Raw genomic sequence first — 143,317 nt, 5'->3', positions numbered from 1 at the left:
CATCATTCGGTTTTTAGCGCAGCAACACCACCGGACTTCACCAGCAAGACTCGTCGGATTTTGGCTTGAATTTGACGAATCTTGATCTACAAAAACGACCGGATTTGGATTTGAACATTGCTGAAACTTCCTTCTTGCAATTGCTGTTTGTGTTGGAGAATTCTCTTTTTAGAGTTGGACAAATAGGCAGTGAGTGGGTGAAATTTGTCTCTCTTTAGGTGGTTTTTGTCCAGTTGTGTTGTATATTATAAATGGGTCGTAGTCCTACAAATACCAAGAAAAAGACAACCCCTTCGGTTTCAACTTCTAGAATTCCGCCATTTTTCAAGACTAAAAAGACGGTTTCAAGAACAAAAACTTCAACCCGCAAGACATCGTCGTCATCTTCATGTGCTAAGGTTAAGGAAAAGGTGAATATTGATTACTATGATATTAAATTTCGGGACGCCGCTCACCGATCAAAATATGAGACATTGTTTAAGCGAGGAGTAAATTCGACTCGTTTTTGTGACATTGACGCCTTACGAGCACTACGTATTGAGGAAGATGTATGTTGGCTCTTTGCTAATGTTGGGTGGGGCAATTTTCTTATGAAAAGGTATCCCACATACCAAAGAATAACGTTGGAGTTTTTAAGTTCTTGAAGGGCGGTTACTCATTCAGCAAAGGGTTGTGGTGAAGGCTCCATCACTTTCCAAATATACAATGAGGAACACACATGGACCCTAACAAAATTCAATGAGGTGTTAGGTTTGCCTAATGAAGGACCAAGACTAACATCCAAATATAGGTCTGCTGATCCTATTTGGCGGACTCTTACTGATGATAGAGAATATGACTCCAATAACAGTCCAGGTAACCACATTCGTCATCCTGCACTTCGATATGTACAACGATTGTTATCTTGCACTGTATTTGGTCGCCATGAAGGAGGAAAGGCTCGAAAGGATGAATTGTTTATGCTTGATCGGATGCTTCATGCTCAACCCATCAATACAGGTGCATTCCTTATCAAACAAATGCGGGATCTAGCAAACAAGGCTGCCACTAGTGGAGCAATAGTGTTAGGAGGCCTTATCACCCCTATTGCTCTCTACTTAGGACACAAGGAACGTCTTGTAACAAAAGAGTCCATTGGGGGAATTGATGCTTTAGACATCTCTGCATGTGCCCTTATGAACTGGATTGTGAAAAAGGATGGCACCACACTTTGGTGTATCAAGGGTAATGAAGATGTGCTACCGCTTGCTGAAAATATGTCCCTCCGTGTTGAAGAAAATTGGTCGTTTGGAAAGGCCGGCCCACTAGCTTGTGTGTCAATTCCGCATGAACCATTAAGCCCACTCCCTACGACCGAAGTGCCAACACCCGCACCGATTGAGGCAACACTCAATACTCTTTTGACATCGATGGATGAAATTAAAATCGAGCAAAAGGAGATTAAGGAACAATTAAAGTCCATGTCCGCATTTCTTGCCACTTTGAGCACTTGGATCCAATCAGGAGGAGTTGCGAATTCTCCCTGTTTCTCTCCAGGATGAGGCTTTGTGAGTATTCTTCCCCTTTTTAATCATGTTATATTATTGCACTGTGGACATTGCAATTTTCAAGTGTGGGGGAGGATATCACCTTCTGTAAATATTAGGTGTGTTTTTATTCTATTAGTCTAGAGTGTTTTGTCTTAGTGTCACCTTGATTTTCCATTCCAATATGCATATCAAGTAATTTTCGAAAATAAAAAATATACCTTACACAAACTTTTCAATAATTTAGCGTAAATCCTTTTTGATGACAATGGTTTGTGGCCAGGATGGTCTCCCCGCTCTACTTATGTGAATAGCTTGTGTACCTGGTGAGATATTTGAGCCAATTTTTGACTGATTACATTCCAATTCAGTCGCATTCTTTTCATGTGTGATTAGTTGTCCTTTGTGTAATTTGAGTCTTAGATTTGCTTTTTGACTATTTAAGACTTAATGGTGCATTGTGTGAAAAAATGATTGAATTTCCTTTCGTAGATATTTAGAGCCTCAACATCTCAGATCCATAAAATTTTATTTTATTTTACATTCACTCGTAGGATGAGCCACTTTGAGCCATATTTTACCCTTTCTTGATACCTTACGATTAAAGCCATATAGCCTTTTTGTAAGTTTATTTTGAAGGAGAGTTACATGTATTTTCAAGCCTCGATGAGTTATGTGTGAAAATAGAGAGTTGAGTGCCAAAAAAAAAAAAAAAAAGAGAGAGAGAGAAAAAGGAAAAAGAGACAATGAATTCAATTTCATATTTGTATTTCAATTTCAAAAAGAAACTCCCAAGGTCATTCAATATTTATTCTTAGTGAGAGTTCAAGAAGGAAAGAAAAAAATGAGAGTCTCTTTATAAAAAAAAATGATAAAATGAAAAAAAAAGAGAGAAAAAAAATGGAGAAAAAAATGTGAAAAAAAGGGGCAAGCCTGTATGAAGTTCGGAGGAAATAAGGTTGGTTTGAACCCATCAATTGATTGTGGAGCGGGATTAGGATTTTCTCTATATTTTAAGCACCACATTCCCAAATGACATCATCCAACCCTATAATCAACCAAGCTTACCCTTTTCTAAGGAATTTATGATTTTTGCGCATGCATCAGTACCTTATTATAAGTGGAGAAAGTCAATTTGCAAGTCTAAAGAGGACGATTACATGGAGTTGATAAGTGCTTTTATGCATAGGATGAGTGATCTCTTATATTAACCCATATATACATGAGTGACTCTTTTATTTTATCTTTGCAAAACTAAAGTGAGAAGCTATTGACATATGATTGAGTTGGTTAGGGGAGATGTGTGGTAAGATTGGTTGGTCATTAAAAAGGTGTTATGCGTTATTATTTCATCCTTTTTATTAATTTGTGAAAAAAAAAGGATTTTTTCCTATTTTTGTTTTTCAAATTAATTACTTGGTTGAGCAGTTTGGTTTGGAATTTCATGATTAGGCTTTGTAGGTACGCCTTCTGAAAACCTTCACGAGACCATACTCGTCCTTTAGGGTAGCCTAGGGGTTTAAAGGGCTTGTTGCACATGCTAAATGCAATCGTGATTCCTACGACAATGAGTATTAGGATTTAATTGCTTTCTTAGAGTAGTTCTCTTACTTTGTCTTGTTTACTCAAGGACGAGCAAAGGTTAAGTGTGGGGGAATTTGAAAACACGTGTATATATTCATTTCTATATGTTATATTTGCGGGTTTTTATCATGTTTTCTACATATATTTAATCTTTTAGAGTTATTATCCTTTATATTTCGATATTGCTCTCCTTGGTTTGTTTTATTTTGATTTTTGTAGGAATTGGACTAGATTTGCTAGAGGTTTGCTTTGATCGTGATTCGACTTGTTAAAGGGAGAAATTTACATACAATAATGGACATGGCAGCCACCTCCACGGCTTGCCTGTGGGCGTACAACTCTCTCCACGGCCATCCTGTGGCCAACTCGTTTTCACATGGTGAAGAGCAACTATGGCAGCCTTCTCCACGGCCTGCCTGTGGTCGACGCGACTCTCCACAGCCTACCCGTGGTGGCTCCTAATTTCTGCATTTTAGGCCCTTAATTATGTTAATTTAGAGTCTTAAGCCCACTAAAATTCCTAGGATATATATATACTAATAACAAGATAGAAAGGGGATATTGATCATTATCATTATTCCAGTTTATACGTTTGTTTTCTTCTTGTTCTTCCAATTTTGTTCCATTGAAGATTAATTCAAGTTCTCCATTAATTCAAGTATTTCTTCTTCTCTTTACTTCTTATTATTATTGTCATTATGTTTTCTTTCATTAATTATTTCGTTTATTTAATCAACATGTGTGAGTAGTTTTATAATCTAGGGTTAGGTTGAACCCTAATATGGATTAATACGTTGTTTGATTCTCAATCCCATATTTAATTAATTTATAATTCCTCTTTATTAGGGTTGGTTCCTAATTGAATTTAGATACCTAATTAAAAGTAAGAATCTTTATGCATGAAAGTAGCTAATTATTCTTGCTAGGACTTATGGGATGTCGTTCTTAATGTCTTTAATATGTATGACTCCATGGAAATAGGTATGAAATATTAGGGAAGCTATTAGTTGATCGAAAGAAACTTTTAGTATTTGTTGTAGGGAGCACCCGTCCTGTGGAATATTTATTGATTTGATTGTGGGAAAGGGATTATTTTGATGTATTAATCTATATTAGTGGGGATTCCTAATCTTAGATGTCTTTAGTCCTTGTTTATCTTCGTATTATTTTCATTGTTTAATATTCCGTATTTATTAATTGTTTAGCTTAGAATTCTTATAATTTAATTAGTTACTTGCTTAGTGATTACTTGAGTCTGCTTAATTAGTTGAACCTTAATCTCTTGGAATTCGACCCTTACTTGCCCGTCTACATAGTAGTGGTCTTGTTAGGTTTATTTTTGCTAGGTGTGCGACCGCCTATCAAAGTGTGTCTTCGGCGTGAAGTCAGGAAAATTCCTCGGCTTCATGGTCAACAAAAGGGGGATTGATGCCAATCCCGCCAAAGTGCAAGCACCCCTCGACCTCCCTGAGCCGAAAACAAAGAGGGATGTTCAGCGTCTTACTGGGAGAATGGCTGCCCTATCCAGATTCATCTCAAGGGCCTCGGACAAAGGGTTACCCTTCTTCAAAGCGCTCAAACTTCCAAAATCAAAAGAGCTCATATGGGAAGACCACTTAGCTCAAACTTTCGAGAGCACTTAGCTCACCTCCCAACGCTGGCAAGACCAGCCGAAGGAGAAACCTTGTACTTATACGTGGTGGTTAGTCCGGCCACGATCAGTGCGGTGCTGCTGAGAGAAGAAGAAAAAATCCAACAGCCGATCAATTTTGTCAGCCATACTCTGTCAGATGCCGAGACACGCTACCCCTTGCTCGAAAAAGTCGCATATGCAGTGGTGGTAGCAGCTCGGAAGTTAAGGCCTTACTTTGACTCTCATCAAATAGTGGTTTTGACTGATCAGCCGTTGGAAAAAGTCCTCGGCAAGGTGGAAAAATCTGGCAGACTGAAGAAATGGGCTTTCGAGCTCACTGAATTCAGTATAAGTTACCAGCCGAGGGCAGCAATCAAGACCCAAGCCTTGGCAGACTTCCTAGCCGAGTGCTCTTATAAGGAGACGCTTGACAAGGAAAAGAAAGTTTGGACCGTTTTCACGGATGGCTCAGCAACCGTGAATAGTTCAGGGGGCAGGGGTAGTCATTACTTCTCCCGAAGGCAAATCCTTTGAGTATGCACTCAAATTTTCATTCAAAGCTTCCAACAACGAAGCTGAATACGAGGCAGCAATTGCTGGCCTGGAGTTGTGCATAGCATTGGAAGCCGAGCATGTCTGTTTAAAAACAGACTCTCAGCTCATCGCGAATCAGATCCGAGGCGAATATGAGGCCAAAGAGCCCTCCATGATCTCCTATCTCGCCAAGATAAAACAGTTATAGCGAAGCTGAGAACTTTCGAAATTGAGCTGATTCCAAGGGGTCAAAATGCTCAAGCCGATGCACTCTCCAAGCTTGCAAGTTCATCTCTCACTAAGCTGAACCGGTCCGTATATGTGGAGGTGCGTCGAGAAAGAAGCATCGACCAAGAGCTCGAGGTTCTTTGCGTCGCAAGCGAGCCGAGCTGGATGGACCCCATCCTTGCTTACAAGCTTCAAGGAGAACTCCCCGAAGACAAAATCCTTGCTTCAAAGCTGAAAAGAATCAGTTCAAGGTTCATCGTCTATAATGGGGAACACCTGAAAAAATCATTTTCTGCCCCACTGCTGAAGTGTGTAGGACCAACAGATGCAGATTACATCCTTCGCGAAATTTACCTCGGTATCTGCGGGAACCACATAGGGGGAAGGACCCTAGCCCATAAAGCATTAAGGGCGGGGTACTATTGGCCAACCATGATTATTGACGCCAAAGACCTAGTGAGAAAGTGTGAGAAATGTCAAAAGTTCGCACCAGTCATCTATCGGTCGTCGCGAGACCTTCAGCCAATCCTAAATCCTCTTCCCTTTAATTGCTCAATGGGGATTGGATATTTTGGGACCTTTTCCTGAAGCTCCTTACCAGAAAAAATGGCTGATAGTCGGCATAGACTATTTCAGCAAATGGATCGAAGCCGAAGCAACTTCGAACATAACTGAGCAAACAGTCAGGAAATTTATCTAGCAGAATATCATCACTCGCTTCGGCATCCCGAAGGTGTTTGTCTTTGATCATGGAAGGCAATTCGAGAATCTGCCGCTGAAGCGGTACATTGATCAGTTCGGAATAAAATTGGCATATTCGAAAGTCTTTCACCCTCAAAGTAATGGCCAAGCCGAAGCCGCAAATAAGCAAATACTCAACGCTCTAAAAAAGAGAGTTGAAAATCAAAAGTCCAAGTGGATAGAGGAACTTCCCATAACTCTATGGTCACTTCGGAAAACCGAGAAAGAGGCAACGGGGCATTCACCTTTTGAATTGGTGTATGGATCCGAAGCTGTTTTGCCTTTGGGAATTGGCTCAGAAAGTCTTCGAGTAAACCAGTTCTCAGCCGAAGAAAATGAGCATCTCATGAAAGAGTCCCTTGATTTCCTAGACGAAATCCAAGATTCGGCCAGAGACAGAATGGCAGCATACAAACAGAGAATCAGCAAATTCTATAACCGAAGAGTCCAAGCAAGACTTCTCAAAGTTGGGGACCTTGTTCTCCAGAATGTTGCTGCTGTCCAGAAAGGCCGTATCCACGGAAAGCTTTCGGCAAACTGGGAAGGGCCCTATGAAATATGCGATGAGCTCCAACTAGGAACTTATCGACTTTGGCAATTAGATGGAACTGAGCTAAAAAAAACCACTGGAATGCTGATGTACTTAAGAGATATCATGTGTAAAACCCGTTGTGGGAGAACAATCTATGTAAGTACAATTTCTTCAATCAATGAAAGGCCTTTGAGCCACCATTCGTCCAAATTTTATTATGTTTTCATTGTTTCTGTCTTCATCGTTTTTGAAAAATTCAAGGTTTACACCCGGCGCTGTCCGAAGTATTGCATAGTGATGCACTGTACTTCGGCAAGCCGAAGAACTTGCCAAAAGGGGGGCAACGAATAGAACCTCGAGGTATTGCATAATGATGCACTGTACCTCGGACGGATTCGTTACTCTCGGCAAAGAGGTCATAGGCGCATCTAAGACATAACCTAAAATAGGAATTGACAAAGGCCCCGAAGCATTGCATAATGATGCCTTGTGCTTTGGCAAGTCAAATCTGGGTGATGATTGCACCTCCGAAGTATTCCATAGTGATGCCTTGTACTTAGGATGATCATTGCCCTAGCACTGTGTCCCAGATAGTCGTTCCCTCGGATGAATTAAAACTAGGCAGAACATGAAAAGCAAACATAAGTGTCAAAAAAATTTGCTAGGGCAAAACCTTCGGCTACGCCGAAGGAATGAAGGCAATGAGCTCAGAACTTTGAAGACCTCATCTCCAGAATTCTAGGGGGGCAAGAGGTACTCACCCACCAAGCTTCAAGCCGAAGCTCAGTACTTGGAAAAATTTCAAGAAAAAATGAGCAGGGCAAAAAGAATAAGGAGACAGTACATTCAAACAAAGAAAATTTTCAGCCAAGTATTTTCCAAGCCAAAGCTTTGTACTTGGCCAAATTTCAAAGAAATTCAGAAAAAATAACCAAGTCCAAAAGCTACCCAAACAGGCAAAGTGAGAAGAAAGAGCTGAAATTCTACTTCATCATTCAAAAAGTTGGAACTAAAAATATCAAGTTCAGAACATTAAGAAATGCAAAGTCGGCAGCCGCCCACAAAGCGGAAAACACAGCTGCCAAAAGTACACAAAAACAGTTAAAAGTTTGTACAAAGGCAAGCTGAAGATAAAAACACAGGCAAAAACAGATGCGACATTCACAAATTAAGCACAGCTTGATCCGCACGATTCTGAAGACGGCTGCCCGAGTTCCTATGCTTCAGCATCATTACCAGCATCAGCAAGGGGAACTTGAGAAGGTGCAGCTCCGGCCAAAGATGAGGCAGGAAGGGCAGACTCCTGTTCGAGCTTCTCAGCCTCTTCTTCCTTCTCTGCTCGAGCCTCAGCCTCGGCTTGACGAACCAGGAAAGCCACTTCAGCTGGGCTGGCCAGGGTCATATGAGCATCTGCAGGATCCATGGACCAGTCCTCGACTTAATTGGTCCTAGTTGATTTCAGGCTCAATATGAAAAGCCAGACGCCGAGCAGTCTTCCAGCCATTTTTGAAGCCCTCGGCATATTGTTCCTCGGTGTAAATCCGAGTCTCCAACAATTTCTGCGCAGCTTCGAGCTCTGTCTTGGCCTGAACGGATCCGTCTTTCTCAGCCTGCAGCTCGTCTTTCAGCCTCTTAATCTCAGCTTCAAACTCAAATTGTTTGTCCTTAGCTTCAAATCTCAACAACAATCTGGCTTTCATAGTCTGAAGCTTGGAGACGCCGAGTCTCAACCTCTTTCTTCACCCTGCCTTCAATACGGGCTTTGAAGTCAGCAATACTCTCAGCCCCATATTCCTGGATTAGAGCATGGCCTTCATCCAGCCATAGAAAAACGGTCTGCTCCAGGTCTTGACAAAAGGAGAGGAAATTGTCGCTCATGGTCCTCATCTCCAACTTCAGAGCCGAGGCTTCATCTTCGGCGTTCATCTGCTTCAGCTCCGCAAGTTGAGCCCGACATTCTGCCTCTTCAGCCTTGTAGACTTTAGCCTTCAGCTCGTCGTTCATTTCCACGGCAAGGAAATGGTTATGAACGACCTACAAAAAGTGAAATAAAAGTTAGCCGAAGCTCAACACTTGGAGATTTTTTTGTAAAAATCAGAAAAGCAAAAAATCAGAAGTTATAGCAAAGGCAAAGGGAAAACTCGAAAGAAAAGTAAAATCCAAAAGCTCACCTGCATCAGCAGTTTTTGGTTTTCCAAAAAAGGGTTCGGCACTTTTGCAAGCGGCTCGAACGCCCTAGAAGCCGCACCAACCATCTAGGCTCTAGCCTTGTCCAGCGCTGACAAGTTAGCCAGGTCGCCGAAGTACTCATTCACTGAGTCCCGTTTAGATTAAAAAAGAGTTCGGGCGTACTCTGGAACAGGTACTAAAGGCGTGGAGCCGAACCCCATCTCAGAGGACTCAAAGGTCCTAAAGAAGCCAGCAGCCGATGTAGACGGCACATCGTTTTTGGGTTCTTCTATCTTCCTCTCTACCTCGGCCTCCTTCGGCCCGTCCTCATTTGTAGTAAGCGCTTCGTCTTCAGCATTGACGATTAGCGCGTCGGCCTCTCTCCGAGCCTCTTCAGAAGTGGCTTCGGCCATATGGACCGGAGAGGGAGGGGGAGTTTGCAGAGTGATTACTCCCTCAACAGCAGTTTTGGGAGGCGGAGAAGTGACCTCCTTGGCCTCTTCCTGCTTGTCTTCTTCAAGACGAGGCCTCTTCTCGGGAATCTGGGGGGCCACAAACTCCCCAGGCCACTCCACAAGCCTTCTCTTTCTTCTTTCGCCGGCCATTCCTTCGTCTGGAGAATCTGAAACGGGGAATGCTTCGGCAGGGTCTCCTTTTTGCACTTCCTCTTCGTCACACTGAAGCAGAAGAGAAAAAGGGGGGCAGGGATCAGTATAAGCCCAAAAAAAAAAAAAAAAAGTAAACTTCAAGCCGAAGCTTAGTACTTAGACGAATTTTCACAGGTTGAAAAATTTAAGTAGGAAAGGCAACATGCATCCAAAGTTCTACACTTAGCAAAATTCTTACAAGTTAAGAAAGCTATGTGTAACATGCATACTCAAGCTGAAGAAGGTAAAGTAGCCGAAGATTTATACTTAAGCAATTTCTCGCAAATTGAGAAAGCAGTAAGAACTCACTGAAGTATCTAGCAAGTGTTCATCGTCATACCCTTCTTTCTCTTTAGCTGCCTCTCTTCTTGGTTCAGCAACTGAGGCAGAGGGCTCTGCTTCGGTTAGAGGAGCGAAAGCAGCTTCAGCAGCAGCTACAACTTCTTCAGCCGAGTGAAGAAAGAAGGGGTCAATCTTTTGATGCCAGGATTTCTGCCTCTGATATTCTAAGGCGCTGACAACTTAAAGCTTTCTTGGCTGAAGGGAAAGGGGCCGATCTTTGGACTCGATGATCTTCGGCGTGTTGGTAAATGGGACCCTTTCGTCACTAATCCCAAGCACCTCGTAGTTGATGCCCGAGTTCCCTTCGTGCAACTCTGAAAAGTCAAAGAAAACGAGGATGAGTTCAGTTGAAAAAGTCAAGTTCACAAATCAGTGAGCAATAAAGGATATAGCATAAAAAAGACATCGGCCCCAGCCGAATCCCTTACCGCCTTGGTATCTTCGGCTGAGGCCGACAACAGCTAGCATCTTCTCTTGGAAGATGTAATGGCAGCAAGGCAACCAGGTACTCGGCACATTGGCCATTCAGACAGTAACAGTCATTTTGCTTCGGCCAAACAGCTCCATTTGGCGATGATCAAGGTCGTTGAATTCATCAGGGTCGATGCTTGACATTTCAGGATCTGGTTTTCTCAGATATCGGGGAGCCCCGAAATAGTTCGGATGAGCTTCATCAGAGGGTGCTCGGACCCAGATCCATTGCCCTCTCCAATTTTGATCCAAAGTGTCATTCGGATAAGACGTGAGAAATCCCTTCTCATCCTCTATCTGCCACCACCCAGGGCCGTGTTAGGGTTTACTACTTTGATTCTACACAACTAGAATCAAATAACAATGGTGGACAAACCCTAGAATGTGTATAAAATTCAATTAAATACACAACACCAAATACTTAAAGTATTATCACAAACCAAGCACTAAATTAACAATATAATTCAGAAATTACAACAAAATAACACTAATGTGAATGGTTCTTTACTTGCCTCTCTCCAAGCCGATATCCACCAAGAACATGAGAAAAACAATGACCACGTGAGTCTTCTATACTGGATACTTGACTAAGGCGTGTATACACTTTCCTAAAGTGATAATTTCCCCCACCACGGTGCTTGGGTTGAAACCGGAAACTCACTTTGAGATACAATAGTCAACACCACACTCTAAGCACAAAGATGTGAGATAAGATGAATAAATTCTCAATCAACAAACTTAATGATGGAGAAATTAAAGAAGAGTTTGCAAGATTCTTCAATAAAATTGTAAAGAGAAGAGAGAGTTTTTCAGAGAGGAATGAATATTATGTTCTGTATCTTTTTCTTTCGAAAAACAACATCCTATTTAAAATAGAATCAACCGTCGCATAAAACCGCAAAACGGCAAGAGGCGCGGGCGCTCCACCAGGAGGAGCGGGCGCTCCTCTTCTGGAATCCTAACTTTCTGATTTTCCAGAAAGTTGACGCGATTTAGGCGCGGGCGCGCCATCCAGAGGCGCGGGCGCGCCTCCTAAACTTTACATATTTTCTAGAAATTCAATGCAATTTTGTCGCGCTTTTGGAGCGGTCCGCGCTTGTCTTTCACAAGCGCGCTAACAAGTGGAGCGATCTCTCCACTACAACTATCTAAATTATCCAACAGGTCGTGCCACTTGTTAGATTGGAAGTTCGGCATAAGTTTGTGAATGCATCGAAAACAGTGAACGCTCGGCTCAAATCCATAAAATAAACAGACCTAGAGATAGGTCATGATTCTTCGAACACTCACTAGGGTCAGCTGAGGCAAGGATATGTTGTATCCATTCAGCAATTTGATGAAGAAAGAGTGAACGGGAAATCGAATCCCGTATTGCAATTGCCAAGTGTAAACCCCGATATACCCAGGCGGGGGTCGATGACTCCTGTCATTGGCACCAGGCATTCGGCACCAGTACCCATCTTCTTCCATAATGCCGTAATAGATCTCGAGTTGTTCGGCGAAGCGGTACTGGGCATCATTCTCAATCCACCAAGAATAGGGCGCAACATTCATAATGCCCTCATTCTCCCTAACTTTGGTCCACTCCCGTTCTTCGGGAGTCAACGGCCTTGATGCCGAAGCCTCACTTCGGCCAGAGGTACTGGCCTTAGCTGAACCTCTAGGTGGAAAGCTGGACAAAGGCACTACACTCAATGCAGCGCCACTCGAAGCGGCGGCTGGCGCGACCCCAGCATTAGGGTTCTGGCCACTGGGAGGAGGCATCATCGCCAAAGGGCGATTCCGCCTCAGAACTAGCTGCAGCACCTCTTCTTCTTCTTCTTCGGCGCTTGATTCGGGCCTGACTAGCTCTTTTCCCCAGTCGCCGTCCATTTTTCAGTTGAACGGAAGTTCAAAAAGACGGAAAAAGGGGGAAGCTCTAAAATCAAAAAAAGCTGAGGGAATTTTAGAAAAAATTACCTCGGTTAAATGCCGAAATTCGCCGATCTCTGCGGTCGGAGCAACGAATTTCGTCCAAAAGCCTCGGATTGTTGGATTTAAGTGCGAAATAGATTCGGGTACAGGAGAGAGCTTAGCGAAATGCGGGTTTGTTCGTGCGAATTTGAGTAAAGTGAGCAAGAATTAAGGAATGAGTGGCTTAAGTGTCCTCTGGAAACAAGTTTTTCGAGGTCCACGCCACTAATTACCCCCTTAATCCCACTTTACTCTGTTCGTATTCTCCTCCAATTAATGCCCACTAATCTACTCCACTTCCCCATTACTTCCAATCATTCTCAAGTTAACGGTTATTAGTGACAATAACCACCCAACTTCTCTTAATTTAAATTATTTTCATTTACTTCCCTCCAAATTTCTCGAAAAATCAGAAAACCCGACCCGTTATCCTCACGAATCAGGTCTGGGGGGCAAGTTGTTTGGGGTCCAAATAACTTTTATTTGGGTCCAGTCCATAAATGAAAATAAACAAGGCCCAATGGCAAGGTTCAACTCTCCAATCCAAAATGCTAAGTAAGTCCATGGTCTAGTCCAAGTGGCCAGCCCACTTGACTTCCAAAGGCCCATATTACTCATCAAAGCTAAGGTATAAAAGCTCATTACTTGACAACATTTACATTCATTCACACATAGCCTCAAGCAACTAATTTCTCTTGCATAGCTATTTTCCCTCTCTTTTTACAATCGTACTGACTTCGACATCGGAGGGGCCTTCCTCGGCACAACCCCCGAGGCCAATTTACGTTTGTTCAGCTGTGCAGGAAACCTCAATAATTCGGACGTCTCTGGAATTGGGCTTCATCTCCACCTTTACGAAGGACCTACCCGAAGGTCCATTGTTTTCTAACCGAAACAACTGAGTACTAGGGTAGAATGCATGGTTTATATCATTATATGCATCTGCACAAGAATCATATCCGAAAGAACTTTTGCATGAAGCATATCAAAAAGCTTCTGACATAGATATGCATGAATGATGTTCAGTAACCAAACTCCGCCTTTCATTCATTTTCTGCTTAATTTCTATTACGAATTAAAACTAATGACAGTTCGTCACGAGCATATCATGTTTCACCATCCTTTTTATCCATCCCAGACCTATGTAAAAGATTGGGATGGGGATGATAGATCAGCCCATGATATATATACACACAAGCCGATATCTGGTTTGGTAAAAAAAGCATAGTACTTGGCACAAAAGATGGAACAGCAAAAGCTCGAGATCAAAGGCAAGGTTTGCGTAACAGGGGCCTCAGGGTATCTAGCCTCTTGGCTGGTCAAGCGCCTCCTTTTGTCTGGCTATTTTGTGATTGGAACAGTCAGGGACCCAGGTTCATCCAATTTCCTATGCTCTTCTTGATTTTGTGCTAAAATTAGTGTTAGATGATTTATATGGACTAAGGACAATATTCTCTTAAAATGTATTCTGTACTTCTTTCTATATGATGATTATGGGCTATACTAAAAATGAATTAATATGTGAAATAATAGGTGATAACAAAAAAGTGGAGCATTTGTGGAGGCTTGATGGGGCAAAAGAGAGGTTGAAATTAGTAAAGGCTGATTTAATGGAAGAGGGAAGCTTTGATGAAGCTGTTAATGGCTGTGAAGGTGTATTTCACACTGCTTCCCCTGTTTCAGGATCCAAGAAAGACCCAAAGGTGATTACTCTTCTTCAAAATGATATTACATTATTACATTGATTTTCATACTGTTATATTTCATTTACTATTATTGTTTCTTTGTTAATTTTTTTTTATTTTTGAGGATACTTGTTATAAGAGTAATGGGAGTTTACTGTCAATTGTGCCAGCAATATACATTTAGAAGTTTTTCTCAAATATAATTTTAGGACTATTTAATTATTTTGGAAATAAATTCTTGTAAAAATAATCAGGCAGAAATATTGGAACCTGCAATAAAGGGAACATTGAATGTGCTTCGGTCATGCAAGAAGAACCCATCACTAAGACGCGTGGTTCTTACCTCATCTTCTTCAACTGTTAGAATAAGAGTGGATATTGACCCTGATGTTCCACTTGATGAATCAGTTTGGAGCTCCACTGAAGTTTGTGAACAATTCCAGGTGCTCATACTCTCATAATGTATCTCATGCTGTTAATTCTGTAATTTTCATTTCATGGACTATGAAACTGTTGTTTGTGAAGTGAACAACAAGATTTCCATCCTAAGCTATTAGTTATGGAAACCTTTAACATGTAAATACTTTATAGTGGTTTCTATATTCAATATTACAACTGAACTGTGTTAGTTTGCAAATCATGAATTCTAGGTATGGTATGCACTGTCAAAAATCGAGGCAGAGAAAGCAGCATGGAGCTTCTGCAAGGAGAACAACATCGATTTAGTGACAATCCTTCCTGCTTTTATAATTGGACCAAGTCTTCCTCCTAATCTTTGCTCTACTGCATCTGATGTTCTTGGCTTGTTTAAAGGTATATTTTTTGTTTATATTTATACTTATCATGTTATTAGCTCCTAATTATTGAAATAACTAACAGGAGAAACAAGCAAGTTCGAGTTTCATGGAAGGATGGGATATGTTCACATTGACGACATAGCTCTGTGCCACATCTTGGTTTTTGAGCATAAAGAAGCGCATGGTCGATACCTTTGTAGCTCCACTGTTATGGAGCATTATGAATTAGCGTCATTTCTAGCATCTCGATATCCGTCTTATCCTATTCCGAGAGGGTAAATCACTTCACCTTTAACTATTTCTTTTTAATGAGTTCATCTCTAATTGTTTGATAACTAGCATGAAGGCAGGATTTATCTACCTATTTTGAGAGCTAATGAGAAATATGAGGTGGTATGCTTGTAAGCATTAATCAAACACCAAATTTAATCAAACACCAAATTCGGTTCTTCTCATGTCAAGCATGTGTTGTGTGTCATTTATCAGGTTCACGAAGTTGGATAGGCCATATTACACCTACAACACTTCCAAGATTGAGAGTTTAGGGTTCAAGTTCAAGCCACTGGAAGAGATGTTTGATGACACTGTAACATCACTTATAATGCAGGGCCATCTTCAGGAGACAGTAACCACATATATGTGTATTTGAGATCATGGTGCTAAGTGCTTTTGATCTAATTCCGTAGTACTTTAAAAACAAAATCAGCTTATGTTACATTAGAATTTCAGAATACAACAAAACTATATATCAACTGTTATTTTCAATGTAGTTTGACTCCTTATCACATTTTCCATAGAATTCGTAGGGGAAGCCTGTAATATAAACGTTTCATAATAAAACAATGAGCTGAGATTGTCCAGTTTATCTCTTTCATATGCATATCACTCTCACGATCTCGAGGGTGGCCTTGTTGCTTTGCTACGAAATTTTTGGTACTCCGGAGAAATGTTTGTAACGATGATATACTGATGATTAGAGGTGTTAATTTGGATAACCGGATGGAGTTTGGGTCGGATTTATTCGGGTCTGTTCGGGTTGGGTCTATTCGGGTCAAAATTATTCTTTTAACTCGGATCAGGTCAAATACGGGTCAGGTCAAATTTGGGTCATGGTCTATTGAGTACGGGTCGGATATGGGTCGGGTGAACTCCAGATCATTTTATGTTTGGTTCGGATAAATTCCAACCGGGTTCAAAATGGGTTTGACCGGGTTAATTTCGGGTCGGATGAATTTGGGTCGGATTGATTTTGGTTCGGTCAAGTTCGGTTTGATTAAGATAAGGTTGATTCAGTATTTGGTCAATTTCGATTCAAATACTTTGCGTGTTTGTCTAGATTTTGGTCGAGTTGATCAAATTCAATATTTAAATAAGGTCATTTTTAAACTAGAGTAATTATTGAATTTATTATTGGGTCGATATATTAAGTTATTCATGTGTCATTTCTTATATTGCATGGTTAATTATTACAAAATGCGAAGAATTAGTTTTCTCATTCAATCAATTCTTGTGTAATATTTATCTAGAGCCAAATTTAAATTGAATAGTTATCGATAACACATCATACCTATGTACATAAGTGAGACGATTAGTAATGAACTAGTGATAGACTGATAGATGATAGTCACATATATGGTGATATACAAAAAAGAATGTCATTTTTATAAGGTATTGCTCTTCAATTGTTTAATCTCATAAGGCTACGAGTACTATTAGTTTGCTTTATTACTAATTCAATTTGTACAAGATATTTGTTAGTATAGAGTTTAGACATTCTAACTTATTAATAATTAGTAAATTTGTAAATATATAGTAGTATAAGAAATTGAAAAAAAAAAGTCAATAATAGGTTAGGTTTAAAATTATGGTCGGGTTAAAATCGAATCGGGTCAGGTTAATATTAGTTCGGGTTAAGACAGATCGAATTAAATCGGTTATTTTTCAGGTCATTTTCGGATCGGGTTGAGTTCAAGTCGGGTCAAATCGGTTCGGTTTGAGTTTAAGTCGAGTCATATCGGGTTCGGGTTGAGTTCAAATCGGGTCAAATCGGTGTCAGATTAAGTTCAAATCGGGTCAAATCGGTGCCTTGCTACGAATTGAATTTTTAGTAAAAAAGTTTGTTACAGTGATAGATATACTGATAATTTGCATCTCTGAAAGGTATATCTTGTACTGTATTAACAGTTAAAACATGGAGTTTCCCCGTAAAACACTACAAACATACCCTACCACTTTGCAAGTTTTACAATATAGATGAACATAAAATCTTGATTAGAAGGGAATTATGCATGCATTAATGGATATTGCAATTAACTTGTGGTGCTAGCTTCCCAAGTGAAAATTTGCATCTCTGAAAGGTATATCTTGTACTGTATTAACAGTTAAAACATGGAGTTTCCCCGTAAAATACTACTAACATACCCTACAACTTTGCAAGTGTTACAATATAGTTGAACATAAAATCTTGATTAGATGGGAAGATGCATGCATTAATGGATATTGCAATTAACTTGTGGTGCTAGCTTCCCAAATGAAAAAAAAATACTATTCCCATGCATATTTTTTTCATTAAAGAATGTAATGTGTGGTACAAATTATTCTTGATATGTAACATCCATTTAATCAATCAATCAGTTAATACATTACCAATAATACTTATTAGCTTTGTACCAAGGTTGATATTATTTGGCGCATAAGACAAACAAAACCAACAATGATATATACACGTACGAATTACATTGTTGTATTGGCCTACCACAAAAATTACTCGTAATCAATGTATGTAGTCACAAACTCATCACCAGTATTTACATTTATTTTGAGTTAGAAAAATAAGTGAAGCAAACTTTAAAAAACGAGTATAGTATTATTTTAATTTAGTTGTGGGACTGATAAACTTAACCTCATGACATATTACTATTGTACAACATAACATTATAACAATGTCATACCCTATCACAAAAATTAGTAGAATTCAGGAAATATTAATGAAGCAAAATCGATCACAACTGTCATACACTGATATATAGGTAAATGATACTCCAAGTTAAACAGATATTTCAGAGATCAGAGGTGAATGATAGTACAAACAATACCAAAATGTGGGGGAAAAAGGAAAATCGAGGAAGAAGAGGGAAAGGGAAAAAAAGAAAACAAAAAAAATAAACAGAAAGATTTCAGTGGTCACGAGCTGTGTACGTGATTTTTTTTGGCCCGAAAAAAATAGGTCAACGTCGGAGTTTGGTCAAAGGACCTTTCTCACAACTCAATCTCCATAAAAGGACATTCGTTACCACTTTTGTCATAAAAGAACCTTCCTCACAAGGTCGACCACTTAAAAGGACCTTCATCGCAAATTTTCCTTAATGATATACGACGCACAAGCCAACGTCTGGTTTGGTAAAAAAAGCGTAGTACTTGGCACAAAAGATGGACCAGCAAAAGCTCGAGATCAAAGGCAAGGTTTGCGTAACAGGGGCCTCAGGGTATCTAGCCTCTTGGCTGGTCAAGCGCCTCCTTTTGTCTGGCTATTTTGTGATTGGAACAGTCAGGGACCCAGGTTCATCCGATTTCCTATGCTCTTCTTGACTTTGTGCTAAAATTAGTGTTAGATGATTTATATTCTCTTATAATGTACTCTGTACTTGTTTCTATATAATGATTACGGGGCTATACTAAAATATGAATTAAAATGTGAAATAATAGGTGATAAGAAAAAAGTGGAGCATTTGTGGAGGCTTGATGGGGCAAAAGAGAGGCTGAAATTAGTAAAGGCCGATTTAATGGAAGACGGAAGCTTTGATGAAGCAGTTAGGGGTTGTGAAGGTGTATTTCACACCGCTTCCCCTGTTTCAGGATCCAGGGAGCAAGACGCAAAGGTGAATACTATACTGAATACTCTTCTACACCAAAATAATATTGCATTGTTTTGTCATACTGCTATACGTGTATAATATTGTTGTTGATTATGTTGTTTACTGTCAATTGTGCCTGCAATATACATTTAGAAGTTTTTCTCAAATATAACTTTAGAACTATTTAATTATTGGAAATAAATTGTTGTAAAAATAATCAGGCAGTAATATTGGAACCTGCAATAAAGGGAACATTGAATGTGCTTCGGTCATGCAAGAAGAACCCATCACTAAGACGCGTGGTTCTTACCTCATCTTCTTCAACTGTTAGAATAAGAGTGGATATTGACCCTGATGTTCCACTTGATGAATCAGTTTGGAGCTCCACTGAAGTTTGTGAACAATTCCAGGTGCTCATACTCTCATAATGCATCTCATGCTGTTAATTAGATAATTTTCATTTCATGGACTATACATGAAACTGTTGTTTGTGAAGTGAACAACAAGATTTTCATCCTAAGCTATTAGTTATGGAAACCCTTAACTTGTAAATACTTTATAGTGATTTTTATATTCAATATTACAACTGAACTGTGTTAGTTCGCAAATCATGAATTCTAGGTATGGTATGCACTGTCAAAAATCGAGGCAGAGAAAGCAGCATGGAGCTTCTGCAAGGAGAACAACATCGATTTAGTGACAATCCTTCCTGCTTTTATAATTGGACCAAGTCTTCCTCCTAATCTTTGCTCTACTGCATCTGATGTTCTTGGCTTGTTTAAAGGTATATTTTTGTTTATATTTATACTTATCATGTTATTAGCTCCTAATTATTGAAATAACTAACAGGAGAAATAAGCAAGTTCGAGTTTCATGGAAGGATGGGATATGTTCACATTGACGACATAGCTCTGTGCCACATCTTGGTTTTTGAGCATAAAGAAGCGCATGGTCGATACCTTTGTAGCTCCACCGTTATGGAGCATTATGAGTTAGCGTCATTTCTAGCATCTCGATATCCGTCTCATCCTATTCCCAAAGGGTAAATCATTTCTAGCATCTCGATATCCCTCTTATCCTTATCCGTCTATCTAAAACGAAGTGTAACCTACTCTAAAGCTCACAGGATCACCAGCACTAATGGTGCTCCTGAGTACAAATTCGGCTCTTCTCATGTTAAGCATGTGCTGTGTGTCATTTATCAGGTTCACGAAGTTGGATAGGCCATATTACACCTACAACACTTCCAAGATTGAGAGTTTAGGGTTCAAGTTCAAGCCGCTGGAAGAGATGTTTGATGGCACTGTAACATCACTTATAATGCAGGGCCATCTTTAGTAAGGCAGTATCCGCGAATATGTGTGCTTGAGGTCATGGTAGGTTTTTTGATCAAATTCCGAAAAAATTTCACTATATGCTACCTTCGTTTCAAAAAAAAATTGTAACACTTTGCCGAAAAAGCACTTTGTCCTCGTATTTTTACTGAGAGTATTAATTTTTTTTGAAACGGAGGAAGTATAAGAATTTTAGAATACATGCAGCACAACCATATATGGACTATTTCTTCAACAAATAAGTTTGGCTCCTTATCACAGTAGCTACGGAGTTGTAATGTATTTTTCCATTGAATTCGTCGTCGTAATCCTGTAGTAAAAGTTTCATTCTTTCATATAATGAAACAATAATGAGCTGAGGTTGTCCAGTGTATTTCCTACATATGCACATCACTCTCCCAATCTCGAGGGCCTTGTTGCCTTGCTACGAATTTGTAGTAGAAAAGTTTGTTACAGTGATAGATATACTGATAATTTGCATCTCTGAAAGGTAAATCTTGTACTGTATTAACAGTTAAAACATGGAGTTTCCCCTTAAAACACTACAAACATACCCTACAACTTTGCAAGTGTTACAATATAGTTGAACATAAAATCTTGATTAGATGGGAAGATGCATGCATTAATGGATATTGCAATTAACTTGTGGTGCTAGCTTCCCAAGTGAAAATAAATACTATTCCCATGCATATTTTTTTCATTAAAGAATGTAATGTGTGGTACAAATTATTCTTGATATGTAACATCCATTTAATCAATCAATCAGTTAGTATATTACCAATAATACTTATTAGCTTTGTACCAAGGTTGATATTATTTGGCGCATAAGACAAACAAAAACAACGATGATATATAAACGTACGAATTACATTGTCGTATTGGCCTGTCACAAAAATTACTCGTAATCAATGTATGTAGTCACAAACTCATCAACAGTATTTACATTAATTTTAAGTTAGAAAAATAAGTGAAGCAAACTTTAAGAAACGAGTATAGTATTATTTTAATTTAGTCATGGGACTGATAAACATAACCTCATGACGTATTACTAATGTACAACATAACAATGTCATACCCTATCACAAAAATTACTAGAATTCTGGAAATAATTAATGAAGCAAAATCGATCACCACTGTCATATACTGATATATAAGTAAATTATACTCCAAGTTAAACAGATATTTCAGAGATCAGAGGTGAATGATAGTACAAACAATACCAAAATGTGGGGAGATTTATCTATCTTGTAGTAGCAATCAACAGAAATTTTGCAGCCTCATATTTCCCTTATTTTTCTCATCCATGTTATCCTTTCGCTTTCATTTTCTCTCTCATTTTCCCTATCCAAATGGGATAAGAAAACGAAATTACAGATTAAAAAATAAAGTGGTCCTATTTTTTATTTTAACTTTCGGTTAATCAAATTAAAAATTAAACTTTTATGTATTTTTTCTGTTTCATAAAAAAGTTTTACAAGTATTGTAAGTTTTGTAACATTTCTAATAAGATTTTTAGTATTCTCTTCTACGGAGTACACTGTAAATTTCCGGCTGATATGTTCTTAACTTTTTATGCATGGTTCCTTATCAACTTTTACTAAAAAAAAAATCTCTCCGTGTTGCAATACACTTTTGAAAAGAAAGAGAATAATTTCTTAACAAAGAAAATAGATAAACTTATATTTGAACCCTGACTTAATTGTAAATGGTCCCAAGTTTCAAGTGCCTAGAATAATCTAACATTATATGTGGATCTATTAAAAACGCACAATTTTTTAACTATAGTTCCATATTTATTTTTATGGTGCAAATACTTTTTACATAGCTAATTAATTGAGCAAGCAAGCCAATTAATACGGATTATAAGCCTTTGAGGGGTTTGGCTTTTGGGGTGGATATTTATTACTACGTATTTAGTAAGCATTTTGGCTTTACTAATTTAAGTTTTCAAACTGTGATCATATGGACAATAAATATGAAAAGTTTTAAATTTTAAATAGAGAAAATTTGTTGCATTATTAAAAGAAAATTGAAACAAAAGAGCTTGATTTGAATGTTTTTAAGGTTGTAAGGATAAGACTAGGAAAGGAGAGGTTAGAGAATACTCTCATTATAAGTCGGAGAATTGAGTAGCTTAGGGCTTGTTTGGCATCATTTTTTATTTTTTGTTTTTAGTTTTTAGTTTTTAGTTTTTAAAACAAAAAATTCAAAAATAGGAAACAAGAAAAAGGTGTTTTCACTATTCTGTTGTCAATTTTTAAAATTATCATGATTTTAATAAATTTGACTAATTTTTATTTCATTATATGACATATATCATATGAGTTTAGAAAATAAAAAATCAAAAACAGAAAACCACATTGATGCCAAACGAACTCTAAATTAAATAGATTGCACTCCAAAGTACTCAGTATTATTCTTATTATCTTCTTTTGATTTTATTATTACCAATTCATGTTTTCAAGATAGTATATCTCGTATATTTTTCTCTATATATATTTACTACGTACCAATTAATAATAATTACATTTATGGTATGATTTAATTCTAACCATATAGTCATATGCTTCTAATCTTATTTATTTAACTTCATTATTAATACTGGCATACAGATTTTTCTTGGGCAACAATAAAGATGTTCAGACAAGTCCATAATAACAAAAAAAAGAGTCACATTTTTAGCATTAATTATTGACAACGAAGAAAACAAAAGAATTAAAAGAGGAAGAAAGAAATAATGTTATGGACGGCCTCCACGTAAAACCGTACCAAAAAATATAAGAAATTGATGGTTATGATTTATCGACAAAGCAATGTTAGGTTGCTATTTATTTTCAAACAAAAAAAAGGGGTCCAACTAACATTATCATATCATCTTTTTTTCTTTTCATTTTTGTAAAAAATAAAAATAATTATCATATCATCTTTGTTACTAGTAAAAGCTTAGCCTTTGCTACTACTGCACACACACACACGTTTGCTTTCTCATGTGAATTGCAGCACTTCATTTGCTCTCCTCTCCCCTCATTCCAGGTACTCTTTTCTTTACTTATCTCTCGTAATTCGACACGCTTCAATGGATAATTGCCAAGTGGCCACGCTCAATAGCTTAAACCGAGTATTTGGTTAGAAGATGATGATGATGATATTGCAAATTAGAACATCATTTGGTTTATTTTTTATTTTTATTTTTCATTTTTATTATGTGCGCAGATATGTTATATTTATATCATTGTTAACAATCTTATTATGGAACATAATTGTGAACAATTAGCGGTTTGTTTTTGGTCATGTGCTTACTTTAATTTCGATTTTATTTCTGAACATAGAACTAAAAGTTGTTGATTGATTGAAAGTATCATAGGGAATAGCCAAGAAAGTAGACCATTTTCACTTTTTAGGCATTAAGGCTAAGATAACTTTCAACTTTCACATTTGGAAAGTTTGTCAATCATCAATGAATTTATATTTATATGGAAACTTTAACTTTATGCTTTTTATACTAGTTATGGTTACTAGTGTATGTAGTTAGTTCCTGATTTGCTAAGGAATGTCTCATGTTATCTGCTTCCAACTATGGATAACATTAATCTAGCTATAGTCACGTACTCGATCCAAATAGTTAACATACTACCGTTTTCTCTATATTAAATATTCATGTCAATCTCTTATGTTATGTATTATGTTCATACTAGAATGAGGAGCTGTGGGAGTATGTATATCCTTGTTACAAAATAAGTAAAGATTTTCATCGTTTCCAAATAAATGTCCAAACAAGGGCTCGAAAATAGTGAAGCCTTACAAGAACTTTTCTATTTCAGGCAGAGGAATACGATCATTTTCAAGTATAGCTATATATGTTCGATTACTAAAAAAAAATGGAGGCATCAAAAAGCAATGCTATGACTTCTAATAAGTGGATGGCATTTGAAGCAAACAAGACCTCTAATAAGGTGTCCAAAAATACCGAGATAGTGAATGATGAAGCCGGTATGGCTGAGAGGGCAGCAGAATGGGGGCTAGCAGTGGTACCAGTAAATGGGGGAGAATCAGCCCCATCAACCTCGAATGTTGTGATTCGAATGTCAGGGGACGGAAATCAAGGCAAAAACTCGTACGAGAAGGAGTCAAGGAGGATGTCAGAGGAATCAAATAATTCTAACACATCAGAACATCTTCCTAGAGCGTCACAAGAGTTGAAGGATGCATTAGCTAATTTGCAGCAGACTTTTGTGGTTTCAGATGCTACTAAACCTGAATGTCCTATAATGTATGCTAGTAGTGGATTCTTCACTATGACTGGCTACTCTTCTAAGGAAGTTGTTGGACGCAATTGGTAAGCTTTTTTATTTATTTTATTTATTTTTTTATTTTTTATTTTTTATTTTTTATTCTTTTTTTTTTTATTTTTTATTTTTTTATGTATGTGTATGTCTTTTGTTATGCACCACAATCTTATTCTTGTTGAAGTTGATTTTGTTGAGTTTCTTCCCTGAAGTAGAGGTAAGTGTACATTAGGCGACAATGACCATGTCACAGCTTTCCCAAGTGTCATTCATAAGAATCATAACTATTTTTTCCCTCTAATTTCTCTTTCTCTTTTTCACAATTTCAATCTCATAACTTTAGTCATTATTATAATTAAAATTTACAAGTACAAAAAAAATTGATATTCAGATAGTATATACTTATTAGACTATAAGAAGATCCCCAAATTAGGTGTTCCCCTTGTGAGAAGGATCTCCTAATGTTCTTTCGCTCTCTCTCTTTTCACCTTAAACACAAATAACAAAAATCTCACAAATGTGGTCAAAGAAAGATGTTACGTAATACTAACAAGTATTACAATTTTACCATTACTATTTTTTTTTTTAATCTTGAATTCCAATGTAAAAGTAACCAAACGTCTAATGACAAAAACTAATCGAATTAACCCAAATCAACTGTGTAAAAAATTATACAAATCAATATTCAGCTCCAACTTGGATCACTTAATATTGGGGTGACCTTATTGAATGAAATCATTCATCTACAAATAAGCCAAACCAAATCAAATTAACCCAAACTAAAACCAATTCAAACTACGGAATATGATAAAGTTACGAGAAATCACCCTAAAACTAGCTTAAAGGGGAGGTAATACAACGCCCAATAAACCTAAATAAACTGCAGACTAACCTCCCATATGACCGATGTGGGAGCTTGCGACTCCTTTCACTTACCAATTGCCACTCATACAGTCATACTCAAAATGATCTCCTCTCAAAAACTTCCCGCAATTTCCATGGAAACACCAGTTAGTTTCCTTCCTTTATTTTCCCCTGCAATTTGCTTTCTTTCTCTCTCCTCCCGCTTAAAAAACAAATCTTTGAAGCTTCAACAATGGCGGTTAATTTATATATTTTGTATTTGGTTGCAGCCGATTTTTGCAGGGACCAGAAACAGACCAGAACGAGGTGGACAAGATAAGACAGGCGGTGAAAAATGGGACCAGTTATTGCGGCAGATTGTTGAATTACAAGAAGGATGGCACCCCTTTCTGGAACCTTCTTACCATTACCCCTATTCGAGATGATAAGGGTCGTGTCATCAAATTTATTGGGTACTTTCTCTCTCTTGTCCTCTCCTCTTTCTCTCTCTAAATGTTTATGTTCTTTAATCTTAGTTTGTGGGTTGGAAATTGGGGTTTGACTAGGGTTAATTTACCAGTGCCATTTGCTTTGATTGATGATTAGTTGTGATTTGTGCCATTATAATTGTTAGCAATGGTTTCCGTGCTGGTTTAATACTTCGTGTTTGGTATCGGGTTATAAATGATGGTAACGAGAATGAATATGTACCAAATTGTGTAAGGAGAGTCTAATTTGGATGTCTATGATTACTGCTTTTGGGGTGGTATTGAGTGTTAATGGAAACTTAAAGAAAAACAGGATGGGATTGCATTATCATTTATGATGGACAATAGAATGATGATTTCCTTGCAGAATTATAGTTTAATTCGTTCCCATTACGACAATATTATTACCAACTATCAGACATGCTGGTAGTAGTACATTTGATGGAGATAAGGAGATTGTGTATCGAACCTGGATAATGGGGTTTTACTTGTGTGTTGTTATATGGTTGTGACTCGAGGTTCTCCCTGTTGATTTAATTTATAGATTCAAGTTGGGTTTTTCATTTTGCATAAGGTATTTCCATTCAAAGCAATGCAGTTCAAGACTTGTCTTTGTGCTTAGTTAGTTTGGTTAGAACAAGGAATTCAATGTACTGTGCATCTGAGTGTAGGTGGATGTTCTACATGCATAAAGTGTAGTTCTTAACAAAATGTCTGCCAAAGTAGAGGAGTTATTTTGTTCTGTGTTGGCAACTTTTTGTGGTTTTGAATTAGTTTGGATGTTGGCTTGTTGAATGCGTAAACTATGAATTGACGTAAACATGCTAAAATATTGTTTCATACAAAACTGCAGAAAAAATTAGTCAATGTGTTAAATAATTTAGGAGCTTGGAAAAAGGAGTACAATAAAATCATGTGTTTTGGGTGCATGTTCTGGCTTCATTTCCAACTTTCTAGATGTTATACAGACTAAAAATATGTTCAAGTTAGTGGCAATTTCAAGAGGTACATTTTCTAATGTGGGCTGATGTCAACTACAATCTGTGACTTCACCTGAAATTGACATTGTTGCAACAGAATGCAGGTCGAGGTCAGTAAATACACCGAAGGAATAAATGACAAGGCATTACGTCCTAATGGCTTGCCAAAGTCACTAATCCGTTATGATGGTAAGAATTTGTAGAACATTGTTGTTTTCCTTGTTCTTCTCTAATGTTGTACATATCTTTTTATGCATGACAAATTTTACTTTCAATTGTCTGATGCATCAGCTCGTCAGAAGGAAGCAGCATTGGGTTCCATAATAGAGGTTGTTCAAACTGTGAAGCAACCACGATCTCTTAGTGTGAGTAACATCAATGCTGAAAAACAGGAGGTTGCAGGGAAATTCAATCTCGATTATATGCTGCCAAAATCTGCAGAAATTGACAATGTGGGAACTCCTGGTAGGCTGTCAACCCCTGGTAGGGAGACTCCTAAATTTGACGCATCTAGTAAAGATTCTGACAAGAGCTCTAGAAAATCTGCGCGTATTTCTTTATTGGGGTGAGTGTAATAACTTGAAATTCATTATGTTATAGGTCATTGTGTTATGGTAGAGTAAAAAACTACGTGGCAAGGAATTCTTTTCTTCCTTCTTTTTGACATTCTTTTGGCTGTGTTCTTCTCTTTTACTTAGTTTCTATTTTAGTCTAGATTCAGCTTGCATGTTTTTATTTTGCTTGAGAAAGTAGGATTCCCAGTTTAATTAGTATTCCTAGTTCAAGCAAATTTCCTAGATGAACACTGTGCTTGTTCATTAGATTTTGATAATTTTGTTAAAACCAAAGACACTTGTTGGAATTTGTGCTCATCTTGCTGTTTGTGATTGTCGAGAACCCTCAATCATGCGATAGTGTTGACCTATCCTTATTACTTTCTTTGTGGCTCTACTTAGATCCACATCACTATAAAAAATTTGTTTCACAAAACTCTTGTTTGTCTGCAGTTTTAAAGGGAGGTCCTCTGCTAAGCATGAACGACAACCAAGTCTTGAGCCAGAATTTCTTATACCGATAGAAATAGATCGTCCTGACAGCTGGGAGCGTGCAGAAAGAGAAAGAGACATACGACAAGGAATTGATTTAGCAACAACATTAGAGCGTATTGAGAAGAATTTTGTGATTACTGATCCCAGGCTTCCAGATAATCCAATTGTATGTTTAGTGTTGCAGAAGAAATTTTTAGTTGTTGATTAGTTTATCCACTTGTCTTATAAGTTACAATACTTCTAATCCTTATCTTGGAGTTCCTAAATCCTAAGCCTCCAGATATTAAGTTATTTTATCTTTAAGTAAAAATTGAGGCTCCTTAGCTTTCCAGAAACTGACACGAGCTCACTGCTTCATTTTGCAGATTTTTGCATCCGATAGCTTTCTTGAATTGACAGAGTTTACACGGGAGGAAATTTTGGGAAGAAACTGTAGGTATGAATTATTCTTATCCTATTTATGCTCTTTCCTCGTCTATGAGGAGGTTACCGCTGGGAATTGCATGTACTGTTGGCTCTTTATGGTTAAAGACTTTTTCTTATAACCACTTAAGTCTCTTAAATTGATAGTGGCTGCCTTGTACTTGTGTGGTAATCACTGGCTTCACTGTTATGAACCTGAAACATGTGACTTTAAATCTTACTCAGTACTAGGGATTGGCGTATCACTGTCAGTGTATATATATTAAGAATCCCTTTAGCAAATCAACTTGAGCAGTGAGGCACATGTTTATCCCTATGTTTAATCATAACTAACACTATGGATCATAAACAGGTTAGCCACATGATTGTGTCAATGCTTGTATATGCAGAATTATTATGTATTATCAACATATTTATTTTGGGCACTAATGCATGTGGAGTTATAAATAAGTCTAATGTGAACTTCATCCAGTGCATTTGCAGTTCAAATTGGTGTTGATGCGTGTTACAGTATCTTAATTTGAATGCTCTTCAGTGAGCTTGATCTTGATGCAATGTTTCTTCGTATGTTGAATACATTCCAGTTTGCCATATTTCTTGTCTCTAACATGAGTATGTTTCACATTTTAGTGCGAGTACTTACTATTTACTAATTGTCTGCCTTGTAATGTCTAATCTTAAGTGTTGGAAGCTAGAGTTCTAAACTTTTATTTATATCTGATTTTGTGCAGGTTATTCTCTGCCTTGTTATTTTTAACTAATATTGCTTCCATTTATGCCTTCATCAAACTTGCAGGTTTCTTCAGGGACCAGAGACAGATCAGGCCACTGTCCAAAAAATAAGAGATGCTATCAGGGAGCAGCGGGATATCACCGTTCAATTAATAAATTACACTAAAAGTGGTAAGCGTATAGCTTTGACACGTAACAGCTGGAAACATATTAGATAAGAATTGCTATGAGCATTGAATGACAATCTACTACTGTTTGGATTGAGCTTGAATTTCTCATTCTTCGGCTAGTTAACGGTATAACTTGCGGTTTTCAGGAAAGAAGTTTTGGAACTTGTTTCATTTGCAACCCATGAAAGATCAGAAGGTATACAAGATTAGTATTTGATGCATTAAATCAAGTTATGGCTTAAAACAAATCCAAGCTGTCAGATGCATTTGGATATGGGAGTTATTGTTGCAACATATATTTATTCCTCAATTTCATTGTTGTATGTTCTCTTGTATTTCTGTCTAGGGGGAGCTGCAATACTTTATAGGAGTGCAATTAGATGGAAGTGATCATGTTGAACCATTACGTAACCGATTGTCAGAGAGAACAGAACAACAAAGTGCTAAAGTGGTATGTTATTTGGTCTAACACTCTATATCTTGTAACCTCACTAGAATTACATAACTCACTTCAACCCTCCCTCCCTCATCAACTTTCAGGCATGGTATGAAATCAGTACTTGACACTTGAATTCCTTAGCCCTGCCCCCATCATCTTGAATTTGAAAATTTTCCATGTTAGACTTCTGGATCTATGCCAGAGTTCAATACTCACATCCAAGTCGTTAGACTTCTGGATCTATGCGAGAGTTCAATACTCACATCCAAGTCCAAGCATCTTATCATGTAGATAAGCTGCAGCTTTACTGAACTATATTATTTTATTGAAATTTAGTTTGGCATTATAATGATTACATACTAATTCAGTACACATTTGGCTCATCAGTACTGGTGATCTATGTGTATACTCCCCCCCCCCCAACACACACACACAAACTATACATACTTGTAATGACACTATTTATTAAAAATTGAGGAAGGAATCTAAATGAATTAGATTCTTGTAACTGAAAATTTGATTGTGGGTATTGTGCATATTCTTCTGTTTCACAATGATTTGCTCTAGGCCATTCATGTTTACTTTGTGATTCCATACATCTGTAGTCATGTTAGGGATCCTGATGAAGTATTTGTGCTCTCTCTTGTTTTTGTGTTTTGTTTTGAATATTTTGGCAATTATACATGTAGTTTGGCTGGTATGTTGTCAGTTTACTAACAATTTTCATAATTTACTGTTTCACATAGCTGCAATTTCCTTATTTGTCTGTCTTTTTTTTTTTTTTTCCCAATTCAACTTTCAGGTCAAAGCTACTGCAGAAAATGTTGATGAAGCTGTTCGAGAACTTCCCGATGCCAATTTGGTAAGGTACCTTTCTTGTACTGCATTTTAGGATTATTGACCCCTAGCTTATCTGATCATAGTCATATTTTTGGCATTTAGCTTTCTAACAAGTTAATTTAGACAATGAATAATTACCTGTAAATTAACTTAACGCATTCCATTATGGGGTGTCCTATAAATATTTTTACACATCCCTATCACACTTATTTTAACATGCCCACACTATTTCTCTATTTCTCTTCATTTCCAACACTTTCACGTAATTTTGTTTTCCTTCATTTTATACTTTCATTTTTTATATATTTAACTTTAACAAAATACTTATTCTTCATGTCAATCCAAAGTACAGAGTTAAGTATGAGGCAAGCAAAGTAGTTTCACCAATTCTTAGCTAGTTATCTCAGTGAGCATCACCAATTATCTGGCTGCATAATTCTGAAACTATCTGGCTGCATAATTCTGAAAGTATGTTGACTTGTTGCTGAAGCTGCCTTTTGATATTACTTGTTTTCCAGAGGCCAGAAGACCTGTGGGCAATTCATTCTGAACCTGTTTACCCAAAGCCCCATAAGAAGGGCTCAGCCACTTGGGCTGCAATCCAAAAGGTTTGATAGGGTTATACATATGTTGTCATGTTTGTTCAAAAAAAAATTCCGTTCTGTATTAACTGGTATCCTCTAAATTATTTTAGTACTAAGGCTTTGTACTGAATCTCTTTGGCATTTTAGATTACTGCAGGTGGTGAAAAAATTGGTTTGGATCATTTTAAGCCCATAAAACCATTGGGTTGTGGTGATACTGGAAGGTACTGCTGCTTTAACTATTAGAATGCTTCCTCCACCCCCTTGCTTTTGGCAGTAGGCTCCTTGTAATAGTTTTGCTTTGTTCAAACTGATGTGAGTACCGGTTTTATCATCTCTTTTGCGACATTGAGCAGAAACATGTGTTTGATGTATTTACCCTGGCCTGCATTTTGCATGTAGGAAACTGCTTGAGTGCTTGGCTCATATCTTAATTTCCACATAGTTTTAAATTATCAAATTCTTTGATGGGAGAATCCATAAACGACTGCCTTCATGTAGCACTTTCAGCAAGTTCTTTCTACAGTTGTTTTTGTAAAATATTTAAAGCTTTTTTGAACATGTTTACACTACCTTCAGATAGGAATGACCTAATTAGCCCTCATTGATGAAATCTGACTCTGTCTTGACCACAGAGGGTAATAAGCATCACCATTTTTGCCTGTGAATGACAAAATGATGACCAATTAGAGGTCATATCTGGTATTGTACAAAACTTCTCAAGGAAACTTTTGAAAACATAAAATTCACACCTTGATTGGATCAAATCATCACAATTTGGTTGCAAGAACTAACTTTAGTTCCTACATTCCAAGAGTAAAAGCAAACTACTCAATTTGGTACTTCCTGGAAGAGAAACTTACCCCATGCAGTCTTGCTATTGTGCTACTATTTCACTATTTGGTCATGTTCTTGAATCAGTTCACTCATTCTGCTGTATACTCTATTCATTTTTGTTTCACCATTACTTTGCTGGCTGATATCTTTTTCAAATTTAAAATTTGCTGCTCTGTTGCTTCTATATATTGTTTATTGTAATTACTGTCAGATCCTGTTCTTCCTAGCATGCTAATTGAATTATATGCCAATTAGTTTACTGGCTTCATTATTTTTTTTTATCTTTTGCTTGCTGCAGTGTTCATTTGGTGGAGCTGAAAGGTTCAGGAGAACTCTTCGCAATGAAGGCAATGGATAAGTCTGTTATGCTGAACCGTAATAAGGTTAATCATTTATAACATGATTGTTTTGGCTAATTTTATCATTTTTTTATACTTAACTAAATGCATTTGCAATATTTTGTGCTCATGCCACATTACCTGGCTGCAAATTAGCTGTTTCTTTTTAACCTGATGTTGTTAACCTTCTAGGTTGTTTTTTTGGAAATTTGGGGTCTGGGTCCTGTTCTTGCGTTCTGATATGTATCTTTTGCTCTGTTTTGATCCATACATATGTTATTACAACTATTGAATTTTCTTGTATTTCAAATATCAAGTGAAGCTGTGTTATTAAATAAAAATATAAAAAACCTAATATTGATAGTATTCTAGATTTCATAATTACTACTCAATTTTCTATCTTCTCGCAAGCATTTAGCATTGCATGTTAAAAACAACCTTATATTGATAGTATTTTAGACTTCATAATTACTACTCAATTTTCTTATTTCTCGTGGGCATTTTGCATTGCATGTTAATTTTGTGCACTCTGCCTTTGAACTAAGAGGAATGATTTTTAATTTTAGAAAAGTGTGCTTCTTTCTGGTATGTTGCACCTTATGAAAATTAAGAATGTGATCCCTTCCATGAAGTTGGGAAGCCTTCAGAAAAGCTTTTGTAGGAACTAGGTCACTTATTGTGTGTTTTTGCTCAGATAATCCTTAGGACTGGCCTTTGATTATAAGTGACGGTAAAAGTATACAAGTTTCTACATTTTTAGGAGTCTGTTTTCTACACAGGCTGCATACTGAAGTTGATTTTTATTCTGTAACATGTGTGAATATTTAATATTTCTCAGCATTAGGATCCTCATCTTCTAGGCTTAGTGGGTTTCCTATTTGACTTTTCAGAGACTGCAGACAGTTTACAGATATGTAATGTGCATTTGCGCGTGTGTGTCAAAAAAATATACAAGTCTTTGAGTTCTTGTATTTAATTGACTGTATATGATGCCTGAACTGGTTCAGGAAATTCCCTTTTCTTGTTTCCACTGTGTTAGGATAGGTTTTTAGACATGGTGGTTGAAGAAATTTTATGCTGTTATAACCCATCTACTATACCTGTGAAGAAGGATCTATGCTGGATCATCCTTGCTAATACTTGCTAATTGTTTACAGGTGCATCGTGCTTGTGTTGAAAGGGAAATAATTTCTATGCTGGATCATCCTTTCCTTCCTACACTATATGCTTCTTTTCAGGTCTTGATATACTTACCTCTATATTACTTTTTTTTTCTTCCTTCCCCAGCATCTCAGTACATAGGTCTTCATCCTATTCTCCAGACTTGCAATAAATATATATATATATATATATATATACCGAACTTGATTCCTAGGTCTGAAAATGCATGTTTCTTGAGCATCTCCTGCTTCCTGAAGCTCGTATTTACTACACATTTTTAAAATGCTTAGCAATAGTTTGTATATAGAGCTCACTGTTACCATATACTGTAACTTGTCAATAAACCTCTTGGATCCATGTAGTTACTGATTATATGTTATCCAAATGTTAAATCTTGATGTCCATGTCTCAGACCTGAAAACTGTAAATTTTAAAGTTTGACACTATATGGAATCTCACTGACTCCCTATGTTCCTTACTGCATTTTGTGTTTGGCTTTTTGCTGTTTCTACTGCATTCAATGGAAGGTGGTTTAATTAATTTTGTAACCAGTGAAAGCTGGAAAGTTATTTTATTATCAGAAAATTTTACCATATCCAGTATGTATCTCTTTATTCTACCAAGTACTGAAGTTTCCACTGAAACTTAATATTAGTGATTTAGTAGCCTCTATTAAACTGCATATTTTTTAGTATTTTCAGCTTCGAACTGGATGTAACTAGACAATCATTTTATGGTTTTCATGAGTAAAGTCAGAATTTTCATGTTGCACTTGCATTATTGGAAGAGAAGGAATTACCTTGACAACCAATTGGTAGTTAGATACTTAGATGGTCATCATTGAAATCAGGCTGACCTGAGGGCTGGAAGGTGCTTGTATAAATAAATAAAGTTGTTGCTTTCCTTGTGAAACTATGAGCTATATAATTTACTAATCTATACCAAACTCCTGAATCTTCATTATATTGGTTTTCTCAGTAATTGTCTCCTCAATGGAGTTTGTTTCGCTAACGTTTTTTTTTTTTCCTCAGACTTCTACACATGTTTGTCTGATAACCGACTTCTGCCCTGGAGGAGAGCTTTTTGCTTTGCTTGACTTGCAGCCATTGAAAATTTTCAAGGAGGATTCAGCTAGGTGCGTTGGTGACTCCAACACTTGTTTTTTCTTGCTTAATTTACCCATCACTGTCTACGTCTTGTACTCTGTATCTTTGTATAAGAACCCACCATTTGTTTCTTGTGGTTACTAAATATATCTGTATCATCATGGTTTTTAAACTAGGTGCTTCAGCCTCTTGCTTTGTCAAAAATTTCATTGGACCAAATTTCTTTTTTTGCAAAAATCCGCTCACAATCTGTTTGATCACTTGGTGCAACCATGGCTTTATTTTGTTTAAACTAAATTAACATTTTGAGTCACAATCTTTGTAATTTTATTTGTCTGTGTTGATTCTGCTATTGACTATTGACTGATGCCTAATCCTCAGGTTCTACGCAGCTGAGGTTGTAATTGGACTAGAGTATCTTCATTGTTTAGGTACTGTTGTCAATTTTCAATATTGTTTTTGTACTCATTGGATAGAGTTTAGCTATTATGAGGTTTTCTTTTTCAGAATATATTAAGAATACTTCTTGAATTTTTTTTTTCTTTTTTTTTTTTCCGTTGATGATTACTTCTTGAATATAGTTGAACATAAATTAACTATGCTATAAAGCATCAGAGAAAATGAAAAATATTCCAATTACAAGAAAATTCTCCTGTTTCCTAAAGTGAACCCTTATTCTTCCTATTTGGCTTCCTATAAATTGATGTGTAATTTTTTTTAAAAGTGTACGCATTATTGTGCTAGGTTTTGTGGTTCCCTTTTGCTTCAAAACGATGGACAATGTAATGGTCACAATACATTCTACATTTGAAAGTGTCATGTAGTTATTGACTTTCCATATGCATCTTTTTATTGATCCATGACAAACTCACGGGTCTCTTTTTAGTATGTATAGTAGTTACAATAAACCTCTCTACTAGGTTTTCAAATTAGCGGATTGTTGCTGTATATTTTTATCTTAGTATTGGCAATGATATCAGTTCTAGAGTACACACACACACACACACACACACACACACATATATTCCTCTTAGTTGGATCATATCGACATATCCTATCCTTTGATAATCTTCTTTTGTTGCCTAAAGTGCATGTCCTACAATCTGGAGATTTTCGATTTCAGATAAGAATTAAGATGCCAATGGCGTAGTGTAGTGGAAGTTTGTTGTGTTTTTTTTTCCCCTTCGCATGATAAGATGAATCTCACAATTTTGTATCTGGTTGCTACACATGGCTGAAATTCTTATGTCATATTGTCCTTTTATTACTTATTGTTTCTAACTAATTTTTACATTGATGTGGAGTAGGTATCATATATCGTGACCTGAAGCCTGAGAATATACTACTGCAGAAGAATGGGCATCTTGTTTTAACGGACTTTGACCTCTCATTCTTGACAGCCTGCAAACCTCATGTATGTGTGGACGCAGAACAATTGAATTATTATTAATGTCATCATTTAAGCTATTTCTCATATTGTGTGACCTTTTTCGTTTTTTTCTTAACTTGGCAGATAATAAAGCCTCCACAACCAAAGAAAAGAAGCTCCCGAAGTCAACCACCACCGGCTTTTGTAGCAGAGCCAGCTACCCAATCTAATTCATTTGTTGGAACTGAGGAGTACATTGCTCCTGTATGTTTTATTCTTTTCTGTTAACTTTTATATGTTTTAATTTCAACAAGTATTCCTCATATAACCTGATTATTGCATTTAAGAGCTTGTCTAGCACTCTAACTGCTTGACTTTGTTACCAAAACCTGATAAAATTATTGACTATATAACCCGTTTTCCTAAATTAATTTATCTTTGCAATCTATGAAGTAACTGTGTTCCTAATCCCTATTTATGCTATATAATTGCTCAATTTCATTAATTTTCTTGAAATATCAAGTATACATGTTGTCTAATTTTAAGTGTATATTATTGTATCAGTATGTCTCGTAGGTTTTTAAGTTGTCTAACAGGTAATTACCTTGCTTCTTCATATTAGAGCTCTTACATGTCTTTGTATTTTAGGAAGTTATTACTGGAGCTAGCCATACTAGTGCTATTGATTGGTGGGCTCTAGGTGAGTACATTCAACTCTAATTTTTTTTTTTTTTTATTTATCACTTTTTTCTTATGTGAATACACGAAGCTCTCTTTAGGAATTCTGAAAATGCAATTTTTGGTCTCCCTTCAAAAAAAAATTTATTTTATTTTTTTATTTTGTTTGAGGTGGTGGGGGGGGAGGGGGGTGTTAAAGTGACTGTCACATGGTAGAGGTCCATTGTTTCACAAACCTTTGTTATTCCACCATTTATGTTATTTCTTACCTGATGTATCACAAAAGAATATCAGCAGGCTTGTAATTAAAGCTTAAGCTTTTTCCTCTTTTCCCCAGGAATTTTGTTGTATGAGATGCTTTATGGACGTACACCTTTCCGGGGTAAGAACAGACAAAAGACATTTGCAAACATAATGCACAAAGACCTCACATTTCCAAGCAGCATTCCGGTAAAAATTCCTGTTCTAGAATATTTTGTGTTTCTGTGTTTTACCTTTGTCTTTTTTCTACTGATATAATTTATGAAAGATCTATTTTGAAATACACATTGATGCAAATATATAAGACCTCTTAAGATAGTGTTTTATCTTATAATAGTATAAAATTACAGTCAAGTTTAAATTTTATCTTCAAAAAGAAGATGCTAACTTGTTTTAGAAATGGAGTATTGTGCAATAATGTATAGTATTTTCTGTATTGTCCTCAATATATCATTTTTTGGTCAAAAAGCTGACAACGTAAGGCTAGCACCATAGCAGAAACTCGGGTTATATATTGTACTACTTATATTGACCAGGCCATAGGTGGAAGCTGTTGCAACCTCTTGCTAATGCGGACATGTGGTAATTAGTGCTGAGAGCTGTGAGCTTGTTTGAGCTGACATAAACTATTTTTTTTTTCATAGAATGGCCATGGTAACAAAAATTTTAAGTGAAACTGCTATAGATCCATTGAAATAACTACAGCAACTTGGACATTCATTTGATAACATGGGAAGCTTTTTTTTTTTTTTATAACTCCCCCTTGCTTTAACATCCCAGGAGAAGAACTAGAAGAGAATCCACATTTTAAGATTAATATCTTTAGTTTAAATGCTCAAGTTCTTTCACCTGATGCTTTTTCATCTAAGGTTTGAATGTGAATGTTAACTGTCATATATTTGCTTCATAACTAGAAAATTTCCTTATGAAACATTTACATATGAATTTGAAATTTTAGTAAAATTTGAATGCTGTGTTGCTTTGCATCTATTGCCTGGGTTTGTGATGAATTGATGCTCATTGCAGATAACATGTGTGTCTGGATATTGCAGGTAAGTCTTGCAGCAAGACAGTTAATTTATGCGCTATTAAGCAGAGATCCTGCTACGAGATTGGGATCCCAAGGGGGTGCCAGTGAAATAAAAGAGCACCCTTTTTTCCGTGAAATAAACTGGCCTCTGATTCGTTGCATGGTAAACTTTCTCTCATCACTTTCTACATCCTGCAAAAGTATAGCCTGTCTCTCTTTAACTATGGAAAGAGGTGGTGTTGACATTTCATGTATTGCTTACAGGACCCACCGACCCTGGAGGTGCCCCTTCAATTGATTAAAAGAGATACAGGTGCAAAGGAAGTCAGATGGGATGACGATGGAGTCCTTGCTTCTCCTATGGACTTGTTCTAAAAGGTCCTTTTTTTTTCTTTTGGTACTAAAATTAAACCGTTTGACATTTCTATAATTGTTCATTTAATAGCTTGTTTAATATTTTAGTTGACGTGTTTTCAACATGTATACAGGATTATCAGTTGGCAAAATCCAAATTATAAACTTCAATGCATAACTGAGAGGCTCATCACTAGAGAAGAGATCTTGTGATTCAATATTTTTTGTGATTTGTACATAGAGGATAAGAGGAAGAGGTACATAAAAGCGAAGTAGGATATTTTTAGTGTTGCTTCTATGTTTAGTAAAAGACTGTACGATACCTTTGTATATTCTAAAATCTAACGTTGTAATTGTTTGGAAACTCAGAGAGCTCCTCTTCCATTCATGTAAGCTTATGATGTAGAGTTTGTTTGGCGAAATAAGCTTGCCTTTAACTTTTTTTATCTATGAAACTTAAGCTTGCTACATGTAAGCACAATATAGGATCTGATATCTCTTTCTTTAGAATTCATCGTGTTTTACAGACAAATAAAACACAGAACAAAGCCCTCCCCGGTTCTGGATTCTGAAATTTTAACCAAATTATAGTGCACCATCTATTTTGGGGTAAGACTGGTGACAGAATATACAAAGTTAGGAAAGTGAATACTTGTGGAATTTTGCAATCAATTGCTTACTACTCTAATAAACTTCATCATGTACAAGATACTAAAACCAACACAGGACATCTCAGTCCTCACACCGCCTAAAACATTACTCTTACAGAAGTAAGAGCAAAGATAAAACAGCAAGTCAAGGTGAAACCTCAAATGGACAATGCTATAAAATTGAGATAAAGAAATCTGCAGTATATGATAGAAGACAAATTACGCAGAAACAATTGCAACAAAATTCAGTATAATATTATTGCAGGCATATGTAACAAAACCCCTGTATAAGAACATTTAAAACAGTAACAAAATACAACGGATACAAATTTAATAACAAGAACCATCTAGACAATGTAGTACTTTGGAAACTGCAACAATACACTATGAGAATAAAGAGATATTTTCATTTTAAAAAAAATATGATTACAATTTCACTAGAACTTGGCCAGGTATAGAGGTGATCATCGAATATGAAACTCAGCGGGTGACAGCAGCCTACTTTGTGGCCTGTGCAATTATATTACTGATAGAGCTTTCTTGCTCTTTTGCAGCCTCCACCAGTGAATCCTACAAAACCATATCCTCAATGTTAGCTGACACATACAGCAATTGAGTACATACAACATTCAAGTAGGTATTGCACCTGTGCGGCAATCAGGCGGGCAACTGTTTTCTTGCTCGATTCTTGCAACTCACCAGCAATCAAAATCTCGTCAAGTATATAATATGCCTATCATAACCATACCAGACAACATATCAGTAAGAAAATTCTAACAGAAAAGATTGTGAAATGTCACATTGCACACGGCATACTCTTACCTTGTGAAAGTTGAAGATCAAATCCAATTCACAGACCTGCAAAGGAGTTTAATTCTTATTTAGACATAGAACTCATAACAAAAGAAAAGAAACCACCAGCGGACTACTAACAGTTGAGGCATATAACTCACACTTCCAAAATAGCGGTCCAGAATCTCAACAAAGTGATGGATAATTTCAAGAACCTCTAGTTCGTTGTCATTCTGATCAATGCACATGCAGAAATACAAACTTGCATATCTGCATGGGTTATCAATGTAAGAAAACATGAGTCAAGGATCCATTATGAGGGTCAGGAATAAGAAGAAATTCATCAAAAATAGCAGAAACAATTTCAAACCACAATGAGGTTCAAAAATAAGAAGATTCATCAGAAGCAAGAAAAAAAAAAAAAAAAAAAAAAAAAAAAAAAAAAAAAAAAAAAAAAAAAAAACCTTGTCACATAATGGCATAACACCAAGGGTGGGTAGATATTGAGCAAATTTTTGAAAATCCAAACATTAAATGTCATCATTTTGAGATCAAGAGAACTATATGGTACATGAAATCTTGTCTGATAAGAGGCAACAACTCGACGATATAAAACACATAAGCTTATTCATCAACTACAGCAGAAAATTTATTAAAAATGCGTAATCAAACGAATAGAAGATATACAATTTGCAAAGATGGAGTTATTTTCACAAAGCAGCAGCCAAATTCTTAGAAAGAGATATAGCATAAAAGGCTGCTGGAGCCATTAAAAAATAAAAGAAAAGGTCGCTGACAGTAGTATCCTATTAAATTCTAAAAAGCTCTTCAGTTCACATAATAGTGTGAGGAAAAGGCCACTGCAGCCAAATACAAACCTGTCCCTTCAGCAAGCTCAGAATTCCTAGTCACCTTACAATAAATTAATAGAGCAGTAGCAATTTGAGAAGAAGAAAGGAAGGGTGGGACTTGTCTTTTATATTATGACTCAAGAGCTTGATGAAAAGGTATTGAAGACTTTTAGATAAGGCTGAGAATTCAAATGAATCTTAACAAAAACGACTCCGCAAGAAATAATGTGGAAGAAGCTGCTTAATAAAGGCATCAAATGGCAGGATTGGCAGGGCTGTAAATAAAAATTCAGTTCAGAATGAAAATTTAGCATATCTTTGACCCTAATTTCCTAGCCATTGGACATGGTAGAACAGATCCTTCTTGTTGAAAGAAAAAGTAAATAATTAATGAGTAAGATAACAGGATTGAAGTACTTTATCTACTTTTGATTGGAGTCTCACCAATAATAAAAACCTTTTACAAGCTATAGAGCTATAAGTCCCAAATAATTAGAGGACATACTCACTGCTTAACCTATTTTCATAGGCCAGATGGTTATTCTTGGTTCTAAAATTCTAATTACTTATGCCAGTCAAATTTACCGCTGACCGACTCCTACACCCTTATAACTCTCCACCAAGAATAACCCTCTGACTCTTAAGCAACCTTATATGGTTATATCGTATAAAAGATTGCCAAGTATGATTAATTTCAACATGTTGCATGTCAGGACTCGGAAGTAATATCTGCCAAGCATTGACTAATCAATTAATTTTTGTAATACTGCAAATGAATCTCACCAGGTGAAGTTACATTTACAAGATTTCAGCATAGAACATCATAACTAGATCAAAACTGAACCCACATTTAGCAGAAAATACTGAATAGTACAGCACATAGCATGATCATTTCAATGAATGCAAGGACAAACCTAAACATAAACAATACCTTCTGTAAACGACCTTTAAACCTTTCCAATCTACAAAGTTACAGAGCTTTGGACCCCGAGAGAGAACCAATCCACTCAGTTCGCGAACAATCTTCAAAAAATTTGCAATTTCTCGTCAAAAAAACAAACAAATGAAACTATTTAATGCAAAAGCATTAGTATAACCAGCAAAATTATTGAAATTGCACCTTTGTTCTTTCCTTCTGAGCATAAGGTGAATACCATTTCGTCAACCTCACTTTCCCTTGTCGATTAATAAGAACCACGAACTGAATCTGGAAATCACATTCCAACATTACATATTAAAAAAATACTATATACCCAATTTTTCGCACAATGTATCAATCAATTAAACCTCATATCCGTAAAATTAGGTTAAAATCGATCAATTACGAGTCAAAAATCAGCATTTCAATTTCCAGAAAAACAACTACATTATACAATGTGATGATAACAATTCCGCAGAAATTGAAGAACACGATCAGGATCAAAAGTAAATCGTGAAATTAGGGCAAAATAACTACTAATCATTAATCACAATTCGACAAAAATTACAGCACAATTGAACAATCTTTCAATGAAGAAGCGTGAAAAACAACAGAAAATACACCAATTTGAAGATCAAAATAGTTTCTAAGTTTCGATCCTATAAATCAATCACAGAGAATTAGATCGAATCCATCGATTCAAAAGTATAAAAATCGCTCGAAAAAGAATGAGAGAAGAAGAACAAGTACCATTTTTCCAGAAGATGGAAGCAGCGGTTGAACGAGGAAGAAGAGGAGAGAGAAGCAAGTGTTCGGAGCTTCGGAGGTGGCAAATGTGTAGTCGGGTCACAAATCTGATCTTTCTCAATTCAATTGAATCGGGGTTCTAAAATTTGTTAGTGAGTCAAGTTTTACTGTGTTGGCAACCTTGTGTTGGCAACCTTGACGTCATTTGTCTATAGTGACTCTAATCGATCTACTAAATCCTCAAATAGGTAATTATTGCATAATTTATTACGTCAATGCACTTTATTGGTACGTTATAATTTCATAGTGTGATTAGAGAACATAAATGGATGACTTAAAATTTTGTGCTTTAATTTTATTTTATTTTTAATACTCGATAAATTTTATACTAGACAAAATGTTAATTTGTATTTAGGCTAACAGGGGCCTTTAAGTTCTTTTTATTAAGCAAGTTCAATTGAAAACGTGTGCTCTTATATAAAGCAACAACAATGAAAAAGGAATATAAATCTTTATATATGAATCGATATTGGCCAATATAATAATGGATTTGTGCTAATGTATTAATTGGAAACTTATAGCGTGATATTGACTTTATATACAATGTCATCTAATTGTATTGGCCTAATTACGAGATGATTTGGAGTAGGGGTTTGTTTTGGTATGGCACACTTACTTCTAGATAAATGTGATGTATAGAGTCATGCAAACTTTAATGGTTAGAATTACTTTCCTGAATGTTTGAACTTTCTCATATTCACACATGATAGAGTGAGTTTACATTACATTAATAAAAGAATATGTTATGAAATGGATTCAACATATAAATAGTTGATTAGGCTTAATGCCTTAATGTCAAATAGTTTGAAGGGTTCGTAAATATAGGCTTCCTTCATTCGTTGATACAGCATTCTCTCAAAACAGTTTTAAATCAAATAAGTGTATCATTACCTTCATTTTTATTTTTATTTTATTTTTTTTGTAGTACCATTATTTCTATCCTCATCACATAAACTGCTAATCTCTCGTTTTGCAAGTATTATATTAATTACTCTAGAGATACACATGGAAGTTGACTTGGTAATTATTCAACTCAATTAAGTATAAGAGTGGATGGATTGCAACAAATTTTCTAAGATCTTATAAATGAATGATTGGTGAGTATTATCAGCATTATCATGCATCATGCCATGTGGTGGCATAAAACACAAAAATATCATCAAGGATGAAACATTAAAATGTATTAAACTCTTGCATGTGCAATCTACTTATCATGAATTAAACAGAGAAATGTTTCACTAATTTTTAGCATGTGGTACCTACTCTATTTCTTTGCTTAGCTTGATATGGTTTCTCTTGTTGACATTTATGCTAAAAAAATTAGTACCCAAGTCAAATTATTACTTTAATTAAAAAATAGGGAGAAAAATGAAAAATCAACATATGTTTAGGAAAGATAGATGATGAATTGATGATGGGATCATGATGTCTTAGGCCTTTGACTTTCACATAATATTGGCAATGTATTTAATTTTTCTGTTTTAAATTATATATATATTTATATATATATGAGCAATTGCTTAAAATTGATGATATTTGGTGAGTCTATTTTATGGATAGGAAATTAAGAATATTTCAAATATGTATCCATCATTGACATATTCTATTCAATTTTTAAAATAAGGTCAGCATCATATTCATATATAATAAATTCTTTTTATTACATAATAATGAATGAATGAATGAATTACACAAATTGTGTAGATCTAATTACATACTCAATCTAATATACCTATAAAAAAAAATAGAAGGGGTCTTTTTTTTTTTTTTGTTATAATCTAGCTAGAATTCAAAAGCAAGAAAGAATGCTATTGCATGTAGCATGGGATTTGCTTCCATGCACATTCAAGAAAGAAGCCCTACAAAGAGGACATGTAAATTGGTTCCTTTCTACCCATTTCTCAATGCATGCCATATGAAAAATATGACCACATTTAGAAAGCTTGCTCACAAAATCTTCACTCTCAAACTCAACCAAACAAACCGAACATGCTTCATTGTCGCAATCTCCATCTATGATCACTTCACTAGTGCAACCATTGATCTTCAAATCTCTATATTGGCTCATTGGAAGATCGATCGAGCATGTTTCCATAGAATCAACACCCGGTGAACGGTCCGAGCACTCTAGGGTGTGTTGATGTAGGCAAAAGAAAAACCCTAGGATGTTAAAGAGAGTTTGTTTAGCTTGTGAGTAAGGGATGTATATACAAGTGTAGAAAACAAGGGTAGCCATGCATAATTTTGACTCATAAAGACAAATCATATTTGATTAATAAAATTAAATTTTTTGTAAGACTTTTTGGTAGGTTTTTCAGTTTTTGTAGTGGCTTTGGAAAATAGATAATGAGGAGGATATGATATGATATTGATTTGTATGAATGATTATGGAAAAGCTAGGAAGATAGAGGTTTATATAGAGGGTTAGCTTAGTATTAAGATATAATTAGTATCTTAATTAGCAAGTGAGTTCTGACTTTTTGGGGTGATGAGAAGACTATTATTATATATAATTAATAATTGTATATTATAAGGTTTGAAAATGTAGACTTGTAGCCTCATGTCAATGTCATATGGGGTTAGCATTTTTTAATAAACGGGTCGTCTTGAAAGTCTTGAATCCGTCCGGAGGATCCGGGGCCGGTGCCGACCCCACAAACTTCTTAGTACTTTTAATCACTGTGATTAAGAGGGTAATTAACTAAAAATGGAAGATTCTAACAGTCATTATTGTCAGTTTGCCACTACTATAACTTACTAAAAGTAGAGGTGTTAACATGAGGATTTCCATTTATGTAATGTGTTAGTCATCAAAATCTGTCTCAATTAAAATCTAAATCACTGAAATTTTGGAACGGAGTTAATGAGATATGAGAAAGATTTAGAATATACCTAACCTGACTATCATCATATTTACGCATTTGTTTTATAAATTTTTGTATTAACAGAAGTTATTGTATGAAAAACTAATATTTGAATAATAGATATTAAGATGAATCGAACAAAATATCACTTGATGTTAGCCAAAAGCAAATCATATAAGCTAGGTCAAGGTTTGATCATCTACTAAAACTTCAAGATTTATAATTTTTGGATAAGTATGATCCGGGCCCAAGGAAATTAAAACATCAGTATCCCTTTAACTGGATTGATATGACACAACTACGTACTACAACTTTATATTAGCCAAAAGACAATCATTCAATCATCTACTACAGCTTTAAGATTTATAATTTTTGGATAAGTATATGTATATTGATCCGGGCCCAAGGAAATTAAAACATAACTGATGGTCTTATGTGGTTGATAACTTGATATGATACATTTACTACGAGTAATTTACTACAAGTACATTGAATTGTATGCATGTAGCACGTTCTTAATTTAATTTAAGCTAGAAATGTGGTTAGGATAGAATTTGTAAAAGCCAATTAATATAGTAGGCTACGTTAAAGTATTTACAAATTTTTCAAAAAAGCGGGTTTATATTAATTTATTGTGATACGGGTTAAAGTTATCTTTAAAGTATTTAAAGTTACCCTTTATACTACAAAAGTTATTATTTTTACAAAAAACTCATAATGTATTAGATTAATCATATTAGCGTTTATAGTATGTAATCATAAATCTAGAAGAAATTACACATTGAAATAGAATTCAAACCGACAACAAATAAAAAGTTATCCTTTAAAGGGTTAAAGTTACCTTAAATATAGTTAAAGTTACCATCAAACTTATCGTCTTACAATAAAATTAATGTACATCCGCCTTACACAAGACTTATTGTAAAGTATTAGAGAGTAGTGATTAATTCTTGAGATCGAATTATATTTACGTCATTAATTTTTACACTGTCTTACGCAAAAAGGTAAATTTGATTTTATCAATTACAACTAAAATTCATCAATTTTATTTTTTTGGTTTTTATAGGGTTTTGCATGCTTACAAATTTACACTACTCACAAAGACACAGTAGTTTTTCCATCCTTCAAACTTATTAACAATGAATTCAGGTTTATTCTGGTTGCATTGTAAATTAAACTAACTTGTCCTTATATGAACTAAAAATTTTAGACCTGAAACTTATCTATTTAAGGCGGGAAAAAAAAAATTATATATATATTTTTCCAATCAAGTCCGTTTAGGCTACGGTGACCTACTAATCAAGTAGATGTGGTGGAACAACCATATTCCATAATATGTCATCAACTCATCAGCAAAGAACATGGTATATATTAAAAACTGACCAGAAACTCTTGCAAGTAGGATTAGTTTATTAATGAAATTAAAAGAGATCAATATGATTGGTAATGTTCTAATAATCTCTAATTTTGCTATACAAGTTGTGAACATGGCTTCTGATGGAGATAATGCTCATAATATTAAGCCTATCATTACAAATATTAACTACTACAATAAACAAGATCAGAGCAAGTCATTATCAACTGGTTGCTGGATATTTTGATGATAAGCAATCATTTATTTACTTTTATAAGATGGCAAAATAATTAATTACTTAGGTCCAACTTACATCGATCTGCTTTGGATATTCTAGAGGATAACATTGAAATGCAACTTTAGTATCGAATTGAAGTGAAATCCTGTCATTTTGGTATTATAAAAACATTTTCATACTCATCTATTGAATTTCGGGTGACTTTTTATGTGAAAATGAGCATGATATATTATCAATATATTTTATCTACATATACATTACACAAATAATAATGTGAAGGTTAGAGATGTTAAAACACAAAATTATGACTCCATAGTTTAATTTGTAATTGGTAGACCTAGATTCTTGACAACCTCAAAACTTATCCTACCAATTGGAGGCCATCAAAGACTTGGTGGCAAGATTCTTCAAAAGACAACTTCAAAAAAATTTAAAATAACAAAATCCATGACTAAAGTCTAAGCTTCAAATCCTTTTTTTTTTTTTTTTTATTTAAATAATTAGGGCAAAAATAATTTAGCTTCCTACAATTTTTGTTATGAGGGATTGATGTGAGGGGCATGGACTCTCTGATAGCACAATAATAAGTCACCACAATGACACCTTAAACTATCAATGCTTTTGATGTGTGTGCCGATTTATTATTAGTTGGGACTATGAATGGCATGACGGGATTATAACTTATCCTCCGTTCCAATAAAGTTGGGACCATTCTTTACCCTAAAATGATATAAATCCTAGGAAATTTTGGAAAGTCATGAAGTCGGGTTAAAGAAGCCAATTTTATAAAACTTCTTAGATGGACAAATAGTGTGAAATGCGGTTAATTAAATGCAGCCACAACAAGCTAGCATGTAATAATATACTATAATATCTGTGCATATACCAAGAAGTAAGAAATAGTCTCTCTTCTTTCCTTTTCTGGTCCCTTTTCTTAGCTTAAAAAATACGAAGTATTACAAGAAGTTGACATATAAATGTAGGCAACAAACAGGTAACTTCAAATGGTTTTTTAATAAATAATAATAGGTCAAAACTCAAATGACAAGGAATATGCATGGTGCACCTAAGTTTGTAGATAATAATATATACATAGCCCTCATTCACCTACTTTGATATAGTGATAAACCTTCATTTTTTTGCTGTAATGACTTGTATAACAGGAAGTCAATTTGATATGCTTCAAATTCACTCTTGGGGAGAAAAATCCCCAAGATTACAACGACGTTAGTATACAAAGCAGCCCCCCTTCCCTCATTCCCAGTTTTATGCGACATTGAATGCCAAAAAACTCTCATATAGACACTATATACATGATGTTCATATCAAAGAGGCATGTAGCACCTCAGTGACCTATAAGAGCAGTGACATACGTAAATACCTATGGATACGATGTTTACGTGTATCTTGGTGCTGGGCTACCCTTAAGATCATAGCATGAATGTATGTTACAGTATTTAGATATTCAGACTTTCAGAGCTGAACACCCCAGTAATAAAAGAAAATTCAAAATTATAACCAAATAAACAGGGCAGCTAAAACGGTAGAATTAAAAAACAAGAGTGACTAGTAAACGTGGTGATGACTTCTATTATCTCTTCACCTTCCTAATAACTCCTTCCTTGGCAGGGGGGAGTTCTGAGGGTCGGGTGATTAAATGGATGAACTGCGTCAATGCGTCATCCATACAGTCAGCGGGTTAAAGAATTTCTGCTGCTATTGTGATAGGGAATCTACTAATTAGTTGTTAACATAAATTATGGTACTTTTGCACGCTAATTATGGACGTGCCTACTTCAATACAAAAGTCATTATCTCTGCGCTAACAGCTGATTAAAGTACACTAATATCTTGGAGAATCATTAGGGATAAACTAATATTAATGGGTGATAACACCTTAGGAATAATACTAATGTTCATTCATTAAATTGAGAGAGCTGAGCATAAAACCGCCCAGCCACGACCCCTTGGAAAAATAATACCATTTTCCTTCAACTTGAGGCTAACTTAAACTATAAGGATGCCTTAAAATAAAGACCGACCAAATCACAAAGATCTTCTGCAGTCTTAAAAAATACCTAGACAGATGGGTGTGAGAGCTTAGATTAATAGGATGCCTTCTCGTTTCAAACATCTCTTAAATAAATGATGCAACTCTCCAGTAATGACGGACCACGTGCACTGCACATTTCAAAATTTTACGGAGTATTCATAACGGAAAACCCGTTTCCTTCTCCTGCCTTTCTAAATCCAGAATAGACTCGTATTTCATTCATTAGTTGCAAAAAATGTGGGTACAGTACATGTAAGCTAGAAGAGCAATAGGGAAAAGACAATTACCTGAGTTGTCGCATAACCAAGTGAGTTGAAATTAGTTGAAAGGTAAATCTTGAACTTGCAATAAGCAACCAAAAAATTCAGAGTCCACGCCTGCATATCGACTAAATTATGTTCACCGGAAGGGGAAAAAGTCAGTTAGTGAGTCAACTTTACATGCTACTGTGCAATGTAGCATGCATTTTCTCTTTGGAAATATTGGAAAAGAAAATTTTTCAGATATGCAGTCAAATTTTATTAATGCATGAAAATTAGACTTGTCTTGAGCTATATCTAGTGGTATCCTGGCCAATGTGTCTGGGCATCAATAGAAGAGAGTAGCTAAGTGATAGATAAAGGATTGAATAACAAAGGAAAGACACATTCGTTCAAGCAATCAAATCTATTTACATTAGAACTATGATAAACAATGAGGCTGAAACTATGACTCAGATAAACTAGAAGGAAAAAATAAACTCTGACTTCATTAGAATAATATTGAAGACTCAGCCTTGATGTTCATTACAACAATCTAAATGCTTATCAGTCATATTGCAGTGCATCATTCTACATAAATAATATTGAACTTCGTAAGAAGTAAACAATTTAAATAAGAATGTTAAGTGGATCAGAGCCAAAGATCACACAAGATTGACTCTTTGCTTTAAGTAAACTTAGTGCTTCTCACAATGTTTCCTCCTTATGACGACCATTATGAGATTAAGGATCTACAAGAGACCAGTTAAAGAAACTATAAGGTTTTTACGGGTCATACTGTCATAGGTTTGATAATTTGTAGATTAAGACAAATCGTCACAAATCCATGAATCTAGAACTACACATTAACCATTAAGTTAAGAATCCAGATTAACTCAGTAATTTCCTATAAATCTGACTTCTAAAACACCTAATTTCTGGCCAACTCACACCAAAAGAAATAGAGCAACATCATTACACTGACACCAAGGCAACTCATTCATTGCACACAAGTCAAAGTATTTCTCAAGCAAGAATATTATCAGCAGTGTTAACTCAAACACATTCATGGCAACATTTTCAGCTTCAAAGTTTAAAACTCACAATACCGGGGAAACCTAAGATTACAAGCATTTAATATAAGCAAACCGTACTATGAAATCAGAGAATGAGATATATAAGTTTTCTTATTGGTATATTTTTCCCAGGAATGTAGCTAGAAGAGCACCCATTTGAAACGATATGGACCAAGCACTCACTAGGCATGATGTTTTCTGTCAATGAATGAGATTCTCTGTTGCAATTTTCTCCATCAGAGTACATTAACCAGGCAATTAAGTGAACTTGATAGCACTTTTTTTCAACAACCTGAAAGTACACAACGATCAGAATCATGCTAAAACGCTTGAGTTCTTTTTTTAATATGCCTCAAAGGCCAGTCATTATAATATGATTGCTGTTCAAGAATCCAACTCGCCTTTTTTGTCCTGAAATAACGTAGCTCCAAGCAGAAACCGAAAAATTTTACTCCATAAAAAGAGGAGAAATCCCAAAAAACAGGTCTAAGGTGGATCCGTCAATACATAATTACATTTCAGGGGGTGTGCTAAACATGGAGACCCGTCATAATACAAGTCTCACAATTAAGCATATAACAAGATACAATGTCCTGGTAACCTGATCCAGTTACTTTTGCAGTAGATTTGGTTTTAGAGGTTTCTGTTAGATTTTTGGCACTTAATTTTCAAGGGTACAGTGTACATCAGTACATACAGTCAATCTTGTAAGCTCATTGTTCATATACCAAAAGAATGATACTTCGTATAAAGAAGCTTGGTATAACTGTAAGGAAATCAATCTAATTATAAAATTAAAAATATAAAATATAAATAACACAAACCAATTAGGGAAAGTGCTCCATAATTTGAGACTGACAACGCTTTCATGCTAGCAGCTTAAAGTTCAGGCATGAAACTAATTTTTCAACTGCAAATACTGAAATTCATGTTTAGAACCTTGTCTCTTCATTTTGATCTAATGGGATAGTTCAATTATTTGAATCATATGACATGCGATACAATGTCTTGTGAGAATGTGAGTTAGTGTGTCAACACATCCTCAACTTTATAACATCGCCATATGCAACCTGATATTTTAACATCACTCAAATATAGAACATTCTTGGTTCTCAAAAATATAGAGATGAGATGAGATGAGATGCATCACTTCAGCAACTAGACATGAGTTTTATTTTCTTATAAGTTATAGCTGTTCAGTGTTCCCTTTCTCTTTATATTACATGACATACTGAATAATGCTTTATGGATAAGCCAGGGCAACAACGTGTTCTTGACAATTGATATGATTAGTGAAACGGTACCAGATTCATACCGAAGGGTTGATTCTACAACTATTGCATAACATCTAAAGAACTAGAACCATTTACAACAACCCAATTGTTGGAAGATGACATGTTCAATACTTAGTCCCAACGCAAGATCTCTAAATTCATGCGGTGTAGAGACTTTAGACCGTTGTCATTACAAAGCAAAGGCCTGAAAAAACTATTACATAACTGGACTAGTCTATTTATGATACCACAATCAATGAAAGTTGAATGGATATTGGCTCATTAGCATTTTTTTTTTCTTTCGGGGGTGGGAGTGGTTTAGAGAACCAGAATGATTATATATAAAGCTCTTTTTATTGATAAAATAAAGTTAGTTCAAAAATATAATAGCACAAAATATTTCATAGGATTAATGATTCTTGATTAGACAACTACTGAAAGAGTGACAATGTTGAGACACTTAGTCTAACCAACATATCTACTACAAGCTACCATAAGGATAGAGAAACAAATAAAAACTTCACAGGCATGCTTACAGATCATCTTTCGGCATGGGAAGCTTAGATTGGCCTCTGTGCGGTCTTCTTAGGCCCGAAGATTGCTTCCCATACCAGAGGGGATGTTGGACCATTCTTGTCCAAATAGGTTCTAACTGCCTTCTCATCCAAAAGTAATCCCTTTTGTTTCAATGTAAGGATAATATTTTGTGCTTCTTCAACTCCCTTCTCCTTACAAAACTCAAGAACCAGCTCAGTGAATGTAATCACATTTGGAGAATGACCATTTTCCAGCATTTCCACACAAAATTCAACAGCATCATCCAATCTGTTCCCTTTGCAAAGACCTCTGATCAAAACAGTATAACTAAATGCATTCGGTACAATCCCATTGTTCTGCATTTTCCTGAAAATCCTCTTAGCATCATCAAAGTTCTGCGCCTGGCAAAACCCTTCAACCACAGCCGTATACACAACAACCTCTGGCATTGAACCCTTCTCACGCATCATCCCAAAAAGCTTCATAGCTTCATGGACCAAACCATCCTTACAAAGGCCATCAAGCATTGCCACAGCATTAGGAATCAGACCACTTTGTTTCATTTTCTTAAAAATCTCATCAGCTTTCTTAGGCGCCGCCATCCTCTCTTCCTGAGACGGCACCTCGGAATCCTCCTTCGCCTTTGCCTCTTCCTCTACCTCATCAGATTTCTCTTCCACCTTACTTACATCACCAAGCTTAAACTTGTCAAGAAATTCACTCTCTCCCCTCTCTTTCCCAACCCTTTCCTCGCCTTTCGCCGGACCTTGCCTATCCAAGAGCTCGCTAACCGATGGCTGATAGTTCTTCCTACCCTCTTGATCCCAACTCAAACCAACCCCTCCAACCCCACTTTCTTCATCAAAATTTAAGGGATTTTTAAACCCATCATTTCTTCCTTGACGCCTATAATTACGATCTGGGTAATCAGTTTTTCCATTAAATTGAGGCATTTGTGGTCTATCACCTCCTGAAGACCTAAAACTTTTCTGGGGTGCGTTAAAATCTCCTCTATTCTTCCCAGAAAACTTTTTATTATCATCATCATCAACATAATCATCATTTCTACGACTATTATAACTATAATTTCTGAACTGCCCATTAATATTATGACCATCCATTGTTGAACTAAACAATTGCAATCTCAATAATAAGGGAAAAGCTGACCCATTTGAATTCAAATACTTGGAAATAACAGCAAGGTTCGAAGCTTTACCTCTTAAAGATCTCATCTTTATCTCTAATTCGAAAACTTGCAGAAATTCTTAGGGAATAATCGAGTGATGGATACACAGAGAACTGGGGAGCTATGAGCCTGTGACTGTGAGAAACGAGGGTTTTGGAGGGTTTAGAACTTTAGGGATTTTGAGTTTACGAGGGTATATTAGTCAATTGATGCCCGTTTGAGTTGACCGCACCAAACCGCAAACCAAACTTCAATTTTACGGTTTGGTGCGGTGCGGTTTTTGAAAATGATCAAACCACAGTTTGCGGTTTGATGTGATTTATAAAAATATTTAGATCAAAGTGCACTTTAATGCAATTTGCAGTTTTATACTATATTTTTATTAAAAAAAATATATAAAAGAGTTAAAATATATGAGCTAATCTTTTGATTAAAGGTTAAAAAAAGAGTTTAATATTTGAATTTGAATTACAATATGGTTTGGTGCGGTTTTTTTTAGAAGTGCAGTCTAGTGTGGTTTGAAAAAATTACAAACCGCAATTTTGCGGTTTGATGCGGTTTGCGATTTGCGATTTGGTGCGATTTAGGATCCAAACCGCACCGCAAACACCCCTACGTTTGAGTCAATAATGAGTTAATGACCATAATCTATCTGTATTACTCCGTATTCAAAACAAAATTCACAAAAACAACAAGCTTAGTTGATTGACGGTTTGGGTGATATTCAAGTCTTGGATCAAATCTTGCCTTTTATCATCTTTGTTCATACTCATGACTTAAAGAAGCTTAGTTGATTAAAGGTTTGGGTATAATAGACGAAATACATTATTGGAATGTAATAAACAACCCGTATTAGTCGTATCATTATAACCAAGCAAGCTTGGTGGGGGAATTGGTGGGAACTGACCTTGTAAACTTGGGAGTAGGGCGGATTCCTTAATCTCCCACTCTACTTTCAAGTCTCAAGCGTTCACCTGCGCATTTGAGCTAACTTAACATATAAGATATGTCGATTTTGTAGGACCCCTAAATTATATAAAGTACATTACAAATATATTTAGTGAATTAATGCAAATAATTTGGGACAAAGAAATATATACTTGCACTATGTGCTATGGGATGAATATAATAATATTGGGTCCTTTTATTTCTCTATCTCTACCTTATTAAAAGTTTAATCAAATACTTATGAATAGTGTTATGTCAATTATGTCCTTTAAAATGTCTATTTATTTATATATCCTCATATATGCATGTAAAACACATGTGTGACATTTTTTTCCCTTTTTGTTTTTACTCCTTCCGTTTTTAAATACTTACTCCACTTTTCATTTCTAGCCGTTTTTAAATACTTGCTTCATTTCTTTATTTGAAAAACTTTTACAATATTTAATTCTATTTTCTCAATTAGTGAACCTAACATAAATCATATTTTATTAATATAATATTTTCTCTCCTTCAATTCTCTCAACTACTTTTGCGTTTTACAATTTTTTATTCTTTCACCTACCCATTACCTTCATATTTTATTACTTTCTCCAATTTCTCTTAAAGCTCCACGCACGGAGAAATAGAGCACGTATTTAAAAAGTGAGGGAGTACCATCATAGCTTTTTAATTGGCTTTTTATTTTAATTTTTTTGCCTTTTCTTACCTACCTTTTAAAAAGTTTAAGATAACTCTTCTAAATAGTGTTTTGGACAATTATGCCCTTTAAAACTAAAGTTTTGACATAAATCAAATTGAAAGAGATTCCATAATATGACTAGCTATGTGCGCGCATCGCTCGCGTTAGTGACCCTAGTATTCAGAAAACGGATTTTTGATCTTACAAGGTTATAATAGTCATCTTAATACATACTTGTATCAATTACCATAATGTCCTCAATGAAAAGAGATAGATAAGATTATGCCCCAATTTCTGAATGTCTATAGAGGACTGAGAGTAGGAGAGAGACTATAGAAGTGAAGTTTGAAGCAGAGTGCTCTGTTTTTCACTCCTTTTCTGCCATGTTTGCTTCTACGTAATCGAGGAACCCATCTTCAAAACATTTAGGTAATTATCCTTTTCATTTTTCAAAGCTTAAAATTTTATTTTGTGCTCTTTTTTCTGTAAATTGAGGTCTATAATTGCAAAAAATGTTAATTTGTTCTCAATTGTTGGCTTTTGTCTAATGTAGTTTCAGCATTATGAAAAATTTCCCAATTTTAGTTTGATGGTGAAATTGGGTAATAGGAAATGTAAATTTGTTTGATTGCACTTATAATTTATTAATTAGAAAATTTCTTAATGGAGGTAGAGTTTAATTGATTTGCTGATTTTCTATAATTAATCTGCTAATTTTTCCGAATTCAGATGTTAAAATCGAATTCTGTTGTTTATGCAACTTAACGAGTTTTTTTGAAGTAATTGATACTTCTGACTTATAGAGAATTAGGTCAACTGGTCAATTTGGAGATTAATTTGGTCTTACTGAGTTTGAAGAAGAATTTGTTTTTTTTTTTTTTTTTTTTTTTTTGTGGTCTATTTGGAGAATTTGTAACTGTTGGGTTCTAAATACTCCGTAGCATTCTAGCAAAGGCTTAGTCCAAAAATGATTTGTGGTTGGTTAACATGAATCGTCGTAAGAAATCGTATACGCTGCCTTGACATTTTACATTGGTACATAAATAGCTCAATTTCTGATTTGTAGAAAATTATGGAGGTTAGTAGCAGCCAAAACAACAGCACTGGTGTATTGTGGTTCTTCAAGGATAAAGGATTTGATGACAAAAGCATTCAGGACATGTTCAAACGGTGCAAGCGGCTCGAAGGCTTGCAAAGGGAAAGAGCTTCCCAAAGTTGGGATTATTTGAGAAGCATTGGTATCCCAGAGAGAAAACTACCATCAGTAGTTCTCAAATGCCCGAAAATCCTGTCATTCGGTGTGGATGAGACACTCGAGCCCATGGTTCAGTGCCTTAATACACTTGCTACAAAACCTGAGGAGGTTGTAACAGCTATTATCAAATTTCCCTATATTTTTTCTCACAGTGCAGAAGGAAAGCTGTGTCCTTTATTAGGTTTCTTTGAGGCACTTGGGATTCCTGAAAAGCAACTTGGTAAAATGGTATTGGTCAATCCTAGAATCGTAAGCTACAGCATCGAGCCAAAGCTTACTCAGTTTGTGGATTTCCTTACCAAGCTCGGGCTTAATGAGGAAGGGATGATTGGTAAAATTTTGGTGAAGAACCCATATCTCATGGGTTACAATGTTCAGAAGAGGCTGCAGCCTACAGCAGAATTCCTAAAGAACGTTGGTCTGACAAAAACAGATCTTCAGAAAGTTGCTGTAAACTACCCTGAGGTTCTATGTCGAGATGTTGAGAAAGTTCTCAAGCCAAATTTCGATTACTTAAGGAGCTCTGGATTCGGTGACAATCAGATCGCAGCTTTGGTGTCTGGTTACCCCCCTGTACTGATCAAAAGTATCAAGAACTCCTTGGAGCCGAAACTGAAGTTTCTGGTGCAAGTGATGGGGAAAAGCCTTCAGGATGTTGTGGAGTATCCTGATTTCTTTCGACATGGTTTGAAAAAGAGCTTGGAGTTGAGGCAAAGGGTACTGTCTCAGAAGAACATAGATTGCAGCTTAAATGAGATGCTGTACTACAATCGAAAGAAGTTCTGCTTGAAGTATGGATCAACCTAGGAAATCCACAAGCGATGCAACCTTTTGTTTGCTTTTTCCAGTTCCTAATGGTATTTAATTCTTATCAGTTCTTTTTAGTTGTAGACTACTTTCATATGATATAATATATTGCTTTGTATGATTATGTTTCTTCAATCAAAATGCACTAATGCAGGAATTGCAAGAATGATCTAGTATAATTGATTTTTGTATTGAATAAATCAAAACCTTCTTCAATGGAGAAATCAGAACGCATGAACATCCTCAATGGAGGAGGAAGACAAACCTTGCCCTTAAGGGTTAACCATGCCATAATTTCTCCAATTTTTTTAGGGTTTTTCGTCTTATATATCGAGGTGAGTAGGCGACCCATATTAATGTATTGAATACTAATTTCCATCCTTCCTAATTCCTTGTATATGCCTAAAATAATTTTAATATCAATAACATATCAACAACAACAAAAACCAAAAAAAAAAATAATACTATATCAATACTATATCGATAATTATAGTAGATTACTATTTCCAGGGAAAGCAAACATTATCACCAGGAACCCTGCAAGGCCCACTATCATGGATGTTCCAATTACAATAATCTTGACAAGGCTTATGATAACCCATACTATCCCTTTTAAATTCTTAAATATCAAACTTGTGAAAAGTATTTTCCCATTTAAATCCACAGAAATATAATGATATACCTGCGAGATTAACTTTGAAATTGAATTCATATTTCTCAAGGTACGCTATATCATGTACCCCTAAATCATCGTCCTTGGATTTGCAATGAACTTGGAGATTCATCTTTCCGTCTAACTCACTAATGATTCCTACATGCATTGAGAAGTCTCAATTGAGTGCCTCGCACCTACATATTACATGTATTGATACAAATAGGAGGAGAATTATTATAACATGTTTATACACAATTTGATCCATTTTGGACTTCTGGTGTACAAAAACTATATTAGTAATTACCTTATTTTATATACTGTAAACTCTTATGAATTTTAAGGTCTAACTATTGAGCTTTTTATTGGGGTGGTTGAGGAAGGGATGGAGGATGAATTTCATGAATCACTTATTAAGGAAACTAACCTTTTTAGAGTTGTTTTTTTCTGAAAAATTTATACTTGTATTAGAGACATCACATATCTCGTGGAATCTTGATTTATTATCTTTATGACTTTAATGTACATCTCAGCTATTATGTTAGCCTTAAATAATGCTCATTGTAATTGTAACACCCTAATGAGTTTTTCTAATATGATATTATTAGTTCTTATCAAAATTAATTGTACATGTAATTTGAACTTAGGTAACCTTTATTAACTCTAATTATAAATTATTTTTCTATAACTTATTTTTTCCCCGCTAGATAACATATGCATTGTAAATTTTGTAATGTCAAAGAAAACATCACAAATAAGATCTGTCTTGAAACCGGAGCAATTTTTGTTTTCCAAAAAGGTTTCGTAACAAATTTACTTTGAAAGTTTGAATATCATATATGTGCAAACTATTCAACTTTTTGAAAAAAGAAGGCTAATTAGAATTGAAGCTGCTTTTTACTTAATAAAAAAGGGAATTGAATTTAAGCTGCTTCAATAAGTCTGATATAAAATTAAACCATTACACAATTACAGTTATATATAATATTAGGATTACACACTATTAATATAAAATTATAATCAAAACTTCAATGTTAAAACATAATCCGCCATCTTAATTTCAATATAACATAATCATCTATTTTTTCCAATCCAAACATTCACCTCCATTAACCCTACAAGGCCCTGTCTCAAAAATACTCCACATACAATTACTTTCACAAGCATCAGCATCTCTTGAGTATTTATAAATGTCAAATCTTTTAAACGTTTTTCCCCATCTAAAGCCACAAAAATATAAAGTTGAACCAAGGTAGTTTGGTTTGAACCTAAACTCATATTTCCCTTGATATGGGATTGTATGTGTCCCTAGATCATTGTCCCTCGATTTGCAATGAACTCGAAGATTCATCTTCCCCTTCAACTTATTTATAATTCCAACCGTAGTTTTTGCCTCACATGTAACAATTACATGGAGAGATACAACTAGGAGGAGGAAGAAAATAGCATGTTTATGCATTATTTGATACAATTTGCCAATTTGGTGTAGGAAATTAAATTATGAGTTTAAAGACTTTTTTTTATGGGATTTTAACCTAAACTTTTATTTTCTTTTATAGGGCCAAGATAACAATTAAGATAATGGAAGATTATTGGACTAGAAAACTCTTTGTTCAAAGTTGAATATAGGCTTCTGTTTTTTGGAAAAAACCTCCAAGCTTTTCGCGGTAGTTGGCAAGCAATTCATAATCAGGAGATTAATGGGGACTCCTAGATTAAAAACAAGTACTTCCTTTACTCTTTTTTACCTGTTTCTTTTATCACGTTTGTCAATATAAAACTTTAACAATCAATAACTTTAAATCTCCATAAGTAAAAATTATAAAAGTTATATAATATGATAGTATTTATTGAGACGAATTCAAAAAGATCCCGCACGTATATGTTTTTCTTTACATATTGTCACAAAAGACGGTCAAAAGAGGGGTGGTGAATGGTATAAAAGTCAAAGCGGGTCAAATAAAAAAGAAGGGAGGAAGTACGTAACAAATTATACGGAGTATTTTAGAAATTATATATTACAAATTCCTTAAAAAATATCAATATGAGCGTACTTTATTATAGCCAGTTTAACAAGTCTGAAAATCATATACAATATATTAAATTATCAGACATGCAAATTATTGATCTCATTAAAAGTATTTATCATTTAAAGACGATATACAGCCATATAAGGATTAATTATTGTAATTCTGATGCATGCATGAAGTAGGGCTGAGCAAAATTATCCAAAAAATTGAATCGTAACCGAACCGAAAATTAGGGTACCCGTTTCGATAATCATAATGATTCGGGTACCCGATCCGATAATTTGTTATCGGGTACGGTTATTGGGTATCATTTTAAAATTAACAGTTACCCGATCCCATCCGATAAGCAATTTTTTCTTTTTTTTTCCTACTTAAATCTATTTATCCAAAATCTAAACTCTTACTTTACTTCGTAATCACTTCATAATTTAAATGATTAGTAATAATTAGTAATTTGGTCATGATCATGTGGTATTATTGTTGACTAGTGTTGAATGATATCATAATAACTATATTATTAAGTCTAAATTTTTATTATTGGATATCATATTGGGTACCCAGTAACCGATCCGAAAATCCGGGTACTCAAAGTTCGGGTATCCGAACTTATTGGTTTGGGTAATGGATATCATTTTTAGTGTTCGGGCGGCGTAATCAGGAAATTGTGTTACGGGCGGCCCGCGCCGGGGCCTCTTCTTTGGTCTTGCCTCCTCTGATGGACCACCTGGCTGCCCATCCTCATCGTCAGGTGGGCGAACACTCGGCCCAGCGGGCGAACATGCCGGGCTCCGGCTCCGCGCACCTGCTGACCCCAATCTCGTATTTGATGGTCGGCGGGGCGATAGGCTTCGCTGCCCACTGCTATATTTGGTTACCCCCGTCGCGTCGTTTGGGACTGCCCGCTGCCATATTTGGTTACCCCCGTCGCGTCGTTCGCTTTCATGCGTGTCCAGGCCCCTTCTTAGTCAATGGACTGCTAGGATAAGGGTTTGAAAAAATAGCTCTTTCGCCTAATCAAGGATAGAAAGTGGCACCACCCCATTTAATTGGTCTTGTTCCTGCACCAGTAAGTAGTCCCTCCTTCGCCAGAGACGAGCTAACATGTAAAGTAGTGGAATGGAAAAGGATGGTAGCCCACCCAAGACAGCACATAGAGTCATCGAGGCCGGTGCCCGTACGACTCAAGGCTCATCTCCAACCAGAAGGTATACTACCTTACGTAGCAGGACGCGAGGCAAGGCTTATCTGCTCGGGATAGACAGTTCGTTTGGTAGGCTGAACGAACCGTCGTAATCCAATTCTCCTGCTGTCTCTGCTGCACCTTTACGAATGTACTGACTCCAACAATCATTCCCAACCGTAGGCTCCCTTGGTTCGAAGCTTCTTCGTTTAGCAACTCCCTCCGGGCACCAACCTTTTCACAGGGCGCAAGGGTAAAAAGCGCTACTCCGCTGTGGCTGTGCTCCCCCCGTGGGTTGGGGGTCGCGTCGGTCAGAGCACCGCCCTGTCAAGGCGGAAGCTGCAGGTTCGAGCCCCGTTAGTCCCGACCTATCGGGTACCCAAACCGATAGTGTTAACGGTACGGGTATCCGACCCATGCTCACCCTAGCATGAAGTATTCCTCATCCTTGAATTAACTTTATTTCCATGCATGTCAATCAATATTTCTGAAATTTACTTATTTTAATAAGTTTGAGTAATTAATTAAATTGTTCCCCGCGACCGCCCTTGAACATTTGATAATTAATCATTACTTTTCTTTTCTTTTTGGTGTTTAGAGAGCCACAAGGGCGGGGTGAGAATCGATCTCAGATCTCCTGGAATCAGGAAGGAATCTCTAACCACTTGAGTTATCTCCCACTCTCATAATTAATCATTATTTTAGGTCTTGATTAAAAATCCAGTGTTGGTTAGTTCATTTGGTTTAATTTATTTGGTCAATTATATTTTATTACTCCCTCCACCCCTTATTAAAAATCAATTTATTGCATTTTATCAATCATTCAATCCTCAATTAAATGTTTAGGAAAGATGTTTTTATTTGTAAGGTTATTGTCCTTAGGTTGAGCTGGTTTACTCTTTCCTACTTTCGAAATAAAGTAGTCTGGAGTGGACTCGAAACCAAATATAAATCATATAACTAATAATACTCCAAAAATTATAACTATATAGAATCCAATCATTAAGGCCTAGGATAGGTGCATATCTAAATAAACAATTTTTATTATTAATAAAAGATAAAAGTTACAAATAATCATATCATGCATGTCTAATAATCTCCCCATATAGTTTTACTTTCAAAATTTCTATTACAACTAAACATATAAATTATTAATTGTTCCAAGGAAAACATTGATAACTACCACCATTAATATTAATACCACTATTAACCCCATAAACATAGCAAGGACCAGTTTGATAAATAATCCACCAGCACATTCTCCAGCAAACATCATGTTCCCTGTGTTCATTGTATATTTGAAACCAATGTGATTTGTTATCAAACACAAACTCACAAATATACTTTGTTATACCAAGTATACTAGAATTCGTACAACCCTTGATATGGAACATCCTGCTCCGCAACATCACCTCCACCGTGTTTTGATAGACAACGAATTCGAGCATTGATCCCCTCCATCATGTTTGTGATTCTTACATGAGCTCGTGTCGCGTCGGCCATGTCACTGCTTGCAGCAACAGGAGTAGGACTAACAGGACCAGGGTACTGCGTTCATGTACACGGTTATTGTACATGATGTATGATTAGGGGATTTTTATCCACCAATCACTGTCTGACAAGTGGACCAACCAGGTTCCGCCACGTGTCCTTCACGTAGGCCAATAGGAGCCTGCCACGTGTCAATCACAGATTCGTCCTCTACGGACCAATTGAGACACGCCACGTGTCCGCCCATGCCAAATGGGAAAACCGGCCACCAAGGCCCAATCCTGTTTAGAGGCCCAGTCAGCCCTAGGTTTACCCTAAACCTAGAGAGTGGCACGCTTCCCGAGGATATAAATACCTCTCTTAATCCTCATTAAGAGAGGGAGAACTCGAAAATAACACACGGATTACACATTAAACACTCTCACCTAGAGAGACTAAATCACTTTAATTTCCGCATTTATTACTCCTTAATCAGGTACTAACTTGACCGTTGGAGGCGGAGCTCCTACCACAAGGAGTCTTCGTTGTTTTGCAGATACAGGCGTCCGGTTCCAGTCTTGGTGTTGTAACTCTCCCGCAGGACATCAGAAAACCCCGAAACATTTTGGCGCCGTCTGTGGGGAGAGTACTTCTGAGATGGCATCCACGTTTGTACCGACTTATGAAGAGAGGCGTCCCCTGGACGACCCTCAAGTCCAGTCGGACCATGATTCTGACAATGAGCTTGAATTTGAAGCTCACACAGCTCCAGACGGGACCCTAAGGGCCCGACGTACCCGTCAGACCGAAAGGAGGGAACGAGAACATTTTCAAACTGCAAGCGAGCCAACAGGCGCACCGTCTGTTCGGCAGCAGGCGACTGATGGATCTGCTCCCGTCACAAGGAACGAACTCATGACCTTCATGAGGGATTTCAAGGGAGAAATTCAAGAGTTGCTTAATAAGAAGCCTGTTCCGGCCAAGGAACAGTCGGCTAAGAAACCTTCCACCTCAGGCAAGAGGAAGCCGGTTCAAGGGCGAGAGGGAACTCCTCATCCTAAATCCAGGAAGTGGGAGCCGCCTGCCCTTGATCTCACAAAATACCGTTTTCCAACTCCAGGAAACAGGAAACCTGTTCGTCACATTCAGGCGGACGGGTCGAAGAAAACATACACAGACGCTCGTCTGCTGTTAGAACAGAAGAAGAGTGACCGACTGTCAGAGTCGGCCTCTACTTCAAATTTTCAAGAAAGTTTGCAAAATACCTCGATGAGGCATACTCAGTCGTATCATGAGAGTCAGTCAGGCGGCACCTCCCGTCAGTCAGGCTTTCATAGCGACCAGGCGGTACCAAACTTACCGTTTGTACCACAGCAACAGTATTTTATGCAGCCACCTCCGTTTGGTGGACACGGAGCTAAAAATGTCCAACCTTTGGACTGGCAGCTACGGTTGCTTAGACTTGGTGAACAGCCGTCGGCCTTCTCCTAGGAAATCACTGAAGCCGCTCAGCCGGCCAAAGTGAAAAATGTGTTAGTAGGCGCCTATGATGGCACTACTAACCCAGAAGATCATCTGATGGCATTCTCCAACCTAATGTACCTTCAAGGGTTGGATGATCCCACTTGGTGCAAGTGTTTTCCAGCGACTCTCAAAGGAATTGCCCAGCAATGGTTCGGCAACCTGCCGACTGGTTGTGTAAACAATTTCAGGACGCTTGCTTACTTGTTCACCTCCAACTTCGCCATGAACATTCCTGCGAAGAAGACGACCCTTGATTTGGGAACAATTCAGCAGGGTGAAAAGGAGGGGCTTCGATCCTACATCAGGCGGTTTAACCTGATGAGAATACACATTCAAGGGTTACCGGATGAGGTAGCTTATACCGACTTTTTCAGGGGTCTCAAAGACGGGTCGACCTTCAAATTTGATCTGGTTCGAAAGAGGGTGGCGACTCTTCAGGAGGCCTTGATTGAAGCAGAAGCCTATATACAGGCAACTGATCTTTGTAGTACAGTGAAACAGTCGGACGGGAAAAAGTTCGACAGAAAAGAAGGACGACAGATACAGTTGTCAAACAAGGAAAAGAAGAGAAAAGAGGTATGGGCGGCTGATTCCTCTAAACAGCCGGTCCAGAAGAAGAAAAAAGAATTCAAACCATACTCCCCAAAGTATGCGTTTAGCAAGGATAGCCAAGCTATCCTAAAAGAAATCAAGGGACGGATCTCTATTGAGAATATCAGGCGGCTAGATGTAAATTCTGTTCACCCAGAACGACCCTCCAAAAATTCATTTCCTGAGATTGTCATTACTGAGGAAGATCTAGGAGGGATCAGGGGGCCGCATGACGACCCTATCGTCATTGAATGTAAAGTGGCCAATCAGAGAGTTGGCCGAATCCTCATAGATACCGGAAGCTCCTCAGATCTTATCAGTAGCAAATGTCTGTCAAAATTAAAGTACAAAACTGATTGTATACATCCGGCCTCCCACCCTTTAGTAGGGTTTGGAGGAGGAGTCGTCCACCCTGTAGGACGAGTAGATCTACCCATCCGCCTGGGTGAAAAAGGAGATGGACGACACATGGTAGTCCGGTTCCTGGTGGTAGAAGAACTCTCGGCCTACAACATGATTCTGGGACGACCAACCCTAAATAATTCCAAGGCTGTAATCATCCCATCTCTTATGTTGCTCAAGTTTGAGAGAGACGATGGAACAGTCAGCTCCCTAAGGGGAGATCAGAGGATGGCGCGAGAGTGTTATCTCTCGGATGTCAAGCCCACTGTTATGGCCGCTGGGTCCAGTGGAGGAAAGATTGACAATGCCAAGAATAATCCGCCTGTTCAAGAAGCAGGCGGCAAGAAAAGAAAGGCATCCCAGATGGGGGCCGCAAGAAAAGAAAAAAAATAGCAATCATTAGCAGCGGAGCGGTCGGATGAATTCCGCCCTCAGCCGGCTGGTGAGCATACGGACCTAATCTTAGATGTCTCGCGTCCTGACAGAACAGTCAAAGTTGGGACGACTGCTCTAGGGGTCCTAAGTGATGACTTTCACAATCTGTTGAAAGAATACAAGGACATCTTTGCATTCGAAGTCCATGAAATGCCAGGCATTAGTCCTGAGCTGGCGGTACATAAACTGGATGTGGATCCACAAAAGAAGCCGGTAAGGCAGAAGAAGCGGAACCATGGCGAAGAAAGAAGTCAGGCGGCAGCCGCCGAAGTTAAAAAATTACTTGACGCAGGATTCATTCGGCAGTGTTACTTCCCAGACTGGGTTGCAAATGTTGTGCCTGTTAAAAAGCCGAATGGTACCTGGCGAATGTGTGTAGATTACACAGACTTGAATAAGGCGTGCCCAAAAGACAGTTACCGTCATTGACATGCATTCGCCCCGTACCATCCGAGAGGTTCAGAAGTTAACAGGTTGTCTGGCGGCCATGGGAAGATTTCTAAGTCGATCAGGCGACAAATGCCTATACTTTTCCAGGCAATTAAGAAAAAGGCAAGGTTTGAATGGGGGCCGGATGCTGAGGCGGCCTTCCAAAGATTAAAAGTTCATTTGCATTCCTTGCCGAGGCTAGTCAGCCCTTTGCCCAAAGAAGTACTTTACATGTATCTGGCCGTCTCTGATCATGCGTTAAGCGCTGTTCTTCTTGCTGAAAGAGACGGCTGTCAGCTCCCGGTCTACTTTGTCAGCCATGTGCTGAAAAATGCTGAGTTGAGGTATCCCTTAGTGGAGAAGTTTGGCCTTGCACTCTTCATGGCTGTTAAAAAATTAAAGCCCTACTTTTTGGCACATTCAGTCGTCGTGTATACAGATCAACCGATCAAGCGGCCTCTGACCACCATGAGTCGTCAGGCCGAATGATCAAATGGGCCATAGAAATACAGAGCCTCGAAGTTACCTTCGAGCCTAGAAAAGCAGTGAAGGGGCAAGCCTTTGCTGACTTTATTGTTGAGATGACTCGTCCCCCTGACTCTCAAGTTCCAGACCAAGTCTGGAAGGTATATGTGGACGGAAGCTCTATTTCAAATGGTTGCGGAGCAGGCGTCATATGTCAGTCGCCAGAGGGCGACAGGTACGAGTATGCTTTACGCTTCAGTTTTCAGGCTTCAAACAATGAGGCAGAATATGAAGCTTTACTAGCCGGAATCCGCATGTGCAAGGCGGCAGGGGCAAGAAAAATAGACGCCTGTTCTGATTCACAATTAATAGTGAGTCAGTACAATGGCGAATACGAAGCGACCCATCCGGCCATGATCAAGTATTTACAGGCGGTCCGTCAAGCAGTCGGCTCCCTTGAGGATTTCCATCTGGTCCAAGTGCCGAGATCAGAGAATAACCAAGCGGATGCACTTTCAAAATTAGCATCATCCGCCTCCTGTGATACTCCTCGAACCGTTTTTTGGGAAGTAGTGGAGAAGAGAAGCATTGAGGGAGACCCTGTTGGAATCTTAGACAGAAGCTCAAACTGGATGGATCCAATCAGGGCATATCTGACAAACGGTACCCTGCCGGATGACCATCAACAGGCGGCAGTGCTGAAAAGACGAGCCACCAATTTTGAAATGATAAAGGGAGAACTTCACAAAAAGGGGTACCTACAACCCTTCTTAAAGTGCGTTACTCCAAAAAAGGGGCGAGAGATACTAGACGATCTCCACTCTGGTTACTGTGCTTCACATATAGGTGGAAGGACGCTTGCTCAACGGGCAAGGCGCCAGGGCTACTTCTGGCCTACCTTAGAAGCTGATGCTATGGAGATGGTGAAAAAATGTGACAAGTGCCAAAGGTTTGGCAAGCTAATTCACCGTCCGGCTACTGACCTCACCACCATTCATAGCCCCCTACCGTTTGCTAAGTGGGGCATGGATATTCTGGGTCCATATACGCCTGCTACAGGCGGAAGAAGATACATACTAGTTGCCGTCGACTACTTCACTAAATGGGTAGAGGCGGAGGCTGTTAAGGGAATCAAGACGAAGGATGTAATTTCATTCATTTGGAGAAATGTCATAACTCGGTTCGGGGTTCCCATGTCTATGGTTTTTGATAATGGTCCCCAATTTGAGACGCCCGTTCTCAAAAGGTGGTTGGGTGACCAAGGAATTGCACACTGCTTCGCATCTGTCGGCCGTCCACAAGCAAACGGCCAGGTAGAAGCCTTTAATAAAATCATCTCAGACGGTCTGAAGAAAATGATTGAACGAGCAGGCGGCCTATGGGCGGATGAACTACCACATGTTCTCTGGGCCATTAGGACGACTGAAAAAGGGGCGACTGGAGAAACTCCATTCCTCCTAACTTATGGTGCGGAAGCTGTTCTTCCAATAGAACACTACGAGCCGACTCTTCGAGTAATGCTATATGACGAAGAGGCAAACTGGGAAGCCATGCGCCTGGCATTAGACTCACTCCCTGAAAAGAGAGGCAATGCTGTCTTACGCCATGAGATTTACCGCCTGAGAATGACTCGATCATACAACAGAAAAGTGCACAGGCGTCCACTCAAGGTGGGGGACTTTGTACTTAGAAAAATGGAAGCTGTTGGTAGGGCTAACGAGTCTGGCAAGCTAACTCCCAATTGGGAAGGCCCCTACCGAATATATGAAGAGGTTAGAGACGGTACCTACCGTCTGGAAACACCAGACGGCCAGCCGTTACCTCGAACTTGGAACATAGATAATCTTAAGAAATATTTCTTTTGAGAAAATGTAAAGTCAAGGACTATTATTCAATTTTATTTTATGAGGGGCATGCCAACTGACAAACAGTCGGCCACTCTCCATTTTTATGTTCATTTTTAATTTAAGAGGGGCATGCCACCTGTACAGTCGGCTACTCTCCATTGAGTATCTCTATTTTCAGAGGGACATGCCGCATGTACCTTTAAAGTTGGCTACTCTCCAATACTCATCTTCAAAGGGGCATGCCGCCTGTACCTTTACGGTCGGCTACCCTCACATATTACAGTTCACCAAGAACTATCAAAAAACACGATCAGACTAGGCGTCAAGCCAACTGATCAAAATATAAAAATTCAATTCGACCTGTCCCAACATTATAGCAGGCGTCCGACGGCATCCATCCGGATGAAATTCGTCGCAGAGAGCAGCTCCCTTTTGGGTGGAACATTGTTCTATAAACTAATCACACGGCACCTATACGACTGTCCCCAAGGGCAACCACGTAGCCGTTTTTGAGACAAGGATAACTTTTATCACTAACCAAACTAGTGGTAACAGTTGACATCTGAGTCGGATTACCGTCTGTATTACTTGGGATAAATGCAGGGGGTACCTCTTGAGTTAATAGCCAACAAACATTGGCGAATCAAGGGGTCCAGCTGGCCTCTGCCGCCTGGTACCTCTACTACTCAATCTAGAATGAGGACGACTGAGTATTACCAACGTTAACTCAGTCACTCTCCCAAACTTGGTATGGAACCTAAAAAGTTTGAATAGACCACCTGTTTTTTGGCAAACAAGGGCATTCAAACTACTATTCCTACTAAGTTTCCCTTCGAGTAAATAGCCAACAGACATTGGCGAATAAAGGGGAACAACCGGTACCTACTGCTTGATACCTCTACTACTCAATCACTCGGCGACTAGGACCGCCTGCCTAAAGGCAATCTAGTCTTTTAAACGGGACCAATACCGATTGACTAAATGGCCGACTGATCGCCCAGCTTGGAAACAGACAACCAGTCGTCCAGGGGCATAGGCGGACCATCCGTACCTGTCTACAATCGGCCATGCAAAACAGTCGACATAGTGTAGAATGCAATATCAATTATTCGACACTTAGACAAATTTCAAGCAAAAAATGATTTCATTAATGAAGATAAAAATATTCAGAACCCCGGCCCCCTGGCCGGGTAAATACAATCAAACGGCACGCAGGCCGTGAAAAGACATAAAAGCTTAAGAAGGGGGCAAGTCTTCAACATTAGCAGCGTCCGCCTGGTCAGCCTTCCTCTTGCTAGACTCGGCCTTAGCTGCATCCTTCTTCGATGCCTTGTCCCCAAGTGGCACAAGCGCCACTATCGGCTGCTCATCCCCAGCCAAGGCCTCCTCCAACGCCTCGTTCTCAGCAGCCGCCAGGATCTCTTCATTATATGTTTCAGAACACTGGCGGTACGTTTTTTCCCACGAGGCAAAGTCGGCACTGGGGAAGAGGCGGCTCCAGGTCATGCGCTGGATCTTGGAAGAGTCTTCCATCATCTCTCGGACGAGCTCTCTCTTCTCTTGCTCGGCTTTCTCCGAGAGCTCTTCAGTTAGACTCTTCTCCTGGGTCACCAGGCATTCCTTTACGTTAGCCAAGGATTTCTCCATGGCTTCGTATGAGAGCATTTTTTGGTGGAGAGGTTTAAGCTCGGCCCTGAGATTGGAGACGGTCGCCTCCAGCTCGCTGTTCCTCTTCTGGGCCGCCTCTAACTCAGCCCGGATAGCGGCGGCAGCCTGCGCCTGATAGTAAAGAATATCAATTGTCAGAACTTCATTTTGGGCAATTTGAAACATTGCCTTATCACAGTCAGAGGCGGCCATAGCTTTTGCAGCCTTTACCTCTTTGTTTTTCCGATCAAGCGGCTTGCGAAGGCCGTTCACTCGGAGCAGGGCCTAAGTGAAGAGAAAACAGGCGTCAGTTTACAAACAAGATAACAGGCGTCCTGGAATTCAAATATACAAAAAATGCTAAGTATACCTCAGCAAGGACCCCTGCTATCCCATTAAGGTCAAGGGTGCCGACACCCCTGACCGCCTCCCTTTCAGCTGGAGGAACTGCTTTGATCATTGACTTGGCTACCTCTACCAAGTCAGGCTCCTGAGGGCCGGCTGCATCAAGCGTAAAAAAGAAGCAAGTTAGGCTTAGTCAAGAAAGAAGCAAGTGTTAACAGCTTTTACAATTGTCCATACCTCTAGGCGGCCCCGCCGGAGTTTTAGAAGAAGTGGCCGGCTGCTTCTCAGCCGCCACCGTTTTCCTGGAAGACCCAGGAGAGCTTGCAACAGTCGTCCTCCGGGCCTTGGGGTCCGGCTGTTGCGAGGAAGAAGCTCTTGGAGTGCCCGACTAAAAAAAAAAAAAAAGTTAGTATATGCATAAGACAACAACTCCTAAAAGAGGAAGTTTCGAAGCTCACCAAGGGTGCCCCCTTGTTGGGGGAGTCGGTACCGGACTGTTGCATGAGAGAGGCCCGCAACATGGCCGCCGCAGTCTTAGATGCTGTTATTTTACTCATGGCGTCAGCTACAAAAAATAAACAGCAAAGTTAGTAAAAATCCCAAGTAAACAAGGCGTGAAAGAACAGAGTATTTGTCAGGCCGGCTACCTCTAGAGCACCGACTGCTGAGGCCACAGGCGGCCAAAAATTACTCGTCATAGAGCCACTTGAAGCTCGGGACGCAGTTTAGGGGTACTTGCTCTCGTACCCCTGAAGTAGAGTTCACCCTAGTCTCTACTTTGAAGAGTCCTTTGTCTAGGATCTCTTTTTTAGCCTTTGGGGGAACAGGCGGCATGCTGCGGCCGCCTGCAAGGAGAGGCGGATCCCTATTCCATTTGTTAAAGCGTTTGTTCAGCTCCTTGTCTGAACTCTCGATGATCAGAAAAGGTGTTCCGCCAATCCTTCCATTTATTTGCCTTACCTCTCGTCATGAGGTAGCCCCTATGGCTTGTTATTTGATACCAGCCGGTACCGCCCGACTTAGGGGTCCGGCTGAGATAGTTCATGTGGGCGAAAGCCTCAAAGCTTGGCTCCACCCCGTACATTTCGCACCCGGCCAGATAGCCGAGTACGTTTACCCAAGAGTTGGGGGCTAACTGCCATAACCCCAAATCATACCCATCTAAAATCCGCTGAACAGCCGGATGTAATGGGAAGCGCAGTCCAGCTTTGATGGCCGCCGCATAGCAGCCAAAGCAGCCGTCATCATAGCTGGTACCAGCCGGCCAGACGACAGTATCTTCTGGATCCGGCACGAACAGTAAAAACCCAGGGCCCATCCTGTGGTTAGCTATAAAGCTCTCCACTTTGTCTTGCATGGCTGCGATCCGGCCTCGGGGTACCGTGCAGTAGTAGGGGGTGTTTTCCTCTCTGTAAGAGGCGGACGGCTCGGCCCAACTGCTCCCCTTCTCAACTGCATGAGAAAGCCTTGCCTCTTGTAGGCGGCTGTTTCTTTCTTCTGAGCCTGGAGAAGCGTGGCCAGAAGAACTGGACTCGGACTCGTCCTCTGACGAGTCCGAGGAGGACGACTCCTCCCCTCTCCCAGAGGGGCCCGCCTCCTCTCCCTTAGAAGGAGCGAGAAAAAAGTTAGATGTTTCAACGGAGAAATGGGAAGGGACCACCTTGGCCCCTCCCTCAGAACTGTCAGCTTGGCAGCCGCCTTGTTTCACTTTTACATCTGGCGCCTGGTCAGCTGTTTCGCTGATGGGCACCCTTTGGGAGGAGCCGTACGAGTTTGAGATCCTAGCTGTCTTTTTTGTTCTGGCCATCGCGTTCTGCATAGACACAGATACAGTCGGACTTTGTATAAAGGGCAAAGATGGGTCCAGAAAAGGGCAGGTGGCACTCCTAGTCCTAGATTCAGCCGTCCCCGGTGACCGGCTGATCACTAACTTAGGTCGTGTCGTGTGCTTCCATGGTGCCATTTCAAAAAATAATAATAAGAAAAAAAATTAAGAATAAGAGAACCGACGGTTACCTGAACGAGTGACGGTTGATGAAATTCTGAAATCCTTTGCAAACGGCTTGTCAGAACAGGCGGAAGTCAACAACAGTCCAGTGTCAGAGCAAGTTCAGGGGTCCGAATGTTCTCTAGCAAAGTTCTCAAATGTGAAAATGACCGAAGTCAGCACTTCCTTATATAGGCAAAGTGAGTAGGCGAAGGGTCGCTTTCAAATTCAAAATTTGGGCGGGAAAATCTCTCGGCCATCCGCAAGGTGACACCTGTAGCAGGCCGTCGCCTGTCACCGTGCGACACCTGTCACAGGTGACACGTGACCAGTCACGTGCCTCCTGTGAGGGGCAAATGATTAGGGGATTTTTATCCACCAATCACTGTCTGACAAGTGGACCAACCAGGTTCCGCCACGTGTCCTTCACGTAGGCCAATAGGAGCCTGCCACGTGTCAATCACAGATTCGTCCTCTACGGACCAATTGAGACATGCCACGTGTCCGCCCATGCTAAATGGGAAAACCGGCCACCAAGGCCCAATCTTGTTTAGAGGCCCAGTCAGCCCTAGGTTTACCCTAAACCTAGAGAGTGGCACGCTTCCCGAGGATATAAATACCTCTCTTAATCCTCATTAAGAGAGGGAGAACTCGAAAATAACACACGGATTACACATTAAACACTCTCACCTAGAGAGACTAAATCACTTTAATTTCCGCATTTATTACTCCTTAATCAGGTACTAACTTGACCGTTGGAGGCGGAGCTCCTACCACAAGGAGTCTTCGTTGTTTTGCAAGTACAGGCGTCCGGTTCCAGTCTTGGTGTTGTAACTCTCCCGCAGGACATCAGAAAACCCCGAAACAATGTATATATGTGAATAGCTAGCTTATTTAGTTAACTATCTTTATTTTATTGGAAAATGAAATTGTGTATATATTTTGATTATTTGAGTTGATTTTGTGGTCAATAATGTAGTATTTATTGTTGGATAATATTCCTCCTTATAAAGGAGAATTTACAAGAAAGAAGAGAAAAAGAATGAGAGGAATAAAAGGAGGGAAAAAGAAGGAGAGTAGTAGCAAAATAAGAAATAATCAATGGCAAATTATATAACGATAATTTGCATATTAGTTATTTACATATAGGCCGATTAAAAATGTGTAATCAGATTTTTTTTTTTTTTTGAAAGGAATGTGTAATCAGATTATTTGTTAATTGTAAATTGAGATAGAATTTGTATCACATTATTTTTGATAAATAGAAACGCAATTTAAATTTGAGAGTATACTGATTAGGGGATTTTTATCCACCAATCACCGTTCGACAAGTGGACCAATCAGGTTCCGCCACGTGTCCTTCACGTAGGCCAATAGGAGCCTGCCACGTGTCAACTACAGATTCGTCCTCTACGGACCACTTGAGACACGCCACGTGTCCACCCATGCCAAATGGGAAAACCGGCCACCTATGCCCAACTTCCGAGGGAAGCCCAATCAGCCCAAGGTTAACCTAAACCTAGATTGGCACGTTTCCCAAGGCTATAAATACCCCTCTTAATCCTCATTAAGAGAGGGGAGAAAAACAGCAGAGAATTCGCATAACACACGGATTACTCGCATAAAACACTCTCACCTAGAGAGACCCTCTCACCTAGAGAGACCCAATCACTTTAATTTCCGCATTTATTACTCCTTAAACAAGTACTAACTTGACCGTTGGAGGCGGAGCTCCTACCACAAGGGGTCTTCGTTATTTTGCAGGTACAGGCGTCCAGTTCCAGTCTCGGTGTTGTAACTCTCCCGCAGGACATCAGAAAACCCCGAAACATTTTGGCGCCGTCTGTGGGGAGAGTACTACTGAGATGGCATCCACGTTTGTACCGACTTCTGAAGAGAGGCGTCCCATAGACGACCCTCAAGTCCAGTCGGACCATGATACTGACAATGAACTTGAAGTTGAAGCTCACACAGCTCCAGACGGGACCCTAAGGGCCCGACGCACCCGTCCCACCGAAAGGAGGGAACGGGAACATCTTCAAGCAGAAAGCGAGCCAACAGGCGCACCATCTGTTCGGCAGCAGCCGACTGATGGGTCTGCTCCCATCACAAGGAATGAACTCATGACCTTCATGAGGGAATTCAAGGGAGAAATTCAGGAATTGATAACGAAGAAGACGCCTGCTCTGGACAAAGAGCAGTCGGCTAAGAAACCTTCCTCCTCCCGGAAGAGGAAGCCAATTCAGGGACGAGAGGCAACCCCTCATCCTAAATCTAGGAAGTGGGAGCCATCTGCCCTTAATCTCACAAAATACCATTTTCCTACCCCAGGAAATAGGAAACCTGTTCGTCATATTCAGGCGGATGGGTCGAAGAAAACATACACAGACGCTCGGCTACTGCTAGAGCAGAAGAGGAGCGACCGACTGACAGAGTCGGCCTCCACTTCAAACTTTCAAGATAGTCTGCAAACTGCCTCGACGAGGCATACTCAGTCGTACCATGAGAGTCAGACAGGCGGCACCTCCCGTCGGTCAGGCTATCATAGCGACCAGGCGGTACCAAACTTACCGTTTGTACCGCAACAACAATATTTCATGCAGCCACCTCCATTTGGTGGACCTGCAGCAAAAAAATGTCCAACCTATGGACTGGCAGCTACGATTGCTTAGACTTGGAGAACAGCCGTCGGCCTTCTCCAAGGAGATAACTGAGGCCGCTCAGCCGGCCAAGGTAAAAAATGTCTTAGTAGGCGCCTATGACGACACTACTAACCCAGAAGACCATCTGATGGCATTCACCAACCTTATGTACCTTCAAGGGTTGGATGATCCCACCTGGTGCAAGTGTTTCCCAGCGACTCTTAAAGGAATTGCACAGCAATGGTTCGGCAACCTGCCGACTGGTTGTGTAAACAACTTCAGGACGCTTGCTTACCTGTTCACCTCCAACTTCGCCATGAACATTCCTGCGAAGAAGACGACCCTTGATTTGGGAACAATTCAGCAGGGTGAGAAGGAGGGGCTTCGATCCTACATCAGGCGGTTTAACCTGATGAGAATACAGATTCAAGGGTTACCGGATGAGGTAGCTTATACTGACTTTTTTAGGGGTCTCAAGGAGGGGTCGACCTTCAAATTTGATCTGGTTCGAAAGAGGGTAGCGACTCTTCAGGAGGCCTTGATTGAAGCAGAAGCCTATATACAGGCAACTGATCTTTGTAGTACAGTGAAACAGTCGGACTGGAAAAGGTCTGACAAAAGAGAAGGACGACAGAAGCAGTCGTCCAACAAAAATGAGAAAAGGAAAGAGGTCTGGGTGGCTGATTCCTCTAAGCAGCCGTCCCAGAAAAAGAAGAAAGGATTCAAACCATACTCCCCAAAGTATGTGTTTAACAAGGACAGCCCAGCTATCCTGAAAGAAATCAAGGGACGGATCTCAATTGAGAAGCCGGTCCCCATGAAAGGTTCAGCAAGCAATAGGAACCAAGAAAAATTCTGTGACTATCATGAATACTTTGGTCATCTCACCAAAGAATGCATCAGCCTCATGCGGTATCTAGATCGCCTGGCTGAGCAAGGGGATCTTGACTCTTATATCAAGAAATCCACGGGGAACACTTCCTCGAAAAAGCAGTCGGCCAAAAGGAATCAACAGGCCGACAGCTCTGATACAGATGATGCAGTCGTCTACACCATTGCAGGCGGCTTCTCAGGAGGCGGCCCCACTATTAGGGGCAACAAAGATCATATCAGGCGGCTAGATGTAAATTCTGTTCACCCAGAACGGCCCTCCAAATATTCATTTCCTGAGATTGTCATTACTGAAGAAGATCTAGGAGGGGTCAGGGGGCCGCATGACGACCCTATCGTCATTGAATGTAAAGTGGCCAACCAAAGAGTTGGCCGGATCCTCATAGATACCGGAAGCTCCTCAGATCTCATCAGTAGCAAATGTCTGTCGAAGCTCAAATATCAGGCTGAAACTATACACCCGGTATCTCACCCTCTAGTAGGGTTTGGAGGGGGAGTCGTCCACCCTGTAGGACGAGTAGATCTACCCATCCGCCTGGGTGAAAAAGGGGAAGGACGACATATGGTAGTCCGGTTCCTGGTAGTAGACGAGCTCTCGGCCTACAACATGATTCTGGGACGACCCACCCTGAATAATTCTAAAGCTGTTATAATCCCATCTCTTATGCTGCTCAAGTTTGAGAGGGATAATGGAACAGTCGGCTCCCTGAAGGGAGATCAGAAGATGGCCCGAGAGTGCTATCTCTCGGATATCAAACCCACTGCTATGGCTGCTGGGTCAGGTGGTGGAAAAGCAGACCTTGACAACGTCAAGGATAATGCGCCTGTTCAAGAAGCAGGCGGCAAGAAAAGAAAGGCGTCCCAGACGGGGGCCGCAAGAAAAAATAAAAAATAGCAATCATTGGCAGAGGAACGGTCGGATGAATTCCGCCCTCAGCCGGCTGGTGATCATATGGACCTAATCCTAGACGTCTCGCGTCCTGACAGAACAGTCAAAGTTGGGACGACTGCTCTAAGGGTCCTAGGTGATGACTTTCACAATCTGTTGAAAGAATACAAGGACATCTTTGCATTCGAAGTCCATGAAATGCCAGGCATTAGTCCTGAGCTGGCGGTACATAAACTGGCTGTGGATCCAAAAAAGAAGCCGGTTAGGCAGAAGAAGCGGAACCATGGCGAAGAAAGAAGTCAGGCGGCAGCCGCCGAAGTTAAAAAATTACTTGATGCAGGATTCATTCGGCAATGTTACTTCCCAGACTGGGTTGCAAATGTTGTGCTTGTTAAAAAGCCGAATGGTACCTGGCGAATGTGTGTAGACTACACAGACTTGAATAAGGCGTGCCCAAAAGACAGTTACCCACTGCCTAAAATTGACAACCTGGTCGACTCAACAGTCGGCCATGCTTTGATGAGTTTTATGGACGCCTACTCTGGTTTCCATCAAATACCTTTATGGAAGAAGGATCAGGAAAAGACGGCCTTCGTCACTGATCAAGGGTTATACTGTTACACGGTCATGCCGTTTGGTCTTAAGAATGCCCCGGCCACCTTCCAACGAATGATAAACACTGTGTTCTTTGATAAAATTGGTAGAAACGTCGAGGCATATATTGATGATATGATTGTCAAGACTAAACTTCAGGCAGATCATCTGTCGGATCTCCGAGAAACTTTCGCCACACTCAGGCGGCACCATGTCATGCTCAATCCCAAGAAATGTGTCTTTGGAGTTGAGTCTGGGAAATTTCTCGGATTCCTTATCAATCAGAGAGGAATAGAGGCGAACCCTGAGAAGGTACAGGCGGTCATCGACATGCAGTCGCCCCGTACCGTCCGAGAGGTTCAGAAGTTAACAGGTTGTCTGGCGGCCTTGGGAAGATTTCTAAGTCGATCAGGCGACAAATGCCTATACTTTTTCCAGGCTATTAAGAAAAAGGAAAGGTTTAAATGGGGGCCGGATGCTGAAGCGGCCTTCCAGAAATTAAAGATCCACCTGCATTCCCTGCCGAGGCTAGTCAGCCCTTTGCCCAAAGAAGTACTCTACATGTACCTGGCCGTCTCTGACCATGCACTAAGCGCTGTACTTCTTGCTGAAAGAGACGGCTGTCAGCTCCCGGTCTACTTTGTCAGTCATGTACTGAAGAATGCGGAGTTGAGGTATCCCTTAGTAGAGAAATTTGGTCTTGCACTCTTCATGGCTGTTAAGAAATTAAAGCCATACTTTTTAGCACATGCAGTCGTCGTGTATACAGATCAACCGATCAAGCGGCCACTGACCACCATGGAGTCGTCAGGCCGAATGATCAAATGGGCCATAGAAATACAGAGCCTCGAAGTTACCTTCGAGCCTAGAAAAGCAGTGAAGGGGCAAGCCTTTGCTGACTTCATTGTTGAGATGACTCGTCCCCCTGACTCTCAAGTTCCAGACCAAGTCTGGAAGGTATATGTGGATGGAAGCTCTACTTCAAACGGTTGTGGGGCAGGCGTCATATGTCAGTCGCCAGAGGGCGACAGGTACGAGTATGCTTTACGCTTCAGTTTTCAGGTTTCAAACAACGAGGCAGAATATGAAGCTTTACTAGCCGGTATCCGCATGTGCAAGGCGGCAGGGGCAAGAAAAATAGACGCCTGTTCCGATTCACAACTGATAGTGAGTCAGTATAATGGTGAATATGAAGCAACCCATCCGTCCATGATCAAGTATTTACAAGCGGTCCGTCAAGCAGTCGGCCCTCTTGAGGATTTTCATCTGGACCAAGTGCCGAGATCAGAGAATAACCAAGCGGATGCACTTTCAAAATTAGCATCATCCGCCTCCTGTGATACTCCTCGAACCGTTTTTTGGGAAGTATTGGAGAAGAGAAGCATTGAGGGAGACCCTATTGGAATCTTAGACAGAAGCTCAACCTGGATGGATCCAATCAGGGCATATCTGACAAACGGTACCCTGCCGGATGATCATCAACAGGCGGCAGTGCTGAAAAAACGAGCCACCAATTTTGAAATGATAAAGGGAGAACTTCACAAAAGAGGGTACCTACAACCTTTCTTAAAGTGTGTTACTCCAGAAAAGGGACGAGAGATACTAGACGATCTCCACTCTAGTTACTGCGCTTCACATATAGGTGGAAGGACGCTTGCTCAACGGGCAAGGCGCCAGGGCTACTTCTGGCCTACCTTAGAAGCTGATGCTATGGAGATGGTGAAAAAGTGTGACAAGTGTCAAAGGTTTGGCAAATTAATTCACCGACCGGCTACTGACCTCACCACCATTCACAGCCCCTTACCGTTTGCTAAGTGGGGCATGGATATTTTGGGTCCATATACGCCTGCTACAGGCGGAAGACGATACATACTTGTGGCCGTCGACTACTTCACTAAATGGGTAGAGGCGGAGGCTGTTAAGGGAATCAAGACGAAGGATGTAATTTCATTCATTTGGAGAAATGTCATCACTCGGTTCGGGGTTCCCATGTCTATGGTTTTTGATAATGGTCCCCAATTTGAGACGCCTGTTCTCAAAAGCTGGTTGGGTGACCAAGGAATCGCACACTGCTTTGCATCTGTCGGCCGTCCACAAGCAAACGGCCAGGTAGAAGCTTTTAATAAGATCATCTCAGACGGTCTCAAGAAAAAGATTGAACGAGCAGGCGGCCTATGGGCGGATGAACTACCACATGTTCTCTGGGCCATTAGGACGACTGAGAAAGGGGCGACTGGAGAAACTCCATTCCTCCTAACTTATGGTGCGGATGCTGTTCTTCCAATAGAACACTACGAGCCGACTCTTCGGGTAATGCTATATGACGAAGAGGCAAACTGGGAAGCTATGCGCCTGGCATTAGACTCCCTCCCTGAAAAGAGGGGCAATGCTGTCTTACGCCATGAGATTTACCGTCTGAGAATGACTCGATCATACAACAGAAAAGTGCACAGGCGTCCACTCAGAGTAGGGGACTTTGTACTTAGAAAAATGGAAGCTGTTGGTAGGGCTAACGAGTCTGGCAAGCTAACTCCCAACTGGGAAGGCCCTTACCGAATATATGAAGAGGTTAGAGACGGTACCTACCGTCTGGAAACACCAGACGGTCAGCCGCTACCTCGGACTTGGAACATAGATAATCTCAAGAAATATTTCTTTTGAAAAGATGTTATCTAGAATAAAGAGGGGCATGCCAACTGACCAACAGTCGGCTACTCTCCATGTTATTCATTTTATTAAGAGGGGCATGCCAACTGACCAACAGTCGGCTACTCTCCATATTTACATTCAATTTTGTACTTAAGAGGGGCATGCCGGCTGTACCTCTACAGTCGGCTACTCTCCATGTTTAAATTCACTCTCCATTGAGTGTTTTATTACATCTTCAGAGGGGCATGCCGCCTGTACCTCTACAGTCGGCTACTCTCCATGTTAAAATTCACTCTTCATTGTGTTTTATTACATCTTCAGAGGGGCATGCCGCCTGTTCCTCTACAGTCGGCTACTCTCCGTTCAGTGAACCACTATCACCAGAGGGGCATGCCGTCTGTACATACAGTCGGCTACTCTCCATAGAAGGTTGCCGACTTGCTCCAAAGCAAACGGCCACTCCCTTATACTTAGCTAAAAATGATCAGGGCCTGGCCGACTCTAACTTAGCACTTACGTTCACCAAGAACTAACCAAGGCAACAAGCCGAATGATCAGTCCCGGCGCCTAGCCAACTGATCCAATTATTAAATTCAATTCGACCTGTCCCAATATTATAGCAGGCGTCCGGCGGCATCCATCCGGATGAAATTCGTCGCAGAGAGCAGCTCCCTTTTGGGTGGAACATTGTTCTATAAACTAATTACACGGCACCTATACGACTGTCCCCAAGGGCAACCACGTAGCCGTTTCTGAGACAAGGATAACTCTATCACTAACCAAACCAGTGATTGCAGTTGACATCTGAGTCGGATAACCGCCTGTATTACTTGGGATAAATGCAGGGGGTACCTCTTGAGTTAATAGCCAACAAACATTGGCGAATCAAGGGGATCAGCCGGCCTCCGCTGCCTGATACCTCTACTTCTCAAGCAAGAGTGACGGCGACTGGGTAAACATCAACGTTAACTCATAGTCACTCCCTCAAACTTGGTATGGAGCCTAAAAGGTTCGGGTAGACCGTCTGTTTTTTGGCAAACGGGGGCACTCAAACCACTACTCCTACTGGGTTACCACTACTTGGGTTAATAGCCAACAATCATTGGCGAATCAAGGGGATCAGCCGGCCTACGCTGCCTGGTACCTCTACTACTCAATCCAGAACGAAGACGACTGAGTAACACCAACGTTAACTCATAGTCATCCTCCCAAACTTGGTATGGAACCTAAAAAGTTTGAATAGACCGCCTGCTTTTTGGCAAACAAGGGCATTCAAACTACTATTCCTACTAGGTTCTCTTCGAGTTAATAGCCAACAAACCTTGGCGAATAAAGAGGAACAACCGGTACCCACCGCTTGATACCTCTACTACTCGATCCTTTGGCGACTAGGACCGCCTGCCTAAAGGTAATCCAGTCATAGACTGCCTACAAGTCTAGCCTACAAAGTACAAGTCTTTTCTTGGTTAATTTTTTAAATAAAGGGACCGCCTGCCTAAAGACTATCCAGTCTTAAACGGGACCAATATGGATTGAATAAATGGCCGACTGATCGCCCAGCTTGGAACCAGACAACCAGTCGTCCAGGGGCATAGGCGGACCATCCGTACCTGTCTACAATCGGCCATGCAAAACAGTCGGTATAGTGTACAATGCAATATCAAATATTCAACTTAGACAAGTTTGATTTCTTAAAAAGTGATTTCATTGATAAAGGGAAAAATATTCAGAACCCCGGCCCCCTGGCCGGGTAAGTACAAGAAAACGGCACGCAGGCCGTGAAAGAATACATAAAAAGCTTAAATGGGGCAGGCCTTCAACATTAGCAGCGTCCGCCTAGTCAGCCTTCTTCTGGCTGGACTCGGCCTTTGCTGCATCCTTCTTCGATGCCTTGTCCCCAAGTGGCACAAGCGCCACTATTGGCTGCTCATCCTCTTTCAAGGCCTCCTCCAATGCCTCGTCCTCAGCAGCCGCCAGGATCTCTTGATTATATGTTTCAGAGCACTGGCGGTACGTTTTCTCCCAAGAGGCAAAGTCGGCACTGGGGAAGAGGCGGCTCCAGGTCATGCGCTGGATCTGGGAAGAGTCCTCCATCATCTCTCGGACGAGCTCTCTTTTCTCTTGCTCGGCCTTCTCCGAGAGCTCTTCAGTAAGACTCTTCTCCTGGGTCACCAGGCGTTCCTTTACGTTAGCCAAGGATTTCTCCATGGCTTCGTATGACAGCATCTTCTGGCGGAGGGGTTTAAGCTCGGCCTTGAGATTGGAGACGGTCGCCTCCAGCTCGCTGTTCTTTTTCTGGGCCGCCTCTAACTCAGCCTTGAGAGCGGCAGCAGCCTGCGCCTGATAATAAAGAATATCAATTGTCAGAACTTCATTTTGGGCAATTTGAAACATTGCCTTATCACAGTTAGAGGCGGCCATAGCTTTTGCAGCCTTTACCTCTTTATTTTTCCGATCAAGCGGCTTGCGAAGGCCGTTCACTCGGAGCAGGGCCTAAGTAAAGAAAAAACAGGCGTCAGTTTCCAAACAAGATAACAGGCGTCCTGGAATTCAAAAAAACTCAAAAAATGCAGTATACCTCAGCAAGGACTCCTGTAATCCCATCAAGGTCAAGGGTGCCGACACCCCTGACCGCCTCCCTTTCAGATGGAGGAACTGCTTTGATCATTGACTTGGCTACCTCTACCAAGTCAGGCTCCTGAGGGCCGGCTGCATCAAGAATAAAAAACAAGTTAGGCCTAGACAAGAAAGAAGCAAGGGTAAGGGCTTTTACAAAAAAATTGTCCATACCTCTAGGCGGCCCCACCGGAGCTTTAGAAGAAGTGGCCGGCTGCTTCTCAGCCGCCACTGTTTTCCTAGAAGACCCAGGAGAGCTTGCAATAGTCGTCCTCCGGGCCTTGGGGTCCGGCTGTTGCGAGGATGAAGCTCTTGGAGTGCCCGACTAAACAAAAAGAAAGTTAGCATGTATCAACTACAACTCCAACAAGAGAGGTTCAAAACTCACCAAGGGTGCCCCCTTGTTGGGGGAGTCGGTACAAGACTGTTGCATAAGAGAGGCCCGCAACATGGCCGCCGCAGTCTTGGACGATGTAATTTTACTCATGGCTTCAGCTGCAAAAATAAACTGCAGAGTTAGTAAAAATCCCAAGCAAGATGTAAAAAGCAGAGTATTTGTCAGGCCGGCTACCTCTAGAGCACCGACTGCTAAGGCCACAGGCGGCCAAAAAGTACTCGTCATAGAGCCACTTGAAGCTTGGGACGCAGTTTAGGGGTACTTGCTCTCGTACCCCTGAAGTAGAGTTCACCCTAGTCTCTACTTTGAAGAGTCCTTTGTCTAGGATCTCTTTCTTAGCCTTAGGGGGAACAGGCGGCATGCTACGGCCGCCTGCAAGAAGAGGCGGATCCCTATTCCACTTATTGAACCTTTTGTTCAGCTCCTTGTCTGAACTCTCAATGATCAGGAAGGTGTTCCGCCAATCCTTCCACTTGTTCGCTTTACCTCTCGTCATGAGGTAGCCCCTATGGCTTGTTATTTGATACCAGCCGGTACCGCCCGACTTTGGGGTCCGGCTGAGATAGTTCATATGGGCGAAAGCCTCAAAGCTCGGCTCCACCCCGTACATTTCGCACCCGGCCACATAGCCGAGTACGTTTACCCAAGAGTTGGGGGCTAACTGCCATAACCCCAAATCATACCCATCTAAAATCCGCTGAACAGCCGGATGTAGTGGGAAGCGCAGTCCAGCTTTGATGGCCGCCGCATAGCAGCCAAAGCAGCCGTCATCGTAGCTTGTACCAGCCGGCCAGACGACAGTATCTTCTGGATCCGGCACGAACAGTAAAAACCCAGGGCCCATCCTGTGGTTAGCTATAAAGCTCTCCACTTTATCTTGCATGGCTGCGATCCGGCCCCGGGGTACCGTGCAGTAGTAAGGGGTGTTTTCCTCTCTGTAAGAGGCGGACGGTTCCGCCCAATTACTCCCCTTCTCAACTGCATGAGACAGCCTCGCCTCTTGTAGGCGGCTGTTTCTTTCTTCTGAGCCTGAAGAAGCTTGGCCGGAAGAACTGGACTCGGACTCGTCCTCTGACGAATCCGAGGAGGACGACTCCTCCCCTCTCCCAGAGGGGCCCGCCTCCTCTCCTTTGGAAGGAGGAGAAGAAAAGTTAGGCGTGTCAACGGTGAGATGGGAAGGGAACACCTTGGCCCCTCCCTCAGAACGGTCGGCTAGGCAGCCGCCTGGTTTCATTTCTACATCTATCGCCTGGTCAGATGTTTCACTTATTGGCACCCTTTGAGAGGAGCCGTCAGAGTTTGATATCCTAGCAGTCTTTTTGGTTCTGGCCATCGTGTTCTGCATAGACACAGATACAGTCGGACTTTGTATAAAGGGTAGATTTGGGTCCAGAAAAAGGCAGGCGGCACTCCTAGTCCTAGATTCAGCCGTCCCCGGTGACCGGCTGATCACTAACTTAGGTCGTGTCGTGTGCTTCCAGGGTTCCATTTCAAAAAGAAATTAAAAAGACAAGAAAATTAAGAGTAAGAGAACCGACGGTTACCTGAACGAGTGCTGGTTGAAGAAATTCTGAAATCCTTTGCAAACGGCTTGTCAGAGCAGGCGGTATGCAACAAGAGTCCAAAGTGTCAGAGCAAGTTCAGGGGTCCGAATGTTCTCGCAAAAGTTCTCAAATGTGAAAATGACTGAAGTCAGCACTTCCTTATATAGGCAAGTGAGAAGGCGAAGGGTCGCTTCCAAAATTCAAAGTTTGGGCGGGAAAATCTCTCGGCCATCTGCAAGGTGACACCTGTAGCGGGCCGTCGCCCGTCACCATGCGACACCTGTCACAGGTAACACGTGACCAGTCACGTGCCACCTGTGAGGGGCAAATGATTAGGGGATTTTTATCCACCAATCACCGTTCGACAAGTGGACCAATCAGGTTCCGCCACGTGTCCTTCACGTAGGCCAATAGGAGCCTGCCACGTGTCAACTACAGATTCGTCCTCTACGGACCACTTGAGACACGCCACGTGTCCACCCATGCCAAATGGGAAAACCGGCCACCTAGGCCCAACTTCCGAGGGAAGCCCAATCAGCCCAAGGTTAACCTAAACCTAGATTGGCACGTTTCCCAAGGCTATAAATACCCCTCTTAATCCTCATTAAGAGAGGGGAGAAAAACAGCAGAGAATTCGCATAACACACGGATTACTCGCATAAAACACTCTCACCTAGAGAGACCCTCTCACCTAGAGAGACCCAATCACTTTAATTTCCGCATTTATTACTCCTTAAACAAGTACTAACTTGACCGTTGGAGGCGGAGCTCCTACCACAAGGGGTCTTCGTTATTTTGCAGGTACAGGCGTCCAGTTCCAGTCTCGGTGTTGTAACTCTCCCGCAGGACATCAGAAAACCCCGAAACATATACCATCGAATATTAGTTTATAGTTTATAAACACTTTGTGAGTTAATCTATAATGTTATAGAGATATAATTGTTACCTATTTTGTTTATACACAAAGGGAAGGTAAATATTATTTCCGCTGTAAGATTATTTGTGATCTTTCCCAACATTTATAAGAGAGAATCTGCCATCAATGGTAACAAAAATTATGAGCTCTAGCTGTAATCTGGATATTCGATAACTATAGACGTATATGCTTTGTTTGTGTGAACCTTGGATAATAATATAACTAGTATGTGACGTTGAATTTGAGTCAGCAATAATTGATTAATTATACTTCATATATTGGCTAATATTCATTCGTTAAGGAGTACATTAAAACAAATGAATAATCCTCTTCAAAAAATAAATTTTTAAGAGAATTCAATTCATAATTTACAATAAGTTAACATCATACAATGAGTCAATTTCTTTTTAACATTATACAATAAGCTATTTTTCTTAAGTACGTTGTCTATCATATAATACGAGTATAACATTTTCATAATCGAAAGCTCCATAAATTTTGTAAGAATTGTTATACCAATCATTTGAGCGAATATATGCTCAATTTTTCCCGTACATAGACACGCGAAATTTGTTCACAAGAGCTAGAAGACTTATTTGGAATTAACACACACAAACAAATTACTTTTATATACAAAATACAATTTTCACAAAATGTTCACATTACATTTCTTCTTTTCTTCTCTATTACTTGGAGATTAACCCGCCAATTACCCCAGCAATGAATGCTGTAGGATCACCCAAGATTGCGGACAAAATGATATTAACACCACTCCCTGCAATCTCACAACACCTGATCACATTTCCGCCGTTGTCATCGGATCCATCACCGCGATGACTTCCCGAAGTCCTCTTAAGACTAGGTATCCTAGCCTCCAACTCCCTTACCAAGTTATTGTCAACATTCAAGTATTTAGCCTCCCAACTCTCCAAAAGCGTTTTTTTAACACAGGATACATGGAGATTATACATCTTGCACTCAGATACATAAGCCCAACCTTGCCCTTTCTTACTACAATAATGGCACGGCCTCGATAGCTTGTTATGCAAGTAAAGATCACGTTCCCTATCATTCAGCACTTGAGGTAAATTCACACAACAAGGATGAAGATCGAACCCACACTTCTTACAATGGTACACAAACCCTTGAACTTCGTTATGGCATGCATCGCATAGCCTTAAGATCGGGCCTAAGGTAAGGTTGTGGAGTTTGAAATGGCATTTCTTGTAGAAGGGGTGGTTTAGGGTTGAAGGTGCTAAGGCTCATACCTTGTGAAGGTTGAAATCGCAAGCATGGCATTAGTATGTTAACCCAATTCCAGCTTCCTTGCATCCGTTGCAATTGAATGGGATTTCAGTATTCTCTAGCTTTAGCTTGTGTTGTGGGTGAATTGGGTGGGAAAACTCCTTGCTCATCTTCATGATTATCCTTACATTTCTTGCAAGCAAGCATCTTCTTTTGGCATATTTGTGTTCATATATATATGGTCTAATAATAGATGATTTGAAAGTTAGTGATTTTATCTATTTTTGAACAGTAGAAAAGGGAAGAAACATTGGCATCTTTGCGTGAGATTTAGAATTTAGGAATAACTTTGAAGAAATGGTTACAATATATGGTGGGAGTTGGAAATAGAACCAAGATATTGTAAAGGAGTTAGAAAAGCTATTTTCATCTAGGCGAGTATTTAGATCTTTTGAACCATCAAGTAACATATCTTCATCCAGAAGTCGGACAGTATTTCAATCTTTTATAGGCAATCAAGCAACATATCTTTATCAGTCTTCACAGAAAAGTATCATATCGGTTAAACATCAAGTATAGATATTGAACACTCGGCCAAATGAGAACTAATATCCTCAAATTAATGCATCACAAACAATGAAATATACCTCTGTTATCTTCAGTAAAAATCAGAATGGAACATTAAGATCAAAAGTTTTACACAATTTCTTGATATGCAACATCAAACTAAGGTAATTACTTTCAATTATTCACTCAATACGTAGTATAAAGTATTAAGAACCACTGATTGAGTTTGATTTTCTAAGTCAATAAGAAGATCAGTCAGTTTTCAAAAGGCCAGAAAAGCAAGGAAGTTCATGTCATTGGCTAAAAATAAATGAAAATATATAAACTGCACCATCCACACCTGAGAACTGGCGGCTTCAGCAATTTCTACAATTTCACCACAAAACCTCAACAGACTTCTTTCCTGACCGCACAACTTCTTACATTAGATAGAATTTAATTTGTGATTCAAATTTTTTACTATGCATCTCCACTTTCGAACACTTTCTCAACATCCGCAATGGTACTTCGAGCATCATCGATATCTGGTCCTTCTTTCTCGCCAGACTCTTCCAGCTCCGCCTGCAAGTAGATTGATTAATTGGATATAACGAAAAAGAGAACTCCATTTAATCCTAATAGAGCTATAATTTCTAAGTAACTGTGTAGTAAGACATTAGCTACAGAAGAACTACATTTCATCTTGATCACCTGTGTTATGTTGTCTATTCATTGAAATGTCTTCATGTCCTAAGACAAACAGGGCAGTGTTTTCATGCCTCTAGCACTCTAGCAGAAGTCTACCCTAGGAACAATGTACAAAATTCTGGCAGCGGAGAAAGAGATATCAAACACATGGAGGATGAAAAAAAGTTGTACCAGCGTTCCTTTCAAGTCAGCCAGTGCAGACTCCAGGCGCTTGCGACAGTCAGGAATCATCATCCTAGATTCAGCCAACACATTCTCCTGGAAGTAGAGAATAAACGATCATTGAGAGCAACAATCATAGAATCACTGAAAATAATTGTTTCCAAAGGCATATGGCTGATGTTGAATCAAGTAGACTAGAGAGAAGAAATGCTTTTTCTTTAGAAATTAAAAAGTAAGACTGTACTCTAGCAACTGATACTTAATTCTATCCAAAAGGCAATATTATGGTGTAATTGAGAGCAAAATACAAACATTTCTAGAATGGATGTAACACTGATAAGTCATATAATTAGAATTAGAAGTTGGAAAGGTGATGGCAAAAGGATATGGGTAGCATACTACTCCCCTTTGCATCTCTTCCCTATGAGATTCAATAATAACAACCTAATAATGGCATCATTGATCATTTATACAATGAATATTGGGGATTACACAAAAGCCTTCGGCATGTGCTTCAGAGCCTAAAATAGTTTTTTAAGTAGGACTCTTTAATCTGGGATAAAGAATACACGATAGACTGAAGTTATCCAAGTAGTTACCCAAAGTCTTTAACTGCTTTGTCATCATATATTAAGACCTAAAAAAATCATGCAAAACCAGCTCACATTTAATCAGAGAATGGTGGCCCACTCCCAAGTCTGTGCATGTAAAAAATTTCAAAAGAATTGAGGTAACTTCTGTGCTATAGCTGCACATAGTTAACAGCAGACCCTTTGAACCCATTTTTCTTTTACTAATGTCTCAATAGATCTAAACTAAATAATCAAAGAAGCAACTAAGTTCCTTTCTTAACTCATCATGTATAAAAGTTTCTGCCTTAACCAATGTTTCTCAGAAAACTTTCGTAATATACTAGCCTATGGTAAAGAGACACTCTTGGACTCTTGGTAAAACAAATTAGTCTGTCATTCTTAAATTGAGAGGAAGGCAGCTAATTGTTTAGACGTGCGAGAGGGAAAAGAAGTGAGAAAATATATAAATGGAGGAAATCAGTTAGGGAGGAAATGCGCAGAAAATCATAAAATGAATTTAATTTTTGTTTAAGTTGGTTCATGGGACTGTTCAGACATACCTGTTGCTTAAGGTCATAAGGATCAGCGCTTCTCTCCTTCATCTCGGCTGTTTTAGCAGCTTCTCTTTTGACCTCTATCTCATACGAGTTTAGCTCTTTAACAAGGCGCTTACAAGTGCTAGTCTTTATCTTCAAGTTTCTCAAGGTCGACATCCTGCCATTACAATCCACAACCCAACATTAGAAGACCCGTACATTCAGACAAACCACTCATCAGAGTCATCACCAATCATCTCAAAAAGAGGAAAAAAAAAAAAAAAAATCATATGAGTAAACTCTACGGCCGAAGCACAAAATTTCTCAAATAAGTTATGATAAAAGCATGCCACACTTTTTTACATCTTAAATCATCTTTATGAAGCAGTCTATATGCTGGTCACTAACAAAGGGATGGGGGGAAAGTAATAATAGTAAAAAGGAAAACAGGAAAAACTTGTGGAATTCAAGGTTTAAATTACTAATACATTGGGCATGTAAAAACTTCATGCCTTTATCCAACCCTCAATCTTGCATCCTGCTTAGGCCCGTCCCTGGAAGGAGGGACAACCACCCTGCCAGGGAGAAAAAGGTCCAATTTCATAGTTTCATCCTACCGGCAAATTTGATTCAACTATCAACTTAGGCTTAAAAAATCACATAATTTTAGGGAGTGAAGGTCCAATTTCATAGTTCCACCCTAACATTAAATGCAATTTTAGGGCGTAAAGGTTCAACTTCATAATTCCACCCTAACATTAAAAGCAATTCCATACAATAATCAAATTAGGCTTGAAAATCACATAATTTTAGGGAATAAATGTCCAAGTTCATAGTTCCGTACTTCCATCCCAACCCAAAAGGAAAATTTGATTCAATTATCAAATTAGGCTTGAATAATCACATACTGTTAGGGATAAAAGGCCCCATTTCATTGTTCCATCCTAACATCAGTGACAAATTTGATTCAATAATCAAATAAGGCTCGAATAATCACATAGTTTTCTTCTCTAGCAACAAAATTGCTCGCTATGATATTTCGTAACCCTAATATGACAAATGGTTCAACAATCGACTTCTGAAGAACCCTAAATTGACTATATTGAGATAAAAAATATATCCTAGAATGTGAAATTGATATTCGATGAATACAAAAAGAAACAACATCTCACCTCAAAAGGTGCTTCAATGGAGGATAGAATTATCAATGGAGAACGTAGAGTGCGCTTCGATGGGAATCCCACAGAGAGATCGAGCGGGAGATTGAGAGAGAGAGAGTACGAGGACAAATACTCCCTATTCCCTGTAATTATGTAACACTTTGATTTTTTTTTTATTTTTTTTTAAATAATATTTTTTTATTTTGATTTGATAAAATGTACTCTGAACGTGAAATCTAATACTCGTACATACGTCCGGGGTGTATCGTGTATCTAATTGACCCAAAGTTAAATCAAATATTAAAATGTAAATAAAATATTCATCGGTGTAATGTGCACCTGGGTGTATAAAACAAACTCTCGTAATAGTTTGAATAAATAATGCTAAAATGTAAACTAATTTTCTTATATGGGTTAAAATTATTTTTCACAGTACCATAAGATTGGTGGAGGTTTTATTTTTAAAATTATAAGACTAAAATTCGCTAATAACAATAGAGTGGTTTTCAATTAACAATATTTTCAACACGTAATTGTAAACACTACTATTCTAAGTCTCCTTCTGACCTTTATGCCTAGAACCACTAATGGTGATAATAATATTAGAGGTTCTACTTAACTAAAACCGACATCACCATTAGTAGTTTTACAAACAAAAAAAAAAATCTTGAAACCAAGTCTATGTGGACATTATGCTTGAAATTAGTTTTTAACTCGACGCGTATAAGAAATTAATTTACGATTTAATATTATTTGTGAAAATCTCGTTCCCAAAAAAATATTCTGCCTTCCATTCCATATGCTAGAATATAATAGAAACAAGATGGAAAAGAAATAGATGAGACTCATAAGAGGGGAAAAAGATTAAGTCTTAGCTTTTCATTTGTTTGGACGTAAATCTTTCAAGCAAACATTTGATAACGACAATAGTTTAATTAAATATGTTTCCAACCTTACCAAACATGCTTTTCACAAAGAATCTTGTTAGATTCGTCTCCATTAATACTTTATATTATCAATTTTTAATTATTTTTGCTTACAATATTAGTAATTAAAGTAGAGGTGATCATTGGGCGGGGTTGCCTGGGTTCGGGCCGGGCCGAAGATAAAAAATTATGCCCACTTCTCGGGCCGGACCGGGTCGAGTCAAGCTTCGGGGCGGATTTTTTTGTGCCCAAACCCGCCCAAAATGGTCGGGTCGTGCGGGCTTTTGGGCGGGGCTTGAAAAATCAACTAAATATGCATAAAAACACATTCTCAAACCCGTCCAAAAAAATTTTCGGGCCGAGCCCAACCCGATTTCAGGCCAAAAAATTCTGCCCAAACCCGCCCAAAATCGGGTCGGGTTGACTTTGATCACCTCTAGATTAAAGTTATGAGTGAAGCGTAAAATGAGATATGTTGCAAGTAATAACAAAAAAAAAAAAAAAGGACAAAGAAAACATCTATATGATTATAATTAATTGCAACACTGTTATTCATCTTTCTTTAACCGAATCATTTGAGACTTTTAATTACTTTAGGACCACATATGATGCAAGTATTTTGTTATTATCGAGATATGAGGCTAGAGTATTTGACTAGTTTTCCGACTTCCAGGCGTGAGGCCAGGGGTGAAATCTCACCAAGCTTATTTTAGGAGGGATTTTCCTTACATTCCTCCCTTTTAGGATAGGTCTTCTCCTTACCTAAACAAAAAAAAAAGTTTTGTTACTATGAACGTGCAACAATTCTATTTTTCATGTTTTTCAATGCACAATCGTTTGTTATTTATTAGCGTTTGAAGTTGTTTAAGTTTATTTTTAAATAAAATACAATGCTCTTTAATCTTAGTAGAAGTTTGTTTTTCAAAAAAAAAAAAAAAGTTTAATCATTAATATAATTAAAGAGTATCAACGAAAAGGTTAGTGTAATACTTGTGATTTATTCACGAAGTACTAACTTTAAAAAGAAAATATACCCTAAATATAGATTATAAAGTATCATCTACTAATGAGATCTTAGCCTATTGATCTCAAGTTTAAATCCCACCCCTACTTGATGTCCATAGACCCTGAAGTTATTGCGAGAAACTGAAGCCTACACGAGTAACCCGACGCAAAACAATAAATCAACCCGAAATGAAGCACGAAGACGATCCAATTACCCACATTGCCAGCTCTTTCTAAATGTTGTTCGAAAAGACTGTCACCAATTTTTCTCCCTTTACCGGCACAACAGTTAGGTATCAGCGACCGAAGAGATTCTCCGGTGATTTAGGTTTTGGCACACAGCTTACCCAGTGCCCATTGTCTAAAATTTCTTAGAATTTTACCTTGGATTACTTCATATATTTTTGTTAGGGTTTGTGGATTCATCAGTTTACCAGGTAATTTGAATCTTTTCTTTCACTGTTTTGTATGCTTATTGTTGTTGGTTTATGATTATTACTTTATGAATTCATCTTGCTTCATAGCCATTATACATAATGTAGCATATTTTGGGGGAATTTGGAAAAACTAATGATTTTTGTTTAAGCATAATGTTTAATTTTGGGAAAGTTTTTCCCATCTAATTTTGATTTTTCTCAGTTAGATTAAATTATCCTGCTGTAATTCGAAGAAATGTGAAAATTTTAGTGAATGTTCGTATCAAATTTGCCAGAGTATTGTGAATGAGCTTGACAATATATGTGTGTTTTGTTTGATGATTATAAACTTATTTTGGGTAAGTTTTGTTCTTCTAATTTTGCTTTCCTGCATTAATGGTTAGATTTTCGCGGTGTTATTTTGAAGGAAAGTGAAAATTTAGCTGAATGTTGGTCCTGAAATTGGCCCTGGTATAAAATTAGACCCTTTTTGTACTGAGTAATGAAATGACTAGCATATCACTGTATATAAGTACTTAGTTATTAGTTTAACCCTGATAAGGAAATAAAAAAAAAGGATATTGTTTCATTTGTGTGAAAATGGTTACCGTTGCAGTGATATTTATGAACATGAGTAGGCAAAGGGCCCTGGGCGGTGGGAGTCAGCTTGTATTGGATTACCTGAAGCAAAAACACACTGAGAATCCTAATTTCTATTACGCAATTCAGGGCGATCATGATCCTTTAACTGCCAATATTTTCTGGATTGATGCTACCTCTCGGATTAATTATACCTACTTTGGTGACACTGTGGTTTTTGACACCTCATACTGTAGCGATGGCTATAAAGTACCCTTTGCAACATTTACGGGATTAAATCATCATGGACAGCCCACTCTTTTTGGCTGTGCTTTAATGCTGGATGAATCAGAGGCTGCCTACATTTGGCTGTTCCAAACATGGCTTCATGCGATGTCAGGTCGAACCCCAGTCTCGATCACAACAGAGCCTGCTAGGTTTGTGCAGATGGCAGTATCTCAAGTTTTGCCCAATACCCGGCTTCGTTATTGTAAATGGAACATGTTTAGAGAGACACAAACCCATTTGGGTCATGTGTACCAGTCACATCATACTTTTGAGGTAGAGTTCAGGAAGTGTGTTGATGAGAGTGAGACGATTGGGGAATTTGAATCAAGGTGGGGAACACTTTTGGAGCAGTATTATCTGATGGATGATGAATGGATGCAGTCAGTTTATGATGCTCGGCGTATGTGGGTGCCTGTTTACATGCGGGACACTTTCTTTGGCGAGCTCTATAGTGATGAAAATGAGGGTAGAAATATATACTTTGATGGTTTTATAACTTCTGACACCACATTACAAGGGCTGATCAAAGATTATGAAAAAGCTGTTGGGAGTTGGCATGAGAAGGAACTACAGGCAGATGATGATACGAGTAACACAATGCCTATGCTGAAGACCCCATCACCAATGGAGAAACAGGCTGCTAATGTTTACACCAGGAAAATATTTATAAAGTTCCAAGAGGAGCTTGTTGAGACCCTCGCTAATACTGCAACAGAACTAGAGGAATCAGGAGGAGTCACCATGCTTCGTGTAGCTAAGTTTGGGGAAGATCATAGAGCTCATATTGTTACTTACAATTCTCTAGAAACAAATGCTAGCTGTAGCTGCCAAATGTTTGAATTTTCAGGTGTCATATGTAGGCACATATTAGCAGTTTTCAGAGCAAAAAATGTTCTTACTCTTCCTTCAGATTACTTATTGAAAAGATGGACAAGAAATGCCAAAAGCGGAGGTTCATTGGACGAACATGCTGTCAGTGAACTAACCAATTCCCGAGTCTCTCTGACTATTAGATATGACAACCTACGGCAAGAAGCCATTAAATTTGTGGAAGAAGGTGCAAAATCTATTCAGGTTTACAATGTAGCTATGAGTGCCCTGGAGGAAGCTGCAAAAAAGGTTGCTTCTGTGAAGAAACAAGGTCATGGAGTTTCACAAGGTCGCTCTCTGGCAAATGGTGACAGTTTAGTGGCATCCGTCCAACCTGCAGTAAGTTTAGCTTAAGCTTTGGAGATACCATTTACATTACAATGTCTTATATGCTGTAATTTTTAACTCTACCCTTTTTTCTGTATAGTTTGTTCTTCCCTTTATATATTCTTGATAAGTACAAGTACTTAAATGTGCTGCTTTTGAGAACTTTGAAACCTTATACATGTAGCACTTGTTGAAAACTTTAATGCAGTATTAGTGGAACAATATAATTTTACAAGTTATTGGCTAGGCAGTAGCATCAGTTTTCATCTGCTAATTTGAAATTTACTGGTAGATTAAGGTTATCTTCTTTTGCATTTGTGAATTATGGATCATTTCCAACTCAGTGTCGTCTTAGTGGAAACTGGCAATAAAGCTTTTTCTTGTGACTGCACCAATGGGTTAACTGATGACATTTGACACTTCGAATAATGCTGCAAGAATATGATGCTGCTTTGTTGTATGTTGCTGATAAGAGTACTAATTAATTGTTATGCTACAGGAAGAGAAGGTTAAGAAAATCCAAGAGTTGACAGCTGAGTTGGATATTACTAACAAGCGATGTGAGGTCTATCGTGCAAACTTGCTAGCAGTTCTGAAAGATATGGAGGACCAGAAGTTGAAGCTTTCTGTTAAAGTCCAGAATGCAAGACTTAGTTTGAAAGAGTGAGTTGCCAAAAAGCAAGCCAAGAATTTTCTTTAACTTGGTTAGTCATTAAGGACCATATGGTTATTAGCAAAATGACATAATTCGAATTCAGTATTCTTGTGAGTTGTAAGGCGTATTCATATTATGGACAATGCAGTATGATAGACAAAAAACAATTTTATCTTTCATAATCAGTATTCTGCTAATCTAATCATTCCTTGCATCCTGCAGCTAAAGGTTCAACTAGCCTTTAGTCTCTGGCCATCATTGCTTGCTAAAGGTGCCCTCAGAGAACAAGTATCCCGGAGCTTCATACTTTCACTCTATTTCTTCCCACACAAGGTGCAGAGTTGTTCTTTATCCTCAAATTTTATGCCTTTTCTGCTGAACTTTGTTTTTGAGTTGTCTTAGCATTATAATCTAGCTGGAGTGGCCAGAGGGCTCTGTTGTTCTGAGATCACCCTGACTTAGTTTGCTGCTAGTGCTGGCCCAACTTGGGCCCAGAAAGGCTGGTGGGTCATGGGCCCAAACCATATAATCAGCCTAGCACTAACTGGCCCACTTAAGCCCACCTGGTTTGGCCTGGCCTTTTCAGGTGGAATTTTCAATATTGACAAAAAAATTAGGTCTGCCTGAAGCTCTGAACATGCCTGGAAAAGGCATGTTACCTGGTCCAAGTGTCCAACACTCCAACCCAATTTCCTTTCTAGCCCAATCCTAGGTCACATATCCATAGCTGGGCTTTGCTATGAACCAGATGAGGGCTTTAGGCCCACCTAGACTGGTTCACTCCACTGGCCACTTTTAAATTTAACTTATATGGCTACAAGATCTCTTGCAGGCTGCATTCATGAATATAAATGTTTACAATACCACTTTATCGGTCTTATATGGTCATCTCCTTGCATGCTAGAACTTTTTACTGTGTATAGAATTACGTTTGAAAAGGTTTGTATTCTATAAAGGACCATTATACACAAAATAGAACACGTTGTGGATGTTAATTTACTTACCCCAAAGGTAGAATCACTTAGCTTGCTTGCTAATAGCTACTGTACATGCTTAATATGTCCCAAGACTGCCTCATATTCCTTGTTTTTGTTGGCTTTACCAACATGACACCAAGCTACAAGAGTTAAATTATTGATAGTCTGGTTACAACATGACACCAACCTTGTAAGATTTCCAAAAGAGATTTCTAGACGGTCATGTCTAGCTCACATGATGTTGCTTTTTGATTAAAATTATTTACTATTGATCAAAATTGTTTTTTATTGATTGTAACATATTTTTACTGATTAGAAGAAATTTTACTTATACACTAGTTATTCATTTTTTAAGACCACTGATTGATTTTTGAATTGGTTTTTTTAATAAATTTTTTAGTGTACATAATTAAATATTTCTTTGGAAAAATTCATTTTAATAATCCCAACTTTGCCCAATTTTCTTTAAATAATCTCAACTGTAATAATCCCAACTTTTACTTACGTTTTCTTTCTTCAAGTGAAAGAGGTGGATTATAGGGGACTAAAGATTTGTGATTGTAATAATAATAAAAAAAACCTACGGAGTTGTGGTAAGATAATGTGTAAAAGTGTAAATATTGTAGGGTACAAGGGGTAACATATTAAATAGAAAAATGTAGAGGTGAATAGAACAATACATAAGCCAAGGCTAAATAAGTAAAATTCCCGAAGGTAACCTATTTAATTCACATAAACATTAAATTAATTGTATGACATGCAATGCCATGAACCAAACACTAGGTTTAATTTGACTTTATTTTTAAAGATACGCAGTTATTTGGAAAACAAAATGTACTCTCTCTGTTTAGAATTAGTTGCAACACTTTCCTAAGATGGATGCTTTTTTAGCTGCAACGTAACTATATTTAGTAGCATTGTGGGGACCAACACCCACTAACTCTCCTTTCATTATATAAGGGCTTTTTTGTCCAATCTCATTCCCCATGTGGGGACCAAAGCCCACTTGCTCCGGTTTCCTTAATTTGTTGCAATTAATTTGAAACAGAGGAAGTATTTCAATTCAAATTTTCACAAAATAATAAATTATGACATGGTAAAAAGCTCCTTTAACAAAACCACAAGAGGCAATAAATATGCAAATCAATCTGGATACTTTCCAATTAATGCTACTTCATCTATGGAAAGAAATCAAATTATATAGTAACAATTCATATTCACACTAATCTTCATACCTCACATTTAATACCATCTCTAATTATTGATCCAATGGTTCATTTCTAACAAAAATAAAAAATAAAAAAAAATAAAATAAAATAAAACTAATATAGTCAAAGAGCATTATTTGTTCAATTCACATATTCTCACTCTCCAGCTTTCCTCCTTTTCTTTCACTCTTTCTGACTTTCTCTCTCTTATTTTCATCACATTGGCTTGTCTTCTACTGTTTTTACTCAAGAAGACAAACTATTTTTCTTCAAAACTCAATTCTATCAAATTCAACCCATTTTCTCGGTAAAATTTTCTCATTGGCTTAAATATTTTCAGGTATACTTCTTTTTCTCTAAATATTTTGATTATATCACTTTTTCAATCCTTTATCTTGGTTTTATTTGTTAAATTTGGTTCCTTTTGATAATTTGATGTTTCAATTTTGATTGATTTGTGGTTAGCTTATGTATTGGTTTATCCAATTTGAATTCTTGGATTGTTTCATGAACGTGGTTTTTGGTTTGGTGGTGTACTGGGTGTTGATTAAATTGATTGTTTCACTGGAATTGACTGTCGTTGTTATTAGGAAATTCTGTCTAAAACCACCCATTAAATCCACTTTTTTGTCTAAAACCACCCACAATAAAAAATGTTGCTCAGGAATACCCATATCAAAACTTTTGTTGTCAAACACCACCTGATTCATCTTTCCGGCATTTACTCAAAAGTCCGGCGTTGACTTGACCCACGTGACTTGCACGTGAAATTTAATGACCCCCTCCCCCCCTTCTTTGGCTGGGTTTGGGTGGTTTCGAAGAGGGTGGGTTTTTTTCCGGATGGATTTTGGGTGGTTTCGATGGGGGAGGGTGGTTTTGGGTGTGGGTGGGTTTTATTCCTTGGTGGTTTTGGGTGGTTACGGTGGGAAAGGATGGTGGTTGTGTGGTGGTGAGTGTATAGGCGATATTTTCGGTGTCTAGTCGGCGGTCTTGTGGCGGTTGGGAGGTGGTGTAGATGTATGCTCGTTGTTTTTTGTGGTTGGGCGGTAGTCAATGTCGGAAAGATGAGTCAGGTGGCGTTGGCAACAAAAAATTTTATTTGGGTGGTCTTAGGCAACATTTTCTTATTGTGGGTGGTTTTAGACAAAAAAGTGGACTTAGTGGGTGGCTTTAAACAGCATTTCTTTATTATTATCATTTTTGATATGCTGTTTTTTAATTTTTTTATGTATAGTTTTATTCATTTAATACGATGTATATAGTTGTGTTAATATAATTGTGTAGTTTTTTGCCAAATGTAGTTATTTAATCTTGCATGCGGTGGTGGAGCATTAATTGAATTATGTTAAATCTCGAATTTTGAGGTTGTGTTGTGTGTTGTTGGGAGGAAGGGACGTAGTTTTCGTATACAACGGGAAAACTAGGGCCGATGATCCTTTCAAAAACACGACCTTAAATAATGATTATTAATATAAACTTGTTTTAACGACAATGTCCATAATTTTTGTTTTGGTTTTTTAAAAATGATTTTTACTTTTTATTTCATCATATGACTAAAAGACTATATGTTGCAGTTTGTATTGAAATTTTAAATTGTAATAGAATTAGAAATTTGGAAATCTTCTCTGTTTCAATCTGTGCATGAAATTTATTTGGGATGAGGACATGAAATTTGTTCGAGGCGAAGAGGCATGATATTAGAGTAAAATAACAAAAATGTAATTGTAAGGAAAGTTTGTTATTAAATGGGCATGAAATTGGAAGAAAATAAAGATTAAGTTAAAGAGAGGAAGCATATGAAAGGGCCCCTTCCCCCGTCCCCACCCCCGCCCCCCACCCCCACCCCCAAACAAAGAAAAGAAAAAAAGGTGTTCAAAGAGAGACACGTGGCATTCTAGATTTTCTTAAAAAAATTCTTGTTAATTGTAGCTCATATATATATATATATATATATATATATATATATATATATATATATATATATATATATATATATATATATATATATATATATAGGGGAAGACTCTCATGAGAACACCTCTTACATGTGAGAACACTCTCATGTTCTAAATTTTACTCGTATGTTCTAAATTTTAAATCAGATGTTCTAAATTTCAAAATCTGATGTTCTAAATTTTAAATCACGTGTTCTAAATCTTAAATGAGTGAAATCAAATGTTTTAAATTATCATTCACATGTTCTAAACCTTAAATTATTTGTTCTAAATTTTAACTTATATGTTTTAAATTTTAAATTGTTTTCTAAGATTTTTAATCATATGTTCTAATTATTACTCGTATGTTCCAAACTTTTACTCGCATGTTCTAAATGTTACTCCTATGTTTTAAATTTAAAATCTGGTGTTCGTAATTTTTATTCACATGTTCTAAATCTTAAATCAGATGTTCTAAAATTTATTCAAAATTTCTAAATTTTAAATCAGGTATTTTAAATTTTTAATCGCATGTTATAAATCCAAAATCAGATGTTCTAAATTATTACTCGCATAGATGTTCTAAATTATTACTCACGTGTTTTAAATTTTAAATCATGTGTTCTAAAAAGTTAAATCATGTGTTCTAAATTTTTACTCATACTCCCTCCGTCCCTTAATTAGATTCCTACTTCTCTCTATTATGTGAGGAATAAATGCTAGAAGTAGGAATCTAATTAAGGGACGGAGGGAGTATGTTCTAAATTTTTACTCACGTGTTCTAAATTTTAGATCAGTTCTCATATAAGTATGTTTTCTCACATATGGATCTATTCTCACATATGGACCTATTCTCACCGGATCCCTCCCCAACCGGATCCCTATTCTCACCCGGACCTATTCTCACAGTGTTTTTTTTTTTTTTTTTTTTTTTTTTTTTTTTTTTTTTGGGACAAAATAGTAGCTCCTAATCTGAATTTATCAAACAACCTGAAATTTTTGGGTTAAACAAATATTTATGTTATTTATTGTAATTATGTTCATTGGGCCTATAAACAGGTTTTGAAAGTTAGGATATGAGAGTTTGACCACAAACAAGTTCAAATCAATAAAGGTGAAGTATCTTATTAGCCTTATAAAGTTATGAGGTAATCTTTTGTATTTTGATCCCCACTTGTCCGATTGTTTTGTTTATTTTAGAGTTTCATCTGTAAAGGGGGCCACTTTCCAAATACTTTTGAAGACCCTGAAATCCTACATCAGGGGTAAGAGTATGTACTGTACAATGTACACTGCCTGGTGGAACTTTTTACCTTCTGACAAATATGTATAATAGCATAGGTTGCATTTTGTTAGTTCTAGCATAGCATATCCGTCTCAAGTTCATAAGGTGTTTGTATCAATGTGTTCCCAAGACAAGATCAAGTCACTTTTGCCACAGAATAGGGCTTGGAATTTTATGCTAACTTGGTTGAGTTTTGCTGAGTTTCTTATGCTGTAAACAAAAACTAAAGTATTTGGACAGATTACATGCCTGCAAAGTGAACTTCCACTTTAATTCATGAAAAATTATTTGAAATGTTTTATTTGGTTCTGTATCAAGTTTACGAGCTGTATTATTGAAATGTTTTATTTGGTTCTGTATTTAGTTTACGAGCTGTATTATTATGTCTTTATTTTCTTACTATCAACTAAGGGTTTTTTTACTAATGTTTTAATTCTATGCAGGTCCTGCAACTTTAGTTGTGTGGGTGGGGTTTGGAATATAAAGCAAATTTTCTAGTTGGGAATTGTTGAGACATCTTTGATTTGAGAAGCACAATGTCCCTAATCAGAGGTCAAAGTAGTGATGCTGAATCCACTACTGAGAGCATTGAGATCAACCTCAATTCTCTTTTTCTTAACAATGGTGTGCTTCTTGTCTTTCTGAAGTTGTATGATGAATCCTCATTAATTTGGTTTTCAATAATTGATTGTAGTGTGTTTTACATATGTAGTATATTTATGCAGCTGATCAGGATGTATGCTTAAGCGTAAGCAGTAATTCTGATCAGTCTAGCCCATGCATGACACAACATTATAATGGTTTACCCCTTCATTGCAGAAGGAACCAAACCATGTTGGCATTGTCCCAAGCTTAGTTGATAGTAATTTTAACAAAGTCCCTGGTTCAACTGGGAATCTGATCTCTGACCATAATACTGATCAGGCTCCAAATTTAAATGCAGGAGGTGCAGCTGTCGGTAATGTTGCTGAACCAAGACTGTCAATGGGCTCCTCTTCCAATGTCAATTATTCTGTAGGAGCTGCCAGCTCTTTGGGGAAGCAAGAGGATATTAGCTCAGATCCTAAAGTCAGCATTCAAAATATAGCTGACAAGACGAGGGAAGTACCACGTGGTTCAAGACAGACATTTGAAGTGGGAAGCTCTACTGGTCCTCGACAAGCAGAAAACAACTTGTCGAATAATCTTTCAGTTCATTTGAATGATTCCTCCTCCCATACATCATCGATGTCACCTTGGAATTTTACTCAGATGAATGTTCAAGAACATCCTGTCTTGAGAACAGGCGCTGGTCTTCACTCAAGCTATAACACCCATCCTCGTCCAATCGCCAGTATCCATCCTGTAATGCCTCATGGAAATTTCAACCAAGGGCTAGCTATCAATACCTTTCAGACCCTCATACTGTATAATGCACTCCTTGCATATTGGAATCCTCTTTTTCCTTTAGTTCTATATCCCTCACCATCACCATTGCCTATGTGGCAGTGGCTCAATGATATCTCTGTAAGTTCCAGGCCTTCCACCTCACCAGACATGCCCAGGATGGTGCTTGCTCCTAGCTTTTTTGGAAATCTGTCTCAGTCGCCTTTTACTATCGACTCCAGTTTAACGGTTGGCAATTTAATTGAGAGTGGACTATTGCCTGACCTACAAGGCCACTCACATCATCTGCATCATCACAGCCTGGCTGTTGGAAGCTATGATACTCTTGGTGGTGATTATGTTCACCAAATGGATCATAATTTATATTACCATCAGTGGCCCTCCCTTTCCTGGGCTCCTCTAACCGCTAATCCAGCTGGAAGGCAGCAAACAGCATTAGATTTCCTGCCAGGGTTTGTTTCTCCTAGGATTGGTCCAGGATCAGGTGTTGGGAATTTTGTTTTCACTCCTAGTCCAAATCCTGCTACCTATGGGCATCATGGATATGGCATTGTTGGCCAGAATTCTTATTTTTCGGGTCCATCAGCCACCCAGTCTGGTCATCATCTCAGAAGTCTTGGAGTGCACCATACTTCTCAGTCTATGGAGGCTGAAGTAGAAAGACATCACAGGCCTATGTCCGAGGTTTGTGAACTAGAGTATTCTCTTTTCTTTCTGAGGGAGCCCTAGTTCCTCATTATGAGAAGCACTTTTGTTTCTCATAATGACATTTTGGAAAATAATGTGATGTTTTTCACTGGTGGGGACCGCGTACGTGTCATGAGTGGGAGCCCCATATCTTGACACATACCCCATGAGAAACAAAACTTGTTTCTCACAATGAGAAACAGAGAATTCCCCTTTCTCCCTTTCTAGATATACTCGAGCCATTTATTTTATTTATGTATTTTATATTTGAGATTGCCTACTTCACCTAACATTGGGGCAGGCAGAATCTTTGTTTCTTAATTTGCTGAACTATTTTCAGATCTTATTGTCTATTTATCTTTTTATTACATTACTTCCTCATTTCAGTTGAAAGCCATTTATTTATTTTTTTAAAAAAACTTTTCCTGTCCATAGGTGCATCACATGTTTTTAGATGAGGGCAAAGACATTCTCTTTCATGGGCCATATGACTTGGTCATTACCTGAAGCTATATTGCTATGCTTGTTATGTTGTTGTAGAGTCAGTTTGCACAATTATTATAAGGAATTCATAAGACCTATTATGAACTGATACTAGTTGATCTGAATTAAGTAAAAATTAATTGATGCATTCTGTGGATTTATTTGATTTGGCATTAGCTCCTCATATCCAATATGTTTTAAATTTATGGTTGTGCATTATTTTTAAACAAATTTTCGATTTGCATTTATGGTTATATTATCCTTCATTCCTTCTCCTCATTTGGATTACAAGTTACTTGTTTCCATAATTTGACTTATAATGTTAATGATGGAATCATTACTGGAAGCAAGTCTATTAGCTAAGTCAAGCTTTAAGACTAAGGATATTATTTGCAGTGGCGGAGCTGGGATTTTCAAATTGGGGGGGACAAAAAGCTTAACAAAAAAAAAAAAAAAAAAAAAAAAAAAAAAAAAAAAAACTCAAACACACCCAGCCCCCCTCCTCCGATCACCCTTCTGGCCACCTTCCTGTTCTTGAAACCCCAACCCGAAACCCATAGAAAGCCCTAACCCAGAAATGAGAGATGAAGATCCATGGAAACCAATTTGGGGCTAGACGATTTAGGGTTTGCGAAAACGAATCTCAGGGACTCACAATCGATTTCAGGGAAAACGATTGAAGAACAAAATTTTCAGGGAGAACGAATTGAAGAATATTTTTAGATGAATGAAGGGGGAATGAAATTTCACGAACGAAATTTCAGGGACTAAAAAAATCGATTTAAAACGATTTTCAGGAACAAAAATTTTCAAAGCAGATTGAACGATTTAGGGTTTGCGAAAACGAATCTCAGGGACTCACAAATCGATTGTAGGGAAAACAATTGAAGAGATAACGAAGATCGGGTTGTTTTCTAGTAGCCTTGGATTTGTTTGAATTAGGTGAATCATTTGACATTTCCTAATTAAATTGAAAAATATATATCAATTTCCACAATCCACATCATTGCATAATAATAAAACCTAAGATTAAAATTGCAATTAAAATTAAAATTCAACAAAGATTGCAATTAAAATTAACAATAATTCAACAAAAATTTGGAAATTAGGGTTAACAATTGGGGATTTCAGATTGGGGATTTCGAATTAGGGTTAACAAGACATACCATTGATGGATTTGATGCAGCGAAGACGACTGAGGCTCGACGGTCGGACGGTGAGGGCGTGAGGCAGCGCGCAGCTAGTGAAGTGTTGACTGGTGAGGACAGAGGACCAACTGACCGAGCCACCGAGGACGGTCAATGACTCAATCTACTGAGTACTGTTGTACTGACTAATAGAGGGCGGTGGAGGCTGGACTGGCTGAGGCAGCGTCGCAGCGCGGCAGCGAAGAACGGAGGTCGATCTACTGGAGGACAGGAGGAGTGAAGATGGAGTAGCCCTTCAGTTCTTCGTTTCCTCCGTTCATATCCAGCGATTTTCTTTCTTTTTATTTTATTTTATTTTATTTTATTTTATTTTTTTTTTTTTTTTAAATTGGAGGGACAGTTGTCCCCCCATGTCACTTAACTGGATCCCCCCTGATTATTTGTAGTGGTAGATTACTTAAGGGGAAGTGTAGTCCATCAAATGATTGCAAATAAATTTTGGAAGCAAAGTTATTAAGTAAGGCAAACTAGAAGGAAACTTTTATGCTTTAGGAAACGTCGGTAAGGATATGCAAGATTTAGACTGCAAGCTTGATATTACATGTCAGTGTTTACTAGTAATCCATCTGTTACACATTTACAATTCTTCCATTCATCTATGTGCTCATGGGTAGCATAACCATGTTTGCTATGGGTACAGACATACTGTACAGAACTATAGGTTGGTGATACTTGAAGAGAAATTATTTAGTTCTTGAACCATCTACACACATGGATATAGTTCGACAGACCAAGTCTACAACTCAAGGACCGTGTAGGTAATTGTCTGATCAACCATGAGTCTTGTGGCCATTTGCTTGGTTTTGGTTCGGACACTAATCATTACCTCTTTTTTGCATAAATAATGGCAAAGGCCAATATTTAATGCTTCGCCTTTTGGTTTTTATGATGCTTAAGTGTCTAAACTGTCTTAACGTTTATGATATTACGTCTTAGAATTGGTATATTCCCCTTGAGTTAGGATGTTGTGTAACCTTTGTAAGTGTGCCCATTATGGTAGAAAAGGGGTATCTAATCAATTGTAAGAGATTGTTTCCATGTATATTTAAGATTTCCTATCACCTCTTCTTGCACCCTACAATCAAAGTGGTAGGAACTACTAACTAGTAGCTGATGAGGAAGAATCTTCGTGTCTGAAGATGTTTGCATAGCGGAAGAGTGAAGAAACATGCTAGACATGAACATCCCCTATAGTAACTTGTTCTTTCCAAAAAGTGTGTATCCATATGAAAGTGATTGGTGGGAATCGGATTGCTATTAAGATTTATACATTGTCACTAAATATTGCAATGGTCTAAATCATCTAATGCTTATGATATGGTGTGTTAGAATTGGTAAATCCCCCTTACGTTTGGATGTCGTATATTCTTTTTGTTAGATAATATAAACTCCTTGGGTTGGAGTGTATTCCATTGATTCATATATATAGGGTTACAACAATGAGTCCTATTATGATAGGAAATCTCAAAAGATATCTACAGAATATTCACAAAACTATACCCTTCTATACAAAATAATATCTAGAATATTTATCATATTCTATCACACCCCCGCAGTCATAGCGGGAGGAGGACGGACGCTGATACTGGATCTAAACTCCAAAAATAGTTGTCGAGGGATGCCTTTCGTGAAAATGTCTGCAAATTGATAACGAGATGGAACGTGCAAGACCCGTACATGCCCCAACGCCACCTTCTCACGAACAAAATGAATGTCCATTTCGATGTGCTTGGTGCGTTGGTGTTGTACGGGATTATGAGATAAATAAATTGCACTGACATTATCACAACAAATAACAGTGGCCTGCCGGAGAGGACAATGTAACTCCAAAAGTAGATTACAAAGCCAACATGCCTCGGCAACAACGTTAGCGATGCCTTGATATTCTGCCTCTTCACTGGATTTAGAAAGAGTAGGTTGACGCTTAGACGACCAGGAAATGAGATTGTCCCCTAGAAAGCAACAATAGCCCGAGGTTGAGCGACAGGTGTCTGGACATCTGCCCCAAGCTGCATCAGTATAAGTAATCAAGTGCATGGATGAAGAAGGATATAAATGTAATCCGTGATCAATAGAGCCCTGAATGTAACGCAGAATGCGTTTCAATGCATCATAATGAACCTGTCTGGGATCATGCATGAATAAACACACCTGTTGAACTGCATAAGCTATGTCAGGGTGAGTGAAAGTGAGGTACTGTAGTGCACCTGCAAGACTACGATAGAGTGTTGGATCATGAAACTCAGGGCCTGTCTCTGTACTAAGCTTGGATTGAGTATCCACTGGAGTCGCCGCAGGTTTACAACTAGCCATGCCTGCGCGCTCTATAATTTCCTGTGCATATTTCTGCTGAGACAAAAACGTATGTGAAAGAGTACGAGTAACAGCAATGCCCAGAAAATAATTGAGAGGACCTAAGTCAGTCATTGGAAATCCAGTACGTAAGTGAGTGATGATGCGATCACGCAACAAATTTGAAGAAGTAACCAACACAATATCATCAACATATAATAGCAAATATGCCATGTCTTTCCCATGTCAGAAAATAACTCTAAGATGATTATAGGACGGGACAACCCCAAATAAAGCTTGAGCCGGAGTGATTTGATTGAGAGTTTTGGTAGGCATAATGTTTAGGAGATAAGTGGCTGTTTCTAAGGCATAATGCCAAAACGCCGGTGGAAGAGATGCATGAAACAATAGAGTATGCTTAACATTGTTAAGAGTACGAATCATGCGTTCAACTTTGCCATTTTGAGAAGATGTGTGAGGACAAGAGAAGCGAAAAACCAATCCATTTTTGACACAAAATAATTTGAACGGGTCATTGTCAAATTCTCGACCATGATCACTTTGAAAAGATTTAATAGGACGTTCAAATTGAGTTATAACATATTGTCGAAAATTAAGAAAGGTTTGAAAAGCTTGAGACTTGTACACAAGAGGAATAGTCCACACATAATGAGTATAATCGTCCAATAGAACTAAATAGTATTTGTGACCTTTATCACTACGAATAGGAGAGGTCCACAAATCGGCATGAATAATGTCAAAAGCAGAATAAGTAGTGCTATTGGAATTATGAAAAGGCAAGCGAGTATGTTTTCCTAATTGACAACCTACGCAAAAAGTGGAGTCATGCTCCTTATTACGAACAATCAGATTTTTACTTCTAAGAAAATTAAAAGTGGGTGCCCCGGGATGTCCCAAGCGGTTGTGCCACAGAGATGGAGACAAGGCTGTGAGAGAAGTTGCTAGACAAATTGTCGGTGCTGTGGTCACAATATAAAGGTCCCCGGTACTATTGCATCTGGTTATTAGATTCCCCGTTCGTAGATCCTTCACAGAAAAGCCATTAGGATCAAACTCAATTGACATAGAATTATCAGAAGTGAACTTTTCAACAGAAATTAAATTTTTGATAATTTGGGGAGCTAAATAAACATCACGCAAGGAAAAAGAATTATTAGCAATAGTGGAATGACCATAACCCGTAATTGGAATGCGTTCACCGTTACCCACTTGAATATAATTAGATGTGCTTAAATTAAAAAGGAGCAAAAAGTGTACCGGCATTATTTGTCATGTGGGAAGTTGCTTCGGAATCCATGTACCAAGCCGGATCATAGTTGGAGATCGGAAACTCATTGTTGCAAACGCATTACCAAGCTCGGTTGGAGTCATTGGCGAACCATACTCCGATCCATGAGAGGGGTACGCTGCTTGAGATTGTTGTGAGGGCCCAAGGAAATAGGCCTGATGTGGCCTTGTGTGCTGAGGCGGGTATGGTGGTCGTGGGCCAGCCCACTGTTGAGGATAAGGGAATGGCGCCTGACCCCATTGTGGGGAGGCTTGCTGGGCCTGATTGTTTGGGCCAGTCCACTGTGGAGCGTGTTGAGGTGCGCCCCATTAGGGAGCCTGTTGTTGAGATTGTTGTTGTTGCTGTGGCGAACCTCGGCCTCGACCCTTGCCTCGACCTCGGCCTCGACCACGACCACGACCTCTGCCATTAAAGCCGCCACCCTGACCAGCCGGTGCCGCCTGCTGCTGTAGAGGGGCCGACAAACCTGTGGCGTTGCTATATTGAGCCATAAATGATGATGCTTATGGTGACGAGTCATTGGCGCGCCTGGACTCCTCAAGAAGCAAGCGTGATCTCGCTGTTTCAAAAGAAGGCAACGAGGTAGTTTGTTGTATCATTGCAGCAACAGTATCAAAGTCTGTATTCACTAGCCCCGAAACTAGTCGAATGACTAGTTTTTGCTCCAACACGGGTTGATCAACATTAGCAGGTTGATCCTTCAAGTTCTTTAATTCTCGACAATAAGAAGAGATGTCAGAGAATTTTGACGGGTGCAATTGATTAAATTGGTTTTCCAGATAATCCGCCCTAGTGGTTTTATTATCTTGAAAAATTTCCTTAAGTTTATCCCAAACTTGTTGTGCCGTATCCCCTTTGCACAAAATTGTTTCTAGCAAATGAGTAGAGATAGTACCATAAATCCAATTCTTGACAACGGAATCAAGCCTTTTCCACATAGTGTCGGATAGGTCTGTAGGACGTGGTGTTTTTGGGTCAATATGATCAAGAACATCAAAAGCATGAGCATGACACTCTAATAACTCAACCCAATTAGAATATTGAACTTTTTCACGATCAAGAATTAGAGGAATAGCGTTCTTAATATTATTACTAACACCAAGAGCCGGATGAAAGACTGAGGATTCACCTTCCTTCACCATGGTGATTGACGGTAATGGTGTTAGGGGTTGCTAGGAGTGGACGGCTAGGGCACAAAAAAAAAATCGAGAAAGGAAAAAAAATGCAGAAGCTAGGATTGGATCTTTAACCTAGGTTGTGATACCATGTTAGATAATATAAACTCCTTGGGTTGGAGTGTATTCCATTGATTCATATGTATAGGGTTACAACGATGAGTCCTATTATGATAGGAAATCTCAAAAGATATCTACAAAATATTCACAAAACTATATCCTTCTATACAAAATAATATCTAGAATATTTATCATATTCTATCACTTTTAATGTATGTCCATTATGGTAGGAAAGGGTGATTATAAGAGATTGTCTACACAAATATTCTAAAGGTATTGTTAGGTTGATATAAGAATTAACACTTTATTTGGATATAAGGAAATGGAAGGAAAAGAAGAGAAGAGAAAGGGAGGAGGATGGTTTCTCTAATATCTGCCCCATTTCTGCCCCCAACAAGCCACCCCCAGCCTTCAGTAAGCCACCACCCTCAACCTTTTACTAAAATACCCTTATAAGGGGATGGAATACATATGTAAATTCCAATTTCCCTTCTAGAGGCCTTTTTTTTACTTTTTACCCAGCCAAACTCCCATAGGAAGTTTGGACGGTGTAGATCTCGTCAAAACACCCAATTTGAAGAAGAAAAAACGCCTCGATCGGACACCCGGAGACAAAGTTACGGGTCCCCGAAAGTTTAAAGGTAATATCTCTCAACCCGGGCATCGGGGGACCTATCCGAGTAGACGCTTGCGTAGTGCTCTTGGAGATAAGGTGTTTCAAAAAAAAATCGCCCCAATCGGACCCCGGTGCTAGGATTTATGCCCTTCTGAGTTTACCATATCCTCGGGATTCTACTCAAAAATAGGGAATAATGCGATTTTTGCTCTCGAAAATGCTATATTATCGTAGATCTTGATTTTTTCGTATGAAAACGAGTATTCACTTGACCCGAGGGGTTTTGTATTTTGTATTTTATGACAATTTTAAACTTTCGTTTTACTTATTTCTTACAAACCGCAATTCTCCTTTGTGATGTTATAAAGGTATATAGTATTTATTTGCACTAATTATCCATAGTTGCGCTTGGCTTAGATGGTTGGTAATTGTCATTTCATATATTTACATCACAGGTTCGATCCCCATGTATGACTTTTTTTTTTCTTTTTTTTTTTTTTTTTTTTTAAATGTACATAAAACCCTGTCTCAGACAGCGTTTCATCCTTTTTTTTTTTAGCGTTTTACCAATTGAATTTTTTTTTAAACTAGGGCATAAACGCTGTCCGAGACAGCGATTTACCTATTGAATTTTTTTTAAAAAAAATCCAGGGTAAAACGCTGTCCTAGGCAGCGTTTTACCAATTGAATTTTTTTGTAAGAAAATCCAGGGATAAAACGCTGTCCAAGACAGCGTTTTACTCTGGAAGCTTAGTTTGGTAAATAGTTTTGCCACGCGTCTAAAGTGGTAAATATTTTGCCAATTTGGCTCAATTTGGAGAAAAATCCAATTTCTACTCCATACACTTTATATTCACATGTCAATTTACACCTGAAGTGGGCCCCAGCAGTAAACAATTTGGCAGTGGAGAAGTACATACTTATTCATTCAATACTATTCAATTACTCCTTATTCAAATTACAGCTTCCTTCTAAATCTTCCCATCTCTTCTTTCTCATCTCTTTCAAATCCCTGATGGCAGAACTCGGAATCACCATTGCTGAAAAGCTCATCGAAGTTACTGCTTCTGCGGTCATCAAAGAGGTTTGTGACATGTCGGGATACAAATCTCAACTCGAAGACCTCAACAAAAGTGTCTCAACCATCAAGAATGTGCTCCTTGATGCTGACTCCAAGCGTGAACTCTCCCACGCAACACGAGGCTATATCGAGGACCTCAAGGCTGCTGTTTATGATGCTGATGATCTGTTCGATGAGTTCTTCACCCGTGCTGATGAGCTCAAGCGGCTTGATGGCAACAAGGATGATGAATTCTTTATAAAGGTACGGCACTTTTTAACTGGTAAGAAAAAGGAGGTGAGTCAAGCTCATAGGCTGTCTCGTCAGGTTAAGGGCATTAAGGAGCAGTTGGATAGTATTGTTAGTAACCATCACAAATTTGGGCTTAGTGTGGACTATAAGCCTATTTGTAGAAGGAGGGAGGAAACTTGCTCCTACGTGAATAAACATAAAATTATTGGGAGGGAGAAAGATAAACAGATTGTCATTGATATGCTGTTAGGTCCCAATGATGTTCATGAAAGTTTCCGCTTTGTGACTATTGTGGGAGTTGGAGGATTGGGTAAAACTGCTCTTGCCCAGCTTGTGTATAACGATAAAAGGGTTCAAGCAGAGTTTATGGATTCCAATTTGAGGTTGTGGGTTTGTGTGTCTGATCAAGATGTGGAGCAATTTGATGTCAAGGTCATTCTTTGCAAAATTCTAGAATTAGTTTCTGGTAAAAGGCCTGACGATACCTCCTCAATGGAGTTGGTGCAAAAGCAATTTCAAGAGCAGCTAAGAGGAAAGAAGTACTTGCTTGTTCTTGATGATGTGTGAAATGAAGATTGTGAGAAATGGCGTAATCTGTGCGAGTTCTTAACGCTGGGTCAAGAGGGTAGTCGGATTGTGGTGACTACACGTTCGGAGATGACTGCAATGATTATTGGAGAAAAACATACGCACAAGCTGCAAGGTTTATCCGAAGAGAATTCGTGGCTCTTGTTCGAGTCTGTAGCATTTGATAAAGGGGAACACGAGCACGCAAGTCATCTTGAATTAGTTGAAATTGGGAAGAAGATTGTTGAAAAATGCTACAACATCCCACTTGCTATAAAGGCGGTAGGAAGCCTTCTATTTGGGCAGCCTGTGAATAAGTGGCAGACATTTGAGCACAGTGGATTTGCTGGAATTGGAAAAGGTGATAATGAAATTATGTCTATACTAAAGCTTAGTTATCACAACCTTAGACCCTCTTTGAAGAATTGTTTTAGCTACTGTGCACTGTTTCCCAAAGATATTAGACTCGAAAGGAAGGAGTTGATTAGCCTTTGGATGGCACAAGGATACATTGTGTCGCTAGATAGAGATCAATGCATAGAAGATGCGGCAGAAGAGCATTTCCTGATTTTGGTACGTAGATGTTTCTTTCAGGATGTAGAGAAGGATAGATGTGGTGATATTGGATCTGTGAAAATCCATGACTTGATGCATGATGTTGCTCTAGAAGTGGGGAGGGAGGAAATAGGCATGGTGAGTTCTAATACAACCAAATTGGGAGATAAAGTTCGTCATGTGTATTTTGCACGTGATACCTTTTCACAAAATTACTCATTTAAGAGTAAGATACGTTCGTTGATTTCAAGGGGTGATCGCTGGTCCGATTTCTTCGGTGTTCCGGTGGATGCACGAATTGATAGCTGGATTGGTCTAAGGGTGTTGTGCTTGCAGTCAATAGGAATAACAAGGTTTGATCCAATTGGTAAGCTACCGCATTTAAGGTATCTTGACTTGTCTCAGAATAGTCAGTTAGAGGCACTCTCTGATTCTATTACTAGACTACATAATCTGCAGACTTTAAATTTAAGAAATTGCACACATTTGTGGGAGTTGCCAAAGGATTTTTGCAAATTGGTAAAACTTAGGTACCTTGATTTAAGTAATTGTCGTTATTTGAGTGGTATACCTTCGGGCATGGACAAGTTGACTAATCTTAAGGTGCTACCATTTTTTGTGGTGGGTAAGGAAAAGAGAGTTTCAACAGAGGAGCAATGTATGGGAGAGCTCAAAGACCTTAAACCCCTGACCAACTTGAAGGGTGGCATAGTGATCAAAATTGGCAAATTTGACAAGAATGATGGAGGAGAAGAGTATTTGAAGGGTTTGAAATATCTCACTCGGGTTGATATAAGATTTGATTACCATGCTTATGATGGATGTTTAGAGTGGGAAGATGTGATGGAAAAGCTAGAGCCACCTTCAAATCTCGAGATATTCACCTTGCGGGGATACATGGGTACGACAATTCCAAGGTGGGGTAGAGCACTGGATAACTGGGCACTCTCCCTCCCACTTCTTGTCAAGATCGAGCTTTTTGACTGTAGCGATTTGGAGCAGATACCATCGTTGAGTAAACTGCGTAATCTGAAATCACTGAGACTTAGAAATCTACACAAGCTGGAATATATGGAGAATACAAGCACCAACAATGCCAATGAAGGAGAAGATTTTACGGCATTCTTCCCCTCCCTTAAGTCTCTTAAAATTTGTGATCTTACAAGATTGAAAGGATGGTGGAGGGAGGAGGAGTTGGTAGAGGATGAGGATGAGCGTATCTTGAGGAGTAGCTTCACATTTCCTCGTCTTTCCAGATTGGAAATCTGTTGAGCCTTTTGGTTTTGATGGACAAATTGACAAACTCGACTAATGAATGTTTTGAGTCTTTGGTGAATAAAGGGTTCAAGCAAAGTTCGTTCCGGAGTAGGAACTTGGATGCGGAGTAGCATTCTTTAAAAAGCCTCGTGTAAATCTCACATTCTAGTTTTAATTGTGAGCACTCAATAATATAAATTCGGAAAGGAACTCAATGACTTATGTTAAAGACTACTGGAATAAAAGTTAGTTTTAAAAGATAATTTCTTAAAGAAAAGATAATTTGTAAAAGTTTTAATAAAGATAATTATCGAAGATAATTATCTAGTTGTTTTAATAAATAATAAGTTTATCTTTTCAAATAAAATCTTTTTAAACAAACTTTTGATAATCTTTTAAATAAATATTTGATAAAGTTAGCAAGTGGTTTTCTGTGAGAAAATCTTTTATACGGCTAATGGTTATCAAGTTGTTAAGATAGTGGGTTAATTAGATAAGGCTAGGAAACCTCTTCATGATCACCATCTGTCAAGATAACTCCACAAGTTGTTAGTGGGTTGTTGGCATGTGGACGTGATTATGGTGGAGGTTAATGACTAAGCCTTCTCTATAAATACTCATGCAAACTATCTCAGCAAAACACAACTCTTAAGCATAAAAATTCCAGTAGCCATCTAATAACATAAAGAGAGTTATTTTCCTTCTTATACTCTTGAGTGCAATAGGTATTTGTAATCACAGATTGTATTCAAGTACTTTGGGGTTGGGATTGTGAGTTTGTGTAAGGTGAGGTCAAGGAAGCTTCGCTGCTGAAGTCTTCTGTGAGAGTTGGGAACAAGTTCCTAATTTGTGGAACTTGTTAACGGGTTTGAATCTTCACTTGTAAAGAGTTTGATTACATAGTGGAAATTTAGAAAAGCCTATATCTTCTCTCGTCATTATTTCATTTAGTTAAATTCCGCAAAAGTTTTTAGATTTCACCTCAAATACAATTCACCCCCCCTCTTGTATTAGCCAGTTAAACTTTCAGTTGGTATCAGAGCGGGAACTCAGAACACGCAGGCAACCCTGTTGAGTAAGTTCCTGGAAAATGGCTTACACAGAGGAAAAGGAATTCGGGAGTACATCCATTCAAAGGCCTCCATACTTCAACGGCAAATATTATCCTTATTGGAAGGATAAGATGGAAATCTTTATCCAAGCAGAGAATTATCAGGTATGGCGGATTATACAAGTAGGAGATTACGAAATTACGAAAACGAATGCTAACAATGAGGTAATCCCTAAACCTATGGATGAATATGAAAAAACTGATTTCGAAAAACTAGAAATGAATGCTACTGCCAAAAAGTTTCTAATTTGGGGACTTGGACCCGATGAACATACTCGTGTCAAAGGGTGCAAATCCGCAAAGGAAATTTGGGATCTTCTGGAAGTTACACATGAAGGAACGTCAGATGTTAAACGTTCCAAAATAGACATTCTTTTATCTCAATATGAGCGCTTTGAAATGGGAAATAAAGATACCATTAAAGACATGTTTACTCGATTTAAAAGTATTACTAACGAACTAACGTGTCTTGGTAAGATAATTCCTATAGATGAGCAGGTTAGAAAGGTCTTAAGAAGTCTTCCAGACAATGACAGATGGAGAGCAAAGGTTGCAGCTGTGCAGGAATCAAAAGACTTCACCAAGTTCAATCTGGAACAGCTTGCGGGTTCCCTCATTACCCACGAGATCCAGTCGAACAATCGGACTCAGGAGACTGTCAAAAGTCAAGGGCTAGCACTAAGAGCTAATGAAGAATCCGAAGAGAAGTCTGACATTGATGAAGAAGAAGCTGCAATGTTGGTGAGAAGGCTGAAAAAATTCTACCGTAACAACAAGTTTTTAGACAAGAAGAAAGGATACAGTAAAAGAAATCAGGAATCCAAAGCCAAGTCTTCTTGTCACAAATGTGGAAGCACCAACCACTTCATCAAAGAGTGTCCATTATGGGAATCTGAGAAAGGCAAGGGAAAAGAAGCTGATCAAAATAGAAACTCCAAGCCTAACTTTTCTAAAACAAATTTCAGGAAAGCAATGATTTCCACGTGGGGAGAATCAAGTTCCGAAGAAGAGGAACAGGAACACACAGACGATGAAGTAGCCAATCTCTGTCTAATGGTAAAGCATGATGATGAGGTAGTCATTCAACCTAGTTATTTGAAATCTCTCTCGAAGGATAAATTAATCTCTTTATTGTTAGAAACCTTAGATGAATATAAAGAATTATGTGCAAAACTAAGGCAAGCCGAAAAGGCAACTGGAATTTGTAGAGATCATGTTAAGTATCTGAATAGCTTAAGAAATGATGTTCAAGGCAGATTCTTTGAATTGTTAGATAAAAATATTATGCTAAAAGAATCCCTTGAAAGAGTCAAGAGTGAGAATATCATGCTGAATATTGAATTGACTCAATATAAAATGTTGTGTACTAACACTGATTCTTGCAGGTCTACTGAAGTTCCTTTAATCTTGTTTAATAATGAACTAGAGCATGTTAAGAAAGAGATAAAGGAAACCAATGATAAAAATGAGAAACTAGAAAAGGACCTAGAAATTGCAAGAAAAAGTAAAAATACAGCAAGCACGGGTGTTCCCAAGTGGGTAAAGGAAGCTCAGACAAAAAGAACAGAAGGTCTAGGCTATGTTCATAAGAAGAAGTCCACTGGAAAGAAAAAGAAATATGTGAACTTACCTAGCGAGACCGTTTGTTCTTTCTGTGGTAAAAAGGAACATCGCAGTGAAGAATGTACTAAGAAAGCAAATCTATACAATAAGAACGTGAACTATGTTTGGCAGAAGAAATCTGATTTAAATGTGTCAACACAGGAACCCATGAATGAAAGGGTTCCTGCTACTAACCCTTAATTTCTTTTGCAGGTCGCAGTGAGGGGGAACAACCAGTGGTACCTCGATAGCGGTTGTTCTAAGCACATGACAGGAGATGAATCCAGATTTCTCTCACTGACGGCCTATACAGGGGGAACAGTGACCTTTGGAGACAATAAGAAAGGCAACATTGTTGCTGTTGGCAAAGTAGGAAGGTCAAGTTCCCATGCAATTGACAATGTATTTTTAGTCGAGGGTTTGAAGCATAATCTACTCAGTATTTCTCAGTTTTGTGACAAAGGAAACTCTGTAAGCTTTTCTTCTGAAAAATGCAAAATCATCAACAATAACACTGGAAAAATCGTTTTGGAAGGAACTCGTAAAGGGAACACGTATACCGTGGACCTTAACAAAGTTCCAAAATACAATCTATCTTGTTTAAGTGTTATTGAGGATGATCCACTTCTATGGCATAAACGTTTTGGACATGCTAGTCTTTCATTGCTTGACAAATTAAAGTCAAAGGACTTGGTAATCGGACTACCTTCTATCAAGTTCCTAAATGACAAAATTTGTGAAGCCTGCATCAAAGGAAAGCATGTTCGATCATCGTTTAAATCAAAGAAAATGGTAAGCACCACAAAACCATTGGAACTCATTCATATGGATTTGTGTGGCCCAGTTAGAATTCAAAGTAGAAGTGGAAAAAGATATGTCTTAGTTCTTGTGGATGATTATTCTAGATTTACATGGGTCATATTCTTACATAGTAAAGATGAAACTTTTGATATGTTTATGACTTTCTTGAAAAAGACACAAAAATCAATAGGTAATCAACTTATTCATATGAGAACTGACCATGGTACGGAATTCGAAAATTCCAAGTTTGATGAATTTTGCAGGGAACAGGGAATAAGTCACAATTTCTCAGCGCCAAGAACACCACAACAAAATGGTGTGGTTGAAAGGAAGAACCGAACATTGGAAGACATGGCTAGAACAATGCTAATAGCAAGTGGACTTCCAAGGAGTTTTTGGGCAGAAGCCGTCAACACAGCATGCTATATCATCAACCGAGCCATGCTCAGACCAATGTTGGACAAGACGCCTTATGAACTGTTAAAAGGGAGAAAACCTAATATTGCTCACTTAAGAGCCTTTGGATGCAAATGCTTTGTTCACAATAATGATAAAAGAAATCTTGGAAAATTTGATGAAAGGAGTGATGAAGCAGTCCTTTTAGGATATGCATCTAATAGTAAAGCTTATAGAGTTTACAATAAGAGGACTATGTGTGTAGAAGAAAGTATACATGTGATTTTTGATGAAACTAATAATTATGATTGTGTACAGAAATATGAAGATGGAGATTTCGAAATTGGTCTCACTCATTCAACAGACCAAGATGAAGAATTAACTCCCAAAAAGCAGCCTGTTCGAATTACTGAAAATGCTGATAAGGAACCTACTGAAGTTCCAAACAATACTGAAGCCTCTGATCAAAATACAGAAGAAACAGAAAATACAGAAGGCGAAGCAAATGCAGAAGCAGAACACCATGAAGAAATGGAAGAAAGAGCAACTCAAAATAACACTTTTATACCAGCTCAATCATTCCAACCAAAGCCATGGAAACATCAAAGGTCACACCCCCTGGATAAAATTATAAGTGACCTAAGCAAGGGAACTCAGACGAGATCCCAACTGAGAAACTTCTGTGCATTCAACGCCTACTTATCAACACTGGAACCTCGAAATCACAAAGAAGCCTTGGAAGATGCTGATTGGATTGTTGCCATGCAAGAGGAATTAAATGAATTCGAAAGAAACAAAGTGTGGCACCTTGAACCCAAACCAACAAATCAAAAGGTTATTGGTCTCAAATGGGTATACAGGAATAAGCTAGATGAACATGGCACAATTGTAAGGAACAAGGCAATATTGGTTGTCAAAGGCTACAATCAACAGGAAGTGAGTTTGAGATGAGCATGATGGGGGAACTCAACTTCTTCCTTGGGCTCCAAATTAAGCAAACTAACGAAGGAATAATGATCCATCAGCAGAAATATGTGAAGGAGTTATTGAAAAAATATAGTATGGAAAGCACAAAGATAAACCACACTCCCATGGGAACAACCACAAGGTTGGATCAAGACCCCAAGGGAACTCGTGTGGACCAAACAAAATACAGAGGTATGATTGGTTCCTTGTTATATTTAACTGCTAGCAGACCTGACATTTCGTTTAGTGTAGGTCTTTGTGCAAGATTTCAATCAGATCCAAAGGAATCACATCTAACAGCCGTCAAAAGGATTCTACGATACTTGAAAGGGACGGAAGACTTATGTCTGTTTTATCCAAAAAGTGACTCGTTTGACCTAAGAGGATATGCTGATGCTGACTATGCAGGAGATTTGGTAAATCGTAAAAGCACGTCAGGTATGGTCCAATTCTTAGGCTCTTGCATGGTTTCTTGGAGTTCCAAGAAACAAAACACTGTTGCTCTATCCACTGCCGAAGCAGAATATGTGGCTGCTGCTGCATGCTGCTCTCAATTGCTATGGATAAAACAACAGTTGCGTGACTATGGCATTATTTTAGAGTGCGTTCCTATTCATTGTGATAACACAAGTGCCATTTGCATTTCTAAAGATCCAGTACAACACTCTAAAGTTAAGCATATACATGTAAGGCATCACTTTTTGAAAGATAATGTTGAAAAGGGCTTAATTAAGCTAGATTTTATTTCTACTGAATTTCAAATTGCTGACATTTTAACTAAGCCTTTAAGCAGAGACAAGTTTGAAAAGATGCGTGTGGAATTGGGGATGCTACGGCTCAAGTGATTTTTGTTTGGAACCCCTAAGGTAAAATCGGATGTAACTAACAATGCTATGCTCAATCTTGTGTGCATAACACAGCTGAAATTACCCAGGGGAAAGATTTGTGAAGTATTGAAAAGTCACTTATACATACTTTTAATATGTTAAAAATATTGAGCCATGTTGCTTCAAGTTTCCTTTTCATCATCCTTCATACTCTGTATCATGATCACGTAAATTATCATCATAATTTACAATCAATTTGCTCTTATTTATCTTTTTCATTTTTTATTTATCTGTTTTTCTTCTTGTTATCTTCTTTCTTATCTTTTATTCCTATCTTATTTTTTTTCCTTCCTTATTTTTTCATGATCAATTTTTCTATTCCTCATAAAATTCAAAAATACAAAAAGATCCTATTTGCTACGTAAGATAAGAAGCATGTATATCAACTCCTTAACTTACGATTTTATTTTATCAACACTGAATTAGATGAGTGCAATTAATTCACCCTATTAAACTCCTACTACCCCTAAAACTACTCTACTACCTCACCATATAAACCGTCACTTTTTCTCACCCTTCCCAATTAAACTTTTTTCCTTTAACACTCCACCCTCATCAATCACATCAAATTAACTTCTCCATATACCCTCATAAAAACCGGCCTCACTCTCTCTCCTTCCTATTTACACTATTCATCTTCTCCTTCCCTTCATTTTACCTTCAACACCATGAAAACCAACCGAAACACCACCCCAAAAACCCGATCACCACCATTCAAACCCTCCTCAAACACGAGGTCTCCACAACCGGTGCCAATTGCGGTGGTGCATCCATCTGCTCAGCCAAAGAGGAAGGCTAAGGCTGTGAAGGGCGGTGACAGGAAACGGCGCGCAACCACCAAATTCCCATCATGGAATTACACTCTCGGATATCACATCAACTATGATTGGTGTGTGGCGAGTAAGTTCACTGAATTTACTTTTTCAATTGATTATCAAAAATGGACTCACTTGTTCCAGAATTGTTCTCATTACCCTGTTTATCCTAAATTTATTTATGAGTTCAAAAATACCTTTCAATGTGATAATGGTGTGTGCTCGGCCGTAGTTAATGATATTCCAATTTCGTTTGATGCCAATTATCTTGGAAATCTATTTCAAGTTCCTGTTAAAGGCTATTGTTCTTATTTAAAGCACAAACAATCTGTAAACATTGGCCATAATGATGAATGCAAAATCCTTCAATTTATTGGAGGAAATCCAAAAGTGAAAACTACTCACCATCATGCCCTAACACCCCTTCATAAGCTACTGTTTACCTTCACCTGGAAGGGTATAGTACCCCGTTTACAAAAACGGAGTACCGTATCACTCTTGGATGCCTCCCTCATATTCTGTCTTGCATGCAAAATACAGATTAATTTCCCTGCTCTAATGATTGAACACTTGAATTTTTATGCTCAAAAGACCACAATTCCATATGGCTCTTTCCTTACTGTGTTGTTCAAATCTTTTGGTATTGATGTTGAATGTGAATCCCCAACATATCTCAAACCCGATAATATCCTCTCTGAACAATCATTACTTAGACTGAGTCTTAGGCTTACAAATGGCAAAGTATGTTTTGTGCCTCGGAAAGGAGGGGAGAAAAAGAAAGGGAAAGGGAAAGAAGCTAAGGAAGAATGTGATGCAAGCAGTGACCAGGGTAGTGAGGAGGCTAGTGAGGGTGCTACCACCTCCAGTGATTCTGAGGGAGATAAGGAAGAAGAAAAAAGTTCTAACGGAGAGAAAAACAAAGAAAAAATACTTGAGGGAGATGTGCAAGGAGAAAAACAGGAAGATTCTGAGGGGGAACATAAGGAAGTTTCTGAGGGGGAACATAAGGAAGTTTCTGAGGGGGAACCTCAGGAGGCAGATTCTGAGGAAGAAGAGGAGACTCAGAGTGAAGGGGAATCTAGCTCAGAAAGTGAGAGTCTCGACCTCCCTTATACAGGAGGACTAAGGAGGAGTAAGAGGAAAATTGTCAAACCTGCGACTTCTACTCTAAAGCCTGTGATCATTGAAGACATCAGTTCTTCTGATCACTCAGACCCTGATTTCACCCCTACACAAGTTCCTTTTGCCTCCGAGCCATCTCCTGTTCCTGCCTCTCCCCCAAACCAAGCTAAACCCTCTTCCACTCCTGTTTCACCTCCAAAACAGACTTCTCCCTCTCCCTCCCCAGCTTTTCCTACATCACAGCCTACTGGCTTTGTTACTTTCTCTGGAACTCGTGTGTCTGTTTATGATTTTCAACAGGTTAAAGCAGATATTGAGAAGTTGACTACTCTGGTGAGCAAGAAACTGGAGGAAATGGCCTCGGAACTGCTTTCTCTTAAAGGTCAGGTGCAGGCTCTGGCAGAATCTCAAGCAACCGGATTTGCAGGCGTGGAGGCAAAGCTTGCACAGGCTGAAGGCAAGTTTAGTGAAGGCAACAAGGAGATCTTGGAAACTATCAACAAAGTAGCCTTTGAGGAAGTCGAGGAAGACTCTATTGATCCCACAAATCCAACCCTTGATCCTACCAATGCAGCCTTTTAAATCCTTGATTGCACTTATTCTAATTTCATATGTTGAACAATTTTATTTTGGTTTTGTTTAATCTCTCTGAACTTTGGTTTGTACGCCTTTATCCTTTGCTACATTCTCTATGTTTCTCTTCTATTTCCTAAATCGGAACTCGGCTCTTATTTTTCATATGATTGTGTGTGTTTGTTGATAATTCAATGCCTAACTTATTTTTGCCTTGCATTATTTGAGCTCACTATTCCCTACGTAGTCTAGTGGGAGTATAGCAAAATGTTTTTTCAATCTTTTGATAATGCCAAAAGGGGGAAAAGACAAACTTCATGGCGGCTAAGGTGTTTACCAAGGAACTCACACATCTAAGGTACAAACTTTTGCTAAGTTCAGTCCTAGTAATCTAAGTTTTTAAAGTCTTTGTTAATTTTTCTTTTGCTCAGTCTTTTTAGAATAAATATTTTTTTAAGTTCTTTAATTACTCTGTTTTTTTTTTTGTTTTCATGTCTTACTTTAAATTTTTGTTGCATGCCTGGATGATTTTATTTACCTAAGTTTGTCAATGTTTGTCATCATCAAAAAGGGGGAATTTGTTGAGCCTTTTGGTTTTGATGGACAAATTGACAAACTCGACTAATGAATGTTTTGAGTCTTTGGTGAATAAAGGGTTCAAGCAAAGTTCGTTCCGGAGTAGGAACTTGGATGCGGAGTAGCATTCTTTAAAAAGCCTCGTGTAAATCTCACATTCTAGTTTTAATTGTGAGCACTCAATAATATAAATTCGGAAAGGAACTCAATGACTTATGTTAAAGACTACTGGAATAAAAGTTAGTTTTAAAAGATAATTTCTTAAAGAAAAGATAATTTGTAAAAGTTTTAATAAAGATAATTATCGAAGATAATTATCTAGTTGTTTTAATAAATAATAAGTTTATCTTTTCAAATAAAATCTTTTTAAACAAACTTTTGATAATCTTTTAAATAAATATTTGATAAAGTTAGCAAGTGGTTTTCTGTGAGAAAATCTTTTATACGGCTAATGGTTATCAAGTTGTTAAGATAGTGGGTTAATTAGATAAGGCTAGGAAACCTCTTCATGATCACCATCTGTCAAGATAACTCCACAAGTTGTTAGTGGGTTGTTGGCATGTGGACGTGATTATGGTGGAGGTTAATGACTAAGCCTTCTCTATAAATACTCATGCAAACTATCTCAGCAAAACACAACTCTTAAGCATAAAAATTCCAGTAGCCATCTAATAACATAAAGAGAGTTATTTTCCTTCTTATATTCTTGAGTGCAATAGGTATTTGTAATCACAGATTGTATTCAAGTACTTTGGGGTTGGGATTGTGAGTTTGTGTAAGGTGAGGTCAAGGAAGCTTCGCTGTTGAAGTCTTCTGTGAGAGTTGGGAACAAGTTCCTAATTTGTGGAACTTGTTAACGGGTTTGAATCTTCACTTGTAAAGAGTTTGATTACATAGTGGAAATTTAGAAAAGCCTATATCTTCTCTCGTCATTATTTCATTTAGTTAAATTCCGCAAAAGTTTTTAGATTTCACCTCAAATACAATTCACCCCCCCTCTTGTATTAGCCAGTTAAACTTTCAAAATCATTAATTGCCCTAAGTTAACTTCGTTTCCTGAATCAATTACCCTTGGAGCAATTCCAAGGCGGGGCAGAGCACTGGATTTGCAAGATGTTCGTTTTACTCTCGGAGATGGTGCTGACGATGATACTTCGTCTGCAGGTAACTGCAAACTTGTTTAGACTATATTCTAATTTTCAGCCAATAATTTCCTGCCTATGGAGTATTCCTTTTGGAGAATTTTATTGTCATCTTTCAATTTTGGTAACCTCATTAATCCTTCAAACAATGATATACATTATAAACACTACATTGTCAAAACTATTAAATACTATTAAACAATATTGCAATATTGTTTTACAGGTTCAATTTCAGATAGTGATTATTCTAAGGATTCAGACGATAACGATTTTGAGGATTCAGACGATAATGATTCTGAGGGTTCAGACGATAATGTACATCCTTACGACTCCTGCTAGAGGTAAGCTAATATAGTGCATGATTTTCTGTTACTTGATTTCAGCTGACATGGTCATATATTTATGAATTCCCGACAACAAATTAAATTTCCCTGTTTATCCCATCTTACGGAGTATATTCCTCAATTCCCTATTCCAGCGCACCAAACATCCTGTAAAGGCGATGAGGTTGATGCTTATCACTTGTGTCTTACATTTAGGTAATTGACAATTATGAGGTACTACCCCGAAATGCATTAAATTTGTGGTGAAGATTTGTGTGAGGCTTTCTCCAAACCGCGAAGTTGTAATATCAATGGCGGAACTTGCAAGAACTCACAACAGTTGAAATAATGATGCTGTAGAAATGTAGGCTATCCTCCGTCTTTCATAGTGTGTACTATAGTACTCATTTTTATGAAGATCTCTTTGTTGGATCAAAGTGTGTCATGTTCTAAGAAGCATGTGTGTTGTGTTTGGTAGTCTATTAGAGTCAAAAGACTTGTTATCATAAATTGAGTTATTGTGTTGTTTAGGGTAAAATTACCCTATGCCACGTGGCACTTTGATTATCATTAATTTAACTAGTATGCCTATAGGCATGGATATGTTGACAAGTCTTAGGCACTTTGATTTAAGTAGGTGTGATAAGTTAACTAGTATGCCATCAGGCATGGGTAAGTTGACTAATCTTCGGGTGCTACCATTGTTTGTGGTGGGTATGAAAAGGAGAGTTTCTACAGAGGAGCAATGTATGGGAGACCTGAAAGACTTAAAACCCCTGACCAACTTAATAGGTGGCATAGAGATCAAAATCGGCAAAAACTACATGAATGATGATGGAGGAGGAGGGTATTTAAAGGGTATGAAACATCTCACTGGGGTTGAAATTCTATATGCTTATGATAATGATGGATGTGTAGAGTGGGAAGGGGTGATGGAAAAGCTAGAACCACCTTCGAATCTCAAGAAATTTGTCTTGAGGTATTACAAGTGTACTAAAATTCCAAGTTGGGGTAGAGCACAGGATAATTGGGCTATTTCTTTCCAACACCTTGTCAACATCCATTTTAAATATTGTAGCAACTTGGTGCAGATTCCACAGTTGAGTAAACTGCATTTTCTGAAATCTCTATCTCTTGATAGATTGTGGAAGTTGGAGTACATAGAAAATAAAATAGCTACACTGGAAATGAACGTGAAGAATTGATGACATTCTTCCCCTCCCTTGAAACTCTCGAAATTTGCAGACTCAAAACTTTGAAAGGATGGTGGAGGGAGGAGGATTTGGTTGAGGGTGATGATGAGCGTACATACAAAGTATATGATAACCTTAGACTTGTGACGTAAATCTAAATCAACTTTTGGTAGTCTAATAAATGATGTATTTTGGATTGATAGTATATACTCTGCAGTAGGCTCCATCCGCTCAAAATAGTTGCTTTATGCTAATAAATTAAAATTCCTCGCTCTTCGCCTCTTTGCAATGGCAGTCTTTTTTCTTTATTTGATTAGTCGTGCAGCATGTCTTTCACAATCGCATCCAAAGCTACAATATCAAGTTTCATATATACAATTAGTATTATACAATCGTATGTCATTGATGAGTTATCAATATTGTCAAGAAGTTATAATAAAATCCTAAAACATGGCTAAAAAGAAAACAGAGTGTTCAGTAATATATTCAGTGATAAATTGGAACGTTTTCTTATATACATCAATAGCACCACCCTTATACACAAGGAGGCGTAATACAACTTAATTTTCATCAAACATCAAATAACAAAGCATAAACTTATATCGGCACAACGGACAAGTATTCTTCCCCTCAAGAATCAAGAAACCATATACTCTCCATGAAAAACATGAGAGCAAGGAAAAACCGTGCCTTCTTGTTCACAATCATCATCTGACTTATCAAACTCCTCCAAGCAAATCGAACAACCACTCGATTCTTTACTTGATGAAAACCCTTCATTATTCATAGGCCTTAGGATCTCCCTTTTCCGTAGGAAACTCTTCACTTCCATCCTAATTTCTTCGTCTATATCATAATCCTCATTCGGGTATCTTCCTCGAAATTATTATTATTATTACCAACTTCCTCGATATCCATATCCATAGTCTCGGCCACCTTGACTATTCAATCAATGCAAGAGAAGTACGCGTTTTAGCTTCAACATCTTCTAGAAGTTCCTCACAACTTTGTTCTATCGCTTCATAGACACACTCATCGGCATATTTCATCCTCGTAAAGTTCTCCAAGCCACTCCTTAACTTCCCATTCTGTAAGCTCATCTTCGAAATCAGTAGTTCTATCTAACACATGCGTAACAATTTTTTCTCCGTTAGGGTTGCGGCTATCATTGTATCATATATGGATTGTAAAGAAGTCGTCGAGTGGGTGTTTCGAGTTTGAGGTTGAGGTTGAAGTAGACTCATCATCAACTGCCCAAGATAACACTTCATATCCAGATATTGACCTTGAATACAATAAGGAGAAAATCATGGTTTGGGTGATCATGGAAATATTAAAGTAAGAACTATTTTTTGTGGGTTTTCAGTTTTCAGGAATAAAGAAAAATTCAAGTGTAATTTGTATATCTAACCTATATATATATATAGAAAATGCTCAAAACTAACCCTTAAAAAAGAACTTTTCTTTATACGCAAGGAATTTCCTAAATTATGTCTATTATATATTTCCAAATATCATTAGTTGGAATTCTATGTAGATTTTGTATATCTCTCTGATTTTGTATATCCGATCCTTATTCATAGCTGCAAAAACAAAAATGTATTTCCAAAATTAGCTGTACAAAAATAAAGATAGTCGGCTAATAAGATGAGTGTAATAAGATAGAGATAGTGTGTTTTCAAAAAAAAAGATAGAGATAGTGAAAATAGCTAGGAATGTCGTTTAGGACTACGGCTAATGTGTGATTTTTTATTTTATATTGTTTCAAATAGCGCACCCAAATCAATCAAACTCGGGGTAATTATAATTATTGAGTTGCAATATTATACTTACTTACTTAGTTGTGGCGGTTAAATATACGAAATATACCTTTTTTTATACATCACATTAGTTGATTATCAAACAGGGCCATTATTAGCTAGAATTCGTTTTTTATTTTATTAAAAAGAATTAGGACTAAAATTAAAATTTTATTTTCCTAATAAAATTCACTCCCTTATATATTCTCATTCTTATGGGAGTAAATTTTTTTATAGCAACTTTTTAAATTTATTAGTAATAATAAAATAGATAAGTCAAACTTGGAATCCTTGGAAGATTTGTACACTAGTTCAAGAAAATCACAGTGCTTCTTTCCAATAAGAAAATTAAGATTTTTTTTTTTTTCAAAAAATAAAAATCAGGCATAGCCGTGTGGGTAATGAAGTGCTTACTTGGTGGCAAGTCAGCCACTTACATATTTTCTATATATAATTATTATGTATGAATGTTGAAGTAATAATAATACGGAGTATCAAAAAGCCTTTAACCTTGATTATGCATAACATGAAGTGTTTAACATCATCAACAATACGAGGGGTGGAAGTTACATCTTGGGTGATAGGAGCCAAACAATACTACTAGTAATGATGACCAGAAGCCAGTTGATGATCTCTTTACCGTTCACCTATCGTACCACGAAGACGGCCTTAACGACGTTAACGTGAAAACAATAAATGTGAGTTTAGAGTCCCCTTATTGTGGGAATGGCAAGATGCCGTCATGAATTGCCTCAAGGATAATGATGTTGATATTAATGCTTGGGATTCTATTGTTGATGTTGTGGTACAAAGTTGTGAGCTCTTGCTCAATGATGTTCGTGATTCTGGCCGTAAGTCACTTGCTATGTACGTCAAGGCTGTAGTGTACCATGTGGATGAGGAGGAGGAGAAGGAGGAGGAGGATGGTGATGATCACGAGTATGACTACGATGATGAGCTGATGGAGGTGGAAGATCAAGTGGAGGTTCGTGGTCTTGAGGAGGAGGTGGTGGAGGAAGAGGAGCCTATGTACTTGGATGACATTGGTGATGATGAGGAGATTATCGAGGTTCGTAAGAAAGACGACATAGAATTTCGTCTAGAAGCAAGTGGAGTACGGTTTTGTAATGGTTATTCAGAGGTTAAGGAGAATTGCTCAATATGTTTAGAGGAGTTTGGGAATTGAAGTCGGACAATGTGGCGATGCTTCCTTGCTCTCATGTATATCACAAGAATTGCTTTCTTGGTTGGACATTTGAGCGAAAAGGAACATGTTTGTTATGTCGATCGGAGCTATTATTGTTGTGTTGATTGGGGTAATTTGATTTTATTAGCTTTAATTGTTATATTTTTGTATCAAACATTCCATTTTAGTATCTTATTCTTGAACTTGACTTTTGTGAATTGTAACTTCCTGATCATCATATATTCCCTGACTCTAGCACTTGATCTATGCCTATCATATATCCTTGATCTTTCAAAGCCGAAATTATAACAGAAAAACTTTGTTTATCCGCTTTCTTCTTGAAACTTAATTCAAGAGGATTAACAGTCACATTAAAACCTGCAGGACTCGAAACTGTTTCTTACCTGTTTCTGTCAAGTTTGCAGTCAGGGGATCAAGTCAATGTGCTGATGTTTTGGGGATGGAGGACACCAAAAGGCGGGTTGCATTACAGATGGAAATATAGGGGGTGCTAGAAGCTGCAAGAATGAGAAGATTGCTTGATAGTTCATGCCCTAGAAAAAACATTATTAAATTTTAGTACTCTTTGGCTTAGTTATTTGCTATTTAGAAAAACTTGGTTAATACTTTTGTATATATATATAATGACAAAATTAGAATTTATGCCTATTAAGACCTTTTTTTTTTTTTTTTTCTAAATGTACCCTTCTGGAATTATTTTTTTTAAAAACTAAAAAATGAACAAAGAGGGCGACTTTAATTTGCCCTTGAGATTTTGATCAAAGAGGGCGAAAATTTTTGTCCTCTTAGATTTTGATCAAAGAGGGCGAAAAACTTTGTCCTATTTGTTTTTATCAAAGAGGGAGAAATTTTTTGCCTTTTTTGATCTTTACAAAGAGGACGAAAGATGTTGCCCTTTGAAACTAATAGGACGAAGCTATTAAGGCAACTTAGGGGCGATTTTAAAATCGCCCTCTTTGCCTAATAAGGCGAAATTTGAATCTAAGAGGGCGATTTAAATCGCCCTCTTTGATCTTATTTGTTGTAGTGTCTCATATCTAACAATCATACAATTCTACAAATATACATAAACTATTACTGTACTAAAGTGAATGTGACAACTTTAATGTAACAATCCATCATTGCAAAAATTAGTTTTAATGTAACAGGAAATATTGTGGTGTAACGAATGTAGAAATAAATAAGATTATAGATTACCTTCTCAGCCAATTTGGTCAACTCTGAACCATATTTGCTTAGCAATTCGAATTCATTCGATTCGAATTTGGTAGAAAACTGCTTATTTTTTAACATCGTCTTGATCTCATAACGGAGGGGCATATTAGTAAGAGGATGAAAATAACCTCAACAGCTTATTGTAGGGTTTTAATTCAATGCTTCTACAATCATCATATGAGGCCAATGCAGAATTTTTTCCAGTATAAAAAGCAAAGGTATAGTTTTGTATTGATTGTAATTGCACACAGAATATTTTTTTTCTATTTTTATCTTGGAGATATAAAAATTATCTTTTTATATGTTCGTCAATTTTGTTTTTTTTTTTAGGGAACGTCAAACATATAATATATCATAAAAAGTTAATAAAGTATAAAAAGTTTTTATTTTTTTTCCCAATAATTATCATAAAATAGAATCTAGTTTTTTTTTTTTTTTTTTTTTTTTTTTTGAAAGAAAAATAGAATCTACTTTTGAAAGAAAAAAACTACATATTTTCATATCTAAGTTTGATTTGGTCTTACATTATTATAAGTGTTTTTAAGAATAATTTATACTACGTATTAAAAAATGATAAATTTTATAATATATAAGTATAACTTTAAAAAATTAGAATAACTATAATCCGTCTTATAATAAATAAAAAATCACCTTTAATTTGTGTTTTTCACCTATTTTGACCTTATTTTCCATTATGTTTCTCTCATAGTTCACAGTCATTTATAATAAAAATAAATAAATAAACACCATTTACACCAATGTGGCTATAAAAATAAAATAACAAAAGCTAATCTTATAGCCCAAAAAAATAAAAATAAAATAAAAAAAAGAGGTTATAGACAAAAAAAAAAACAAAAAAAAAAACAGGACATATAGCAGTATCAGAGTTTAACTGCATGAAGCCACAACCTTTGCCAACCTGCAAAATTAAAACTTCTAAAGAAGCTCGGAGCGGATCAGTCACAATGATCAGACAAATCCGGAGAATAACTTACGAAGAGAAATTATTTTTGAAGATGGGTAAATCTTATAGGAGAAGATGTTTATTCCGAGAATACCAGAAGAAAGCTGATTTACTGGTGTGATCTGTTAATTACAAATATTTTAGTTAGGAAACACACTGTTACAATGTATGTCAAAGGCCTACATAACTCTAATTCTTTACTATCCACACAATGTACAATGTTTTATGAAGAAAAGAGAAAAAATTCCTGTGAGTAATTGAGCTAAACGAAAAAATCTCTGTACAATTGTACATCAAGGGAAGGAAATTGTACGGCATCTTTTAAATGGCATTCTTGAGGCCAAGCTTCACATTACGGACTTTCACTGATAGTAGTTGTTTGTGATCCTCAATGTCCTTCAAAACTGAAAGCAAGTTGGCTCGGTAAACTTCACACTTTCGGTTAGCTGATTCTAGCTCCTCACTAAGTTCTCTGATTTTCTGGTCCATGCAGTCCTAAGTAAAAATTGCAGAGAATGAATTAGATAGTTGAGCAAGTTCTGATTGCTTCAAAAGTGTGCCTATTGCTTAATATTTATCAAATTTAAATTCCCAGCACATTTAGTTGCATACAAAAAAGACAAAGACTAATAAAAATAGTGAAATAAAAGAAGTGTTGAACCAATTTACTTGTTTACTACTAGGTAATACTGTCATATTTGTAAATTTATCAGCACTAAAATATAAGGCCAAAAGAGAACAAAGATATCAAATGTAAACACCAAACATCCTTTAGTTAAATGACACTAATCCAATACAGCAATACAGACATACCAATCCCAAACAGTAATTGCAGAATCAGTTCAAACTCCAAAGTTATAATCTCAGAGCTAATTTGGGTATCCCAAATAAAATCAACTTAAGGAAATCTATAACATTTACTTAACTCCTGCTTCTCCTCTACAATTTTTGTTATAACAGGTTTGCTATAATTATTCTAAGATGATTCAAGAGACGAAATTCAGCTTGGATGAGGAAAGGAGGAAAGACTCGAAAGAGGGAGGATGGTTCAATCAGACAGCCACAAAAGTGACAAAACCAAGATTCACAGTTAAGGTTAAGCAAAACTATCACCATTTTCACCAAATCAGACTACGATAAAACAGCTCACAATATAATCTATAGAATCTTGTCATCTTCTCTTTTACTACAATTTGGAGAAAAAAAAAATAGTAATAACAAGTTTAAATTCAGCTCATCAACACTCAAATCTTGAAAATCATATAAGGTAGGCTACATTGCTCTGCATGTAAGTTTCTCTATACTTCTGTCTGGTTGAAATATCATTTGTAAGCCACTCAATTCAACAATAGTCTATGTCAAGGAGAGTTCCAAATGTATGTAATACTACTGGTCCATCACAAAGGGAGTCAAACAACTTACAACGGGGTTTTGGATCATAATAGACTAAATTATGATGACTCGATAATTAGTGCAGTTTTAACTTGAGAGACCATAGGTTTCAGATAACAAGTCTAATCACTAATGGAATCTGCTAACAGGGGTAAGAGGCTGCAAACTCTATGAAGCAAAGGACCAAGATGGTGCATATATCATATAAAGAAAATTTTACTTCCAAATTGCTGCCTAATTATGATCACAAGAAGCTTTTTTTTTTTTTTTTTTTTTTTTTTTTTTTTTTGAGTTACAGCCATTATGTAACCTAAACAATTCCCTAATTCTTTATGAGAGGTTTTATCTTTAAAAGAATCAATGTCTGACTGACTGTAGAGCCACCCTTGCATCAGGGAGCTCACAGAAACCTGACATAGGTTAAAAACTAAAAGAGACGGAACTATAGACTCGAAAATTTATCAACTAAAGCCTAAATGAGGTATTAACATGTCAAAATGACTCTAAATTGTTGATTGGAAGTGCCTCATTATTATGATTCTTTTCTTATAAAGAAGACTTTTTAGCCAATCAGACCCTGAGTCCACTTAGGAACCCCGTTACTCTAAAGAGTCAAAAGTCTGAGCACTTTATTATAGACCAAATGAGCAATAATTTACTGAGGTAGCCCCCCTCCTATCTTCACATAAAGAAGAATCCCATATCAAACATAACAGAATTTGTTGCTACACAAGTTGGCAATGTTACCCAAAAACCCCAGTTTCCCACAGATCAAATTGAAAAGTAGCCTCCAAGTGACATGGAAGTGTCAGCTTAAAGCAGTTTTCAACTTTCTGCTCCTGACTGAAAGTTTCTTATGTAAACATACAAAGCTTCAGTGATAGTTTCAAGTATTTTGTCCACTAGTCAAAGAGATCAGACAGGATATCCTGTACAACTAGGTTAGTATCTGTATTCCTATAGACAGTCATCTTTGGAAAAGCTTAACCAATCTCAAAATCTGAAATATTCTTTTCCCCCTTGTAAGACTTACACACAGAATATATCCAAGCTATCAAATAAGTACTCTATTCATAACAAAAAAGATAGCAGCATAAAAGATATCCCAATGTTCATACAAAAAAATAAAGAGGGGGTTAGCAAATAAGCTAGAGCACAGCATAGATTTGTCATAAATCAAGAAGCACGAGCAAATTGTAATCTAAATGATCAGAGAGTTTCTCATGTACCTCAGACACTAGCTGACTGCGGCTCATACCATTGTCATGGCTGGATTTATTCCCTGAGCCTCCTCTCATTAAGTCCTTAACAGGCCCATTTGCCATAGAACTCTTTCGCACGCTCTTTAAAGCCTGGGATACCTTTTCTGCTGCCTCTTCTAGAGCAGCCACTGCCACATCATATGTCTCTGAAGTACTAGCCCCTTCATCAACAAATTTAAAAGCTTCGTGACGTAGGGAATTATACCGGACTATATGGGACTCTAGATAACTAGTTACAGTACTTCCATGCGGATTATCCAACATAACACTACTCTTGGCGTTCCTTGTCCATCTCTTCAAAATGTAATGTGAGGGCAGAGTAAGAATATTAGTCACTCTAAACACTGCCAGTACATGTCGGCAAAGAAGCCCTGAGAACTCAAACATCTGGCAACTGCAAGTTGCTTGCATTTCTAAGACATTAAATCGCACACAGAATACCTTATGATCCTCCCCATATTTTGCTACTTGATATGTGATAACCTCCCCAACATCATCTGTCTTTGTCGCCATATAAGTCAAAGTCCCTACCAACTCTTCCTGAAACCTCATAAATACTTTTCTAGTGTAAAGTCCAGAGACCTGTTTCTCCATTGGAGAAGGGGTTTTAAGAGCAGGAGGAGTACTAATAGTCTCAAAATCAGCTTTAACTTCCTTTTCATTTCGACTCTCAAGAGCCTTTTCATAAAGCTTAAAGAACTGACTAAGATTGGTGGACGCGTTCACATACCCATCAAAGTACGAATTCATACTATCACTACGTTGTGTTACTGACATCTCAGCAAAAAATGCATCTCGCAAATACACTGGAACCCACTGCCTCCTAGCAGAATAAATCAACTGAAGCCACCCATTATCCCTAAGATCATACCTATCCAAAACCGACAACCAACAAGACTCAAACTCATCAACCGACTCAGGCAAGTTAACACACTTATGAAAATCCGCCTCAAACCCCGGAAGCTCAAGCAAAACATGAGACAACTTCTCCTGACACTTCTTAAAGATATGCCATTTACAAAACCGGTGCCGGGTACCAGGGAAAACCTGCATTATAGCAGACTTAATAGTGGCATCATAATCAGTAGTTATCGACAATGGATGCTTCCCCGACATAGCATCCAACCATGTATTAAACAACCAAACCAAGGACGATTCAGATTCATTGATCAAAAAAGCACACCCAAACAACACAGGATGACCATGATGATTAATTCCAGTAAAAGGCGCGAAAGGCAATCTATATCTATTAGACCTAAAAGTAGTATCAAAAGTTACAGTATCACCAAAATAACTATAATTCATTCTACCTCTACTATCAGCCCAGAAAACATTACCTGTAGAACAAGAAGAATTATGATCACCATCTCCTTGAACCGCGAAATAAAAACCCGAATTTTCCAACTTCATTTGCTTTAAATACTCAATTAGAAGCTGAAAATCACCCTCAATACTCCTCTGTTTATTGTTCCTCATATAATTTCTACAATCAACTTCAGTAAACCCCACTTTACTAATCCCACCATATTCCTTAATCAATGCAGACATTATCCTTCTAGGCCCTAATCCAGCAGCCTGCAATGTATCAATCAACGTTTTCGCCGGCCCCGAAATCTGTCTATGTGATCGCAGGCAATGCACTTGATCAGGAGGAACAAGCTCATGATTATGCTCTTTACAAAACCCACTTACAACCCATTTTCCAGAATCCTGAATTTTTACAGACAACATTGCTTTACACCCAACTCTTGTAATCATCCTAGGACGCTTAATTTCTCTATCTTTCGTCCTTTTTTCATTCAAATTACGAAACCCCTCTTTCGCACAAACGAAGGAGCGCTGTATAATTGCGCCATCTTTACGCGAACGGCGCGACGAGCTGACCCGGGTGCTGAACCCGATTCGACGCGCGTACGAATTGTAGAAGGCTTTTGCAGCTTCTTCGGACTCGAACTCCATGCCATCGTAGGGTTCAAGGTCGAGCAATTCTCCTTCAATGGCGAACGAGAAAGGTGTAGTTGGGTGTAGAAATGGAGTTTCTGGGATATCATTTTCGTCGATTTCAATGGCGTCGTCGGAAATTGTGGCCCCAGGTCCTAATTCTATGTCGAAATTTAAGACCTGGTTTTCCATTTCAAAAAATTGGGGGAAAAATTAAGGATTGAATTATAGATGAAAATGGGTATTAGGGTTTCTGGGATTTTCTTTCATTGTAAAAAAAAATTAATTGAAAAGGGGGGAAATTTAATTTTTTTTTTTTTGAAATTTAATTGAAATGAAGGGTTTAAAGAAGGGGATTAGGGGAATAATAATTAGAAAAAACGATTGAAGGTTTGATAATGGAGGAGAGAGAAAGTTATGGTGGGTGGAGTTTATCAGTTCATGTGGTAGTCTTTATCTGATTGTGAACATAGAATTGATCACGACCGTCTGATTTTAATTATTGATGAAATTGATTGATTCTTAACCGTAGATTTTTATTTTTATTTTGGAAGGTTTTTATTTTATTTTTTTATTTTGGATTTTTAAAAACACAAAAAATGTGGCCTAGTTTTATACTTTGGATTGGGCTTTATGTAGTGCTGCCTGATCCACTGATTAATTTAAAGCTGTTGAGTGTTGACTAATTTAAACTAAATGATCCAAAAGACCCTACTCGGATATTAGAATTAACCATTTACAGAGTAAATTAAAGAAGATTAGGTCAGACATTTTATTACCAATATGATTAATCGTAATACTAGATTTGATCAATCAACATAAATTTTTAGAAATATTATAGAGTGGGAAGTGAGAATCAAAATGAGAATTTTGAATCTGCTTCCTTCATTTCTATTTACTAGAATAATAATTCTGAAATAGATATTTCATATTACTTAGACTATATTATACGAAGTATTTGATAAGCTTTTGATAGATAAATTCGCTAAATTACCCTCGTAATGTACATTGGAAACAACTTTTGAGGGTAATAAAGCAAACCATGTGCTATAAGGCCCACCAACAACAATGCTTCTTTCATCTCCTTAAATTGTACCAAAGGTTATGGGTCAATTAAATGAAAACGGAGGAAGTATAATATAGTTAATGATGAAAGTGAAAAATAATAATCGTATTTTTTTCAAAAAAAAGTACAGTATTATATGTATGATTGGTAAGAAATTAAAGTACAACCGATTGTAATTAGTAGCTAAAGAAAAAGATAATAATTAAAATCATAGTGAAACAATACCAATTTATAAAGTTTTACAAATTAATTAATAACAAATGAAAATGTTCCAATTAATCATAAACGAAGGGAATTTCAAATCCCTTTGCAAGGGATAGTATTACCCTCTGTAACATGACTACATGGAAATAGAAACAAAGTCACACACAAGCTTTTATCCTTGTGACCTTGTCTGTCTTAATCTTTTCTTCTTTTTTATAGACATAGGTTCAAAGAAGCTTATCCTTGTCAACATCATCGTAGAGGGAAAATTGGAGCATATCTTGTCTAACGGTAAGGAATCTAACGATTGTTATCTCATAACTATGAGGTTTTCAATCCCCGCTAAACTTGGCACCTCTTGTTGTAGTATAAAAGTCGACAATTGTAGCAGATGAGTATATAACTTAGCTTTGGACCTTTGGTATAACAAATTTGATTTTGTTACACCAAATTTTATAAATACTTAATTACATATTACATATACGTAGTATTAATAATTAAAATTCAAAATATTGCAATATCCTTTATAACGGATGAACTGTACTTTAAAATACACTTTTACTTGAGCTTGTACCGGTAAAATCTGCAACTCATATTTGATATTTCATGGTCATATCGTTATTATTCTGCGTTAAGTTGCAGTAAGCTTTGAAAATGGATCAGAACAAGCGAAGTTGTGGGCCTAAAAACTGGAACAAAAAAAAGTTGGAGAAAGAAGAAAAGGTAGTAATTATGTAGGACCCAATCAAAGAATCTATTGGGCTAAGCCTGCACCCCATCCTCATATTAGTTACTTCTAAAGTCTCTAGCTTTTCTCTTCTAAAGTTCCTCTTTTTTTTTTTTTTTTTTTCCCCTTTTCTCTTCTTAAAATTATACTTGTAACATATTCTCTCATTACAAACTTTTCTATCATGAGGGTTTCTATTTTGCCTTTTGCTTCCCATACTAAAAAAAAAGTTAAAAAATTCTAAGTTTATCACCTTGATAAATAAATGGCAAAATTGTAAATAAATTAACAACTTTTTATTACAAATGAATCCCACATAAGTTGATATAATTACGAAAGTGTCGTGTTGACGGGTTGACGGTATACTTGTTGATATATTTACAGTTTTGTCATTTGATAAACGAATTTTATTTTCAATGTGATCAACTGGAACAGCCTTGAAAGAAAAAGTTTTTTTTATATATGAGAGTTAATGTGTTAATGTTAACTTATAACTTAATTCACTTGTATTTAGTCGGGATATATCAACTATAACTTGCATGTGTCACTTGCTCTATTTGTGTACAACATGAATGTTTTAAGAGTGTCACAAAATACAATGTCAGCAAATGAAATTTAATCTCACAAGTCACAATCCAAGGTTTTTTTTAAAAACAAAATAAAATTATTACTCGTCTATGTTTGAAGTGTATCAGCTAAAATACTGTATTTAATTTACGTAGATACTTGCTCTCTTTACATTAGTACGGAGTAATATAAGAGTGCATCATCTATGTTTGAAGTCTGATAAGGTTGTCTCAAGTTCCATAATTCATTTTATAAACAAAGTTGAAATGAAATTTAAATCTTATTTGCTTAATATGATCAATCATATTCTGATATTCATTTATTTATATGAAGTATGGAGTATCCAAGAATAATAGCTTGCTGTCTATCAAAAATCATATATATATATATAAGTAGCTAGATACAAAAATAATTAATTAATATATAATTAACATGATCGTTGAGAGCATGCTTATAGTAATTCAGCAATTGTATAAAGTTGTTGGGCCAGGCCAATTAAAAAATTAAAATTTTCTACTCTAGCTTGCTAGTAAGATTTTGTTTAATTTAAAGAGGTCCTTTTCAAGTAAGGTATTTTGAATGTAATCAACCTTGCTGAATTAGAAACATTATAAACCTAACCAAATGGAGTTAAGGAGTTTGAGGAGGTGTCTTGTACTTGAATCAAAGGCTAAAGCACACTAAAAATAGAGGAATTGAAATGATTTTTAATAAGTTTCATTAAATTTTAAATTAGATTCAATAATAATTGTCCAAGTTCAAACAAAAGTTCGGATAAATTTCAGTAATAATGATAATTTAAGTACAATAAATAATTCAAAACAACTTCATACAAATTGAAGTATTAATTTTAACACTTCCACAGTTTCATATAATCAATCTTATAATGACAAGAACTCACCATCACCATAACAAATCACTGTAATACCAACTTTGATTACTAATTATTTCCCCACAAAAATGTTAGGTTTTACAGCAATTTAAACAAAGAAATTACTTCAAATTGTGGGAACAAAACCTAAATCGTGTATAATAAAAATCATATTATACAACAACCAAATACTAATTAAAGTATTACAAACTAAACACCAAAATAATAAAGTATTTCAGAAAATACAAAGAAAAACACTAATATGAAAGATTCTAACTTGCCTCAACTCCAAGCCATGAAGATGAACATGAACATGAGAAAAACCAATGGCCACTTGAGTCTCAAACCTTGATACACTGTCAAAGGCGTGTATACACTTTCCTAAAGAGGTTTATTTCCCCCACACGGTGCTTGGGTTAAACCGGAAATCCTCTTTGAGATACAATTGAGTAAACTTCGTTCTTAGCACTAGAATCGAAGAACAATGAATAATTCATGATGAAGGCTAAATTTCAAGAGTTTTTTTTTTTCACAATAGTTTGCAAGAAAATTGAGAGAAAATGTGGAGAATACTTTTGGGAGAGTTAGAGTAAAGAATGTTCTATCATCTTTCTAAACTTCACGAAATTCTATTTAATAAGAGAAATAACCGTCAGCAAATAACCGCAGAACTAGGAAGTACCGCGGGGGCGAAAAAAATCAGCGCGGGCGCACCTCCTGGCAACGCGGGCGCCACTTGTCGGCTCGGGAGCTCCTCCCAAAATTCCTGCGAAATGAACTTGAAGTCAGTGAGGGGGGCAGTTTTAGCGCGGTCTGCAGCACGGGCGCGCCACCAACAGTGCGGGCGCGCCCCCCACTTTCATCCAACATGCTAATTTCCAGAGAGGAGCGCGGATTAGGCGCGCTTAACATGGGCGCAAGCGCGCACCATCCAACACTCTAAATCATCAACAATCCTCCCCCATTTAGAGTGTTTCTTTAAAACATTCTCCAGTTCTATCAATTTAGCCACATCTCATGCATCAATGCCAATGTCCCTTCGGATTGAATTGACACCTAGTACAATACATTTAACGATGACCATAACCCATGATTTCCATACGGATTGCATCACACGGATATATCCAACCATTCGAAGGTGAAGTACACACAAGACAAATCGAATTAATCATCACTTGACACTTTTAAACAGCCATGTGTCCGTATCTTTCATAAGTTCATCAAAGTCTATATGTCCATTTAGACTTCTGGAAGCGGCTAAACTTCGAACTTATATAGGTAGATTCTCATATACGTAATAGTGCCCTTGTGATAAGACACCTTCATTTAGAGCTTCTCAACTCTAAATCTTTGATAACTTTAAATATACGCTACCTTTAACATCACAAGTATCATAGCAATATGGGTCACAAACATTGCTAACAAATAACAAAATTGCAATTCAACCACATTGAATCTAAGACTTGATGTTTTTTCAAGCGTTAGATTGGGTTTCACAAATTCGTATTTTTGGACATAAACCCATCCCATTCATAGCAAATATGATGGAATGTCTTGGCATTGCCTTTGTAAAGCAATCCGCTAAATTTAACTTTGTTGGAACATAGTCAAGACTTATGACCCCATCATTGATAAGCTTTTTCACTAAGCTTGCCTAAGTGAAATATGCCGAGACTTACCATTATACACTTGACTATAGGCCTTTATTAACGCCGAATTAGAATCACAATGGATTGCCATCGGTGGCATTGGCTTTGGCAATAAAGGCAATTCTATGAGATTTCTCAACCACTCGGCTTCCTTACTAGCTGAAGCAAGAGCAATAAACTCCGCTGCCATAGTGGAATCCGCAATGCAAGTTTGTTTCTTCGAATACCATGAAATGGTACCTCCCCCAAACATGAATACCCAACCACTAACAGAAGAGTCATCCTCTTTGTAAGTGATCCAACTTGTAATCCACTATAAGATAGACCATTGTCTAACGTACCCATAAGGTACCTTAAGACCCTCCGAATTGCAAACCAATGCTGTACACCCGGGTTACTAGTAAATCTACTAAGTTTCCCTACAGCCAATGCAATGTCCGGCCTTGTACTGTCATGGCATACATCAAGGATCCAATTATCCTTGAATATACCAATTGGGAAACCGTTTTCCCCGAATTCTTAACCAATTTAACATTAGGTTCCATGGGGGTGTTCACGGGACACTTATCAAACATATTAAACCGTTTGATCATCTTCTCAATATAATGAGATTGACTTAAAATAAGTCTACCATAGTCCCTAATAATCTTGATGCGCAAAATGACATCTGCCTCCCCCAAAACCTTCATCTGAAAAGATGAGGATAAGAATTCCTTGGTCAATTCTACTTGTTGTAGACTTGTACCAAAGATAAGCATATCATCAACATATAGACAAATGATGACACCATGACCTTTGTCATCAAATTTTCTATATATACACTTATCAGCTTGATTCACTTTGAATCCGAAGGACAAAATCGTGTCATCAAATTTCCGATGCCACTGTTTTGGTGCTTGTTTAAGTCCATACAATGACTTAAACCAATTTACACACCTTATCTTCCTGTCCTTCCAAAACAAACCCTTCAGGTTGTTTCATATACACTTCTTCCTCTTTATCTCCATAAAGGAATGTCGTCTTGACATCCATTTGATGAATCACTAGATTATATACCGAAGCCATTGCAATCAATAACCTAATAGAAGTAATTCTTGCAACCGGTGCATAGGTATCGAAATAATCAACACCATGCTTTTGCCTAAAGCCTTGGATAACCAATCTGGCTTTAAATTTCACTATGGAGCCATTTGGTCTCCTTTTCCTAGTGAAAATCCACTTGCAACCAAGAGGTTTGCAACCGGGAGGTAAATCCTCTAACACCCATGTATTATTTCCCATGATGGAATCCATTTCATCATTTATAGCTTCCTTCGAAAATGTACTATCTTGAGAAGAAATGGCCTCGCTATAACTCTTTGGATCACTATCCACATTAAAACAATATGGAATAGTAGAACTAAGGACATCCCTAGAACCCTCGACTAAATAAATTATAAAGTTATCAAGAGGGTTCCTAGTTTTTCTTTCCCTAGCACTTCTCCTAACTTGAGGAGTTTCAACATTCTCATTATCGAATGAATCTTCATGAGGTTCAAGTTGATCATTCAACTCTACTATCTCCCTATCATTGGCACTGATTTGTCGATCTTTTGGTCTACTCATTGATGAAAACAGATTTTCATCAAAAATTGCATCTCTTGACTCAATAACCGCATGAATCGATATATAGTCATTTTGTTCTATTACATAGAACCTATAGGTTTTGCTATGCTCAGCATAACCTATAAAAATGCAATCCAAGCCCCTTTCACCGAGCTTTCTTTTCTTGTTTCCAGGCACACTTACGATTGCCCTACAACCCCAAACCTTGAGATACTTCAAGTTTGGTTTTCTTTTGTACCATAGTTCATAAGGAGTATATTATTTTCCCTTAGTGGGAATCTGGTTAAGAATGTGACAAGCTGTCAACATTGCTTCACCCTAGAACCCTTCACTCAAACCAGAGTAAGATAACATGGAATTTACCATTTATTCAAGAGTTCTGTTTTTCCTTTCAACTACACCATTTGATTGTGGTGCATAACCCGCTGTAGTCTCATGAATTATACCCAAAGATTGGAAATATGCTGTGATTAGGGTAAAACTACCTATGCCACGTGGCCCAATTAGAGGCTGACACGTGTCATCCCCATAAAGGGCCAATGGGAGCCAATCCCAGGCTGACACGTGGCAAGTCCTCATTTGGCAGGGACACTGTTCCCCCTGCCCTATAAATAGAGGAAAATACCTCATTTATTGGGCATTCACAAATCCCCAAACACAAAAACACAAAAACAAAACAGCATTTACTCTCTCTGAATCAGAGTGAAATCCTTTATTTTCCGCACTATTCACTTCGTACGCATTCTAACTAGATCGTCGGAGGCGGAACTCCACCCAACCGGAGTTTCGTTGTTTTGCAGGTATAGCCGGTCAGCAAGCTCAGTCTCGGAATTGTAACTCTCCCGTAGGACATAGAAAAAAAACCCGAAACATCTGGCGCCGTCTGTGAGGGGAGTACTTCCAAGATGACTTCTGACTATGTACCGCCTGCTGAAGGCAAACGGCCTATGGTCCAAGCCGAAGTCCACACGGACCCTGGCAGTGGTGATGATAACGAGATCGACACCTATATGGCCCCAGACGGGTCATTTAGGTCGCGACGCACCCATTCTAGGGAAATAAGGGAACGGGGAATAGATGCAGTCCATGACCCCCAGCCGGCCAGCCTGCTGGGGTACCCCAGGCGCCGGAGGGCTCAGCCCCCGTCACCCGAGACGAACTCATGAAATTCATGACTAGTTTCAAGGAGGAAATCACTGACATCATCAAAAAGTCTACTAGCTCCAACAGGGGTCAGTCGGCTAAGAAGCCTTCTCCCTCAAAGAGGGGGCAGGCCGCAAAGAAAGCTTCTCCCTCCGGGAAGAAGCAAGTAAAAGACCGGGTGCCTACTCCGCACCCTAAGACAAAGGGGGCGGATGGGCCCCAGATCGACCTTACAAGACTCCGTTTCCCTGAATCAGGGCAACGGAAGGCCATCCGGCAAGTACAGCCGGATGGGTCTAAGAAGACTTACTCCGACGCCCGGATTTTACTCTGGAAAGGAGAAGTCAGCAGATGTCTGAGTCGGCTTCCACGTCGACCTTCCCAGACAGTTTCCGCAATACTTCAATGAAGCATTCGGAGACAAATCGAGGTAGTCAGTCGCTCGGCGTGTCCGCGCGTACTGGCTATCAAATGATCCAGCCGGCACCGTATGCGCCCCAATCGCCATACATGCCCTACGGATCCCCATACATGCAGCCGGGTCTCTTCGGAGGTCAGGCGGCACCCATCCAGTCAGCCGACTGGCAGCTACGGCGGCTAACCTTGGTGAGCAGCCGTCAGCCTTCTCAAGAGAAATAGCCGAGGCGGCCCAGCCGGCCAAGGTTAAAAATTTGTTGGTTGGTACGTTCGACGGTACCACCAACCCAGAAGATCACCTCATGGCATATACCAACCTTATGTACCTACAGGGGTTGGACGATGCCGTCTGGTGCAAGTGCTTCCCGGCCACCCTCAAGGGTATAGCCCAGAGGTGGTTTGGCAACCTCCCAGCCTTGTGCATCAACAACTTCAGAACGTTGGCGTATCTCTTTACGTCCAACTTCTCCATGAATATCCCTGCCAAGAAGACAAGCCTTGATCTAGGGGCAATACAGCAGGGAGACAAGGAAGGGCTCCGGTCCTATGTCAGGCGGTTCAACCTGACAAGAATTCAGATAGCCGGCCTGACGGATGAGGTTGCCTATACAGACTTCTTCAAGGGTCTGAAAGACGGGTCGGTTTACAAATTCGACCTCGTCCGGAAGAGGGTTTCTACCCTTCAAGAAGCCCTGATGGAGGCTGAAGCCTATATACAGGTGACAGAGCTGTGTTCCTTCAGGCAGCCGTCGGACTTTAAAAAAGTCCGATAGAAGAGACAGCCGGCCAGCCCAGCCGGCTACAAA

At 38.2% G+C, this 143,317-nt stretch overlaps 13 protein-coding genes across 16 annotated transcripts; 6 read left to right on the top strand and 7 right to left on the bottom strand.

Annotated features, from left to right (window-relative positions):
* Positions 1-13,500: 13,500 nt before the first annotated feature.
* LOC110718436 (tetraketide alpha-pyrone reductase 1-like) lies at positions 13,501-15,711 on the top strand. The gene is made up of 6 exons (XM_021897268.1): positions 13,501-13,733; positions 13,894-14,063; positions 14,300-14,488; positions 14,696-14,858; positions 14,925-15,117; positions 15,329-15,711. The coding sequence occupies exons 1-6, from the start codon at positions 13,604-13,606 to the stop codon at positions 15,489-15,491; spliced, it is 1,008 nt and encodes a 335-aa protein (XP_021752960.1). The 5' UTR covers positions 13,501-13,603; the 3' UTR covers positions 15,492-15,711.
* A 2,060-nt stretch (positions 15,712-17,771) lies between these two features.
* LOC110718717 (tetraketide alpha-pyrone reductase 1-like) lies at positions 17,772-20,410 on the top strand. The gene is made up of 6 exons (XM_021897609.1): positions 17,772-18,401; positions 18,548-18,720; positions 18,918-19,106; positions 19,318-19,480; positions 19,546-19,738; positions 19,902-20,410. Exons 1-6 carry the CDS (start codon positions 18,272-18,274, stop codon positions 20,032-20,034), a joined length of 981 nt encoding a protein of 326 aa, XP_021753301.1. The 5' UTR covers positions 17,772-18,271; the 3' UTR covers positions 20,035-20,410.
* Positions 20,411-22,894: 2,484 nt separating this feature from the next.
* Positions 22,895-38,508, top strand: LOC110718715 (phototropin-2-like). Its single transcript, XM_021897607.1, has 24 exons — positions 22,895-23,063; positions 23,852-24,366; positions 25,450-25,632; positions 26,725-26,816; positions 26,919-27,192; positions 27,635-27,842; positions 28,042-28,112; positions 28,896-29,002; positions 29,148-29,197; positions 29,348-29,452; positions 30,243-30,302; positions 30,799-30,888; positions 31,012-31,088; positions 32,000-32,084; positions 33,197-33,277; positions 34,232-34,335; positions 34,688-34,737; positions 35,614-35,720; positions 35,820-35,939; positions 36,324-36,375; positions 36,691-36,803; positions 37,667-37,807; positions 37,909-38,022; positions 38,133-38,508. The coding sequence occupies exons 2-23, from the start codon at positions 23,909-23,911 to the stop codon at positions 38,017-38,019; spliced, it is 2,739 nt and encodes a 912-aa protein (XP_021753299.1). The 5' UTR covers positions 22,895-23,063; positions 23,852-23,908; the 3' UTR covers positions 38,020-38,022; positions 38,133-38,508.
* Positions 38,509-38,885: 377 nt separating this feature from the next.
* LOC110718716 (AP-1 complex subunit sigma-2) lies at positions 38,886-42,112 on the bottom strand. Its single transcript, XM_021897608.1, has 7 exons — positions 41,961-42,112; positions 41,412-41,498; positions 41,223-41,314; positions 39,602-39,710; positions 39,471-39,506; positions 39,295-39,381; positions 38,886-39,218 (listed from the first exon to the last, which is right to left on the bottom strand). The coding sequence occupies exons 1-7, from the start codon at positions 41,961-41,963 to the stop codon at positions 39,147-39,149; spliced, it is 486 nt and encodes a 161-aa protein (XP_021753300.1). The 5' UTR covers positions 41,964-42,112; the 3' UTR covers positions 38,886-39,146.
* A 7,898-nt stretch (positions 42,113-50,010) lies between these two features.
* On the bottom strand, positions 50,011-53,025 carry LOC110718714 (pentatricopeptide repeat-containing protein At4g38150-like). The gene is made up of 2 exons (XM_021897605.1): positions 51,652-53,025; positions 50,011-50,133 (listed from the first exon to the last, which is right to left on the bottom strand). Exon 1 carries the CDS (start codon positions 52,882-52,884, stop codon positions 51,676-51,678), a length of 1,209 nt encoding a protein of 402 aa, XP_021753297.1. The 5' UTR covers positions 52,885-53,025; the 3' UTR covers positions 50,011-50,133; positions 51,652-51,675.
* Positions 53,026-54,742: 1,717 nt separating this feature from the next.
* LOC110718713 (transcription termination factor MTERF6, chloroplastic/mitochondrial-like) lies at positions 54,743-56,852 on the top strand. The gene is made up of 2 exons (XM_021897604.1): positions 54,743-54,894; positions 55,532-56,852. The coding sequence occupies exon 2, from the start codon at positions 55,538-55,540 to the stop codon at positions 56,525-56,527; it is 990 nt and encodes a 329-aa protein (XP_021753296.1). The 5' UTR covers positions 54,743-54,894; positions 55,532-55,537; the 3' UTR covers positions 56,528-56,852.
* Positions 56,853-85,179: 28,327 nt separating this feature from the next.
* LOC110718961 lies at positions 85,180-86,121 on the bottom strand. Its single transcript, XM_021897898.1, has 2 exons — positions 86,103-86,121; positions 85,180-85,930 (listed from the first exon to the last, which is right to left on the bottom strand). The coding sequence occupies exons 1-2, from the start codon at positions 86,119-86,121 to the stop codon at positions 85,356-85,358; spliced, it is 594 nt and encodes a 197-aa protein (XP_021753590.1). The 3' UTR covers positions 85,180-85,355.
* Positions 86,122-86,571: 450 nt separating this feature from the next.
* LOC110718712 (tubulin-folding cofactor A-like) lies at positions 86,572-104,110 on the bottom strand. Of its 2 annotated transcripts, none has more exons than XM_021897603.1 (4): positions 103,791-104,110; positions 88,463-88,616; positions 87,340-87,426; positions 86,572-87,042 (listed from the first exon to the last, which is right to left on the bottom strand). In XM_021897603.1, the coding sequence occupies exons 2-4, from the start codon at positions 88,613-88,615 to the stop codon at positions 86,941-86,943; spliced, it is 342 nt and encodes a 113-aa protein (XP_021753295.1). In that variant the 5' UTR covers position 88,616; positions 103,791-104,110; the 3' UTR covers positions 86,572-86,940. The 2 variants fall into 2 exon arrangements, with proteins under 2 accessions (XP_021753295.1, XP_021753294.1); XM_021897602.1 differs by lacking the exon at positions 103,791-104,110 and adding an exon at positions 89,611-89,767.
* Positions 92,087-100,620, top strand: LOC110718710 (protein FAR1-RELATED SEQUENCE 9-like). 3 transcript variants are annotated; one of them, XM_021897600.1, is made up of 4 exons: positions 92,087-94,021; positions 94,509-94,672; positions 94,887-94,997; positions 100,512-100,620. In XM_021897600.1, the coding sequence occupies exons 1-3, from the start codon at positions 92,546-92,548 to the stop codon at positions 94,888-94,890; spliced, it is 1,644 nt and encodes a 547-aa protein (XP_021753292.1). In that variant the 5' UTR covers positions 92,087-92,545; the 3' UTR covers positions 94,891-94,997; positions 100,512-100,620. The 3 variants fall into 3 exon arrangements, with proteins under 3 accessions (XP_021753292.1, XP_021753291.1, XP_021753293.1); XM_021897599.1 differs by lacking the exon at positions 100,512-100,620 and adding an exon at positions 99,843-99,949; XM_021897601.1 differs by lacking the exon at positions 100,512-100,620 and adding an exon at positions 99,843-99,949 and having other exon boundaries at positions 94,509-94,713.
* Positions 104,111-105,374: 1,264 nt separating the features above from the next.
* Positions 105,375-106,358, bottom strand: LOC110718960 (uncharacterized mitochondrial protein AtMg00810-like). The gene has a single exon (XM_021897897.1). The coding sequence runs from the start codon at positions 106,356-106,358 to the stop codon at positions 105,375-105,377; it is 984 nt and encodes a 327-aa protein (XP_021753589.1).
* A 1,578-nt stretch (positions 106,359-107,936) lies between these two features.
* On the bottom strand, positions 107,937-108,575 carry LOC110718958. The gene has a single exon (XM_021897896.1). The coding sequence runs from the start codon at positions 108,573-108,575 to the stop codon at positions 107,937-107,939; it is 639 nt and encodes a 212-aa protein (XP_021753588.1).
* Positions 108,576-111,204: 2,629 nt separating this feature from the next.
* Positions 111,205-112,990, top strand: LOC110718957 (putative disease resistance protein RGA1). The gene has a single exon (XM_021897895.1). The coding sequence runs from the start codon at positions 111,254-111,256 to the stop codon at positions 112,988-112,990; it is 1,737 nt and encodes a 578-aa protein (XP_021753587.1). The 5' UTR covers positions 111,205-111,253.
* A 16,717-nt stretch (positions 112,991-129,707) lies between these two features.
* LOC110718709 (protein FAR1-RELATED SEQUENCE 5-like) lies at positions 129,708-135,050 on the bottom strand. Its single transcript, XM_021897598.1, has 2 exons — positions 132,289-135,050; positions 129,708-130,162 (listed from the first exon to the last, which is right to left on the bottom strand). Exons 1-2 carry the CDS (start codon positions 134,452-134,454, stop codon positions 129,989-129,991), a joined length of 2,340 nt encoding a protein of 779 aa, XP_021753290.1. The 5' UTR covers positions 134,455-135,050; the 3' UTR covers positions 129,708-129,988.
* Positions 135,051-143,317: the final 8,267 nt, after the last annotated feature.

Source organism: Chenopodium quinoa, unplaced genomic scaffold (assembly GCF_001683475.1).
Source record: "Chenopodium quinoa cultivar QQ74 unplaced genomic scaffold, ASM168347v1, whole genome shotgun sequence".
Taxonomy (NCBI): domain Eukaryota; kingdom Viridiplantae; phylum Streptophyta; class Magnoliopsida; order Caryophyllales; family Amaranthaceae; genus Chenopodium; species Chenopodium quinoa.
The sequence above is the reverse complement of the archived record's forward strand: the minus strand, read 5'-3'. Positions and strand labels throughout refer to the sequence as shown.

Bases quoted from the DNA above. Each gene is read 5' to 3' on its own strand.
- LOC110718436 (XM_021897268.1), top strand. From the start codon at position 13,604: ATGGAACAGCAAAAGCTCGAGATCAAAGGCAAGGTTTGCGTAACAGGG. The intron at 14,064-14,299 runs GTGATTACTCTT...AAAAATAATCAG, and splicing joins GATCCAAGAAAGACCCAAAG to GCAGAAATATTGGAACCTGC. The intron at 14,859-14,924 runs GTATATTTTTTG...AATAACTAACAG, and splicing joins TGTTCTTGGCTTGTTTAAAG to GAGAAACAAGCAAGTTCGAG.
- LOC110718717 (XM_021897609.1), top strand. From the start codon at position 18,272: ATGGACCAGCAAAAGCTCGAGATCAAAGGCAAGGTTTGCGTAACAGGG. The intron at 18,721-18,917 runs GTGAATACTATA...AAAAATAATCAG, and splicing joins CCAGGGAGCAAGACGCAAAG to GCAGTAATATTGGAACCTGC. The intron at 19,481-19,545 runs GTATATTTTTGT...AATAACTAACAG, and splicing joins TGTTCTTGGCTTGTTTAAAG to GAGAAATAAGCAAGTTCGAG.
- LOC110718715 (XM_021897607.1), top strand. From the start codon at position 23,909: ATGGAGGCATCAAAAAGCAATGCTATGACTTCTAATAAGTGGATGGCA. The intron at 30,303-30,798 runs GTAAGGTACCTT...CTTGTTTTCCAG, and splicing joins AACTTCCCGATGCCAATTTG to AGGCCAGAAGACCTGTGGGC. The intron at 30,889-31,011 runs GTTTGATAGGGT...TTGGCATTTTAG, and splicing joins CTTGGGCTGCAATCCAAAAG to ATTACTGCAGGTGGTGAAAA.
- LOC110718716 (XM_021897608.1), bottom strand. The intron at 39,711-41,222 runs GTATTGTTTATG...TAACCCATGCAG, and splicing joins TTAAAGGTCGTTTACAGAAG to ATATGCAAGTTTGTATTTCT. The intron at 39,507-39,601 runs GTGAGTTATATG...ACTCCTTTGCAG, and splicing joins TGGACCGCTATTTTGGAAGT to GTCTGTGAATTGGATTTGAT.
- LOC110718714 (XM_021897605.1), bottom strand. From the start codon at position 52,884: ATGAGATCTTTAAGAGGTAAAGCTTCGAACCTTGCTGTTATTTCCAAG.
- LOC110718713 (XM_021897604.1), top strand. From the start codon at position 55,538: ATGGAGGTTAGTAGCAGCCAAAACAACAGCACTGGTGTATTGTGGTTC.
- LOC110718712 (XM_021897603.1), bottom strand. From the start codon at position 88,615: ATGTCGACCTTGAGAAACTTGAAGATAAAGACTAGCACTTGTAAGCGC. The intron at 87,427-88,462 runs GTATGTCTGAAC...CTCTACTTCCAG, and splicing joins CTTATGACCTTAAGCAACAG to GAGAATGTGTTGGCTGAATC. The intron at 87,043-87,339 runs GTACAACTTTTT...ATCTACTTGCAG, and splicing joins CTGACTTGAAAGGAACGCTG to GCGGAGCTGGAAGAGTCTGG.
- LOC110718710 (XM_021897600.1), top strand. From the start codon at position 92,546: ATGGTTACCGTTGCAGTGATATTTATGAACATGAGTAGGCAAAGGGCC. The intron at 94,022-94,508 runs GTAAGTTTAGCT...GTTATGCTACAG, and splicing joins TGGCATCCGTCCAACCTGCA to GAAGAGAAGGTTAAGAAAAT.
- LOC110718960 (XM_021897897.1), bottom strand. From the start codon at position 106,358: ATGGCATATTTGCTATTATATGTTGATGATATTGTGTTGGTTACTTCT.
- LOC110718958 (XM_021897896.1), bottom strand. From the start codon at position 108,575: ATGGTGAAGGAAGGTGAATCCTCAGTCTTTCATCCGGCTCTTGGTGTT.
- LOC110718957 (XM_021897895.1), top strand. From the start codon at position 111,254: ATGACTGCAATGATTATTGGAGAAAAACATACGCACAAGCTGCAAGGT.
- LOC110718709 (XM_021897598.1), bottom strand. From the start codon at position 134,454: ATGGAAAACCAGGTCTTAAATTTCGACATAGAATTAGGACCTGGGGCC. The intron at 130,163-132,288 runs GTACATGAGAAA...ATTTTTACTTAG, and splicing joins GCAGTCAGCTAGTGTCTGAG to GACTGCATGGACCAGAAAAT.